At 36.1% G+C, this 144,179-nt stretch overlaps 1 long non-coding RNA gene across 1 annotated transcript; it reads right to left on the bottom strand.

Annotated features, from left to right (window-relative positions):
• Positions 1-27,808: 27,808 nt before the first annotated feature.
• On the bottom strand, positions 27,809-102,785 carry LOC106999838 (uncharacterized). The gene is made up of 3 exons (XR_001446747.3): positions 102,701-102,785; positions 33,221-33,340; positions 27,809-30,963 (listed from the first exon to the last, which is right to left on the bottom strand). It is a non-coding gene; the product is annotated as an uncharacterized LOC106999838 (long non-coding RNA).
• Positions 102,786-144,179: the final 41,394 nt, after the last annotated feature.

The raw sequence follows: 144,179 nt of genomic DNA on the forward strand, positions 1-144,179 counted from the left end.
AATCATTTCAAACTATATCCTTACTGCCCACCTAGAATGAGGAATGGATAGTAGTTTAATAGATGACAACAAATATGAGATACATAGGTTAATTTACCAGTGCTTCTATTTTTCTTTTATCATCATGTTTTTCCGATTTTCTGTTTTGTCCATCTTCTCTGCCAACTCCATTATGGGACAGTTTCTCTTAAAACATGATGGGCCACTCTGACCTTTACTCTAATTAAACAAAGCAGATCATCTAGAAGTGACAGATTATTTTACAGTTGGCATCATTGGGTCTTTTAGTTAAAAATCCCTGTTACATGTTAAACATTTAGGCTCAGAATGTGATTCCTGTCACTGAATGGTGTCAACTTTCACACAAACAAGCTAAAATAAACACGAACGATGTAAAGCTTATAGCTGGAGAAATCAACAGTATCTGGGGAATGTAAAAAAGGAGGAATTGAGTATCCACGGCCAAAAGAATTCAAGGAATGAAAATCCCAGGCTAATCACCCCAGACATCTTTGCTTGATTTGATTAAAACATATGTTTTGAATGATGCTTCAATTTAAAAATAGTAGCAAGTCAAAGTACAACTTGATCCCTCTTCAAGTTGGGGAAATGAGGTCACAATAATTACTCAAAAAGAGCTAGTGGAAGATAAAAGGGCTTTACAGTATCTACTTTTCCATCCCTACCTTTGACTTTCCTAAGAGTGTCATGGCATGTAATTGCAGTTTCTGAAGTGAGATGACATCACCGTATTTAATGCAAAAAAAAAAAAAAAAAAAAAAAGGAAGGGATTTTGCATACGTTTACAATAATAAGGATAGTGTGTTTATTTTGTATGCAATGTGAAACCAAAGAACATTACTGACTTTTAGAGGCTTTGTTTTATACGATAAAAACCATCAGATTTCTTTCCTGTCTGTACTAATATCTTAAATCCTTCAATTTTGTCGCAAAGCTTTAGATTGAGTGCTGAGTGATATCCATGTGCCAAAAGTTGTGCTATATTAATATTGAAAGAAAGAACAAAGTGATGAGACTTAATGTAAGTATTAAAAATAGTCTGTGCATGCATCCTTTTTAAATATTACTCACACTTAACCAAAATACATTTCCCTATCCTTTAGTAGTAGCGGCTGTTTCTTTGCATATATCTTTATATGTAATTTCCCTTTTTCTTTTAGACTATGGTTCTAAAAGGAGAGGCAAAGGAGGTCGAAAGTCATGAGCACAGAAGTAAATACATGGAGGTAGAATGTGGTGCGGTAAGCTAGCAAATTGTGTAATATGCCACACAAGCTTCTATCGTAAATGCCTGGCATTCTTCCTTTTGAACGTCTCTTGTACAAATGAAAGAGAGCAGGAGAGGCAGGATCTTCTCTTTAGGAATACCATTGCAATGCTGGGCTCAATTCCCTGCCTCCCCCTTTTCACCCCACCCCAACTTTTTCGTTAGGAAAGTTGTAGCTTTTAAGTAATGCTTGAATACTCAAGGAGACAAGTTCAGAGGATTCTCTAGTGACTTTGTAGCTTCTCAGCTTGAGCTGATATTAGGTATCCTTGACTGCTGTCAGCCTTAGAAGATCCGTCATCAAGTCCTCACCTCCTGGATGAAACACCACGGGGTGTAGCTTTGAAAACCTCATTGCTTTATGTTCTCAGCATTGGACTTGCTTCCCACACATGGCTGTTAGCATTATGCTTATTCTCTGAAAGCCATGTATTCTAAAGGATTTTTCACTAACATGAAGGCCCAAAGCAACGAACAATATAAAAAGTGTTGCTTTTGCTACCTTTATAAATGTCACTGCATATGCAAATATAACTTTCCTAACAAATTTTTTTGGAGGAACCATCTGAAATAATATGGAAATGTTCATATGAGATCATATGTTGAGCCCCTTTTCTTTTCCTCTGTTATCTTTGACATCAATATCCAAAGTAAATCTATATTTTTTCAGTTCAGTTTATTAACTCAGGTTATTGAATACACAGCAAATTATTTTTATTAATTATCATTTTATTGAATACAAAGTTTTTGACAACTATAAAGATACTGATATATTGAAAAAAATTATTTTGGCTAGTGCTAAAATTATTTGTAAGACACAGACTATTTTAGACACCAAATCTTTTTAGGCGAGAGGTTTTAAATTCAAAATTCTGGTTGAAATGTACAAGGTAGATGAAAGGAAGAGTAACCCTAAATGGATTTCTTCTCTCCATTTTTGAGTGAAGGTGACAGAGGAATCAGGTCTTCAACTCTCAGAGAACAGGGATATTCTAATTTGCTGATTTTTTTGACATCATGATAAGCCAGGTTTGAAGAGGTAAACGTGCTACCTGTGTATGCTAGCCATCACTGAGCACGAATGACCAGATCCATTCAATGTGAGCATATCTGGTGACACTCACTGTCCTGATAAACCTTGTTCTTGCATGAAAGAATAATGAGAGGAAAAGCTAAAACATTTCCAAGAGGAGTATGTTTTTCTCTTTTTCTAGTATAATGCCTAACATGTTCTGAGCATCATATGGGGACAGATCTCAGGTTGTGAGGTGTCTACAGCTATCCCATTGGGGTAGTCTTTTAAAGGAAAAAGCATTAAGCTCATGCTCTAAAAGCCATATATTCTAAAGGATTTCTCACTAACATGAAGGCTCCAAGAAATGAACAATATAAAAAATGTTGCTTTTCCTATCCTTGTATCACTTCTTATGAAAATATAACTTCTGTAGCAAAGTTTTCCTGGGGAGCTCTCTGAAAATAACATAAAAATGTTAACATGGGATCATATGTTTATCACTTTTTCCTTTTCTCTGATATATTTTACATTAATTTCCAAAATAAACCTCTATCCTTTTAAGAAAAAAGATCACAAAATTAATAACAAATATTATTATTAATTTTTATTTTGCATAATAAAAAGAAATCACAACAACTTATACATTTTAAAGATCTGAAAAATGTCACAAACACCACAAAATTTAGAAAAATAGCATATTTTTTATCAATTAACTGCCTGTCATAACACTGTAATATTTCTTTGTATTTTGGCTGCCCTCTTTGAGTGCTTCTTTGATATGGTTTGACTCTGTGTCCCCACCCAAATCTCATGTTGAATTATGATCCCTAGTATTGGAGGTGGGGTCTGGGGTGACCCCAGAGGAGGTAATTGGATCATGGGGGTGGCTGTTTCTGATGGTTTAGCATCATCCCCCTGGTGCTGTCTCATGATGGAGTTCTCACAAGATCTTGTTGTTTAAAAGTGTGTGGCACTTCTCCCTTCACACTCTCTTTCATGCTCTGCCATGTGAAGAAGGTGCTTGCTTCCCCTTCTCCTTCTATGATTGTAATTTTCCTGAGTCCTCCCCAGCCATGCTCCCTGTACAGACTGCAGAACCATAAGGCAATTAAAACACTTTTCTTTTAAAATTACCCAGTCTCAGGTAGTTCTTTATAGTAGTGTGAGCACAGACTAATACACTCATGTTGAACACTGTGATGTCATTTCCTGCAGAGAATAGAAAGATGATTCTGCTTTTCACATAGTGTGGTTGATTGAAATGTATTGTTATTGTTTTTGTATTACTGAGAGTTGACAACATTTTTTTAGGTTCAAAATCACTGTAGTAACATGATATAAATTGTTATGGGGAAACCTCTATCAATTCTCTTTGACATATGAGCTATAAGATCCATAAGGATTTTCCACAGATGAGATTCTGGCCCTGTGCCCTTGTTCTCTTCCATTACCCACTTCCTTCTTGGTGACAAAAATTATAGGACATATCTCTTTTGCAGTCAGTCTCTGTCCCTGCATCATTACATCATGACACAGGGCGAATTAGGCAGTTTGTAACATGAATATTCCTATAAGCCATTCAGATACCAGGACAACTAGAAGTATCTTACCAAGAAGTTAGTGTGACATTGAGATTCTTCTCTGGGTCTCAGGCCACTTGTGGCCCCTAGATAAAGCAGTTAAAATATATCAGTTTAAATTTCTGCTCCAATGCCAAAATTGGAGTTGCTCCAATGCCGCCCAACATAAGGAGAAGGAGCTGAAGGGGAAATTGGAGTGGAAAAGGATAATAGTCTTGGCCAGTTAGAGTTAAAATACTTTACTTTTGCAAACTTTATGAAACACCACATGAACAGGGCTTCCTCCTAAGGCTTTGGGTGGACCCATGCAAGTGAGGCATCCTGAAGTTTAAGCTTTACCACTTTGATGCTAAATCTGTATTTAAGGTCAACTGCTATTTTACAATCTTTATATGCAATTTATTTATGTATTTAGATATAACTCACATACTATAGATTTCATCATTTTAAAGTCTATAATTCAGTGTATGTTAATATAAGATTGTACAACCATCACCACTAGAGAATTCCAAACATTTTCATCACCTCTAAAAGAAAACCTGCACTGGTAGCAGTCACTCCTTACTCACTGTTAGCCCCAGCCCTTGTCAATCATGAATCCACTATCTCTATGGATATGCTCATTCAGGACATTTCATATGGATCATGTAATATTTGGCCTTTTGTGTTGGTTGGCTTCTTTCACTTAGAATGCTTTCAAGGTTTATCCATGTTGTTGCATGCATCAATGTTTCAATCCTTTTTGAGCCCAAATAATATTCCACTGTATTGATATACTAGGTTGTATTTATCTATTCCTCTGTTCATGAACATTTGTATTGTTTTCAACTCTTTGGCTATTATCTACAGTACTGCTGTGAACATTTGTATCCAAGTTTTTGCATGGGCATACATTTTCATTTCCCCTGAGTAGATACTTAGACATGGAATTGCTGAGTCATATGGCAACTTTATGTCTAGTTTTTTAAGGAACTACCAAACTGTTTTCCTAAGTATCTGTGCTATTTCATATTCCTACCTGCAGTGCATGAGAGTTTGAGTTTTTCCACATCCTTACCAACACTTTTTATATTCTGTCATTTTTTATCATAGCCTCCCTAGTGGGTATGAAATGCCATTTCAGTGTGGTTTTGATTTGCATTTCCTTAATGATTAATGACATTGAGTATCTTTTCATGTATTTGTTTGCTATTTGTGTATTTTCTTTGGCAAAAAAGAAGTCTATTCAAATACTTGTGTTAATTTCTAATTGAGTTACTAATCTACTTATTGAGTTGGAAAAGCTGTTTGTATATTCTAATACTATTCTCTTCTCATGTACATTATTTGCAAATATTGTCTCCCACATGTGAGTTGTTTTTAACTTTCTTGAGATTCTACAAGTCTTGTACTTCTTTGTTACATTTATTCCTAAGTATTTTTTTGGATGCAATTGTAAATGGAATTTGTTTCTAAATTTTGTTTTTATATTATTCATTGCCTGTATATAGAAGTGAATTGATTTTTGTATGTGGTTCTTGTATCTTTTAAGCTTGCTGAACTGACTTATTAGCTATAATAGCTTTGGAATTTTTTTGCCTAGAAATTCCTTATGATTTTCTCTGTACAAGATCCTGTCATCTACAAACAGATAATTTTGTTTTTTCTTTCCAATCTGGTTGCTTTTCATTTCTTTTCCTGTCTAATTTTCCCAACCTTGTGTTTCTGGGATAAATTTCACTTGGTCATGGTGTATATATTACTTTATATGTCACCAAATCAGTGTACTAGTATTTTCTTGAGAATTTTTGTGTCTATATGTATATAGCTTTCTTTCGTGTAATGTGTCTTTGTGACTTTGGTTTTGAAAATGAGTTGAGAGGAGTTTCCTTGTTTTCTTTCTTTTTTTTTTTTTCTTTTTTCTTTTTCTGTTCTTTTTTTTTTTTTTTTTTTTGATTCGTGAAGAATTGGAATCAAATAATTAATTGGAATTAAATAATTCTTTAACTGTTTGGTAGAACTCAGCAGTGAAGCCATCTGGTCCTGGGTTTTTCTTTGTGGAAAGTTTTTGGTTACTAATTTAATCACTTCTTTTGGTTATGAGTCTATTGTGATTATTTCCTCTTGTGTCATTTTTGGTAATTTCTATCTTTCTAATAATGTTCTCCCCACAGTGCTACAATCTTCAGCACAAAGTGTAACATCTCTGTCATAGCCCAGAGGGGAAGCCCACACCTCTGGATACTTTCTCAGAGGTCCCCAGGGGCCTGAAACCAAGGGAAGGATTACACTAAACTGAACTCTGCTTCCCAGCTCTCTGCTGGAAGAATGTTATTTGAAAACTACACAGTGGAAGATGGCGAAATCTAGAGAACTAGTATATTTATTTCATTTGTATTCTTTAAATTTGTACATTTATTAGAACATCATTTTCACATATTTTAAATTCAAACTTCAAATTTTATTTTCTTAATATATTTTCTTAAGCTTACTTAATTTTTACTTCACCTAATTTCACTCTTATGACACTTTAGCTTTTTATTGTTTTATACTTGTCATATTTTCTTTTCAAATCTTGGGGTACTTTATTAAGTAGAATTAATGGCAAATTTTATAATAGTTTATACTTTTATGTTATCTTAAAGTTTACCTTAAATAATGTCTTCTCATATTTTAAGTGCACCCCTTTTTTTAGAATGTTGCATATGCTCAGATAATGCCAAAACAAAAAGAACAAGTCACAGTTCCCGACTTTAAGAGGTTTGCTCTATTAGTAAGTGTTTCAATTGTTCTTTAAATTTCCATTTTTAACTTTTATTCCTACAGTTTTTTTTTATTATTCTCAATTTATCAGTGATGTTGTATATTAATAAACAATAACATTTTTGATGCTTACTAACATGCTGGGTACCATGCTTAGCCTGTTTCATAATTGAGCTCTATGTATTATCATGACTTAGATAATATTACCATGACTTTTATTTTGCAGATGATGAATTTAAGTTCCCAGAAATACAAGTAAATTGGCAAAGGCTGTAATAGCAACTAAGAATCAAATCTGAGATGCAAAGTTGCTCTTAACCACCACACTTTTCTAATTAACATTTAATTTTAAAGCCAAGTATGGTTAACTTCTTAAACCTAATTTCAAAGACATTCTGTACCAGACAGCAATAGGCAGATCAATGCTAGAATTCTTAAAAATAAACGTGTCTTGGCTTGTAGTAATGTTATGTCAAGTGAGATGGGGCATAAATATTTTTGATTCAGACAACCTGAATCACATTATAAGCAATTTTCTTTAAACAATGTGTTTCCAAATCTGTTACGTATTTTTTGTTACATATTTAAATTCATGGTGTTCAGACAAAATAACTAGTTCATATAGAGTTAGTCTTCCATAGTTCAACTTCCCATGAACATTCTCCTCTTAAAAACTAAGCTATGGCCAGGCCCTGTGGCTCACGCCTGTAATCCTAGCACTTTGAGATGCCGAGGCGGGCGGATCACGAGGTCAAGAGATCGAGACCATCCTGGCCAACATGGTGAAACCCTGTCTCTACTAAAAATACAAAAATTAGTCAGACATGGTGGTGGGTGCCCATAGTCCCAGCTACTCGGGAGGCTGAGGCAGGAGGATCACTTGAACCCGGGAGGTGGAGGTTGAAGTGACCTGAGATCACGCCATTGCACTCCAGCCTGGGTGACAAGAGCAAAACTCCATCTCAAAAAACAAAACCAAACAAAACAAAACAAAAACAAAACAAAACTAAGCGACTTGCCCAGGAATCCAAACATGATATAATTACTAGCACTGCTATTTTAGTAAAATATCTCTGTGCAAAACATAAGAGGACAGAAACAACAAGTCTATACTTACAACTCCAACTTATACCCAGAAGTCTAAAGCAACACTTACAAACCCATCTATATCTATATCTATCCAGTCTCATGCCTAACCAATCTCATCCTCCTCATCCAAATGTTTTCCTTTTTCTGTAATCACTGTTTCAGTGACTGGCATGGCCATCCACCGAACACCCACGTCAGAAACCTGGAAACCATGGACACTTCTTTTTTATATTTTATCACCACCAAAATCCCTCCTGCTAAACACATTCAATCAACCTGTGTCCTTTCAATTCATACTCTCAAACAGGGGTTATTTCATTCTTACTTTTTATTGTCACAGTTATTGCCCTATTTTGAGACTTGCTTTGCTTCAGGCTGTTCTTTCTATTCCTCTGTCTCTTCAGAGACTAACCTTCAAATTTGCCTTTCTCTCAAGTCCATTCATTCTCTGCACTGCTGCCATGATAACCCTGCTTTCCCCCCCCCGCCCCCCCCAGAATCTCTGTCACCCAGGCTGGAGTGCAGTGGCACAATCTCGGCTCACTGCGATCTCCGCCTCCCAGGTTCAAGTGATTCTCCTGCCTCAGCCCCCCGAGAAGCTGGGATTATAGGCGTGAGCCACCGCGCCCGGCCAATAATCTTTTAAAAATTCAAATCTGCTCAAACAAAATTGTCAAATCTGATAGATGACATTAAGAATTCTTAGTATGGGCCGGGCGCGGTGGCTCAAGCCTGTAATCCCAGCACTTTGGGAGGCCGAGACGGGCGGATCACGAGGTCAGGAGATCGAGACCATCCTGGTTAACATGGTGAAACCCCGTCTCTACTAAAAAAAAAAAAAAAAAAAAATACAAAAAACTAGCCGGGCGAGGTGGCGGACGCCTGTAGTCCCAGCTACTCGGGAGGCTGAGGCAGGAGAATGGCGTGAACCCGGGAGGCGGAGCTTGCAGTGAGCTGAGATCCGGCCACTGCACTCCAGCCTCCGTCTCAAAAAAAAAAAAAAAAAAAGAATTCTTAGTATGGCTTATACAACCATCTCTAGTTTGGTCTCCAGTTGACTATTTATCTTCACTATTTCTTGTTTTCATAAATGGGGGTTAATGTAAGAACTTTTACATTGTTAAAGTCTTCAAGCTGTAACCACTTGTAAAGATGAATGGGGTTATACTCTTTTTTTGTTTTTGTTTTTGTTTTTTTTGAGACGGAGTCTCCCTCTGTGGCCCAGGCTGCAGTGCAGTGGCCAGATCTCGGATCACTGCAAACTCCGCCTCCTGGGTTTACGCCATTCTCTTGCCTCAGCCACCTGAGTAGCTGGAACTAAAGGCGCCCGTCACCTCACCGGGCTAGTTTTTTGTATTTTTTAGTAGAGACGGGGTTTCACCATGTTTGCCAGGATGGGCTCGATCTCCTGACCTAAATGGGGTTATACTCTTAATAATCAATTGTATTTTATAAATCTATGTCCACACATGCTAATTTCTATTCCTCCTAAAAAACCTCACTCAATGTGAGTTTTTTTGTGTGTCTTTGGGACCGCTTCATGTGAGCTCATGAACATTCTTCTTGGCCATGGCTGCTGTCTAGAAACAGTTCTATTGTTCTTATCTTTCCTACTGGGAAAATTCTTTTGTCCATATCAAGAATTTCACAATGTTTTCCACTCTGCCACAGAGATTCAAGTCAGGTCTGGGACCTCTAAGCTTATTCCGTAATATTAGATTGTATTTTTATCAGATTAATTATCCAGTTTTCTTTATTTCTTCTTTAAAAAAAAAAAATCTCTCTAGGAAACTACTCTTCTCTCCTCACTCTTCTTTGGGGAACTCTTTGTGCACCTTATTAAGGCCTGTAACTTAGTTTGCATATTCATTTACAGTCTTCATCATTTCACCCCCATTTCTTGATTTCACCATAAAGTTTCCAGGGTGGACACCCTATTGCATTTTCAGCATCTACCACAGCGCCTGGAACATAGAATGTACTCAAATGTTTGTTAAGTATACACAGACTGTTCCTTCCAGTGTACACACAGAGAAGCATAATTTTGGAAGCAACAATTTACTACCTTATTTTTCCTACTTTGGTTTCATCAGGTGAAGTTTTATTTTGAATAAATTGAAATGCTTTTTTTCAAATATTATTACTAAATTTTCAATTACAAACTATAGAAAAGTTAATATCAGTGACTATGATCATAAAGAAAGAGACTCTTTACACTCAGTGATGTGAGTCATTAATTAGACATCTCATTTATCACAAGACCTAACTAGAAAAAACAAAGAACAAGAACTAACACAGGATTCAGGTTTTGTTAGGAAAAAAAAGTTCAAGGAACCTGTATTTAATCAAAACACACAAAACAATCTCCAGATACTGTCTGGCAACAAATTTAGAATTTGCAGAGCTGAAATGTTGATTTGCTTAGCTATAAATATTACCTTGATGAAAGACAGCCCTAACTCTGTCTTCTGCCACTTCATGTCTGATAAGAAGGTTACTATTACGTGTGTTTTCTTAGGAACCCATTAAATCTAACTTTTCTGGAACCATCTAGAGAGACACAATTATTCAATATGAAAAGAGATATCCAGATTTTTTTTTAAGGAAAATGCCTATAAAACAAAAGTGGGGAAAAAAAGAGAGAGAGCAAGAAGAAGAGTGAACATTTTATTCAAAACTAAGGACTAATCCAACAGCTTTACAGAAAACGATAGAAAACTCCTTTTCATGTCAATGAGAATTCTGAATTCTCAAGTTTGGGCATAGGGCCCATCCTGTGATATGTTAACTAAAAGAAAAAATCTCTTTTTCAGGCATCTGCCTTCCTTTTTTTTCTATTTCCATGGCAAGCTGTTTCAAGGTGCTTCATGAAAAGCTTCTCAAAATCAATGTGCTCTAAAAGCCACAAGTTTGATGACTGATGAAAGAGTCGCAAGAGAGAGTTTTTGCATCTCCTCTTTAACAGAGATCTTGAAAAGCCAAATGACTGGGAAAGAACATGATTCATCTTGTGCAAATGCTGAAGAGTATGTTTAACTGTCACCTACTGCATTTTGCAGCAGCGCCTATTCAAAAGCTCCCCAAAAGATGCAAGTGCCATTCTGAGGAGGGAGAAAAAACTGAGTCATGATAAATATCATGCTGAACTTTCTTTCATTTGTGGAAATTGTGGGTGTTTAAATGTTACAAATAGTCACATTTCTATTCACATTATGTGAAAACACGTATAGTAAGTCCTCAACTATACAGAGCTCCCTGAAAATGAGTTATTCTGAACAGCTGAATGTTCCAGATGGCTTTGAGTTAACCCACTGAGTTCCAGCTAGAACATAGCAAATATCTTCAAAATAGACTGAATTTTTTTCATCTGAAATTTTTCAGGGCATAGACCATGCTTAAAAATGAGTCAAATTGTTAAAAGTTTCTTCTGTTAGTGTACATACTGTGTGAAGTATTTAGCACAGTTCTCTGCATAAATACCCCAAGAAATAGTACTAATTGCTGCTACTACTTATTTTGACTACAACCACAATTTCTACAGATTCTTAATCTTTTTTGGTAAACTTTGTGTTAGAGTTAAGCCATCTTTGTATTATTTGAGAACTATCTAAAACAGAAAAGAATTAAGAAGACTAATCTCAATGAATGGGCTGTATGGTGCTATACTACAACTTTATTGTAATTCAACACCTGCAAAATAACTAAACAGAAATATTCAGTGACTCTAATAATAAATAAGGCAAATTAGTCATTATTGCATTGACCCATTAACATGTTACACAATTCTTCCTGTGCATGAATGTCTGTTTCTTCCTTTAAGATTATTACAATTTTTGAGGTGTCTTTCCTCTGATATTTGAGAGTATTATGTCTACAGCTTAGTGGAGTGATTGACATATAGCTGGTAAAAAAATGTTTGTTTAATAGTGAATTCTGAAGTCCCTTCCAATGTGCGGCATTTGTACTTGACATTGCACAGGTTTCCATGCTGCCTCTTTTTAGTTTTTGTTTTGTTTTGTTTGTTTGTTTGTTTGCAGTTTTATTAGAAGGGCAAAGTGAATAATCCTCCAAATTGTTGGACTCTAGTGATTTGTATATCTTCAAGGACTAAACCATAAGTTTCTTTTGATTGGGAACCATGTTGTATTCAATTTTATCCAACTAGAGCCATTGTGGCTTCTAACACATAGTAGCCATCCATATTTATGGACTGAATGAACATAATACTGGTGATATTTTCTAATCATATTCTTTTTTCCCCCTTTCTCCACCATGATGATTTCATTTTCTAATCATATTCTTTTTTTCTCCATTTCTCTACCATGGTGATTTCATTTTTCTATTCCTAAAGGACTACAACTCTGAGGTTCAAGTAGATTTTTCTTTTGACCCAGCAGAGGTATTCTTTCTATGATATAGCTTATAAATAAAACACTATTATAATTATTCCCTCAAAAAATAATTACAAACTAATGGTTGAGAGCAAATCTTTGGAGTAAGAAAGACACATGTTTGAAACCCAGCTCCGTCACCAACTGCTTTTGTGACTTTGGAAATGTAACATAACTTTTCTTATCCCTTGTAAATAAAGTTTACAAAGACCTAACGGCTGTCAAGAGGATGAAGTGAATTAATTTCCATATAGGCTTTAGGAGCGTGCCTGACCTTAGTAAGGTGCTAAGTACCCCCAATGAGCCTTTTAATATCTTATGTGTGCATTATTCCCTGTAGGAACCATGTTGTAAAAAGATCAGGAAAAAACACTTTCGTCATTACAAGGTATTGCAATATTTTCTTTTTATACCACCATTTGATCTGATAGCTTTTCCTCTTTTGACTAGGTTTGTTCATTGCCTTTGATTATTTCTTTATCAATAAAGAGGTTTTGTTTGGCTTCGTTTTGGTGCCTTTAGATAAGAAATTGTTCCAGGAGCCTGATAATTCTGAAAACCTAATCTCTGAACAATTGTAGTTTTACTAACACTGTTCAGACTATTAATCACTTTTGAATCCTGTAATTTTGTCATACAGTATTTTATAAATCAATGCTTCTGATTCCTTGATATTACTAACAAGTGCAGAGGAGAAAAATGAAAAACACATTTTTCTTAAGAGCTATAAATTTTATCTTTGGTTAAACATTTTCTTTGGGTTATACATACAGAAATGCATATATCTTACTTTACATATTTAATAATGGGCATAAAATTTTTGAGAAAAGAACTATTGTTTGTGAGTAGTGAGACAAGACACGGCTGTGTATCACAAAAATTCATTATCAAAAAGTTCAGTTTTACTGAGCATCAAGGATCATAAGGAAAATACTACATGCATCTGAGGTCACTTTTATTAAGGTCATATCGAATTGATATAAAACAGTAAAGAAATACAAAAAAATCTTTCACAAATTTTTCAGATTGTGAAAACATCAAAAATTCTAAATAACACAGAGATTCATGTGGAATTAAATGAATTTTACATGATTCTATGTGTTAAATAAATTCTAAATTCATTTTGAATTAAGATTTATTTAGAATATTAAGAGTGAAACATAGTTGTTATGTTTCACTCTTAATATTGAAGGAACTCATCTTAGGACATATTTTTTGTCCTCATGCATACATCACAAATCCATAGGTGATCTCATCAACTTTCACTGCTTTTAAAGACCTGAGAAGATACTTCACAAAAACCAATAAGCAAAGAAAAGCTGTTTAGTAACATTAATCATCAGGGAAATGCAAATTAAAATCACAATGTGATACCATTAGACCACCCAATTAGAATGGCTAAAATCAGAAACACTGACAACACAAAGTGCTGGTGAAAAATGTGGACGAACCAAACATAATTCTCATATATTGCTGGAAAATTATCTAGCAGTTTCTTAAAATGCTAAATGTATAGACTATATCTCAACAACTTCACTAGTAGGCATTTACCCAAGAGCAATGAAGGCATATACACATCAAAATGCTGCTGTGTTCATATCAGCTTTATTCATGATAGACCAAACAGGAAACAACCATATGTCCATGAGCTGATGAAGACATAAAGAAATTGTCATACATTCACACAATGGTATACTACTCAGAAATAAAATGCCTCAAATTACTGATACATAAGACATCATGAATAAATCTCACAGATATAATGTTAAGGGAAAAATGCCTGAGACAAAAGATATGCACATGATAATTACATTTACTTGAATTTTGGACAAGGAAAAACTGAGTAATGGTAAAACACATCAGCCCAGTGGTTACAGGATGAGGAGCGTTGATTGAAGAAAAGCATGAAGGAACTTACTGAGGTGATGGAAGTGTTCTACTCTGGCATAAGGTGGTAAGTACATGGGTGTATACATATCTGTCAAAACTCTAACTGGGCCGAGTGCAGTGGCTCATGCCTGTAATTTCAGCACTTTGAGAGGCCAAGCCAGGTGGATCAATTGAGGTCAGGATTTCCAGACCAGCCTGGGCATCATGGTGAAACCCCATCTCTACTAAAAATACAAAAATTAGCTGAGTGTGGTGGTGCATGCCTGTAATCCCAGCTACTTGGGAGGCTGAGGCAAGAGAATTGCTTGAACCCGAGAGGAGGCAGAGGTTACAGTGAGCCAAGATAGTGCCATTGTACCTCAGCCTGGGCAACAAGACAGAAACTCCATCTCAAAAATAAAATAAAATAAAATAAAATAAAATAAAATAAAATAAAATAAATAAATAAAATAAAAACTCTAACTGGACTTCAACATTGGGACATATTGCAAATACATAATTTGTATGAGAATTGTCCCAAAATCATTTAAATTCATTTTAATCCATCCATTCATTCAAAATCATGTTCACAGTAGAGGGATAAAACAATAACCAAAAAAAGATCTTCCTTCTGCCTTCAGAAGCTTACAGCTTAGTAGGAAAAGCAGATGTTGTCAAAATATCAACAATAAACATATAATTACAAACTGTGATGCAAATACTGCGAAGGAGGCATACCAAGTTACAAGGCAGCCAATAAAGGGATTCCCAACCTAGTGGGTGCTGGGGGAAGAAAATGCCAAGAGGGAGGTTTTCCTTAAAGGAGGTTTTCTCTGTCGTTGAGATCACAGAAATTGGAGTCAGACTGCCTGGGTTGGAAGACTGGATCTATCACTCATGTAGTGTGTACCTTCAGGCACACTTTAAGTGTCAGTTTCCTTATCTGTAGATATTAAAGCAGTACCTATGTTTACACATATCTACATATATTAAAACTATGTTAGAATTTATTTCAAGTGCTTAACATGACCAAATCTAATGAAAATTGTGATTGACACAAACTAATGCTTTTTCAGTGCAAAGATAAGAATAGAAGCTAACTTCGAGTGAGCTGACGGGAGGACGGAGATGAGAAGACAGAGACATTTAACATAGGCACTTCCTTTAAGGAGTTTTGCCATGCAGATGAACAGAGAACAAGAACTGTGGCTGGAGTTCAAGAAGCCAAGGGATAATTTCATTTGTTTATTTGTACTATGGGAGCTACTCTGGCATGCTAGTAGGAATGACCCATTTTAGTAGAAAAAACTGATGATGTAGGAGCTGGCAAAACTGCAAGAATAAAATCCTTATGTGGGTGAGGGATGGCTGGAATTAAACAGGAGCTGGGACAGTTATTCTATTATAACAACAGTTTTAAAATTTAGGTTAGCTCAATGCATTCATGAAAAATTGTGCCAGGTGTAAGAGACAAAGGAGTTAACAAAAAAATACATTTGGTGGGTGTGTGCCAGATGAAATAATTCTCATCTGGCTGTATCTTTTACTAAGGAAGTGTGAAGTCATCAGCTGAGTTTTATCACAGATGTTTGAAGAGGAGAAAATATGAAATAATTGTCTGGAAGAGTAAGTGACAAAAAATATTTACTGTGGAATATGGGAGGAGCTTTCATGCTGCTTGATGATTTTGTCATGTATACTACGAAAGAGACCAGTCCTTGTGGATGTGAGAATTTCCTAGCAGCTTTCAGCCACCTGGTTGCAGGCATAGAGTGGGGGAGGGATGATTATGATCAAGATTGTGGTTTTGCCAGAAGAGTGCTATGAAATAAGAGGAGACGAGTGTTTGCAGAAGAGAGGCTGCAGCCCTTAGTCTTTGTAATCTACACTTGGCAGGGAGGGAGAGTAGGACAGTGGTGGCTCAATGGATCGAAGTTCCCTGTCCATTTGGGGATGGCCGGAGTGGCAGTACAAACCCAAGTCGGCTGTAAGGACCAGATGACTTTATTGCTGAGTATGCTTTCCATTTAAGACATATTCTAGGTCTATTCTCTAAATAACCATGTTGCTGTTATTAGATAAACAGCAACTGTTTATCTAATGCCCCTCAAAAGTTGCTCCCAGGAAAAGCTGTGACACTAATTTTGAAATGTTTAATTTGATGTAAAAATGTAATACTTGCAACAGCTTTGTACCATTTATTTTCATAAATGAGGCAGCAAACACCTTATAAATAATTGGGGGCTCTTCACCCAGGCTGTGGGCCACTCTGGCCTCATCTGTTCCCCTACTGTGTCTCCTGAACGTGTGTCCCGCCCAGCAGCGCTTCACAATTGAGTGGTATTAGAGTCCTTGGTTGAAGTCTGTACACAGAGGAGAAATTTGTTGACTCAGTAGAATGGTTGTTAAGTTGTTAGTGTCAGATCACCTGGACAGATAACATTTTAAAAGAAAATTTATACGGAAAGAATTTTTAAATACTCAAAAACATCAAAAGCAGAGAGAAAAGATAATGAATTCCTGTATGCTGCTTTGCCCAGATTCAGCAATTGTCAAAAATTTGAAAATGGCTGTGTTTTGAAGTTCCTTCCTTTATAACAACTTTTTTTTTTTTTTTTTTTTTTTGAGACAGGGTCTTGCTCTGTTGCCAAAGTTGGAGTGAAGTGGCACAGACACCTCTCACTGCAGCCTTGACTTCCTGGGCTCAAGTGATCCTCCTGCTTTAGCCCCCCTTGTAGCTGGGACCACAGGCATGCATCACCATGCACAGCTAATATAAAAAAAAAACTTTTGAAAAAACAGGGTCACTCTGTGTTGCCCAGTCTGGGTCTCAAACTTTTGGGTTCGAAAGATCCTTCCGCCTAGGTCTCCCAAAGTGCTGACAACATGATTCTTTAAGGGAAAATAGACAACTTCTAAAATGATATCTGGGTTAAATGTAACAAATTAAATACTAGTCATGTATTTTTCAGCACATACTTTCTGGGTTCTTCACATGTATAAAGCAATGTACAAAGAGCTGGCACAGAATTGTAAGGAAGGCAGATGCATCTCTGCCCCGAGAGAGGTCTATTTGCATTATCACAACCAAGTGTGTCTCAGAAAGCTCTAATTCTTTCATTTATACAATTCATTAATTGTTCCATAGTAGCGAAAAGTAAAAAATGTGAATTCTTATCTTAATGCAGAGAACAGGGAGAGCACCTGACATCTAAATTTAAAATCTATAAAAGCTGTTTTTGCTTAGGATACATTCTGCTAGTTAACTTTCACTTTTGTGTTTGCTTTTTAAAAATTCTCTAGTGTTCATAAACTATTCTGCCTGTATATCAATATTATTTCTAATTAGGCAGGTAAAGAAGGTTAACTGATTCCAAATTTCCAAAGATCTATTCAGATTAACAATCACATTGATATCTTACTAAAAAGACAAAATAAAATTTAAGCTTTATTAGAATGCAGACAAAATAGTTGTGGGGAATAATAATATAATTGGAGAACTATTAGTACCTTAGGTATTGTTTAGTTCTTCAGTTATAGTTGCTAAAATATTCTAGATAATTACAAGCTAGAGATCCCTCCTACAATTTTTCTGTTATATTTGGAATTGCTATGTTGTCACTTATGGGAAAGTTCTCTGACTTAATATTTGTGCCAAATTGTCTGTTGGGAACTCAGCACTTTTCCTTCTCCTCTTGGCTGTTCTCTGTGTTAAAGAAGCTGGAAGCCTGAGAACTGGATTTCTTGGAGTTTCTGTCAGTAGGGCTCCAGGTAAAACCCTGCCTGTGAGAGACACAACACATGAAAGGCGTTAGCCATGTTAACACTCCTCTGGCTGCAATGGGCAGATAAGTGTTTTTGGGCAGGTGAGATTTTCAGCAGTCCCTAGATAATTTCTCTTGAACCATTGCTGGAGGCAACAGTGATCATTGTCTAAAGTTTCTGGAAGTTTCTGTCCCTTCCTGAGTCTTTGGAGTAGTGGTGAAATGTGGCGGTAGCTGCACTTTATCTCTGCCTCACACCTTCCAGTTTTTCCCTGTATTAAATCTCTTTCTGCTTACTTCAAATACGCAGAGAGGTTTCTGCTTTCCCGACAGGACTTGCACAGATAAATTATTTTTATGATAAATCAGAGGAGATGGAAATTGAGAAAATAGTAGACCCCAAAATTGAGTAGAAGTATTTCTGTGATCAAGTTATACTAACAGTAGGTACTCAATAAGCACTCCTTCCTTCTTTTTAAATTCACTAAAGAAATAGTATTTGAATAGATTCAGTCTGTGGGACAGAAGAGTCTCACTGATAATTTTAAAATGTACTGTTTACTTGAAACTTCATAAGAAAGTAGATTTCAAGTGTCTTTACCACACAGACACACAAATGCACACACACACATAAATGGTAACTGTGTGTGATGATGGATATATTAATTTGTGGTAATAAGTCCACAAAGTATACTTATGAAATCATCATGTTGTACACTTAAAAAATATATAACATTTTTGTCAATTAAAAATTTTAGGCCCGGTACGGTGGCTCACGCCTGTAATCCTAGCACTTTGGGAGGTCGAGGCTGGCATATCACCTGAGGTCAGGAGTTCGAGACCATCCTGGCCTATATGGTAAAACTCCATCTCTACTAAAAATACAAAAATTAGCTGGCTGTGTTGGCAGGCCCTTATAATCCCAGCTACTAGAGAGGCTGAGGCAGGAGAATCACTTGAACCTGGGAGGTAGAGGTTGCAGTGAGCCGAGATCATGCCATTGCACTCCAGCCTGGGGGTCAAGGGTGAGACTTCGTCTCAAAAAAAAAAAAAAAAAAATTCAAAATACAATTTAAAAAAAAACAGAAAATAAACCAGTTTCCGGGACATCAAAACAAGGACATACATACAATGTCCTTGGCTTGGTATTATAAGAATAAATAAAGCTGATTAAAAAATAGGAATAACTTACAAATAAATGCCTATTTTGATAAGTTGATATTTTATATTAAAAACAGATATCATAATATTAAAAGATCTTTGTGGATGTTTTTTAGAATTATTTTTTTATGTTACATAGCAAATAAATGACTAAATCTCTTAGTACGATTTCAAACTGAATTGCAATATTATAAACATAAAATGATTTATTCATCTAGATATATGATTTTTTTAAATAAAAAGATTCCAATTGGGTGTGATCAAATCTGTATCGTATTTTGTTTGCAGAAAGGTTTTATGATTGGAAATTATCTTTGCTCACCCTCCTGAATTAATAAAATGTGGCTGACAGTCATCATAGTCTTATAGGCCACAGTTGTTATGAAAATATGGTTGCTAGGATACCTTCATTATTTCATTGTCATGTTACACCGGCCTATCAATTAATAAAGAAAGACTCAAGTTAATTCTCAGTCACATTTATACACATTCTTAGCATACGATTTCCCTTATCTCCAAGTGACATTTCTCCCTGTAGCATTCACCTTCTACTCCATAAAATATTAAACATGAGGTTATCACATCAGTTTACAAATTACAGCAATGATGCACATCTCTACTTAACCTTTCCATTCACTTTCCATCATGGTGAAAGTTCTTACAGCAAATATCCATGCCTAAACTAAATTATTTTTTCTACCTCTAGATTTACTTCTGAGAAAATTGATGCCTAGGAAAAAAATACATGAATTGATATCTTCAATCCTTTTTAGTTCTTTCTATAGGAAACAGGAAGGTGAAGCGGGAAATCCTTTGAAAGTCTCTCCTACATCTTTAGATATTCAAAACGATTCCCAGGTTATTGATTTAAAATTTAGGGTTAGATTCAAAGAAGATGTCTTAAAATGGGACTCACAAATACATTTCATATGACTATTACATTTCAATCAAAACTACCAAATGCTGTCTTGAGTTGCCACTTGTCAGAACATCATAAAAATAAGAATAATAGAGGAAAATTTTTCATGTGATAAATTCATTTTATTTACACGTTTTCACTTCAAATTAGTGCCTACTCGTTTCAGTTTATGGAACCAAAATAAAATAAATTACATTAATTTTCCAAACACAAGGATGCAACACATTCTGAAAATTGGCAAAAGCGGAAATGTTGACTCTAATTATAAAACATTATATAAATATAGAAACCTTTTTACAACTTCATATAATTTGATTCCTTCTAAAAAAATTCCAGCAAGTGAAAGTATTGTTATCCCTACTATACAAGAAAACTGAGCAATATCTGCACTAACTCATTCGCAAAGTATCATTCAGTAAATTGTACAATCAAGGATCGACTTAATTGTACAGTCAAGTGTACACTTAAAAAATTTCGTAATATTTAGAATTGTTTACGCCAGGCGTGGTGGCTCATGCCTGTAATCCCAGCACTTTGGGAGGCCAAAGTGGGTGGATCATGAGGTCAAGAGATAGAGACCATCCTGGTTAACATGGTGAAACCCCCTTCTCTACTAAAAATACAAAACTTAGCTTGGTGTGGTGGCACGCTCCTGTAGTCCCAGTTACTTTGGGAGGCTGAGGCAGGAGAATTGCTTGAACCCAGGAGGTGGAGTTTGCAGGGAGCCAAGATTGTGCCACTGCACTCCAACCTGGTGACAGAGCGAGACTCCGTATCAAAAAAAAAAAAAAAAAAAAGAAAAAGAAAAAGAAAAAGAATTGTTTTAAAGGTACTATCATTCCTTCCAATTTCATGATCAATATTTGTCAATATTTGTATGTGAACAGTTTGTTCAAATTTTATAACTAGTAGAATGCAAGAAAAATAAGAAAAGGATACACAATTCAAGGAGTGAATGTCTCAACTCTTAAAAATATTGGTGAGCAGTTCAACATATCTTTATATTTGTATACAAGTACATTAAAAGCCATTGTATCAAAACCCAAACTGACCACACAGATGTAATATTTTTTAAAATTTTCCTGTGCCAAAGACTGTACACAGCTGTTTTCAATTCACTGAAATAGATGTGTGGTCTTCCTTTCAGGTCAAAGAAAAATCTCTCTCTTTTTGAACTTTTATGTGTGGTTTGGCAAATCATATCGTTAAAGTAAGAATATACTCATGTGAAAAAATCTTTATCAATGCTGATTTCCCATGAAATGGGTTAAAACTGTCTTGTAATGAAGTGTACAAAATTCTAATATTTTTGATGCTTTACAAATGTCTCTCAAGTATTACTCAGATGTGTTCTAAGTATAATTCAACCACATTTTTTTAAACTTTGAGAATCAGAAATTTTAAAAATGTAATGATAAATTAAGTTCCAGGATTATAGTATTTTTGAATTTTTGATGCAATGATGAAATTCAGAGACCATTGAGTTTCATGCTGCTATCAGTTTCCTTTTTATCACAGATCAATCTTGATTTTTTCCTTAGCAAAATATTATACTTCATTTCCCGACATTGTGCCACTGATTCACCTTCACCTACACTTTTGTCAGGCTCAATACATTTTAAATAGTATTCGCTAGGGCAGTATAAGAACATTTTCCCATGCAACTGAAAAAAATAACTCGGTAGTTATGCTTCCATATGACTTTGGCAGGCCTAACAAAATCTAAACACATTTTTATTTTCTTGTAGGCCCCATTTTTGGTTTTAAATTCATCGTGTAACCTCTGAAAATATTACAGTGAGGTATGAACTTTAACATGAAAAATTTATGTTTTCATCTACAAATTCCTTTCCATTTTTAATGTTAAAAAATTGAAGGTAGGGTTCGACAAATGATTATTATATAAGATTATATTATGAACATATCTTTTCTACATATTTCAAATAGCTTCAAACATTATTTCCTTGAGATGGCACTAGGGCAACTTTGTTCTTTGTGTTGAACAGTGTACTCTCACTAATTGAAAATATTTTTCTCTTCTTTTCCCGATTTATTTTTATAAAATTTTTTTTTATCATAATTTCTAGCCTCAGGACAAAAGTGATTCTCTTTTTGTGTTTTTCTCCTAGCTATAGACATAGTGCAATAATTCCAAGCTAGCATTTCACATTTCACAATGACAATTTTTCAAGTCAACTCAATCAAATATTTATTAATGGCCTACTGTGGGTCATGAACAGTAATGGTAGGCTGCTCTGCCTGTCTCACTCTAATCTACATACCATTGTTAAAATGGCACAATTGACACTAAATCACCAATTCAGTCTCAATGGATGAGATCAACATTGCTTGCGCTTTAAGCAGATGTGAAATAAGATGTGATCATTTAATATCACTCCATCTTTCAATTATGAATACCTCCCTAATTTTACCTCCATCTCACTTCTCAGGTCTCAAAGAGAATGAACTAAAAGAAACACAATAAAGGAAAATCAGTAGATGATAGAGGGCATCTTGATGACCTATTGGGAATGTACATGGTATGTGAAGAGAGGGGATTATTATTATGTGTAAGAATATGGAAAAATGTGACTGTGAAATAAAACAGAATAAAGACCAAAAGACGAGAAGAACAAAAATGTCAGGAATAAAACATCATATTTTATTTAGGTGTATTTTTATTTGGTTTGGTTTTATTTCATTTATTTTATTTGGTTTAATATTTTGACTTCCATATTACTAGCAAAATATTTTAGAGCCACAATTCTAGAAATTATAAAATTCATGTAGGGAGTCTCGTGACACTTAATATTTTGAAGCAAGGATACTATACTTTTTCCCTATAGATTCTCTACTGAATATATATATATATATATAACTGAATATATATATGTATATACTGAAAAATAAATAAATATATATATATATATGCTGAATATATATATGCTTGGAGATCCAGCATTAAAAATCATACTTTGTCTCCTAAGGCTTCACCCACACTCCATTGAATGCTAATACCTGAGCTGTAAGGGGAAACTGTCTCCACATGGTCTCAGGATTCCCCTCTCTGTCTTCTCAGTCCATGTGTTCATCGAGAGGCAGCACCTGAGCTTTAAATCTCTATTTTAGCAGACTGTTTCAAAGGATAACATTCTTATTAGAACTCCAGGCTTAAAAGATGTTGGAAATTACCCAGACATTGGGTAAAAAGAACTGGGACTTCATTTCTAATGCTCTCTGGAGAAGCATAACCTTTCACAAGCAATAATTTACTCAGCAAACAGAAAGGGAATAAATAAACTCAAAATACCTTTATTAGGCAACATAACATTAAAAGCATAGCACAGTTTCAGTGGTCTCTCTTTTATATAAACGATGAAGATGCCGTGTTCCCAGTGAAGGTGAACAATGCTTGGCTGTAGCAAACTACGCCAGTAGTCCATTAATCTAAAACTGGACTATGGCCCTGCAGGGTATTCTCCATCCCACACTGAAACCTGGGGAATTATTTTAGGAAAGTCAGGAAGCACTTGTAAAAGCCAAGAACTATAGGATGTAAATCTAAATTACAGACTGAAATCATACGGCTTTCCACATATTCATATAATTTTTGGTTTCTTAAAACCTGTGTTTGATTCCCTTCTGCCATTATGTGAAATCCATGAAAAAGGATATAAATAGATTGATGCAGCTCCTTGAAAACTCATAGTTTGTGGTTAAACAGATGAAAAACAATTTTTCTTCTTTTAAAAACTGTAAGTTTGAAAATATATCATGCTAGGAAAAAAATGCTAATTTTCACAAATTCCACAATTATTTTCTTGCTTACAATTTGGAAAGCAGAGACAAAAGCCCTTCATATTCTCTCAGGATTTCTGCTAATTATTCTTAAGAAAGAAATTCTCATTGGTAATTCTTCAAAAATTTTGGAAGTATTTTGGCCTTAGATGGAGTCTTCCATCGTTAAGAGGAAGAGAATATAGAACTTTTATTCAACTTTTATGTTCATCTACTTATTCAGCAGTAGAGTCAAAACTTAGAAAATACCTTGGGTTACGTGACACTGCACATTTATGAATTCTGTATCCCAAACTAGACCCAACAGAATTTTTAAAATGTAATCTTTTTTCCTTATCCTTTCCTGCCAACACTTGAAATGAATTCAACTGCAGTTGCATTAGTAGCGTAGGCCTGGTGATCACACACAGAGGTATGAAATTCAGAGAAAACTAGGAAGCACTGTGTGAGATTCTAGGCCATTTATTCTAGTAACTTCTCTCCTGCTATATTAGACAAATAAGAAAATGTTATTTGCTGCTCTGTAGCTTTTGGCCATCTCAGAAGACTCATACCTATGAGAAGAATTTTTGTTGCCTTAAAATAGTATGTTTCAAATCATGCATAAGCACAGTTGAAAAAAAATTCTACCTGTCAATCAACTCAGAAATAAACATGAATATTCACTTGTCACTCATTTGAAACCCTGAACTTTTGGACTTAGTGTAGCTCAAGGCTCATTGTTTTACAACATGTTTGTGAGAACATAATGGAAGGAAAATTATTCATCTAATTTGGGAGAAGTGGCTGCTACATTTTGGGGTGGCATGTGGCCTTTCTATGTACACAATGATACCCTGCCATGTACCAGCTTTTCAGCACTGGCATGTCACCTGGCCTGTGGCATCTCACATTCTCATGTTCTCACACTTGTGTTGTGGCCCAACTAACTTGTTAAGCCAAAGCAAAAAGCAGGTGGGGCACATGCTTGTCAGAGACTGGAATGGCAGGCCACATGCCTCTCCAAGTGCTGTAAACACCAGGGTTTGTTTGGAAATTTCATCTCCTGGTTACAGTAAACATGACTTGAAGGAGCATCCAGCAGAGAAATGGCATGCCCTTTTTCTACCAAAAAAAGGAATTTTCAGGAAATAATATAAGCTATTAATGAACTACAGAATAATTTTTCGAATTGCCTATTTACTGTTTAACTCTATTTATATATGATAGGATATACTATAATGCAACCTAATATCTTAAGACATAATGTATATAATGACATGGGTATAACATTATCTTTCATATATGTAAAGTTGGACAGCAAACCTAGTAGCGTAAATTATTATGAATTGCATATTGAAAGAATACAATCTTTTGGGTTTGTGCCATAACTTTGTAAAAGTGGATGTGTAATTTTTGGTAGGAAAAAATTAAATTACAGCATAGTATAATGATTACCTTTTATCACATCCTTTCAGCTCTAAAAAACGAATTCTTCTATTCTATTCTCAATTCAGAGAAAACACCTTTATAAAATTACTCTCTGGTCTAAAAATGACAATCTAATCAACTACGTAAAAATGAGATAACTTTAGTTCAAGTACTACAAAAAAGTTTCGTTGTACAAAAATTCTAATAACTTTTGAGAAACTTTTAATTGTGGCACAGACACTTTATTTTTGTGCATTACCAATATTAAAAGATTAGTATAAAACAATGGACTACTTAGCTTCATGATTTAAAGTTTAAGATTCTTTCTTCGGACTGGGTGCAGTGGCTCATACTTGTATCCCAGCACTTTGGGAGGCCGAGGTGCATAGATCACAAGGTCAGGAGATCGAGACCATCCTGGCCAACATGGTGAAACCCCGTTTCTACTAAAAATACAAAAATTAGCTGGGTGTGGTAGCACGTGCCTGTAATCCCAGCCACTCGGGAGGCTGAGGCATGAGAATCACTTGAACCCAGGAGATGGAGGTTGCGGTGAGCTGAGATTGCACCTCTGCACTCCAGCCTGGCGAAAGAGTGAGACTGTCTCAAAAAAAAAAAAAAAAAAAAAAAGATTTGTTCTTCTAATTTGAACTCTAGGCTTTTTGCATGTTTTTGTTTATTTGAGCCTCTTCTTAAACCCTAAAATTCTGGCCATATAGTTAAGTTTATTTATGCTTGACCTAATTAATCATGTGATTAAGAAAATGTATAGCTATATAGAAGACACGTCCAGAATTACTCTTAACACACACACTGACAAAAATGTTACATACTTATATACTCTTTATATACTTAATTATATATGATATATGATATGTACTTATAATTATATACTTACATGTACCAAGCATTTCACTTGGAACTGAGTGGCCAGTGTCAGGAAGACTAGATTCTGCTCCCCAGCACTACGGTATTGGTAATTTTTAGCTGAGCTTCAGATTGTACAGTGGTGAATAGTTAGAAAAATGTTATAAAGATTTGGCCAACTCAGGAGGCTGAGGTGGGAGGACTGCTTGAGAATTTAGAGGCCGCAGTGGGCTATAAGCATGCCACTACATGCCAGCCTGGGTGACAGAGTGAGACCCTCTTCTGTTTTTGTTTAAAACAAGATTTGTGCTTCGACAATTGTGGTTCTAAATCAAATTCTAAATCAACTGGTTGTGCCCATTTAAGATTACATATTAGTTCTCCGGGCTGTTAGTTGCAGTTTGATATAGGAATTTTCATCTACAAGGTAGAAGGCTTACTCTGATTTTTATTAATGAAGCTTCCATCCTTACTGCTGACAGCATAGGTTTGATGATAAAGATAAATGAAACTTTCATTAAGGGCAACAGAAAGAACAAGAATGATGTCATTCCCTTCTGTTTCTTTGTTGTTGTTGTTTAAATTGAAACACATTTCCAATGAATTTCCATTATAATGCTAAAAGGAGTCTTGAAGAGAGTGTGAAGATAAGTGCTTTAAAGCTTTCCCTGGGTGAACAATTAAGAGCAGAAAGCTTGTCTTATCTTCTGATTTTTTTTTTCTCCCAGATTTGCTGCTAGATCTTTTGTGTGTCTATCTCCAAACTTTTTACTGTGCACCTTATATGTGCAAAGTATCATACAGCTAATGTTATGCGTATTAGCTGGTCTCTGTCCTCAAAAACAACAAAATATTCAAATAGCTATAGTGCCTAGCAAACCATAGTAATTCCAGTAACAACTTTAAAGTATTAAAGGTGATAAAGAGAAAAAGAACATTTCAGGTTGAGGAAAATTTTTTTTAAGTTTCATGGAGAGGAGACATTTGAATGTCAGTAGAGATTTGACAGGGAAAGAATGTGGAGAATATTTTAGGCAAAGGGAACAGCTTGAGGGAAGATATAAATGCCCAATATGTGCTTGGGAGTTAGCCAGGGGGACAGTTTGTCACTCAAAAAAGGCAGAAGGAGAGTAGGGTGGAATACCAGTAAAAGGCCTGGTTGGCCCAGATCATGGGTGGTCTAGGATGCCAGGCTGAGGAATGTGTACTTACTAGGTAATGGGAAAACATGGGGGGCTGTTATGGGTAGAAAAATGATACTGTGGGAGTGGTTCTTTAAGATTTAGTGGTCAGCTCTGTCCTGTAGAGGATGAATTTGAACGTGGAGCACGGTTCGATAATATTATAATCTTAGGCAAGTCTACTAGGGTAACAGATGTGAGGTCAAACTTTGTAACCAAGTAGTTACATAACTTAGACCAGTTCGCTAACCTTTTGGCCTCAGTTCCATGATGTGGATGACCTTAAAGTTCTCTCCAACAATAACATGCTATGATTCAAGGTAATGCAGAGCCTGGACTGATAGAATGGAAATAGTAATGAAAGTAGAAAATAAGAATAGGCATTTGAAGAAGGTGGATTCTCTTTGCATTTCCCAGTGGGGCTTCCAGTGACATTTGGGGCTCCCATTTCTTCAATGTTAAGGACTGTTCTTAGCAATGCAGGTATGTTAGCATCTCTGGTCCATATCCACTAAATTTGAATAGCATCTTCCAGAGATTGTGATAATCCAAAAATCTCACAGATTCTCAATTTTTCCCTAGAGGATGGTGAATACTGGAACTTGCTCCATCCACCATCACAAACACAATCACTGTGACTCTATTTTAACTTATGTTTGGATATGGTAGAGAACTAAAAGACTGTTGGTCCATTAATAGCCATGGAGAACTTATGAGAAAGAGCTTTTTTATTGGAAAAGATTATGTTTTATTTGGGAAACACTGAATTTGAGATATCAGTGGGAAACCAAGATATCTCATTTATATGTAGTAGTTAGGAGTCAAGAGAGAAAACAAACAGCAATGAAAGTTCAATAATTCATCATTTCAACCTTGAAAAACAGAAGTTGTTTCTTGTTCAGATATTCAGATATTTTATTAAAGAAAAGGAGATGCTTTGACCTTGCTGGAATCAGTCTGCCTGACCCACTTTAATTGAAACTTACCTCAGAATTTTGTTTTAAACTTCCAAGGAAGCAAAAGAAAATGAAAGTGATTGAATTTTGGGTACCTACATGAATCAGATGCTTGCCAGACATTTTACATATATATTTTACATGTTCACTGTGTCTCAGGGAGGTTGAGTATCTTGTTCAGGATAACATAGTTAAGTAGCAGAGAAAGAAGATGAAAGCTCAGTCCCACCCAGCTCCAAAACTTGGATTCTTTTCCTGTTACAATGTGACAATTAACTAACTTCAATTTCAACAATCCATGCTGACATGCAAATTGGCATTATATATTCATGTGTTACTTCAAGTCCTTCTGCTGCAACAGTGCTTAAGGCACAGTGACTGTGGTGGGAATTCCAGACCCCACACTAGGCAGGTTGAGTTGCAAACCATTCTGTTTGAATGATGATGAATGAATTCCATCAGGGAATACTTGATCCAGTTTGACCAAGGGAGGTATTATTTAAAGTTGTTTATTTCATGTACAACTCCTTCACAATAATGGAAATAGGTACCTTCTAAATGTGCTAATGGATATCTCAGATCCAGAAACGTTTCTTGAGGTCATGGGGAGCCTTTTTCCCTAAGTTCAACACCCACTTGTATGTCCCTTTATATTGCTGGGTACAGCTTTATTGTATCTGCTTTCTCCTTGACTACCCATGATCTTAGTAATGGTTCCTGCATCCACACATGATGCTTTGGAGATGGCAAGGGCTCCTTGACTTTTGTAATTATTGCCTTATGGCCTTAATTGTATCTGGCAAATGTTTCGGATCACCTTTATTCACCAGCAAGGTCAAAACCTCCTTTTCTTTAATAAAATATCTCAATATTGCCGTTAGGTACTGAGTTATTTCTCTTTGGCTTCCTCTCTTAGTTCCCCACCCCCTTTTCTTTAATCATAGCATCACGCAAACCATCCAAGGCAAGGTTTTGAGACTCTTGGTTCTAATGTTGTCTCTGATGCTATCCTGGAAGAGTGAGTGAATTTGCTTTTCTTTATCTTAAAATTAGACATCCTCATTTATTGCTTTTTTCCTTTTGTTCCTTTTAATTTAGTCCTGTTACCAACTATAAGATGTCTGTCAAGCCATAGGCTATAATCTCTGTATTGTATTTCACTATGGACAAGGAGGAACACCTGATAAAAATAAACTAATATGAACGACTTAAATCACCCCATATACTTCCACTGATGGTTAAAATTAAAATTTACTTTCAATGTTTATCTAATCATGCTTGGGTGCATATTTAATATAAACAGCAAGTTATATATTTCAGTGGGTTTATGAACACGTAGGGGTCACAAGTCAGCCAGATTGAGTTCAGTGGGTCCACAATTTCGCTTCTGTTTTGTATAATGGTTTACTGAGAAAGGGTAAATTAAAAATTTCTCTCCTATTGTGCAAGCTCCAGGAAGAAACATCTGTTTTCAGGGTGTGGGGGGCCTCATGTATCTTGTACAGTACCTATTACATAAAGCAGTAAATCATTCAGTGAACACTTGTTTCTTAAAGAATATGATTTGGAACTAAGAGCATTTATGTGGTCCAGTTTAGGGAATAGAAGAAAAATAACCGCTTTTGTCACTTGGAGTAGTCCAAATGAAGATAATGAACATAAAAGAAGGAAAATTAAAATATAAGTTCTTTGAGAAGTCATAATACAATATGTAATTATATCTTACTTGTTAACTAGAATGGGTGCAGTCAAGTCCTAGGAAATTCAGTAAGGATATGGCTGACCATTTCCAAACAGCCCCACTCCTAAAAGTGAGCAGAATTCTAAATGAGATCAAAAGCAGTGATATTTCTATCCTTAGAGAGACATAGCCAAAAATGACTTTTAACTGAAAGAAGCTCAACATAGCTGCTCTTGCTAATTCTATCAGGTAAAAGTTTTTTGAGCTTGCATATACCAGCAACATACTTTATATTTGTATACTTCTAATCATTTCAATTTTTACTTATATCAAGAATGATGCATGTTAATGTCTCATTGCAAGTTACTTGTAACTTCTCATGGACTGTTAAAGCAAAATTAATCTAATTAAAATATATCTCTAATGAGTATAGCAGTGTTTTATCAAAAATTAATTTCTGATGGTCTTTATGTATGATCCAGGAAAAAAAATCAATATTCCATTTCAGATACGCATTTTTTCTAAGAAAAATATAGCCTAGCAAATAATTTTAAATGTGTAAGATAAGAAGTTTAGTCTGGATGTTGACCCCTTAGAATTGTGATATTAAGACAGCAGTACATTCTCAACAAAGAGATGTCATATTATTAATGTCACTGATAAATTATTTTCTGTGTATCTATGCCCAATATGCATCCCAAATATTAGCCCCTGTTTGCCAGCAAGGCATTCAATATGCTGAGTTGCCTTGTCCTTTACAATTTAAGGGTAAATTTTTCTCAATATCTCTGTCCTAATATCTCTAGGGATTCAGTGTGTGGGGGTTGGTCAGTCTGCCATTTTGCCTAGACACTGATGTTCTGCATGTCTCCTAAATCTTGAATTTTCTTCATGTCTCACAGCTTTCAGCTATTCTGGTCTCTCCCCTGTGTAACCCAGTTATAAAACAAAATCCCTTTCCTTGATTACTTTAACATACCAAAGACAGACAGAGAGAGAGAGAGAGAGAGAGAGAAAGAGTCATGAATTTGTATTTTAAGGAAACTTGAGGAGCTTCATGTAAACGTTACATTTCAAGCATTTTCTTAGTGAATATTAGACATTCCCCCTGCCACGCTCCTCAGTGGGAATGTCCCACTAGCCAACTCTTCTGCATCCTCCACAGCTGCTCTTTGTGGAGCATCCCCAGATCCATCCCTAGAGTCCAGCTTCTCTCCATTTCTGGAATCCTTCCCTTCTTCCTCTTGGATTCCTCCAGAAATGAAAAAATACATATTATGCAGAGCAACACAGTTCTTTTTGTAAACTCTTACTGCATCCTAGCAATGTTCTGAGGGATATCACAGCAGAACCAATATAAATCCATATGTTATTTTGAGAAACAAAATAAAATTATCTTTTCTAAGATCATTCTGATGCCATATCTGAACGAACAGGCTTTTCTCCCCAGACTAGATGTATATTTCCCAAGGTTATACAAACATATACATGAAATACACACACACATATATTTCACTTTTATTCCACCCTCTAGCATTTCACTCTTGTATGGTTAATTCCTGCTAAAAAATGTAAATGTTCAGATTTCCCTAAGCTTTATTTAAATTACTAAGTTGATGATACTAACACTTCCTTCTACTATCAGTCTATTTTTTCCTTGCATGTAATGATTGAGCATTCTGCTGCCACTTCTCTTTACCGTCTTGTCCTTCCTTAATCCTCTCAACTTGGCTTCCATTGCTACCACTCTGCTGAAGGGATTCACCAATGTTCTACTTCTAAGAAAATCTTTTCTTCTTTTCTTTATGGAAACACTTTTCTTCTTGAAGCTCTCCTCCACTGGAGCTGCTTCAGCATTTGGCACTGGTGGTTACCCCCTGCTTGATTTCAAGTTCTTGTTTTTCATCATTCCACATATTTTTCCCACTTCCTGAAATTTCATTCTATAAAATGTTTCATACTTTTATTCTTACTTATAAATAATTCATCAGTTTGTTCTACTCCAACTACTACCACTAGTAAAACAATTCCTAAATCTACACTCCAGCCTTGATTGCTTAACATCTTTTCAATCTTATATTTCAACCCCCATTGATGCTCCTTAAAGTGTGAGCAATGAAATCATTACTTTCTTGTACAAGTGTTTGTTGCATATCGTACTTATTTCTTTATTGTCCCTATTCTTGCCTGATAAATGTATTTTGATACCTTTATTCTTTCAAATTCATCAAGTCTTACAGGCCAGTTCTTTACCTACCACATTACTTAAGTTTAATCTTTCTTCATCTCCATTTCTACAGCAACCACTCTAGACCACACCAAATTACTACACATTTTAGTCTCTATATGCTCTCATTTGTAGCATAATTTCTCATACTAATCAGCATTCAGAAATTGCTAAATTTTTCTTTATATACACTTACCTCTCCTCCAATACAATCAACATACATTCACCAGTGTATGTTTTCTCAAATTCAAGTTAAATCAAATCAACTCATGTGATTGTATTAAATTTACATTGCCATTTTAGCGTACTCTCAACACTTAAGTTCCTTTGTGAATCGTTCTTCCCTTTCAGTAGACCTGGCCTCAACAGTTCTTACATACGCTGCTACCTACTCCCTCCAGTCATGGTACCTTCCCTGGAATGATGGTTTATTCTGTGTCCCTCACTCAGGATGACTCTTTCACCGAAGCTATTCTCAACATTTACTCATTCTAAACAGCCTAGTCTGAACATGTATAATCCAAGATGACCACATTTTAGGTTTATCTTTTCTCTGTGCATGATTATAACATTCCAAATATTATCTCTATGAAGAAGAACCCTTCTAAATTGCAAACTCCAGGGGCAAGTCGTGTGTTTTCTCCACTTTAAACCTTATGATATTAAGTGCAGTGATGTGCACCCAACAAATGTTAATTGGTAGAGGAGCTATAGAATTAGGCAACAATAAATTCCATATAACGAGTCATTAAGAAAATCCCAGTCTTTCCCCCTATAATCTGCTTCCCCACCCCCACATACTCCCTTTTTTAAAAAGCTCAATTATTAATGTGAAATAAATGAACAGAGCTAGGAAAGAAGAAATACTAAAAATCTGTCTTCACTGAAGCCCACCCAAGCTGAGCAATGGAGAGGTGACACTCTGCCTCAGCCAGCATATCTTCCATTTCTCCCCACTCCAGCTCCCATTCTCTGTCCACTGCCACAGCTGCATACTGCTATTGTCGGTGGTAAAGATGAGACATCTCTAATTAGAGGGCAGGGTAAATTGCTTTTATCTACTTTTAACATGCTTTTACATGGCACCTTGTACACAAGCCTCAGCTAGGCAGCCATAATTTGAAAAGCAAATGAATGCTCAGAGAAATACGATACATTTTTAAAAGAAAATTAAATATATAGCGTAGCAAAATCAACATGCTGGAGACTGCAGAGTTTAACGCTGTCAGAGTCTTGTGCACTTATGTATTATAGGGAATTAAAACAAGCAGAGTCCACGTACCCTGTAGAGTCTGGTGGTCCTGTCTTTCTTTTTCTATTGGGAACAGATGGAGAGATTTAATGTCTAGAAAAATTATCAGTGCAAGAAACAGACTGGTGGTAACCCCTTGACCATCTCCATCTAGAGGAGTAGATTTTTAGGTGGAAGAAAAAATATTAGTAGAACTCTTTCTCTGACCTACATACATCTAACCATCTTTATAATGAATAAATCTATTATGTATGAGTTTTTGTTTCTGGTTTTGGATTTCATTTTTATTTCTTTAGCAGTCCAGAACATTTTCAAAAACCAAGCAATTTATCAAGTGTTTGAAAAATAAAACAAAGAGAAATCAACTACAGTTAACTCCATAGTGCTTGGACAGCACTGTCATTCAATAAAAATATCTGCCATTTATTGTGGCTTGGAATACGGATTCCACAGTTAGGAGAGCCGCGAGCTCATACACGAACTCCACAGGCTCCTCTCCCTCTGATCATTATCAGCAAAAATATATTAATTGTCTTCCTACAGCAGTGTCTGTCACAGGAGGACCCATGGTCTCCACTCTGTGCCATGATCACAGCTCTTCCTCATGCATAGGTTCTCTTACTTCTGCAGGCACTATGGTATTATTGCCCTCCAAACTTTGTTTACTTACTTTCCTGGAGATCGCCTGCTTACTGGCTGTAACTTTCCGGCTGTGAGAACTGGAAGCGCTAAATAATAACAGGGCTATACTGTTTATTTATTGCTGCTTTGGAACAGAAAGCCAACTGAAGTCCTTTAGTGTAGTGGGTAAGAAGGACTTTCAGCTAAGAAAAGCTGGCACTGTAAACACAGTGGTTCTGGCAGGGGAAGTGCCTGATTAGAGATCCCTAGTTTCCTCAATTCCCATATGCAGGCATCTATATGCATTTAGAGCTTGTGAATTTTTTCTATTTTCGATATACCATGAATGAGAGGGTATAATTTAAAGGGCTAAAGCAAGAGACATATTTTAGAAGTAACTCTAATTTAAATATTTGAGCCATATGCAGGATTAGAACATGTGCTTCACTGCATTAAACACTACTTAGAATGTATTGATTCCTATTGTAGTCTTTGTAGTAGTCATTAGCATGGTTGGTGAAATAGTTCTCTGCCTTCCTTGGACATGATAGGGTTGTACTTTCTGGCCTTCTTCTGCTTAGGTGTGTCCATGTGACATTTCTGATGAATGATTCATAAGTAGAAATGATTCATAAGTAGTAGTAGCTAATGGGAAACCTTCCAGACCCCTTTACCCACCCTACCCTCTGGCCAACCAATAATGTTCAAAACTGGGGGTGATCCATCAGCTTAGATCCTAAAGCGAAATCAAGGAAGAACCTAGAACCCAGTAAAGAACCCAGAACTGATATATGTTGGTCATGTAGCAGTAGCAAGAAATCAAGTTCGTTCTGAGGTTTTTGTGCTTTTCATTATTTCAGCATACTCTAGCACATCTTGATTACTGCACTACTGTTATTCATTTCAGTTTTAGCATAGATGCCCATACTTGACTTTTTAGCTACCACACTTTGATCACAGTACTTAACCATTTAAATTGCACTTACATTCTCTCTCAGTTATTAGTTTACAATTTTCTTGAGAACACAGATGTCTCACTCATCTTCACATTTTCAGTGTTTAGTACATTGCCCCTATGTCATAGACACTCAGTACTATTGAATTGAATGGACTTTAATTTGTGCAATGTCGACACTTCAGCTCTGTGCTCAAATGGTGGGTGAGCTACAGTGACAATTAATCTTAATTAACATTATTTGAATATATGCCTCTCTTAAAGTTAAACAAGGGAAAAATAATAGTCTGATGTGGTAGAGAAATATATTAAATTTAGGAGGTTTGAGTTAGGCTTCTGATTCTGGCTGTATGATATTTAATAATTTATTTTGGCAAATATTTTTTAGTTGTCCACTAACCATATGCCAGTGTTCTCGGTCCTGATAATAGTAAGAGTTCTCCTGGAATTAACAGGGTCATGGCAAGTCACATAATGAGTTAATTTTTATCCTCTTTGATAAATTAAAGACAATAACATATCCTTATGTTTGTTGTGTGGTTTGAAGGAAATAATATATGTATATTAGTTTTGTAAATTTCAAAGCATTTCAAATATGTGAACCTAAGATACTTTTAAAAATTTTGAATAATAAATTTTACCAGTAATTATCTGCATGGATGCTTAATAATTCAATATTCTAGATATTATAATAGATGACTCATTTCTTGTGACAAGTTGGGATCCATAAAGAAAAAACTTTCAAACTATTCAGCAATCATTATGAAATTTTAGATCAGTGTTTTACCTTGGAGGAGAGTGTATGTGCTAAAACACAATAGCAATAAATCCACTTTTCATTTGGCAGAATGCAAGCTCTGATTTCTAATTTCAGTAAAAACAACTGTTTCCTAGAAAATAACACTGATTTACTTGTACACCTAATACAGAGCAATAATTGGGAGTGGCTAATATATAGGAAGAACAAAGACAATGATTGTGCCTACCGGGTGATACAAACAGGATATTTCAACCCGTGTTCATAAAATCATTTGTCCAAATGTTTTTGATACATTCAAAGAAGAAATACTTTATTATTTTTTAATATATAGAAAAAGTATATAGGATATACATATATTTAAAAATAAATGTGTGCTAAATGAGCCAGAGTCAAGTAATGTGTGTATATACCTACCCAAAAACTACCTGAAATGTTATACACAGCAGATTTAAACCCTAAATGATGATCTCTTTCATAATATCTCAGTTGTAGTGCTGAAAAAAATCAGAGATGACACAAAAAAATGGAAAAACATTCCATGCTCATGTACAGAAAAAATCAATATGTTAAAATGGCCACCCTACCCAAAGCAATTTACAGATTCAATGCTTTTCCTATCAAACTACTAATGACATTTTTCACTGAATTAGAAAAAAACTATCCTAAAATTCATATGGAACCGCTAAAAGAGCTCAAATCACCAAACCAATTCTAAGCAAAAAGAACAAAGCTGGAGTCATCACACTGTCTGACTTCAGATTATACTACAAGGCTACAGTAACCAAAATGGCACAGTACTGGTACAAAAACAAACACATAGACCAATGGACTAGGTTAGAGAACCCAGGAAAAAAGCTTCATATTTACAACCATCTGATCTTTGACAAAGTTGACAATAGCAAGAAATGGAGAAAGAAGTCTCTATTTAATAAAATAGTTTTGGAATAACTGGTTAGCCATATGCAAAAGATTGAACATGGACCTCTTCCTTTCACCATATACAAAAGTCAACTCAAAATGATTTAAAGACTTAAATGTAAGACCTAAAACTATAAAAATCCTAGAAGAAAACCTAAGAAATACCATTCTAGACATAGGCCTTGGCAAAGATTTCGTGATGAAATCTCCAAAAGCAACTGCAACAAAAACAAAACAGACAAATGGCACCTAATTAAATTAAAGAGTTTCTGCACAGTAAAATGAACTATCATCAACAGAATAAACAGACAACCTACAGAATGGGAGAAAATATTCACAAACTATGCATCTGACAAAGGTCTAGTATCCAGAATCTATAAGGAAGTTAGATAAATCAACAAGCAAAAAACCACCCCATTAAAAAATGGACAAAGGACATAAACAGACACTTCTCAAAAAAAGACATACACATGGCCAACAAACAAGAAAAATGCTCAACACCACTAACCCATTAGAGAAATGTAAATCAAAACCACTATGAGATACCACCTTACACCAGTTTGAATGGCTATTACAAACAAATCAAAACATAAGTGATGTTGGCAAGGTTGTGAAGAAAAGAGAATGCTTACACACTTCTAGTGGGAATGTAAATTTGTTCAGCCATCGAAATCAGCTTGAAGGCTTATTCAAAGAACCTAAAAAACAGGACTACCATTTGACCCAGCCATCCCATTACTGGATATATACCCAAAGGAATAGAAATCATTCTACCATAAAGATGCATGCATGCATGTGGTCATTGTAGCACTGTTCACAATAGCAAAAATCATGAACTCAACCTAGATGTCCATCAACTGTGAACTGGATAAAGAAAATGTGATACATATATGCCATGGAATACTATGTAGTCATTAAAAAATTAAATTATGTCCTTCACAGCAACATTGATGTAGCTGGAGGTCATTATCCTAAGCCAACCATCTCAGGATCAGAAAACCAAATATTGCATGTTCTTACTTAAAAATGTGAGCTAAACATTGAATACACACGGACACAAAAAGGGAAACAGCAAATACAGGGACCTACTTGAGGAGAGAGGCTAGGAGGAGAGTGAAGGTCAAAAAGCTACCTATTGGGTACCATGCTCACTATTTAAGTAACAGAATCATTTGTACACCAAACTCCAGTGACATGCAATTTAACCACGTAACAAACCTGCCCATGTACCTCCTGAACATAAAATAACAGTTGAAATAAAAAACAATAATCTCTTAGTGCCAGAAATGGGACTATCTCACAAACTAGAGTAAAATTTGCACACTTTTTGATATACAAGATACATTAATTTATTTATTGTATTTTAAAAATATGTTATCAATTATTATCTTCCACTTGCATTCATTTATTTATTCATTCATTTATTCTTTCAAAGAAATATTGATTTGAGCACCCATTCTATTCCAGAGTTTGTGCTGGTCCCTGTAAATATGAAGGTGAATTTCATTTAGTTTCTGCCTTCAAAGAGTTCACGATGTCTTCCAAATTCTTGCAAATACAAAGAAATGTATTAGAATGAACCCCATGAAATTGCCTGATAAAATTCAAAAAACTGTAAGATGAAGGCATTGCTCTAAACAAGCCTAAAATCTATTTGGATACAAATGAAACAAGTAGATAAGTATGTCTTCTGTATACTTTTTAAATCTTATTATAAGTAATATATTGACTACAACTGAATAAACCAAAAATATTTTCTGAGCTTATCTTATACATAGACCTAAAGAGCAAGATCAATCTGTGAATGAGTGTAAAATGTCCTCTGAAAGGAATAGATGTATCACGCATGTAAATTCAAATAAGAATTTTGGAAAAATTGACCTTATATTGGGATTTCAAAACATCTTTGTTTTCTCTGGGAGAGGGAGTCAGCAATGCAGCTTAGCTTAAACTTTGTATAAGGAATAAACTGCTATTGTTCTGATGGTAACACCAACATCATGAAGTGACTGTCCTTGGTCATGTGGAGGTTTGTCCAGGGCTAGCAAGGGAGCTAGGCAGGGCAGAGACCATTACAAGATTCTAGGGCAAGTGTGGGACAATTGTGGTTGTCTTCCATTTTATTCTCTCTTGATGTGTAGCAACCTTATGGATGAAATGGATCTAATTCCTGCTTAGCTCTCACAGAGAGTCTTAATTGGCCTAAACTCTAAGAGTGGTCTTCTTTTACGAAAATTATTGGTTCAGAAATGGGCTTGTGAGCTAGGCCTAAACCAATCAGTCATAATATTTTTCTAGTTGTATGGTCTGCTTCATGGGAGGGCATTTGATTCAAGTTGTTCTAATTATAAAGAAGCACAGGATTTCTGTTTAGCAGAGAAAGAGAAGATATCAATGTCTCCTTGGATGTGAACAAGCAAATACATGTCTCTGGAATCTGTTGGCAGTCATCTTGTGATGAGAGAAGCCATTTTGAAAGTATGGAGAACATATAGAGAAGATTAGAGGCAAGAGAATGACAAAGAAATGGAACCGAAGACCAAAGACACTGTGAGCTCTGTATTTTCTTTCCACCAAGTTCAAACATTCCATAAAGTCTTGTAAAGGCAGTAGTATTATGGGTGAATTAGAGATAGACCTAATCAGGTCTGGGAGAGGATAATATCCTGACCCCCCACAGCCACTGTCACCAGCAAAGTGTAACTATGTGCAGCAGGAGCGTCATTAGCTACAGAGAGAGCTACCTGACAAGGCAGGTGGAATGGAAGAAGCACAGGGACTACAACCAGCAACAAGGACTGCAGCATAATAGAAAGTTCCAGAAATATCTGGATGACACTTAGAAAAGAAAAAAAAAAAATAGGGTGACAAGGTTTGTAGGATGTTTGTCATCATAAATCGAGTTACTCAAGATACTATTAAAAAGAACATACTTTTCAATCTATTCTCAGGTGCGCAATGATATGCAATCTGTGTATTTCCTGTAGTGCAATCTAATCTGTGTCTTTTCTTCCTGGACAAAATCTTAATGTAGTCAACTCCAGATTTTCTTATTTTCTTTTTAAGTTACTTAAGGATTCTTCCTTCTTTTCTAAACCTTTCCTCCCTAGGTATTAGATCCTCTTTGTGAAATTTTTTAAATTTTCAATACTTTAATACTTTATGGTACTTTTCTTTAAGATTATTTTATATTAAGCAATTGTTTTATGCAGCATTACAGAGTGAGAAACAGAGAGATTGTGGTTTGGGGTGCATGGAGATCCTTGGTGTGACCATCCCTCCCATTTGGATTCTGGTGACATGACTGCCTTTTGAAAGCCTCCACTCTTTGGTCCCCTTGGTTGTGGCACCGAGGCCTCAGAGACTACCTTTTAGCTTCCTTCCTGCTTTCTAAGCTTTTTTCTGTTCTCTGCTTCTCTGATACTCCTTCCTCTCCAAGTCCAGAGAGAATTAGCTTTTAGTTTTATTTCTGTCTTCTCTCTATGGCATAGGAAAGATAAAACTGATTATAAAAGAATTTTTCCCCAAATCCATGATTTACACAACAATATGAGCTTGTATCTTCAAAAGACAACAAACTTCATTTATTTTCCTTTGCATTTGGATGCACCTCACCTCTCTATAGTGCTAGAGTCCAAGGTCTAGTTTGAGAGAAGGAGAGAGAGAGAGAGACAGAGAGAGAGAATATGTCGGGGTTGGGGTAAACAAAAGGATTACAGGGATTAACAAACATCTTTGGTAGATATTATACCACCACAGTCTATATAGTGGTGGTATAGTATTTATGCAATGCACAGCAGTACTAAACTGTGTGGCACAGGGATAAATGGTCTAGAATGTCATAGAGAAGGAAGAATTTAATGAGAGTCAGGAAATTAGGAAAGTTTTCCTAGAAGACCTAGGAACTCAGAGAAATTACAACAGACAAATCTAAGGATGGGAAATTCTAAGTTAAATAAGAGGACAACAGAAGCAAAAACAAAGATGAGGGAATAAATGTGTCCTTGGAAAAGTGAGAAAGCTCACAGAAGTCTCTTGGTGATATTTCATGGAATATGGAGAAAATTAAGACAGTATATTCATGTTTGAGATGGATACTCAAAGATTCTAAAAATGAGGCACGTTGTTCTAGATTCAATGAGGCCGAAAATAAGAATGTATTTGAGAGTGTCGGTCACAATATAACAAAAGCTGTTTTTAAAGAATGGGTACCTGTTGTCTACGGGCCATTCTCATCATAGACCTGTCCTTCCATGACTACATCATTCTTTAAAAAATAATTAAGCAAGGAGTTAATTATTGGCAAGTGGGGACAAGTCACCCAAGCCTTTTTAACAGATGTAATTCTGTCCAACATCTGGACAGTAAAAAGCATGAACTTGACGCTAGTGTTTTGAAGCAATATTTTATCATTATAATTTTAGGCTCTGACTCCCATTCTGTTAGTTCTCCAATGGCCAAAAGTTATGTGTTCCCCACAACCTTTCTGTGACTGGCTCAGCCAATTTATATAATAAGCTACTACATGCAGCCACACTTATACAATCATAAATGTCCGTCCTTCTGGAAGGCTGAAGTATTCATATTCTTCATCAGTGGCTTTTAGACACAAAATCACTACTCAGTAATTACTTTTGTTTTAAAAATTAACACTAAATTTTTAAAGATATAAACTCATAAATCCAGTTCTTTATCTGATTTCAATTTATATAAAATTCTATTGTATTTTAATAATTACTGTCAAGAGGGCTTTTAAAATATGAGTTATTCATCTTATTTAAAGGTTTTGAGCTGCCTTTATAAATTTAGATTTTTATTTCTTTTGTATTTTACCTTTTCTGATTGAATAAAATTTGCTGAGTAATTAAATAACATTTGTAGGAAATATATGTTAAGTTTGTGGGTATGGTGAATCATAATTTATCTTAAATATTACAGTACTCTCCAATGCATCAAAGTCTCAACTTTCCACTAAAAACACAAGTTAACGAAATAAGTTTGATTTGGTTCATCATTTCTCCATTTAACTCTATATTTTTTCAGGGTTAAAAAAATCCTCTCAGGAAACTAATTATACAATTTCAAATAATTTGAGTTTCCCTTTCTAGATAAATTCTTAGAATTGCCTTCTCAGTCAGCCAGAGTTGCGCATCAACCAGAGATTATGGCCCGTGTAAAACCAGAACTGCAGACATCTGGGGACATTGTCCACAAAATTGGGAGAGACAGACAAAGCAACAGATGAAATGGTCTCTCCTTCTGGGTCCACAGTAAAGTTACAGTTCACCAAATTCTTCATTTCACTTAATGAAGTTGGTAAATCATTTAAAATTTTTAGCTAACTTCCTTCATATTGCAGTTTAACTTTTACAAATTTTCTTGGGTCTTTTAAGATATTAAGTGGCATCTGATCGGATTTAGCATTTTCGTTTTACTCTTCTGGCTCCATATCATACTTTTGAGGATCATTTTAGCATTCAAATAACAATAACAAATAGTGAATGTTGTCTAAGCAAAGTGTAAGAGAAAAATTTGCCCTCATTTATAATCTTCGAATATACCTTTAAGTCCATGATACATACATTACGCTCTGTTAAAATTCAATGTATCTTGAGATTACTATGGTGAACAAAACACAGTTCTGGACATCAAGGATTGAAGTCAAATAAAGAAAATAGACAAGCAAAGAAAAACCTGCAAAGTAACTGCCGGCTCTAAACCTGCTGGGAAAGGAGACCGAAACTTCTCTTGGAATTATCAACGAATTGTCTACAGAGGAAACACTTTAGATTGCTGCATTAACTCTTCACATCATTGTAATGTTTTCCACTAGGGTAATGCTGAACAGAAGTCCCCAGAGAGCAGTCCTGGGATAGAAGCATCGTCCCCATCACCTGTGAACTTGTTAGAAATACCAACTCACAACTTTAGATCTACTGAGACAGAACTCTAGAGGGAGGCCCCGCAATCTGGGTTTCACAAGTCCTCCAGGTGATTCTGATGCCCGTTAAGTTTAAGAACCACTGTGTTAGAATAACACCAAGCTAGGTAAGGCTCATCTCAACTTATGTGCATGTTAAAAAATAATTATGTCCCAAAGTAAGGTTATATGTGGGATGTAAACTCTGAAGATTTAGCTACAAACTTATGTAGATGACTACAGATTCCTCAGTAAAGACCACAAATTCTGGTTTTGGATACTGAAATGCAGTATGTACTCTCTCAAATGATCACTGATCAAATACTGTATTTAAGCATCCTTAGTGATTCTAAACCTGGATGACCTGTTGCAGGACTATCAGCAAAAAGATTAAAAACTATTGAACAAAAACCTTTGAATTACGCTCTTTAGAGCCAGTTTAGTTCCTAAAAGGACAGAGTGAACAGTAAAGCAGAAAAGCTACTAGTTTACTAGACCTTTTTCTATTGAGGAAACAATAAATAGAGATAAGAATAGCAGGTTTTCCACAAGACAGTAATTCTTTTAGTGTAAAATCACTGTGGGCTAATCCTGCATTAAATCACTAAGATGTGCTGCATGGAAGAAAGCATCAAAGGAACTCAAAGGACAACACACAAAGAAAATATACGAAAGTATGAACTCAACACTTTCTGATATATTTGACAGATTCCAAGTCCATCACAATCAAGATCTTTAATACAGAATGCTCCCTCTTTCCTCATTCACCCTCAGTGAATCAAGACAACAATAGTTCTAAGATTTAGCATAAGAAGTCAGGTTACATAAAAGAAATAGCTTCCCTCCCACTCTCCCAGTCCCAGATCTAAGATGGTTACTTAAAGCCCCATTTATTTGCCCAAATAGTTATAAAGTCTTATGAATAAGACAGGAATTGGGCAATCAGCTAGTATCTATTAACTCTAGATTTATTCAGTGAGGTGAAAAAACTAGTCAGAAATTTAGAGAGAAAATTATAGGAATCCTACTTTGGAATAATGGATTAACCAAAATAAAATTTTCAAAGATCATTTATGATTAATAATAATCTTAAAAGAGCGAGTTTGGCTTTTAAGGCTAATTCCCCTCCTTACCAAAACATCTTGAGGTTTATGGATTAAGACAATGTGATTCTGATCACAATTAAAACGTATCTTTATTTGAAACCTCCAAATATCCACTTATACATCAATCACCTGTATGATTGATTAGATTTCCTAGTCAAATAAATAGGCAGGCAAGACTTAAATGTGAAAATGGGCTGCCAGTTGACATATTACTGAATATCTTGGAAATACATTAAATAAATAAATAAATAAATAAATAGAATGGGCCATGGTGGAAAGACAGAGGTACTGCTGTGCAAATTGAGGACAAGACCATCTCTGGGTTTAGTATCAACACTGACAAATGAAAGAAAGTCATTTTCACTTTGTTTCTATAAGTAATTTTACTATGGCACTGATTAGATGGGATTATTTTAAGGTGTGAAAAAATATGAGGTGTTTAATAATATTTACTATAGTTTAGAATCTGGCATGTGTACCTATTCCTTGATTTAGTGAGCAGACATTAGGTTGTCTTTTATTTACAGGTCAGGAGGATAAGAAGAGATTAAGTATTATTTCAACCTTGAAAGCAGAAAGTAGAAGACATTATAAATCTTGCTTATAAACCTTAATTAGACTGCAACTGAAACTGTTTTCCAAGCTGCAGTTCACAGACTTTTATCAGCAAACAGGAATCTCACTTATACATTGTGAATTCATCTTCATACATCATTCCATCTTCCCAAAAATGTAGAAGATAAATGTAACATGTATTAACATCCAACATAAGACATCCACAATAGATTATAATATGCACCACAGAAACCAAAGAAGTTAGTCTATAACAATATACAGTATATTTATTTAAAGTATAGTGCCCAATACATAGGAACGAATTAGCTCCATGATGAACGGTACATATGAAACTTGCTGTTATTCCTATAGTGATATTTTAATAAACAACATAAGGGGTAGACATCCCAAACTAAAATATTTTATGTGAAAAAGTTCTTGAATGACATCTTATTCAAACCTATTTGGAGCTAGATGAAAAATATGCCAGTTATTCAAATACCTCTCTCATATGGAATTATTTCCCAGAGAAAGTCACCACTCCCAAAGTACTATGCTCCTTTGCCAGTCAATCCTCTTTCTGGAATGTCAAGGCTATTTTAAATCTTGCCGCACCCTAAATAATGGATCTCTGTAGCTTGCACCAGCTAATTCCCAGTGTGGCTGGAGCTCCCAGCTCTTCACATCCATAAGCTGAAAATTAACAGCAATTTTTCATTATGACACTGGGACTCCAACTGTGCGCGTGTTTCAGAAAAAATAGAGCATGATATGATTTCCGTACATCTATATATTTTTTGAGGTTGCAAGAAAGCACAGCATTTTTCAGACCCACTTATATAAATACGATGATACTCAAATAGAGGGGGAATTATCATTATATTTCATTTTAAATGTTTAAAAAAGAAAAACCTCATGGCACAAATTTGAACTAGCACATTGTTTTCTTGATTTACTTGGTTTGAAGAGATACTGAATGAATAGTCCTCTCTCATGCAATATTTCTTGTACTTTCTATAGGTCTGTGAAATTTCTATAATGCAGCAAAGTAAGCCTTGCCTCAGGTTTAATGTCTTCTGTTTATTAGCAGAATACTGTGCACCTGCTCAAGACACCTGCACATTTTAACTCAGTATTTTAAACTAAATCCAATCAACTCTGCATTAGCAAACTGACACACCATCTAGTACATTAAGGATTTAGGGTTCAATTCATAAATTGCTTAGCAAGATGGATGTCTCCTCTCCCCTGTCTCTCTTGTTGCTCCTCCAGTCCCACCACCCCATGTGGAGGATTATCTATCACAGTAGAACAGTAGCTTTATCCTCACTGTCAAGTGGCATTAGTAGGTTATTTAACTCTTAGGAGGCAAATCCATAAGACTCACGGTCTGTTGTTCATGAGACAAACAGGAATTTTATTTGTGATTATAAATAGGCATATTTTCAAAAGGAAATGTCCATCAATCATGAGAACATGAACCTTGTGCATGACAATTTTTCTTTTTACTTGTAACAGCAGCTGCCAGTCTGTTTCCTATAGGTGGCAGGAAAAAACTGGAAGCTCTTTCTTTTTCTTCTTTCTAGGTTTGGCTTTATTGTTATTGTATACTTCCTCAAACTATGTGCATTTATTTTCAAGTAAAACATAACACATTAATAAAATTTTATTTCTTATATTTAAATATATTCTCTCACTTCGTTTTCAACATCTGTGACCACTCATCCTTGGTTTCATTAACTAGCTTCTGTTTTTCAGCCTACCTCTTGCGTTTATTCATTCAGCAACTTGTTTTTGAGTTCTTAGTATCTTCACAGCACCGTCATAGGTGCTGGTAAATAGCATTCCAAAAACATAGAAAAATGTTTCTTGTTCTCATATAAATTACATCTTCATAGTAGGAAAGGGTGGAAGCAGACAATAAATGAGTGAATAAACTGATAAATAAAAACAAAGATGTGACTCATCATAAGGGTAAGTGATATGAAATAAACAAACAGGGTAATAAGACAGGAAGAAACTAAGTCAAGCGAATATCCCAGTTTCTTTTTTAAATTCAGTTCAATTAATTTGTATTTTATTTTACACACTAACTCTGAGCCAGTCCTTGTTTGATAATGGGACTACAAAGGTGGGTAAGTTTCGCTTATACCTTAGCAGAACTCACATTCTTCAGAAAGAGAAAGACCTAAACAATCACAACAGACTGGCAAGTACTATAATAAACTATCTGTGGTCAATAGAATAGGGAAATATTCTGATGTTACCCAAGGGTGTGAAGAAGACTTTTAAAAGCAAAGGATAACCGAGTGGATTGCTGAAAAAACAATAAAAATTAATTCAAATGGTTACAAAGTTAAAGAGCATTGCTGATAGACATGCAAAAGCATAGAAGTTTAGGCAATTATGTACATTTAGAGACATACGTTTATTATTAATAAGGAGTATGAATGTTTGTGTGCTAGGTTTAAGTGTTTGGACTTCATCCTGAGGGCAGTAAGAAACTATTGAATAATTCTTTAGAAAGTAGAGATAAGATCGGGTTTGGGTTTTAGAGATATCCTTTGAACAAGTTGAACGTAGACATCATTCCAGGGGTTGGTTAGGGGGCTGGTAAAGAAAGGGAAACCGGTTAGGAAATGCTACAATAAGTGCAAGCAAGACTGACAAGGGCCTGAACTAACACATTGAAGGCACTCAATAATACATACGTGTGTGTGTGTGTGTGTGTGTGTGCGCGTGCGCACGCGTGTGCATAAAGAGTAATGAATGAGTGACTGAATTAAAGGAGGGCCAGATAGGAGACTGGGGAATGAAAAGACTTATTGATTTAATGTTGGCTTGTTGTTCTAATGAAATATAATATGAATCAGAGCATTAGGCAGCAGAACTGATGGATGGAATGTGCTTATGTCCCAGTCAAGGTGTTCTAGGGCAGTTGCTCTCAACCCAGGGTGCTTTTGCCACCCAAGGAACATTTGCACATGCATGGAAACATTTTTGGTTTTTACAACCTGAGGGAGGTAGTACTGGCATCTAGTGGGTAGAGATACTGCTGAACATCCTACAATGTACAGGACCGCAACTGCAACAAAGAATAATCTAGACCACAAAGGGGTGGCAAGGTTGAGAAACCATGCTCTTGAAGAATGATCTCAGTAGCAGTAGGTGTGGGTAAGCCTACTTATTACAAAGCCTCAGGACCAGAAACCACTGCATTGAGGATAATGTCTAGGAGATGAAGCCCAGCTCAAAGATTTGAAAAGGCTTTCACCCCAAGTCCACAAGCTTTATCTGTGTCACTCAAGTAAGCAGAATGCTTTCTTCACCTTGCTTTTCTTTTCTACGCCTTTAGAAAAAAAAATCACAGCTAAAGGATATATTTGTAGGATACATCTCCTTGTTGATATTTACTTCTTTGTAATAGGCACGCATATTGCTGTTGGCCATGATGTAATGCAGGAATTTTCTAATCACTTTGGGAAAGAAAAGCAGCAACATATTACAGTATTGATAGATTAATACAAACAGGTTTCAAAACCTGTTTTAATAATATAGTGTAATCAATTACCAGTGTGAGAGAGGATCAATAGTAGAATTGGATTATCTGAGAAGTTGGTCTCAATTAATGATAATAATAATATCTAATATTTATTGAGTGCTTACTAGCCATAACCCCTCTATGAGTTTACATGCATTGCTCCCTCAATACTTGAAAATACCTATGAGGAAGGTAGTATAACTGTTTGCATTTTAAAAACAAGAAAACCAAGACACAGGTGGCTCAGAAACTTTTCAAATTCTACAACTAGCATGTTGGAGCCAGTACACACATTCACATCTCTGACTATAGAGCCACACTGATACTCACTGCTTTACTGTTTCCGGAATTACTTGCTCTAATTATTACAAAGCCACACTGTTTTCTAAGTGGACCAACAAAAGAAAAATCTAATCTTTCTTGGAAATGTAATAGTAACAGACACACAATGGTGTCACCATGTTTCCTTAGGGGTATTTGTCAAAGAACTCAAATATAGTAAGTGGAGCTAAGGTGAAACGTTTGCCACTCGTCCCCAGATTATGAACACTGGTAGAGATTTTCAGTGCTTCTTAAATTCATGTGACAACTACTCCTTATTTCAACTGATTGGGAAAATTCTTGGTGATCAGAAAACTTGAAGTAAGAGAAAAGTGGAAATGGTTTCTTGAAAATTGAAAAGCAGCATTGCCCCCATGTAAGTATTGTGAAACCTCTGTGTTTTGTGTGGAAAACCTTTTTGAAAATAAAAACACATCTAGCGATGAAGAAAAATCCACATACGACTGAAGTCTTGTTGGAACCAAACACAGCTTTTGGTAAGTAAATTTTGTATTGATCTATCTATATAAGTAAATACAGAAACAAAGTAGGCAATACATTTATAAATTAGGTGCCTAAAGTACAAAACACTTGCAGCATTAATCTCAAAAATCATTTTTTAAAATTTCCAGTAAAGTAGTATAATTGTGATGGAACCTTGTCTCTTGTTTTTCTTTTTTAAGTTATTCTTCAATGGATTATTTCAAGAAAAGGAAGAAAAAAAATAAATGAACTCATAGTAACCTTTAAAAATGCGTCCTCCCAAGAGATACAAAAAATTAATTTTTAAGATAATATGAGCAATTTCAAAGTAATTTATAAAAATTTCAAGCACCTAGCATAGAGTCTTGCACTTAATAGACATTTGTTGAATACAAAAGTTTTTGGAAAGTCTTCCCAAAGGTTTAATGGAGTAGACAGCTAGTGTCTAATTTGGCACAAACAAAATACATATGAGAAAGATGAAGGAGAACTCAAGAAATTTGTATGTTATTTGATGAATTTCCCTAAACGTTAAATGACAGATTTGAGGCCAGTGTCTATATGAGCAATTTGCACACATATGTTATGACTTGAGGGTTGCACTTGATAATGACATTTCAAATAACACTTCATAAATTATAGTCACCCACATTATGTCACTTAGACCTCTAATGTTCTCATGAAGACATTAAGAGTATCTCTATTTCACAGACTCTGAAAGATTCCATATCCAACCTAAAGCCCAAATGGCATTTGAACTTTGCTTCTGAGACAATTAAGCCAGTATGTTTTGTTACCTAATAGTTTTTATGCATTCTTTAATCCTTTCTCATACTGGAATCTGTTTCACACTCTTACTTTTTCAGATGAGAAAACAGTCATTTTCGCCTTCATTTAGGCATTCTCCCACTCAAGTGTGGGAAGAAACCCAGAGTTTCATGAACACAAAGTGATTCAAATAACTTTCCAAAGTCTCCTCTCACCCTTTCCAAATCATTCTATGAGTGGTCCTTCTGGTTTTAACTATAATGAAATCCAGACTTTCAGATTTAATATGATATTGTCCAGAGATAGCTATCTGTTATCAGTTTCAGAGCTTGTGGGTTTCCTTTAATCTCCTTCACTGGAGTGGAGAGTTGAGGCATCATTTGCTCTGTGCATCCTGGCTCTACTCCAAAGGCTTCCATTTTGGAGCCGGACCTCTGCACCAGTGCTGGGTCCACTTGCTCAACCTTAGCTAACTGAAAAAGAGCTTGCTGGTTTGGAGGACTGGATGGGTGCTGGTGTAAAATTATGGTGAATGCTTTTCTTCCCTTCCTGCACACAGAGCACATCATATATTCCGTCTGTACCCTATACCATAGGAAAGGGTGTCTGCACCTCTCAATGGAGGAGATTTTAATCCTTTAATAACTTTACCAGGACTAGGGAGCAATATCTTTTTTTTTCTTTTTTGGTTTATTCTACCTGAGAATAGGAAAAACAGACAAAATTGCCCACAAAATATATGTGCGCAGTAAAAATTATGACAAGAATACTCTCCAAGATAAACAAGCCACAGTTCCATTTCCTCTGAGAATCCAGCACTTGCTGTCATACGTTGGTAACTCTGGCTTCCTACTTTGAATGATTCATGAATCAATGGCTTAAACTGTAACTGATTTAAGAAACTTAATGGCAAATTTCTACTACAGAAATTCAATGTGTTTGTTTAAAAATAAATTAAATTCTGAACCAAAGGATCCAGAAACTGTCCCATAGAGAAACCCTTTCTTTACCAAGCAGATGTTTAGATAACTTGTTTATTTTAAAGCCTGTCCTTCTTAGATTCAATTTGAATTCTCCTGGCTAGGGAATCTACATTATTAACTGTCAGCTAAAAATAATACAGAATAAGAAAATCACATGGAACCAGTCAAGGCAAGACAGAAACACGAAAGATTGTAATTCTCTTCAATTTCCCTCTTTTGGGGTAATAGAATTTGAAGCCAGTAGTCACCATACGTGATAGGCACAATATGTTTTCTCCATTAGGTCTGATGATTTTATTTTTAGTAAACAAGTCCTCCTAGGCTTTTCTAGTGCTTTCCCCCAAAGCAATAATTGGAATTACTCTATTTCATATAACAATGGGAAATGACTTAAGGAGGAATAGATGTTCACTTTACTAAACCTGTGCTCAGATTCTTCAGTTGTTAAATCAAGGAGATGAGTAGCTAGGGTCTTATGTTTAATGCCTGCTTATATGGTAGCTGAAATGCACATGCTATACTTCGTGCACTGTAAGATTAATTCATAGCTAACCTTGAAGAAGTATTAAGGCGTTAGAAAATCTACAATTTTAGATTCTTTGATTTGTGTATTATGGACAAGTGGATTTTTTTTTAAATTACTGGTATAGAAGGGTAAAATGAACCTTAAAGACTAATCATATTGTGATCGATTTACGCTATGGAATGGTTACATTTCAAGAAGACAGATTCTAGAAATTTATGTGATCCAAAGCCAAGTCTCATCTCTCTACTCTTGAGCTCTGCTCGTACCTACTTCTAACTCAGTATTGACAGGACAAGTTTACAAACACTTCAGGATCTTGGATTCACAGAAGTTAAATATACGATCATATTGTTTAAAGTCAAATTAGAACCATAAGAACCAAATGAAGGCTATCTCTAAATATTTAACACTTTAAAATATTTAACTAACACTTTGAACAATCAGAAAAAAATTATTAGAGATATTATTAAAATTATCTGTAGGCTAGATTAAATGGAGCACTGTTATCTATTTCATAAAAGTATTTTAAAGACCTTTAATATACAGGTTGGGAAGAGTAAAAAAAAAACATTGGTAAGTTACTATTTTATCTTTTTGACGTGAAAGAAATTGAGAAGTGGAAATCAAGTACTTCATTTCAATTTTATAAAGGAAAATCCTAGAACATGTACTATGAAGAAAAAGGAAGGTTGTGTTTTCATTAACCCTCAGTAATCCTTGCAAACAATGTGAGGCTTGCCTCCTTTCTCCCAATTCATTTCAAAGACAGGTCAGCCATACACCCCAGTCAGGTGATGTTGGCACTTGTCTTCAACCACACAATGGACTTCTATGGCTTCTCACCTTTATGGATGCTAATCTCTTTCACTAAATACTGTGACCACCAGAGTCAACCCACCATACCCAATCCCAGGATCCATCTGGTTCAGTAGCAAAGGCACAAACCAGCTGTTGTTCTCTACATGAAGGCTACTCCAACTGCCCTGGGCAGAACTGTTTCCTGGATCCCCCTCTGAGCTACCAAGACAATTTGTTCTTAACAGCATGTACCTTTCTAGTCCCGTTGCCAAGCTATGACTTTTCAATGGCAATGGACCATGTTGAACTTAACTTTGTACCTCAGTGGCCTATTGCAAATTCTTGGCACATATTTGATGCTTAACCAATGTATAAAAGGTTGGATGAATGAATGAATGAATGAATGAATGAATGAGGAAAACTCCAAGTACTTGGTTTTGCTTGAAGGTGTGTCCCAAGATCTTTTGGCCTTTTAATTATTTGACCCAAATGTGGGGAGTATAAACCATTTCAGAGGTTTCTGAAATGATATTAAATCTCAAAAATGTAAGATTTAAAGATTATTCAAGACTCAGAATGAGAAAAATATGTGGCATAGCTGTTCATCCTTAGTGACCTGAAGACTGTTGTTTAGAATTTCTTGTTTATTGGTGGTAAGAATGCATGAGTACAGGCTTTTGGAAAGCAGTTGGGTAAACTATGTATTTTATACATCTGAAATACGTAAACATTTTTATGAATAAAGTTTTCAATGTAGTGCTACTTTGAACTGAAAGTAAAATATGTAAACAATTGTCCAACAACAGAAAGATAATTAATTCATTCAATAGAATATCATGCAGGTTTTATAATTTGTAGAAAAGTACTAATAATATGATATTATGGGAAAAGGAATATTTTGCATTCACAATCACTGTTACTGTCTAAAAATGTGTATCGAAAAAAACTGATTAAAACAAAAAAAAAGGAAGACTTTTTTCACTTATCAAATCTCCCATGTTTTTTTTTTTCTGGAACAAATTTACATTCTTTCACCATCAAACATAGATTTAAAAATTTATATGAAACAGTAAACTATTTGTATTATTAAACTGTTAATATTCAAGGTATTTTTTGATAGAGTTTAAAATATTACAGTTGGAATAGAAATAATAAAATGGTGGTTTTCACACTTTTCTGAGGAAGCTTAGGAGTTCAAAAGTATACCTGTTTGTTTGTGTATAGTGAGTAAAGTGCAATTCAATCAGAATAGCTTTATTCTTATGTATTTTATTTACTGTGTTTCTACAAAATATATTGTTTTAAAATAAGAATTCTACCACTAAAGACAAGCTTGAGCAAAAACCCATTTAAGATATAGAAGAAGAAACTGAGGCTTGGAAAAGCAAATTGACCCAGGGTTGTACTTTTTTTTTTTTTTCCTTTTTTTGAGACAGAGTCTTGCTTTGTCACCCAAGCTGGAGTGCAGTGGCGCAATCTCGGCTCACTGCAACCTCCACCTCCTGGGTTCAAGTGATTCTCCTGCCTCACCCTCCTGAGTAGCTGGGATTACAGGCGCGCACCACCACGCCTGGCTAATTTTTTGTATTTTTAGTAGAGATAGGGTTTCACCTTGTTGTCCAGGCCGGTCTCGAACTCCTGGCCTCTGGTGATCCACTCCCCTTGGCCTCCCATTGCACATTGATCTTAATGGAAGTCCTGTAGAAATATTTTAGGACCCTTAATATTTCCAGTTCAACATTTTTTTCTACTACACCTAAAGATATGCTACTCCCTGAAGTACTGCACCATCTGCCTCTAGAAGCACATATTACTTTGTGCTAGGGAAAAATAATCACATCAATTTAACCGAGAGTTTTAAATGTCATGTCAGGACCTGTATCCTTATTTAATTCATCTAAACTCATTCAGTATTCAGAAAGTTTCCTTCAGAAAAGTAAATTCGCCATTGAGTAAAGCCTAAAAAATTCACCTCACCAAATTATCAAGCCCTCTCGCACAGTGAAATGTGTATTTACAACTTTCTACAAATTGAGAAAGGGAAGAGAAAATTGAGGTTGATTATATAAAATATCACTTACATAATCGAACTGCAACACTGAAATATTTCTGATATCAAGCTTTGTTTAAAAATTGACTTTATTGAGGTGTCATTTACATTCAGTGAAATGCCCCTATTTGAATGGCATAGTCAAATGAGCTTTGGTAAAAGTAGACACCTGTGTAACTTTGCCACAATATAGACAGAGAACATTTGCATTCCCCTAAAATTTTCCTCATGCCCCTTTCCAGTCAAACTTGTCCCACCCCAGACCTAAGGCACCACAGATATCCTTTTTGTTACCATAGATTTGTTTTGCCTTTTTAATAATTAGCTATTATTGAGGCAGCTGCCATGTTGTCCCAAAGGCATCAGTTTAATAGTATGTTATATAGATTGTACTATCATCATGAAAGCACAATTAGGCAATAGATGGCATTTGCTATTCAGTTATGAGCCACATAAAATGCTAGAAAGGTCTGAACGCCAGTCCATCAGCCCGACAGTTATAGAACCGCCTGCAGGGAATGTGATCTCTGTCCTTAATATCCGAATGGGCTTGATCCAAACATAGGCTCCTGATCTTTTCCCTAACCAGGATTTTACGTGAAGTCTCACATTGGAGAGGACATCTTTTCTCTCTTTTAGTATGAAATGTATTTTAAAACGTGACCCTGAGAAAAAAAACATGTGACCCTGCTTAGAAAATAACAGCGGAGAGACTGTCCACATCATATCAGGAAAAGGAAATGAATGATCAGATATGAAATGACTATGCTTCTCTCCCCACCTGTCATATTAAAATATCGCCAATTGGTACTCAAGATTTTCTCCTACTGCAGCAACTTAAAAATAATTTGGATATCAATTTTTTTGCTTACTGTTGTGTTGTGATTCTTTCCTCTGTTGTCACAAGTATGAATATCAGGTAATGGGCACCATTCATTTTTGTGCTTAGTAGTTTTCCTGGGGTGCCAGTGACAGGAGAAATGTATGCATTAAAACAAGCGTGATGAAAAGCAGCTCTCTTTATAATTTCAGCCCAGCTGCTGTATTGATGGATACAATCTCCACCACATGCTCCAGGTGGCTTCTAATGCCTGACTCCCTGCAGAAGCCTCTATTTGCACATCTTAAACCACTTATTGGATTTGAACAGGATTTTTCAGCCTGAGTGCAGTAACAGTGTTCACTTGTGTAATATTTGTAAATCCGGGCTTTACGTTTCACTCAAGAAACCATCGTCAGAAGACAGCCAACAGTCCCTTTGTGCATCCCCGATTCTCTATTTTGAATTATGTCCATTTTGTGTGACTAAAAAGTGTATTGATAAATATATTTTCATCATGTTGTCATGCATAATAAAAAGCAATTCAATTAATGAGTCTTTTCCTTGAGTGGTGCTTTTCTTTGTCTCTCAGATTCATATAACATTCATTTAAAGGCTTTGTATTCAAAGTTCAAAAAGGTTAACCTCTTTTTTCAGACTATGCATCTCAAAAGGTTCAGCTCAACTTGTCTTCTGTTGTTTAAATGTCTACTTACTACTGTATCAGTTGCTTTGAATTACTGTGCATAAGACCTTTGTTGAATGCTAACAACACTCTAGTATGACACCCCGTAGCCTGCACAAGTCTTTTATACTTAGGAATGAGAGCTGGTGATGATAAAAGCAAATGCCTTCTTTTGGTTTGAAATGTAACACAGTACAGCAATCTTCAGGCAGATATTTTTCTCTACCCTTCGTATGCAGGTAATACAAATTTCAAGAGTTCCTAATATAGCAGATATCTCTGCTGAAATATCTGAATTATGTAACATTTAAGAGACTTGATAATAGCTTAATTCATCAATTAGCAGAAACAACAAATGCCTGTGATTTATAGGCAAAGCTGGACATGTGATTATGATGCTGAACCACAAGGAAACCTTATTTCTTAACTGCAGGCCACTAACCAGAATTAATCGCCCACCAACATATTGGAAGGTATGAGCCACTGCTTTTATTTTAAGGATTCTTGTCTCTCAAAAGGTTGTGCTTCTTTCCTTCAGAGAAGTTCTTTTAATAGCGGACACCATTGGAATTCAGCAGCATAGTATGTCACACAGGCTAAACCTCAATCTCTCTCTATCCTCTGCGCAGAATAAAGACATATTCTCTTGTTGAGTGACACTTGCAAGTTGATATTCCAGAGCAGTTGACTGGAATTGTGACCTGAATTCAACTATGTGTATGTGAAATGGGGATAATTACAACAGGATGCCCCGAAGGGTGCTAGGGAGTTAGAGAACCAAGGATTGTGACCTAATGATTGCGTTTAGCTTTGGAGTGGGTTTACACCAGTGATCTTCACTGAACTCTACAAAGCACTCATGTGCAGCAGTGGACTGGATATAATAAACCAAGCGAACGTTACACATCTTGTGGGCCCGTAACTCTTGTGCTAAGAAGGATTTGTATTCTGAGAGGGATCTTTAGCAGCAGTATCACCTTTCAGATTCAAAGTCCACTTTCTGAAAGGTACTAAAACATATTTAAGCCCATCGAAATATGTCCTAAGTACATAATATCAAAATATTCATTAGAAACATAAACCCCAGATGATTCCAATTATGTTTTAGGACCTTTGAGGGTCTTGTGTGGAACCAGAAAACAAGGTACAGGCAAAACCAATAAATAAAATGTGAAAAAATGAAGCATGGTGCTTTTTAATTAAAAAAAAAAAAACCCTACTATAACATGAGCTAAGTGCACATGGATATGCATACACTATATAAGTTATACAATCTTGTTATTAACAGTAAAAGCTTTAACAGATGTGTGAGACATTTTAAAAATAAAATGGAGCAAAAGCTCACCCTTCAAAATTATTTGTGTACCACTCTAAGCATATGAAGCTCCTCAGCTAGCTAGGTCTTTTTATCTGGCACACCACGTTCTGAATTTAATACTTGTGACCTGTTTTACTGCCATATTCTGGCTTCTCCTCAGTCACAAGTGGCCTGACATTTATCAACTATATTATAATTACTCATCCCCATGGTTTGGCAAAATGAAGTCACATACCACGAGTAAGAATGAATCAGTTGGGCCAATAAGGACTTCACATTTATTTCTTCTGAGTCTTATTCACATCAGAGAAAAATATCAAATAAGAAATTGATTTTCTCTGCCTGATTGAGACAAATGCACCGAGATAGACTGGCTTCAAACTAAGCCATTCTTTATCAATCTGAAAATTCCCAAATACTGCTCAGCCTACACCAAAGCCCTTAGACAATGATGTCCTTTCCTATCAGCTGTGACATCCTTTGCTCAGGATGGTGTGGTACTTCTGTCAAATTTCTGTCTCACATGACAGTCAATGAAGAGAACCATCCAAATTCTACTGTGAATCCCTTGTATTTGTGTATTTGTAGTCACCCAAAAGATATTTTCTTGCCCTACTTTCTCTATAGCCTCATGATAGTCATTGTTAGACACATCAAACTTTCAACAAGAACAGGTCCACGCATCTTTCCAAGAGGAATACACTCATTACCTCATTACTATTCAGCAAGGCAAAGGAGAAAAACTGCTTCTCATTCAGGGTAGCCTAGACAAATGGCTAAGTTTTCTCACTAAAGACCAGCAAGCAAAAATGGGAAGGTAGAACCCTATAATTACTCCAGTGTCACCAGCAAAGAAAACCACAACGTTATAGACAAAATAACACAGCAAGAGCCACCATATGTTGAGATACACTTAGGAGCACTGATTTAACTAACACTGTAACCAAATCCATTATTTGTGAGGATTGTAATAAAATGCACTTTATTGATGCATCCCACTATACTCCTTGCTCTTCTTTAAAACACTGTAACATTTAGTCATAGACAAACAAGAAGAGTTCTGACACTCAACCCGATTTTAGTTATGTTTTTCATAACCACTCCCCAACACACAAAAACCCCCCAACATCAAACAAAACAACACAGACTGCACATTCACCAGAACACCAGTTTGTATACGCTGACCATGAATTTCCATTGTACACGAGGCAGTACACAGCTTCACTTGTACCTTGGAGCCTTCATGAAACAACTAATCAAGCCACAAAGATCTGTTTCTGCTCATCATGTACACGCAGACTCATGCTGGTGTAAGGTATATAAGAAAGTTAGAAGATGGCACCACAAATAGCAATCTGTTATGAGAATGGCTCCCTAGGTTGTCATCTTAGATGAAGCCTGCACTTTCCCATTATGTGACCTGGAATTTCAGTGTTCCGTCTTAATCAGTATCCATTTAATGTCAACCCTTCTTTTTTATTTTTATTTTTTTTTAAACGGAGTCTGGCTCTGTCGCCCAGGCTGGAGTGCAGTAGATGTCCGCTCACTGCCAGCTCCGCCTCCCAGGTTCATGCCATTCTCCTGCCTTAGCCTCTGTAGCAGCTGGGACTACAGGCGCCCACCACCACGCCTGGCTAATTTTTTTGTTTTTGTATTTTTAGTAGAGATGGGATTTCACCGTATTAGCCAGGATGGTCTCGATCTCCTGACCTCGTGATCCACCCGCCTTAGCCTCCCAAAGTGCTGGGATTGCAGGCGTGAACCACCGAGCCCGGCTATGTCAACCCTTCTTAAAGGTACATCCTAGTTGTCCAGGACATATTTTTCATTATGGCCAGCAAGAAGTAGCCTTACAGTGAGAAGTTGCCTTGAAGTGTGCTTATTTAAACAGGAAAATATGTTTGGAAGAGTTGGTGGGCACTTCCATAATGAAAGCTGTGGAATCATGGTAGAATATAATTAGTATTTGACAAAGCCCCCAGACAGCAAACAACCTAGAAAAGAGTGACAGATATAAATACAATTCAATCGAAATTAAGTAAGCAATTATAAGAAGCAGTTAGACACAGTAATATTTAGAATTTACTGGCCTCCTATTGTACAAATCATTGTAAACATCAATGTAGATATGTGAGATTTTCTGTACGAAAATGAAGCTTGCAGATGTTGCATAGGGGTTGCAAATTAAGTGTATTTGCAGAATCATCAGTTCATGGACTGACATGCTAGTAGATCAGCCTTCCTTGTACCCTTATTTAATCCTTTTACAACGTCTTTATTAAATAATTGGGTGTGGTGGTCACCAAAACTGTTATATTCTGATACTGTGCAGGATTGTTCTGCCTGGTTTCATAATGCTTGGGGTTAAATGTCTAGCTCTGGCCAGTGAGTTGTGGAGTGGAAATAATGTGTCACTCATATGCTGCAACATTTAATAGTCCATTCAGAAACCTCCGCAGCATATTCCTTTTCCTTCAGTCATAATAACTAGCAGCATTAAGATAATGGCTATTCCCTCAACCTGTGCCTGGGGTGACTCAAATGGTCAAAGAATCTCCACCAAACAATGATGGATATAAAACATGAACAATATTGTTCGCCACTCCTGAATTTTGGGTTTGTCTGCTATTGTAGCATCTCCTAGCTTTTTCTGATGGATACAATAAGCTCTGATTAAAAAAAAAATTCAGTGATAGCAAAGGCGTTATTTCAAAGGTATCCTGTTCCATTTGGGGTTTTCTCTAAGGTTTAATTTTTATCTTTTTTATATTGGTCCCATATCCATTTATTTGTAGCATTGGATTATTAGACTAGTTTTACTTCTTGAAATCATAGAATGCAAATCTAACTCAGCTATGATTGTCTATCATGTTCAGTTAGTCATTTATTGACAAACATTATTAATCATCTATGAAATGCCTGGCAATGATCTAGATGAGTAGCACCAAGAATAAGTAAAACACAGGCCCTGCCATAGAGGAGCTTATACTCTAGTAGGTGTATTCCAGGCCCTATATGTGGATACCACAAAAGTGGTACTCAGTACTCTTGCAATTTTAATTCTGTCTATCTTCTTACATTTTGTTGTTGTTGTTTATTTATTGTTAATATCCCTTTAGCAGAAGTTGATATTAGGGCTTCAACACAAGAGTCAGGTAGACTGTAGGATAGGTGAGCATCCTAAATGGGCCAATGTTATAAGAAGAGTTGCCAAGCCAAGAAAGAGGATTTTTGCAAAAAGTTCTGAAATCCTTCATCCACAGCATCTCTGGTAAAAGCTTGCATTATGTTATGATTGTCAGAGCCTTTTCTTGTGACAGCCCAGCCTGGCGCAATATACAAGCCCAGTTGTTTTGAATCCTCCCTCCTCACCACCCCCTCCTCTCCCTATGTAGCTGACATGCTTCCACGCATAAAAATTAATGTTCCCATTTTAACTGACTCGTTTGGCAGGGACAAGTTTGCAAGCCAAAGCAAACATGGAAGGAGGGAAAGAAATAAAGCACAAACAAGAGGGATGAAGGGTGCATTTGGGGATTTTACAAAATGAATACCAGTATTACACACATTAAAATTACAAAAAGTTTTATACTTTTTTAAACTGATATTAAGCTGATGCCAATCAATTCACAATAATGAAGTAATAAAGTGAAAATAAATAGCCCTAAAATGAGAGACAGGTAATAAAATTTATGTTACAATTACAAGAACATAAAAGACATACATATCTTATAATTTTAGATTTTCTGTTGGACATGCATTTTTTTCATTAGAAATTTCACCTAAAAATTAATCATTATTCTATTAATGATATATATATTTTTGCCTTAATTAATTATGAGCTTTACAAAACACCAGTTCTAAAATTATCTTATGAACAGGCCCCAACTAAAATGAGAGTTTCAGTTAAAACTGTTCATTCTCCTTACTGTCATTTCCTTTGCCCTTAAAGACTCATATTTTCCACAGTTATGATAGCCTCAGAAAGAGCATGCTCAGGGCCTTCAATTACACAGAGAAAACCCGGCAGGTGGTTTGCTTGCATAATAACAGGAGGGTAGGGCACAGCAGCGAGGGGCATTAAATAATAGATATGTAAAATGTAATTCTAACATTTTATGTGTAATGCTTTTAAGATACAAGGATACTAAATAATCTAGAATTAAATGATTATTCACATTTGGACTCTGCATAGTTCCTGCTGCATTTACCATTTAGCTGAATTTCTAATAACAATAGGTAATTATTAGGATGGCAATTCAAGGAAAAGAATGTTTAAAATCATCCATATATATGTTAAATTAAGAAAAATAGGTTGAATAATTATCTGGTTATCACTATTTTAGACTGAAAAGAAATAAAGAAGGAAACCTCCTGGAGAAACACTTGGGGTTGTGGATAGAATGTAAATAAACTACCAGGCGTTCCCATCCCAGGTTAAGTCCAAGCACTGCAGTTACTCCTCAGCATTGATACGTTGTCCTGTTAGAGCACGACGTTCTTACAGGTCAGAAATAAGGTGTATTTTTCTCTAAAGAAAACATAGATTGGAAATGTATATTTCTTCCCTGTCACATCCTATTCTCTTAAAGAGCCAAAGCAAAATATATGGCCGAACTAATGTAAGGCCCAGTATTTTTATCCCTACGTATGCCAATCTGTAACTGCAGCAGTAAAACTTTCAAAATCAAATGACCCTTTTTATGTCTACTTTTATTTCTCTTGTATTCCAATTGCAAAGAAAGTCTATAAAACAGTTGCACTCTGTACCTTGAATATTCAATTCAAGTTGTCAAAATAATGAAGGAATGGCTGAAGTTTAAAAATAGACTTGTCTGTGACTTTCATTAGAGTGGGTAAAAGAACTTCATTATTAAAAGAGACTACATTAATAAATAAACTTTACCTAGTCTTAATTTCTAAGCAAGAAAAAACAGAAATCAGGACTCTTTACTTTGTACAATTTGCCTTCTAATTGAGTGTTTTCTAAGATTTTGTTTAATGTTAAAGATTAATTTGATTGATCAATTTTAAAAATTTCTTCTATAACTCTATATCTTAAAGTTTTCAATATGTTCTATTTTAATATTTCTATAATTCTTAAGAGATAAATGGAAGTATAATGTTTCATTTAATTTTAATTTCTCAGCAAGTGACCACATTGTACAACTAGTAAATTAGTATGGTTAGAAACATGAATAGAGGATAATGTTTTGGGCAAATAAAACTCACGCAAATTAGTGTGCAGCACACTTTACCAACAAGCAAAATCATGACTATATTGCATCTAGTTAGCTACAAAAATTATGCAATTTATAACATTGACTCAAATTCAGATTACTTTTACACATCAAAAGAACATATTTGCGGTTTCCTTCCTCAGATTTTTTTCATGGAGTTTTTTTGTTTGTTTGCTTGCTTGCTTCATTTGATTGCTTCTTGGTCTGGGATACAGTAGTTCTGATCTCTTGTCTCATATTTGTCACTAATATTCTTTCTGAGCCTCTGTTTTCTTATCTATCAACTAAATGGTTGAATTAGCGAATCCCTAAAACTAGGTCTAGATATGATCCAAGGATACTCGAATTAGACTATAATTCCTCAATCTTTTCCAGCCATAAAATGTTGTTTTTCAATATCTCATACTCTGTTACTTGTATCAGTAGAGGTAACTAGGCTACTCCACACTTTATCTCACAGGAAAGAGTGGACATTCATGGGGCAGCCAGCTCCCAAGATGCTCCCCAATGATCCATACTTCTGGTATTCATTACCTTTTGTAGTACTATCTCAAAATGAATCAACACTAGCCCTGTGTAACCAAGAAACAGGACAGAAGTGACAATATATGACTCCTGAGGCAAAGTCATAAAAGGCATTGCAACTTCTTAATTGATTTCTTGCAGATCATGCGCTTGAGGAAGCCAGCTGCCATATTGTGAGGGAACCCAAGCCACCCCGTGCATAGGCTGCTAGTCAATAGACCCCTTGAAAGTGGACCCTCAGTCCCAGCCATGTACAAAGAGGGCTGCAGCCCCTCTGACTTCAACTAGATAATCCTAGTAAGAACTGTCCTGTCATGCCATTTCTGAATACCTATCCTAAAGAATCTGCAAGCATAATAAATGACTTCTATATCACTGATTTTCAAGTAATTTGTTATGTTAACTATAGTAATTGGAACACAGATAAACAGGATGGTGGTAGAAAGAAGAGAAAATTATGATAGAGACAAAATATCTTCCTATCTTATGGATTCAGTATCACCCTAAAGCAAATAAATTAGATTTTTCTTAAAGTAGGTATAATATTCACTCAAAATACAGTGGTCACTTAATATTCTAATATGTTTCATGATCTGTGTTTATGCAGAGAAATCATAATCACTAAGATATCATTGTTGTTTTTAAGGATCTCAAACAGAAATAGGAGAGGCAGGTTCTTGTATTAATGGCCCCAGATCTCCAATCTCTGTATCCGCTAGGAACAATTCCTAAACACTAAAGACTAACACAGTTGAGGGATTTGCCCTCCTGGACACTTAAGAAAAGTGTTAACTTTGAAACTTTTAAAGTGTCACATCAAAAGGAAAAGGAATGGACAAAAAGGATAAAAGTCAAAATGGGACAGGGCATGTGGAAGAATCTCCAGGGAGTTTGGAAGAGAGAGATGTAGTAGCTGGATGGGGGTTGGGGGAGAGGCAATGAGAAAATTGGAAGAAGAGAAAAGTTTGAGAGGAGAATTACTATGTATTAGAATTTTCTTTAATATTCTCTGATACACATAAGGAAAAACAATAAGTATTTTTTCATTGCCCATTTTAACTGTGCATCATTTAGTGCCACTATTCCAGCACCACATGCATTAGAAGTTATTATAATCATAAATGTAAGAAAATGTGAAATATATCTTGGCAGAGCGTTCCTGAGAGAACTACAGAAGGAGCTACCAGTTGGCGCAGGGTAGTCACCAGGGGTCATAAGGAGGAGCTGACTGTTGAACCAATAGTGAAGCATCTATAAGTTGTGGAGGTGGGAACTCACGTAGTTCACTCCAACTGGAGGAAAGAGGGGGTGTGCAAAGTGGAGAGAGACAGGTGGGGACAAATCTGGAGAGTGTTTGGGTACCTTTATACTTGGCTGCTGGCTCTCCAACATTTGTCCACTACATAGCTTTATCAGAGTCCCCCAGGGGTTAAACTCTGAGCCCATCATAAGCCTACTGAACTAACATCTTCAGAGACAGGAGTTCTACCAGGGGTGATTGATGGGCAACCAGGCTTGGAACTTCTCCCGAGGCAATGAGATGCCATTAGAAGCTTTTTGAGCAGGAAAGTAACATGATCATGGATGTCATTTTGAATGCTCACTCTGGCCACAGTGCATATGATTGGGTTTAGGAGAAGAAAAAGGAAGTTAGGAAGCAAGGAAGGAGACTATTCAGAACTTTTGGTGGAACCAAGGCAATAAGGTAGCACTGGGGAAGTAGAGAAAAGAAATGGAAAATCAATAGGTCTTCGAGACTGATAGGTTGTGGAACACATTGTTTTTATGTTAAGTCTTCAGGGGGCCCTTTGCTCCAACCCTAAATCCTCCACCTATCTGGCACTACCTAAAACTCTTCAGAAGAGTGCAAATGCTTTCCTTTTATTGCTATCAAAAAGTGCTTGAAATTTTAAAATGCCTGGTTGAGAAATAATAGTGGAAATCATTCACATGTGCAAATTAATGAGAATAAAGAAAAGTTGGTATTAGATCATTTCTCTTTTAAATGAGAAGCACCATCACAAAGAAAGAATGCATTGAGAATGATGAGCACATCTCAGTGACTTCATAATTTTGCCTACAATAATAAAGAGAGGCTACGTTGGTTTGAAGGAATATTGATCATTACCCAGATCATTTGGTAAATTCCATCTCTCCAAGCTCAAATTTTAAACTTTCATTCAAATTAAAAGTTTATTTCATACATGTTAGGCTAATGCAGGCTACAAGAATATCCGAATATTTTGAGTATGTTGAGAACACAGACCATACCATGCTCTGTTTTCTGTGCTGGGAAATGTATCATCTACTTATCTTTATCTATGTGTTGATCAAATACCTATAAGGAACTTAAAATGTGCCCAGCATTGCTCTGAATTCTAAATAAATATAATTTACTTTTAAAAATGCTTTATAAAGTACATATCATTATGTATCTTCTGTACTCAGAGTTTCTCCATTTTGCAGAGGAGGAAACTGAGTCACTGAGAGGTTTAGTAACTTGTCTAGATTCACACAACAAGCAAGAGGCAGAGCCAGTTTGAACGTTGACAGTTCAGAATCTGTGTCCTTAGCCACTTCTACAGTATATGTTCCATCAATATTTACTGACTGAAAGAAGAATAAATGAATGAATGATTCACTTCATGGTTCGTAAATCCATTAAACAAATATTTTTTGAGTTTCTATTTTGTGCTAGACTTGTATTTTATAGACAACATAATAGTTAGGCAATGTTAGGCAATGAAAAAATATACACTGATGATGGTAGCTGGAGAGCAGAGTTTGACTCAGCTAAATCTATGAGATCATTATCCTCAATGCAGACTCCATGTAAATGAAATCTTCAGGAACTTTAGCTTTTATTTCATTAACTTAAGGATAAATTATTGATTTTTCTGGATTTATTTTTTAAAGTGCCTAAAGTGAACTTTTGGCCATAAATTGTAAAACTCAATACTGACTATTAATAACTAAATGGATTACTTTCTCTATAAACAGAATTCCAAATTGATAAATGCAAGGTACTTTAGTGCCCAGAAATTTAAGAGACACCATTTCCATGAAGAAATACACTTAAAATATATACTTTTTCTAGGAAAGAAAAATCTAAAGATGTGTATTTCTGTTGATCTAATTAAGAACCCTGAAATATTATGGGTATTAAGAAAGAATAGAGGCTACATAAAAGATAATTCTATTAAGATATCAGAATATAATTAGGAGTTTACAGAATGGCATATTATGATGATTAGGAAAATAAAACATCACATCTGAAAACCTGAGACTTGGGTATTAATTCAAACCTTCAGTTGATTATTTCATACATAGATGATAGAGATATCTTTAAAAAATAAATATGAAATCCACTATGTGGTTTGCATAGGGAAGAAAGAGTTAACAAGATCTTGCCTCCCCACTAACCCTTACTTAGAGCTCTTCACTTACTTTTCAGACCAGTTTTTACCAGCCCTCGTGTCCATTGACAATGAGTATTAGATTGTAAACGTATTGAGAAGATGTGCTTAACAAAATACAGATATCCTGGAAGGCAATGTTAGATACATTGTAAATAAAATTATTCTTGGATATCCTCCCAAATCAGCAGCCTGAAATTATAATATACTAAACTCATCTTATTGTTATTACAACTTTACAATTTTTATTGCCATCTCTCATTGGGATTTTTTTAAACCATTGCCTCATTAAAACCAGTCAGTTGAAGAAACAGAACAACATATTTCTTTTACTTCCCTTGGAATATTTTGGGCCACCTATTTATCTGGAGAACTTTGAAACAGATTCTTTCACTACAGTGAATACGAGGTAGCAATTTAGTACCTGGTCTATAACAAGAATTATTTATAACAATGCTGAGGCCCGGCGCGGTGGCTCAAGCCTGTAATCCCAGCACTTTGGGAGGCCGAGGCGGGTGGATCACGAGGTCAGGAGATCGAGACTATCCTGGCTAACATGGTGAAACCCCCTCTCTACTAAAAAAAAAAAAAAAAAAAATACAAAAAACTAGCCGGGCGTGGTGGCGGACGCCTGTAGTCTCAGCTACTTGGGAGGCTGATGCGGGAGAATGGCGTGAACCCGGGAGGCGGAGCTTGCAGTGAGCCGAGATCAGCCACTGCACTCCAGCCTGGGAGACACAGGGAGACTCCGTCTCAAAAAAACAACAACAACAACAACAACAACGCTGAATAATGTATAAGTTTTGACTGTGACAACAGTAAATGTCTTTGGATAGCAATAACGAAGGAGCATTACTATAGAAGAACACCGTAGAATCTTGTGAAAGAAATTCCAGTCCAATAGAGTTATGAAGAAGTATCAAATATAAATGAGTGAGTCACGTGAACAGGAAGAAGCTCTAAGTGGCTTCAGTGATAGGACAGCTCTGCAATGTGGGTGGTTTTATTTTTTCCTGTCTGTATCTGGTGTTGAAATGTTGGCTGATATACCTTTAAATTAAGTCAAATGAATTTGAGAGTTTTTCCCCTCCTTATGTTTAAGATGAACTTAAGGAATTTGATAAGAACAAATCGGTCTATAAAACTCTAACATCATTTTCAGTCTTGTTGCTTAGATTTTTTTTTTTTTTACTTCATATTTTCCATAGTAATTTCTTCTCCTTGGGAAGCAGTTACTTTACCCAGATTTTACATTGGAAAAATATGTGCTTATAATTCATGGAATTCAGAATTAGAAGCTAATTAATATTTTAATATTTATAATATGTTAATATTTTAAAAATGATTTTAATGTGCTTTAATTCTTTAGCATTAATAATTAATGATACTTTTAATATTAAAAATCATTACAATATTCTGTTAAATGCTTCAAAACAGAAGACAGATTTCCAGATTATTTCCAGAACTGCCAGAATGGATGTAGCTTTCTTAGACATCTATATTCTCAGAACTATTAGGTCAGTGCAAAAGTAACTGCGGTAATTAAAAGTAACAGCAAAAACCGCAATTATTTTTGCACCAGCCAAATAGGTATTATCAATTCTTCATTGTCTCTGTCTGTAGATTTCTGAGTTTGAAACAAGAATAGATTATTGGCTTTCCAACCTATTTTTTGCATTGACAACTAGAGTTTACTCCTGATTTCTACTGTTTACTTCCTCCAATTTATTTGAGTACAATTTAGAAACACTTCCTACTTCTTTTACCTCTATCAATGCCTCATCTCTCTATTTTTTTTCCTGAAAGAAAAAGACTATATGAAAAACTTTAGAGTTGTTGTCATTCTATAACAAAGGAAGTGAAAAGCTAACCAAGCCAATTCCAGTAGGAAAAAATGTCAATATCGGCATGGTATGTGTCAGATTTGTAGGATAAAAGTTGATATTATGTTAGACATTTAACGCATTTGCTTAATGATGATTTCTTTTATCTCTCACGCTGATGGAGGGTTGATACAATGTCATTAGAAGTCAATTTTTAAAAATTAAACAGTGGATGCCCTATGTATGTCAGGCCATACATACATTTGAATTAGAAGCTTAGATACAAAGCTAATCACCTCCCAAATGCAACTCTGCTGCATGCTTTCATTTCACACCCAGGGAGCAGGCATGAAAATCCCAAATGGAGGAGATATACAAACAGGTTTCAGTATGCACACACTGCTACCCTGGGGCTGGGTATGTTGCCTATTTGTGTACACAGTATACGAATGTATGCAGAGCAAGTGGGGATTGCAGCTGAAACACAGCAAAACTTAATACACTACTGCAGAAAATATCTTTACAGGAGCAAACTAAAGGTGCAAACCACCTTTTAGAGTGAGCTTCTGTGTGAAACGACACAATGTTTTCTAATTATTACAATGTGAAAATCATTAGACTAAATAGAAGCAAATTTATTTTCCTGCCTGATTCCTAATTTCAATATACAGGCTACAGATTAATGGCCTTTTTCTGTTGTCACTATTTAGTAACTTTGAGCCAGTTTTTAGCAGTCCACCCTCTCCATTGTATGAGGCTATAAATTGCAACACAATTCTGCACATCAACATGTAATTTCCCCCAAGGTTTTATAAAATTCATTAATATAAAACATTAATGTGGAAGGTCTGTAGGCTTTTTTTTTTTTTTTTTTTGGTTAAGAGTTTAAATCCATTGACTTGTAACTGGCTTTTAAAATGACATTTTTCCTTGCTGCCTTCAATTCAGTCCAAATTTAAAAAAAAATAAAATAAAATAAAAAGATGCCAGATGTCATGAGGCCAATAAGCAGGTGGGCCGAAGCTTCTGTACCAATTCAAACTGGCACCGCATCAAACCTGGTGGGTATAACCTTTAATTCACTGCTTCCCTGGCACCAGATCTAGTGCCATCTGCTCAGCCTTGCTAAGCTGTGCTTGTTTCTGTGCAGGGACGATGCCAACAATGCAAACTGTCTCCTACATGTGCAGGGAATCATCAGTGCAACTAGTTTTTCGAGACCCATATGGTGGCATCTGCGAATGCACACTGTCAGCATCGCTGCCTGTACCACCCTTCGAGTTTTAAGAATGGGAGGAGAGAATGCCAGTTTGTAATTCACTATAGAGAGCCAGGAGGAAAACTTTTTCCTTCCTTCTGAGTGCTTTTCTTAGGGTCTTTTGAAGTGAGCACCCACGGAATTAGAAGAAACTTGACTCTAGCTCAGAGGCCAAGAACTCTAGGAAGCTTCTGTGAACATCATACCTGGAAAGAATCCCCTCATGTTTTTCCTAAATCAACAGAAACCAAAGTCCTCCTCTCTGCATGCACCAATGCTCCAGAGGGTTATCTTTTAAAATTCTTTCTTATTTCCATTAAGAATTTGAATACTAAGATTCAAATAGATGTAGGGAGTGATGAGGGGGAGGTCATCTTGTTCTCCCAGGAATTTAATGAAGATGGAAGAATGGATTTCTTTTATCACTGTCTACACTCAGCATGCCTCAGAGATGCTGAGCATTTTTGAACTATGGCCCTTTATGGAAAATGATCCTTCACTTACTTATTCTTTCCATATTATTTGCTGGGTGCTGATGAGGTGAATTGAAGGAAACACACACATAAGAACAGACACACATGCACACACACACGCGCGCGTGCACACACACACCCCCCCCCCAACTCTGCCTTGTGGAATGGCCAGAGAGGCATAAGCTATGTGTGCACAATGGCCAATGGCCTCAGAGCCCACAGCTCTCAGGTGAAACGGTGAAGTTTCTAGTTTCATTTCCACTAGTAATTCTTCACTCGGTTTCCTGTCGCTCTGAGCCTGATTTCTGGTGGACAGGAAACTCTAATCAGCTCTCCACTGCTAAACAGACCAATAGATACAATTTGTTAGTTTGCTGGTTTATTTTCCATTTTTCACTGACCACAATTTCCATGAAAAAAAGGAATCTACTTGTCTAAACTTTCTCAATCTAGCTTCTAGCAACATATCTAGCACACAGTGGTTACTCAATAAATATGTAATAAGTCAATGAATGAATAAACACAGAGAAAATGCTGCTTTTAGGTAGTCTAAGAGAAATAATAAAGATATTTCAGAATATATGAGATATACCAAATATTGATTAATATAACTGAATTAGTATTACTGAAAATAGGTAATATTAACAGTAATATTTACTGAATATCAACTCTATACTAAACAGTTTGCTAAGCATTTCACATTCTTATTCTATAACTTTAGCAACCCTCTTAATTAGTAATAGGACTATCATTGTATGGATGAGAGAACCGGTTCTGGAAGTTTAGTCAGTAAGCATGAAAAGCAAGAGTCAAATCCCGCTCTATCTGACTCCAGAGCCTAAGTTTTTAATCACAACATTAAATGGCCTCTCCTCTATCAAAATATTTGGTAAATTCAGCCTAAATTAAATGGAAGAAGTGTCAGACTAATAGGTGTATGAATCTACCATATGTTAGGTTTTATTTCAAAAGTTTCCTGTTCGTCAAACTATTATAATTGCTTTATGATTATAATTAAGTTAAGGATTTGGGGCAGGTATGCGTTTAACTTTACTTTTACTTACTTAAAATACATTCACATTCTATCGTACATAAGCCATATGTGTCTCACTAAGGACCCTAAAATTCTCAAATATAAAAAATATAATTCTCACTCTGTTAACACCCATTTCTGAAGGTTACATTTCTGCATATATGGGAACTCCTGACTGCTGTATTAGTGATCTCGACACCATCTGGCAAAATAAAGATCTTGAAATACAAGGCTCAATCATTTAGGGAAAGGATAATGATAACTGTAGTGCAATATTTATCACACTCACATTTGAGAATGTTAATTCACCTGATAAACATTAACAACTAAAACTAGGGAAAGAATACATTCTCTAAACATAAAATTACTTTAAAAAGTTATAAATGTATCAGCTATCACTGCATACAGTGAGATAGTTTAAGCAACACAATCAGATCCTAACAGCATTGCTTCACCAAAAGAAATGCATCCCCTAAAATTACAGTTACCTTGAATTTACACTTATGTAGATTCTACCTTAACTCCTACATGATCTGTTTTCAGACTTTTAAAACAATTTTCTTCCCTTTGATTAGTTCAAAATCATTCTGTTCCTCACCTTTACCCCACCCAGGGCACATAGTTTTTCCCAGTAACAACAAAAGAAAGGAGGGAGGAAGGGAAGGCAGGGAGGAAGGAAGGAAGGAAAGAAGGAAGGCAGGGAGGAAGGAAGGAAGGAAGGAAGGAAGGAAGGAAGGAAGGAAGGAAGGAAGGAAGGAAGGAAGGAAGGAAGGAAGGAGGGAGGGAGGGAGGGAGGGAGAGATGAAGGGAGGGAGGGAGGGAAAGGGAAGGAGAGACTGAAAAAAAAAAGGAAGGAAGGGAAGGGAATGAAAGAGTAGGGAGGCGGAGGGGAGGGGAGGGAAGGGAAGGGACTTAATATGTTAACACCTGCGATGGGAACATTTCAAACAGAAATTCAACCAAAAGTGCAGTCTCAAATATGCATTTCTTTTCAATAATTAGTTTTGTTAATGCTAGAGAGATAGCAGAGAAAGATGGAAAAGATCAGAAGATAGCAAGATTTTTTGAAAAAATAGATTGTAAAAATACAATTTTAAATAGAGCATACATATTGAGAGCAGAAAGGGGGTCACAGTATAGAGAAGCACAGGCATACATGCTAAATGGATGCTAGTGACCATGTGTCCTTTAACAATATGCCTAATCTCAGGCTGCAGTAAGTTTTCTAGTTCACTGAATTATTCAAGGATCAAATACAATAATGGATACGACACTGCGTTGTTCAATGTGGCATGCAACACAGATGTAAGGTGACTTTTCATAAGCATTATTATCATCCTTTATTGCCAGCCATGGCCCAAACACTTTTGTCCACAGAAAAGGGACAGGCAAGACTCTCATCATCAGGAAAGTCTGACTCCAAATGGCAGATGCCTAGAAAATGACCACTTTGCACATTTAAGTTCCACCTCATCTCACACCAGAGCTGCCAGGTCAACTGACTTGAGCTCCATAAACCTAAATCAGCACATTTGGGTTCTCAGTGACCACAGTCCTCATTTGCATTCAGGTAAGTCTTGCAACTTGAAAGCTGTTCAGAGTTTAAACCTCAATGGAAAATCTTGTCTGAAATTCGAGGGAGGAAACTAAGTATCAACCTAGGGCAGCTTCCTGAAATGGCAGAACTAAAGGCCTAATTAAGTTTAGAAGCACTCTCCTGCCTTCTCACTCCAGCCCTACCTCCTATGGCAAAGTCCCCCAAGGCTCCACACACAAGAGGTGGGTGACGGCTGTGGGGTAAAGAGATTCTGCTCTACTCTGTCCTCCAGTCTTGGTCCCACTATTTTTGTCTTCTTTGACCTTCTAGTGCCCCCTCTTCTCACCTCTTTCAGACTCTTCATACAACCAGGTATGTGATGGCACCAGCTGTGCCCAGTTCCAATGGCAATATAGAATAAAAACACATGCTCATCAATTAAAACATTACAACATGAGCATAACTGGAGACTTATTTCCTAGACCCATTATCTAAACACTTTGTTATATTTAATCCTTACAACACTTCCATTAGACAGCAGAGAAAACTAAGCCTTGTCAAGGTGAAGAGGCTTCTTAGGACTCACAAATGTAAGTGGCAGAGATGAAATCTCAACCTGGGCATATCTGATATTCACATTTGAGCTCCTGAATCCAATGCTAGAGCTGTGCCTCCTGGGGAAGAGGTGGTAGGCTTGAAGGGCAAGAAGCCAGAGAATTATCATGGTGCATCACGCAAGACTTTTTTATTTGAAGAATTTTGTATGTGAAAAATATGTTACACTAAAACAAACAGGATGTATTATGGAGTAGAAATTGTAAGAATATAACTTTTAATTAAAAAACTAAAAGAACTCCAGTAACTGCATGCATGCTTGGCTACCCTGTCATGGGAGGAGTTCCTGACTTTCACTCTGCCATGAGTGGGTAGCTCAGTGAGGAAAGCAGACCATGGATACCAGAAGGGACGCTGACTCACCCAAACTAGTGGTGCCCGAATCTGCCCATATATTAGTATTATCGGGGATGTTTTGTTAAAAAAATCATACCCATGTATAGGCTTTACCTACAAAGATTATGGTTCAGTTGGTCTGGAGTGGTCCCAGGCACAGTATTATTTAAAAACTCCTTGGCTAGAGATGAAAATGAGTCCACAACAAAAAGCATGTATGATACTATTACTTAAATAAACATGATTTAAATAAGTGCTTCTTCTCGCTAATTCAATATGTGTTCACCATATGCCAGTGTGAGCAGGGCACTGGACTTGGGACAGTGGCAGATATATCCCTGGACTTATGATGGGGTTAGGTCCCAACAAAACCATCATCATAAGTTGAAAACAGTGAAAGGTGAAAAGCGTTGAATACCCCTAACCTTCCAAACACCATGGATTAGCCCCACCTACCTCAAATGTGCTCAGAAATCTTACATTAGATTTCAGTTAGACAAAATCATCTGGCAACACAGTGTATTGTAGAATGTAGGTTGTTTACTCTCATGATCGCATGGCTGACTGGGAGTTAAAACTCGCTTCCCAGTATTGCAAGAGTATCATATCACATATTGCTAGCCCAGGGAAAGATCAGAAATTCACAATTCAAAGTTCGGTTTCTACTGAATGCATATTGTAAAGTTGAAAAATTGTAAGTCAAACCATCATAAGTGGAGGGCTGTCTGCACTTGTATACAATTCTGCAATTCACGTCTGAGATGTCTCCTGGAGGCCTGAAAGACTTTTAATTGGGCTGTCTTATTACTTTTCATTTCTTCATTTCTGCCCTCAGACAGATTGCATTCAATAGTAGTTTGAATAGCCTCTTTTTATTACCCTTATCTCTAACTGGTGGCAAATAAAATAGTGGAAGGAAGGAAGAAAGAAATAATTTCCTCTTGATGTCACCAAGAGACAAAGTTACAGGACTAGTGCTAGGTGAAGGCAAAGTAGAGGCGGATGTTAACAGAAAAAAAGAAAAGGACTGAGAATCTGACAGAAGAAGTATGACTCACCAGCTGAGAATGTACCCCCACTGAATTCTGAATTCCTCCAGTCAGGTGTTGAATGATCACTAAGCCAAATTGAAATAGGATGATGAATTTAAGCATATAGGACATCTGTGCCAAGCCAATCATTACAATGGTGACACTGAGAGTGAGAGACAGAGAGAAAGAATAAAGAAGACACCAACAAAAGAATTAAAGAAGTTTGTCATTTTAGGAAGTTGTGGTTTGAAGTAATGCCAAGAGAAGATCATGCATGAATAGATACTGAGATTGAGCAGTTTCTAGTCCAGTTTCCAGCATTCGTTAACAGACATTTTGCAGGATTTTGACTCATGGGTTCAAGACCCATCCAATCTTCAAGGTATCCATTTGCAATTGAAGACTTGAGGCTGCCTGATGAAGCTGGATAACATACTTAACTCAGGCATTTAAGTGCATCCTTGTGTTTCCTTATAGGTGATAATAACTGCTGTATTATTTTGAATTTCTCTATGCAAGGAGCATTGCTCTAAATGCATCTCGTGAATAAAACCATTTCATCATAGCAATGGCCTTATTATACAAAAAATATGTGCCGCAGCAAGGGTGTGCACTGCTTAGGTCTCCTTTCATGAGACATTCTAAACCCACTGCTATGCTAACTCTCAAGCTACACTGTCCCTGGGCTGTTCCCAGCCAATAACTGAGCACAGCTGAGGGCATCAGAGCCAAAGGACTGTGTCAAACATACCTCTAATGGGCAATATTTGCTCAGGGACTTCTCATTAGTCTGGCCAGGATTTTCTCCGAAGTGCCTTATGGTATGAGGCTCTTCCTTCACAATTCTTTCTTCTCACTCTCCTTTCGTGGATGTTAGACTTACTTTGTAATCTGAAGGCTCTCAATGCTATGCTTGCTGTCTCTCCATTTTATGCTACATAGATGCTTCTCCCAATGTCTTGCATATCTGTATATGTCTTGCATCTTCTTCTCATAGTACTTGAACTGACACCCTTTGATTAACCATATTATCAGAGATCATAAACAAAGCTAAGATCAGTTGACCAGGAAGTAACAGAGCAGGTATTTGAATCCACGGAGAGAGACTTTCATATTTTCTCTTAATAATTATGTCCACGTTGAAAACTCCTGGGAGGAAAGAGACTGGGATCCACTCTCTAATGATATAAAACTATGATGGATTTGGGAGGTCTGGCAACAAAAAAGACAAGTGGACTCATTGACAAGATACTCATTCTAGCCTTAATGTGACATTAAGGGAGTGGTGCTATATCTGATGAACTTGTTTCTCAGACCCAGGAAGTGAAAAGGGATAGATGTGGCAAAGGAATGGAGATTTGAGGTGCTGAAGGAAATATGCCCTGATGCCCCACAGGCTGGTGAGAATTGTAACTTGCTGATCACATGTTATGCAATGCAATGGATGACAGAGTTAGAGCAATCTCTCTCTCTCTTTTTTTTTTTTTTTCTGCCAAATTTCTTTCAGGCCCACAGCATCTTATTATGAAGAGTAATAATGTGGAGACAATGCACAGGCTTTGGCAGGAGGCAAATCCAAGTTCAAATTTCTGTTCCTTGTTATCTGGGTGACACTGTAACATTCAATCTCTAGGAGTCTCAATTTTCGCATTTGGACTCTAGAGATAATATAATTCTATTTTAAGAATTTTAAAACATTGCATGAGATAATGTAAATAAATTACTATGATACGTGGTAGTAAAGCTACCAATGCTGATTAATTTTCTAAAAAACACATGCTTTTAATTTACATAGTGGGGTTCAGTTTCTCCATGTACCAAGATAGTTATTCAGGTCTAGGAAAGTCTTGGCCAGCTTACAAGTGAGAGCTTACTCCTAGCTTTTTTTTTTATCTGAACCATGATGAATTACTTGGTATTTGTTTTGCTTTCCCTATCAGTATTTCTGAAAGATGCAGTGACTCCTTATACTATTCAAGAAAGAAAATCCATTGCTTTTCATGCTTCTAAATGAGCTCCCAATTGATCCCACTTTTCTTACTCTTGCTTCTTCTCTCTTTGTGACTTGTTTACAAACAGTAGAGATTCAATACCTTTCTTATTTTTCAAAAATGCCATTTGATTACAACCTTGCTCCACACACTCCCTAGGGCTTACTGAGGTGCCTTGGATAAAAGAAAGAGGCCAAGTAGGTGGTTGTGAGGTCATCTCTACCTAAGGATTTCTCCTCTTTTAAAGATTCTCTTTGAAGAAAGGTGACTTCTGTTATATCATTGCATAACTAATCATCTTAAAACTCAGTGGCTTAAACCAACAGCAGTAATTTGTTCTTGAATCGTAAATGTGAGAAGAACTTGCTTGGATGGCTGCTAACGGTTCAAGGTCTCACGCAGTTGCAGTCAGATGGTGATAGGAATGCAGCATCTGGGGACTGGCAGGGCTTCTCTCTTCATTTAACCACAGGGATTCTCCATGTGGTCTCTCCACATAGACCAGTTTGGACTTTCACAGCGTGTCAGCCTCACAGCAGTGGCACTGCTTCCAATGAAGATTTGTGTACCAGGACAGGTGTTCCAGCTCCCAGGCTGAAGAGCTATTGCCTATTATTATTGTATTAGTCAGGGTTCTCTAGGGGGACAGAACTAATGGAATATATAAGTCTTGACAGAAGCATTGTGTACAAGATAGGCAAGCCCATATCCAGAGTAAGTATCTAGTCCAGTGAAGACAAAACTCTGCCCTTTCCATGATGGAAGAGGTCCAATATAATCAACCTGCTACCAGGTAGCTGGCTGATCTCCCTGAGGAATGGTGCCATATTGAGGGCTCAGTGTTGGTCTCTGCTGCTGGCAAATTGGGCATTCAGCAGTGGCCGTAGCCAGGTCAGCATTGGTGAGTGGAAGTCCATGTTGCTGAGCCCATGCATGACCTCCATCCCTGCCACCATGGCCACTTCTCTCAGAGGCCCATTGGACAACGACAGGGGTGGCTGGGGAAAGAGGCTGAGTGGTGTCTACAGAATGGGTTATCCTATCCACTTGATTATTAAAATCCTCCTCTGCTGAGGTCACATGTTGGTGAGCACTCACATAAGATATAAACATTTTCACAGTTTTTTACCACTTGGAGAGTTCCATATGCATTCCTCTTCCCGAAACTTCTTTGTCATCAATTTTCCAATCGTGCTTCTTCCAAGTCCCTGACTATCCAGCCAAACTGTTGGCTACAGCCCATAAATCAGTTTATAATTGCATTTCTGGCCATTTCTCCTTCCACGCAAAGTGCACAACCAGGTGCACTGCTCAAAGTTCTGCCCACTGGGAAGATTTCCCTTCACTGCTGTCCTTCAGGGATGTCCTAGAAAGGGGCTGTAGTACTGCAGCTGTCCACTTTCAGGTGGTGACTGCATATTGTGCAGAACCATCTATGAACCAGGCCCTAGTCTTCTCTTCCTCTGCCAACTTATCATAGGGAACTCCCCATGAGACCATCCATGCTGGCTGGGGGAGAGAAGGCAGGGTGGCAGGAGTGGAGACGTATCACGTATACACCACTTCCATCTGATGATGCAATGCTGCTATGCATGACCCACTTTATGGCTAGATGGGTCAGAAAGCACCCAATTCATGATAGGTAGTTCAGGTTGCATAGTGACTTGATGACCCATAGTCAAACGTTCAGTTTCCACCAAAGCCCAGTAACAGGTCAAGAGCTGTCTCAAAAGGAGAGTAGTCATCTGCAGAAGATATCATGGCCTTGCTCCAAAATCCTGCAGGCCTCTGCTGTGATTCACCTATGGTGAACAGCATCCTGTCTGCCACTGACACCTCAAGCACCATTGGATATGCTGGGTTATATGGCCCAAGTAAGTGGCAGAGCAGCTTGCACAGCAGCCTGGACCTGTTGTAGAGCCTTTTCCTGTTCTGGACCCCACTCAAAACAGGCAGCCTTTCAGGTCACTTGATAAATGGCTGGAGTAACACACCCAAATAAGGAATGTGTTGCCACTAAAATCTAAATAGGCCCACTAGGCATTGTGCCTCTTTCTTGCTTGTAGGAGAGGCCAAATGCAGCAACATATCCCTCACCTTAGAAGGAATAGCTTGACAGGCCCCACACCACTGGACTCCTAGAAACTTTACTTAGGTAGAAGTCCCTGAATTTTAGTCTGATCTATTTCCCATCCTCTGGCATGCAAATGTCTCACCAGTAAGTCCAGTGTGTTTGCTACTTCTTGATCATTGGAACCAATTGGTATAACATCATTAATATAATGGACCAGTGTGATATCTTGTGGAAGTGAAAAGCTATCAAGGTCTTTCCAAATAAGATTATTACACAAAGCTGGAGAGTTTATATGCCCCTGAGGTAGGACAGTAAAGGTATATTGGTGGTCTTGTCAGATGATGGCAAATTGCTTCTGGTGGACCTTATGAACAGGAATGAAGAAAAAGACATTTACCATGTCCATGGCTGCATACCAGGTACGAGGAGATTGTTAATGTGCTCAAGCAATGAAACCACACCTGGTACAGCAGCTGCAATTGGAATCACCACTTGGTTAAGCTTACGATAATCCACTGTCATTCTCCAAGATCCATCTGTCTTCTGCACAGGCCGAATGGGAGAGTTGAATGGGGATGTGGTGGGAATCACTATCCCTGTGTCTTTCAAGTTTTTGATGGTAGCACTAATCTCCACAATCCCTCCAGGGGTGTGATACTGTTTTTCATTTACTATTTTTCTAGGTAGAGGCAGCTCTAATGGCTTCCATTTGGCCTTCCCACCATAATAGCCCTCACCCTACCAGTCAGGGAGCCAGTGTGGGGATTCTGCCAGCTGCTAAGTATGTCTATGCCAATTATGCATTCTGATACTGGGTAAATGACCATAGGATAAGTCCAAGGACCCACTGGTCCCACTGTAAGTTGGAACTGAGCTAAAACTCCATTAATTACCTGACCTCCATAAGTCCCTACTTTAACTGGAGGACCAAAATGACATTTTGGCTCCCTTGGAATCAATATCAGCTCAGAGCTAGTGTCCAGTAGTCCCCAAAATGTCTAATCATTTCCCTTTCCCCCATGCATGGTTACTCTGGTAAAAGGCCGGAGGTCTTCTTGGGTAAGGACGGGAGAAAGATTCATTGTATAAATTGTTGGTAATGTAGTGGAGTCCTTCCTCAAGGGGACCCAGCCTCCCTTCACTCAAGGGATTCTGGGTCTGCAAACTGGCTCAACTCTGGACATGGATTGAAGGGCCATGATTCTCTGTTTTATAGCTCAAATTAGTCTTTTGTCCATTCCACCTAGAAGTTTTCTGCTTTTATAAATTAAGTAGGAATGCAGTAGCTTTCCTATCAATTTCAGTTCTAGGAACACCATGATTAATTAGCCAATGCCAGAGCTCTACATGAAGCAGACTATTCTGATTGTTGCTTTGCCTCTGCTGTCCATTATAGTAGCTACGCCCACCTTGCTTTTGACAGTTGAGTGCTGCCACTTGGCCCCTGTCACCTCAGGATCCATTTATTCCCACTGTATTTAAATTTTGTAGTTGGGTGACTGCAGTTCCCACTGTTAGATCTGACGTACAGAGAAGAGCAATTCCAGGGCTCTTCAGAGATGCAGTTGCTGCCCTCACAGATCTATTTTGCAAGGCACTGGTCAAGGATATATCTTCTGAACCCTCCCAGATGGGATAAGTAGGTCTGAAGTGACTATCCCAATCCACCATCCCTATCTCCCTAAGCCTTTGGATCCTTTCCTCTACATTAAACCAAGGGAGATCAGCCATTTCCAGCTTACTCACAGGGACCATTTTTTAAGCCATATTTCAGCTAACAAAGCAAATAAACTAACTTTTTTGAACTCTCCAAGCTGCAACATTAAATAGAGAGTCCCTACTTAGTGCACCCAAGTCAAAAATTTCAGCATGACCCAACTCTGTATTTTTTTCCACTATTATCCGACACCCTTAATATCCATTCCCATGCCTGTTCTCCAGATTTCTGTTTATATAAATTAGAAAACTCAAGCAGTTTTTTGTTTTGTTTTGTTTTGTTTGTCATGGGTCACACTCTCAACCTCACCTCCTAGGGGCCTGCTGGAATTGTAGTCTAGTTATAGGTCTAGAAGCAAACAGGGATGATGGGAGTGGCTCCTGATGAGCATCAACATTATTTTGTGGGGCAACTGCCTCAGGGGGAGGCCATCACTGTTGTCTCAGGCAATGCAGGGTTTATCTCCTCAGACAAAGGTGGAAAGGCTGATGGCAGCATGGGTCAGAGAGAGGATGTTGCCACTACTGAGGATGGGGAAGCTGTTTCTTCTGGCAAAAAAAGGTTCATCAGAGTTTACAAACTCAGTGTCCCTAGCTTCATCAGGGTCCTCCCACATGTCCCTATTCCAAGTTGCAGAGTATCATTATTTTCCAATCAATGCCCTCACTTTAACAGTAGACACCTAGCAAGGCTGTGCATGCACCTTTTGTTGCAGGTCAGCCACTAACATGATAAGACCTTGTGTCTGTTTTTCCACAATTTCAGCTCTTTCTCTACAGGAGGTAAGACTCTCACTGAGGGCAATCTTAGCAGATTTGAAGCTTCTGAAGCTGGAAGATAGAATCCTTGAGTTCATCATTTTCTTTCATCACTGTGTCCACTGAACTTAGGAGCAACCAACCAGCTTCATTATGCTCCTTGGTTCTCCACATATGGTCAAAGGTATTACGTATAGAGTCATTAGACTCCTTGCCTCTCATGAGTGGTGGATCAGGAGTGTCAAATGGATTTATTTTGCATAACTCTCTAAGCAGTTCACACCAAGGACAATCAGTGTTCTCTATATTATTAGAAGTAGAGCCCTTAGCATTTTGGGGTCTAATCATATTAAACAGCCAACTCCAGAAACCCCAAAACCAATGAAAGAACACCATCCTTCATATTCTGTTCCTCTAGCACCATTCCTGGTACCAAAATTTGGATTAGGGTTCTCTAGAGGGACAGACCTAATGCAACACACACACACACGTGTGTGTGTATATATGTATACATATATATGTGTGTGTGTGTGTGTATATATATATTTATATAGGAGGATGTAAGCTGAGAGGCTAGGCCAGTTTCTCTTTTCATATTTTTCTGCCTCCTTATATTCTAGCCATGCTGGAAGCTGATTAGATTGTGCCTACCCAGATTATGGGTGTATCTGCCTTTCCCACCCCACTGACTCAAATGTTACTTTTCTTTAGTAACACCCTCACAGACACACCCAGGATCAATACTTTGTATCTTTCCATCCAGTCAAGTTGGCACTCAGTATTAACCATCACAATTAACCTTCATAATTATCAAGCATCAGAAGTCATACAGCATTACTTCCACCACATTCTGTTGATTACAATAAAGTCACCATCCCCCTCAGATTCAAGAAAGGAATTAAACTGTACCTTTTCCTAAGAAAGTGTCAAGGTTCAGGAATAGCACACAGGATTATTTTGGACCTCTTCGGAATATACAGTGAGTCACAGACAGATATTTCCAAATATGGATAGGTAGATATAGATGTTTGAATGCATTGAATATATGACTCTATTGAATGTTTATGTATATTATACACACACACACACACACACACACACACACACAGAGAGAGAGAGAGAGAGAGAGCAATGTTTCTCAAACTATAGTCTGTGGACCTTTTCTAGGAACAAATCTGAGGGCCAGCTAAAATTGCTTGACATGCTACCCCCACTCAAAGATAGTTTTCCTTAACTGAATCTCATTTTCCCTAAATTGCAACAGATTCTAGCCCCACTCCATCTGCAAGAAGGTCTTTGATTGCAGTGCAGTGAGAATTGTTCCCAAGTGACCCTGGAAGCTCAAGCTGAGCTACTTGAATGATGTGATCAAGCTCCTCTCTTTTAGGAGGACTCTAAATGGGATTAGTCCCCACTCTTTTCCCCATGGTAGGGGCTGCACCCAGATTCAGCTGTCCACAGAATCAATGGTTTCTCTCTCCCAACGAGAGGAGGTGTAAGTAATTTCTCCAAAGTCTCAAAGTCCCCAGGTACTGGTCACCATTCATTACTGGACAACTCCTATTAAATAATGAGCACCCAAGTCTGAACTCCTTGCTTTCTAAGCAGTTTGTGTGTCCCTGTACACTTGATCTCAACATTAGAGATCACTAGGAAAAAATATCCCTGCCCCAGAACATAGATTCACACTACACATAGCCCCACATCTAGTAACCCTAAATCAGGCCACCCTTTGCTCAGATTACCATATTTCCTTTCTCAAGGTCCTTTAGAATCCCATTTATTTTGATAATAGAGAATTGTACACACTGAGGTTTATCATTTCGACATATTTCTATGCAAAGGACATATGTAGGAAAACTAAAACTATTCACTCACAGATCCTGGGTATAAAACAGAAAAATGTTGGTGTACTGGTTTGTCATCTCAGCCACCTTGACAATCTTGCAGTCACATTATGCTTATATGTCTCTTTAATAAGTGAATTGATTATTTACTGCAAAATTATTTGTCTTTATATTAGAATTCTTTGCTTGTAGGTGACTCAAATTTGACGTGTTGACATGTCTAAACATCAGAAATCACAAATTGGCTGCTCACAGGACTCATGCAACTTGCAGTCATGTTTCTGTGCCTGTACATTTTGAATTAATAGCTAAGATATAAAAATAGAATGATAGCTTTAAAAATTGGATTTCTAGCTTCACTTGAAAAATCATCAGAGCCGGCATCACAAGGCTCATGTTGCTTCTGCCAATAATCAGACGATGGTAAGTGGTAGCTGTTTTCTTTCTACTCAGCCAGTGGCTAATCTACTTTATTTTTATTTTACATAAACTCCTTGGTCCCAAAGGGCATTAAGTCTGGGACACTTAATAAATTTTATATCTCAAATATTCAGCTGATTGAATGATGAGTAATAATGGGGCATATGTTATAATTGGCACATCTATCGAAATATAGGGGAGCAATTGAAAACATCAAGAGAGCCACTCAATGTATGATCACCCAGGAGTAATAGTAGAGCCATTTCATGGTAATTCATTTGTCAACCCAAATACATGGCTAGGATTGTGAAGAGAAATAAAGAAACATCTGAGCAGCCTAAAGATATGGCATAATATTCACACATTAGAACTCATGCACTTTACTCAAGGGTGAGTACCTTAAACCCTCATTCAACACCCATTTATTCTTTAGATTATGCAAGTAGAAAGCTTAGAAAGAACAACAAAGATTTCACAAATTATCCCTAATCCTGTCATACAGAATACTGTTTTATTTGTTTTATATTAATTTTTACTTTTTATGGGTACATAATAGGTATATATATATTTATGGGGTACATGAGATATTTTGACACAGGCATGCAATGCATAATAAACACATCATGGAAAATGGGGTATCCATCCCCTCAACATTTACCCATTGTGCTACAAACAATCTAATTATACTATTTTGGTTATTTTTCAATGTACAAGTAAATTATTATAAACTATAGTCACCCTGTTGCGCTATCAAATTCTAGGTCTTATTCATTCTTTCTGTTTTTGGGGGGTACCCATTAACCATCCACCCAGTACCTTTCCCAGCCTCATAACCCTGCTTCTACTGTCTACCTCTCTGAGTGCAATTGACTTGACCCTTAGGTCCCACAAACAAGTGAGAACATGTGAAGTTTGTCACTCTGTGCCTGCCTTATTTCACTTGATCTCCAGTTTCATCATGTTGTTGCAAATGACAGACTCTCATTCTTTTTTATAGCTGAATAGTACCCCATTGTGTATAAGTACCACATTTTTGTTTATTCATTCATCTGTTGATGGACACTCAGGTTGCTTCCGAATCTTGGTATTGTGAACAGTGCGGCAACAAACATGGGAGTGCAGAGACCTCTTTGATATTCTGATTTCCTTTCTTTTGGGTACATACCCAGTAGTGGGATTGCTGGGTTGTCTAGTAGCTCTATTTTTAGTTTATGGAGGAAACTGCTCCAAACTGCTCTTCAGAGTGGTTGTAGTAATCTTCATTTCCACCAACAGTGTACAAGGGTTCCCTTTCTCCACATCCTCACCAAAATGTGTTATTGCCTGTCCTTTGGATAAAAGTCATTTTAACTGGGTTGAAATAATACCTTATTGCAATTTTGATTTACATTTCTCTGATGATCAGTGATGTTAAGCATCTTTTCATATGCCCGTTTGCCATTTGTATGTCTTCTTTTGAGAAATGTCTAGTTAGGTCTTTTGTCCATTTTGATTGGTTTATTAGAATTTTCCTTTGGAGTTGTTTGAGCTCCATATGTATTCTAGTTATTGTCATATGGTTAGTTTGCATATATTTTCTCCCATTCTGTGGGTTGTCTCTTCAACTTGGTTGATTATTTCCTTTGCTGTGCAGAAGCTTTTTAACTTGATGTGATCTCATTTGTCTGTTTCTGCATTTTTTGCCTATGCTTGTGGGATATTATTCAAGCAATCTTTACCCAGATCAATGTCCTGGAGAGCTTCCTCAATGTTTTTTTGCATCATTTTCATAGTTTGAAGTCTTAGATTTAAGTCTTTAATCCATTTTGATTTGATTTTTGTATATGGAAAGATATAGGGGTCTAGTTTCATTCTTCTGCATATGGATATTCAGTTTTCTTATCACCATTTATTGAAGAGACCTTTTCTCTCAAAGCTAGGCCAAATAAACAATAATATATACATATATGGTATTTCACCTCAGCAAACTCAATTTCAACAAAGACGCCAAGAACATACGATTGGCGTCTTTGTTGAAAATGAGTTCACCATAGATGTGTGGATTTGTTTCTGCGTTCACTATTCTGATCCATTGGTCTATGTGTACGTTTTTATGCCAGTACAATGCTGTTTTTGTTACTATAGCTCTGTAGCATAATTTTGGAATACCACTTATAGTATTTTTAAAAATAACATTGGTACTATGTTGTATACATATATAAATGTAGTACAGATCATCTTTGATAATATCTCTTTGTCATTAATGCATTTTAATTTTCCCCACGTTATTACATTTTCTTTTACATGGTTTTAAATATCTGTAATACTCTACCATATACATATATCATTGTTTATTTGCTCTAGTTTTTTAGAATTTTTATTATTAAAATTATTTAATAAGCATCCTTGTTGATGAATTTTCCCTCTATACCCATATTATTTTCTTAGTGTAATGCATGACTATAAATACTTAGTATAGAATACTTTGGAATGTGGATTACTGTTTCAAATAATACTTCTTAAAATATATCAATTTATGCTCCTATCAACATTATACATGAATTCCCATTGTCCCAAGAACTACCTTCCCAAAACTGGATATTATCATTTGGATTTCAGGCATAGAAATAAAATAAAAAGACAGAAAACAATAAAAAAGAAACTAACACCAACTAAAACTACGATGGGGGAGACATATTAGAGAAAACAGCCTTAGAGTCCTCAATAGCTCCTGAAATCATCCCTGGGTACTATGCAATAATGAATATTCATAGCGATGGCCATGAGTCATCAAGTAAAGGTTAATTCACACTCAAATAACTTGGCTTCAAAAGTATACATTATTAGTGAATTGTATTCACTATTTTGTATTCACTATATTGTAACCCTTTGAAAAAATAATTCTGCAATACACCTGGAGCCTTAAAATATTATACCTTTTGACTCTATAATTTCACTTTTTGGACTCTTTTGTTAAAATAAGTAATTCTCATATAAAAAAAGGACCAGTGTACCTTAATGTTTACCAACATATTACTCATACTAGTAATAAAATAAAATGAAGCATGAAACTAAATATCCAATGAAAATTGAATGCTTGTAGTAATTATGGTAAATCTACCTCCAAGCTGTGATAAACAGCCATTATGATAATATTTATTAATAGCTTATAGTAACTTAAAAAATGCTTATACAAAACTGTCCTAACAATATACTCATAGCTATGTAAAATAAGTTCTATGCAAAGAAATAGGTTAGAAAGAAATGCACTAAAATATGTAAAATATTAGCAACTATCAGTCAGCTTTCAATGTTGGAATGATAGATGATTGTCTTCCTTTTATTTTTCGGTCTGTGTTTCAAATTTTCCATAATAATAATATTCTATTTTTATAATAAACAAAACAAAACCATAAACACTTATTTTTAAGTACTTCCTTTAACAAAATTTAGATAAGTATCTCAATTTTTACACAAAGGTTTATTTTTAAACCTTTAAATTAATTAATATGTTTAAATGCTAAGTTTCAATCATCTGAAGAAATCCTCATCCAAAATTCAACATGTTATTCACTATGATAGCAGATAAATTTGATATTATTGCATATGAAATATTTCTAAATTCTACCTGCCTTACTATATAGACTAGAAGGTATTCTGATAGCATTAACAATATAAGTAGGATGAGTTTTTGAGGATCCATCCATGTATCAATTATCGATTACTATGATAATGCTACATTATGAAGGACCACAAGAACTTATTAGCAAACTAATGAATGTTTATTAAGTTCATGAGTCTGTGGGTCAGAAATTTAGGCTGGACTTGGCTGGGAACATCTGCTATTGAATGAGCTTGCCCACATCTCTAATAGTGAGTGTCACATTCCATCATACCTGGGTAGATTGTAGCTACTGGGGTTTTTCCCATATCTCATTCACCAGCAGACTACCTGGTCATGTGGCCACATTCTCATGGTGATGTCAGAGGGAAGAGTGCCAGCAGAAATACTCTGCTTAGATCACATCTTCTATCATCCCCTTGTCCAAAGTCAGTCATATGATCAAACCCTGAGCCAGAAGTGAGGAGACATTCCAGTTATACAGTAATGGATGTAGCTACAGGCAGCATGACAGATTTGGCCATTAATGTAATCAGTCTTCCACCACATTGAAAACATTCTTAGATTTCTCTATTTTTAGATGCTATTCTAGGTTCCTGATCTGGTGTTGCCATCAACATGCTAATTGTTCCTGTACACTTGCAAACTCATTAAACCTGAGAAAGATGGCAAGTCCGATTCTTCTTCCTAACTCCAGACTGTAGGGACAAACCAAAAAGAAAAACTATTTTATCCAAATAGAAAAACATTATGAAACAAAGCATCTATTGGGTTGCAGCTGGACAAATTTTATATAGCTGGAGAAAATTTCTCTTGGCCTTGGCTGACATGAATCCATTTCAGAACCAAAAATTGAAAAGAGCATCTGGTATTTTATAACGGGTCTTTGTTATGGTTTATTTTTAAGCTTGAATTTTATCATCCGACGCAAAGTTAATTTCATACAAAACTAATTCCATGACAGCATCAGGATTGATAAATGCTCATTGAGTAACTGAATGCTGGATTTAATCAATTGATATTTGAATTATGTGCTACAACAAATTAATAGTTGAAATCTCTCTGCTGTCTAATTCATCCTGACAGAAATAGACCAGATATACGTTTCCATTTCTTCCCAAAACAGAGGAATTTTTGTTATAAAGAGACAGAAGTTTTTTTAAAAAGGCTATCAGCTATTCTACTCACAAATATATGTCTTATCTGGGAAGTTTTACTAAAACAATAAGTTTGAGGAGAATATTAGGTGAGGAAACTCAGCGGACAAAAAGTAGAAAGCTGGTTTTGACAGAAGGGAACATATCTATTCTCCTTCTTTAATTATCCATTTAGATAATAAGATAATTATTCATCAGAATTAGGAGATACACATTCACATACTCTGTTTCATCATTAAATGTGAAGTTATTATGTGACTAAGACAGAATTGATGTATAATAACATTATAAAGTTATTTGTACTTATTAATGCAAAATTATTATTATATTATAAAAAGGCATGAAGCATTAATACACGCTACAACGAAGATGAACCTTGAAAACATTATGCTAAGTAAACCAGTCACAAAATACCATATATTGTATGATTCTATTCATAAGAACTATCCAAATCTCTGGTAAAACAACAGAGATAGAAGGATTGGGAGTTCCTGAGGCTGGGATGGTGTAGGGCTGTGGAATGACTGCTAATGCATGTGTGTTTCCTTGGGGGAGTTTGAGACATTCTAAATTAGATTGTGGTGATGTTTGTGCAACCCTGTGAATATACTAAAAGTCATTGAGCTGTACATTTTGAACAGGCGAATTTTATGGTATGTGAAATATATGTTGATAAAGTTGTAAAAAAATGTATATTTAAAAATCTGGCAGCAATGTTTAGACAAATGGCAAGCATTATGAAGGATATTGGATACCAATGAAATATCTCTCAATGATTAAATTGTTTAAAATCAATTGGAATTCTCTTTACTAAAATTATATAAATAATTCAAAAGGAATTATAATATCACTTAGATTTGAGTGAACTAAGAATCATTTTTATCATTACTGTAACAAAAATAAAACACATAGGAACACATGAGAGTTCCCTACTGAGTTTAAAGAAGGCAAATAATGAGGAAAAAAAGGAAAGCGGAAGATCATAGAAATATAATGAAGAGACAGAAGTAAATTCCAGGGAAGGAAAGGAAGGGATTCGAAAAGACAAAAAAGATCAAATAGAAGTGGAAAGAGGTCTCAGGAAAATGAAGAGTTCTGCTTCAGGATTCGGGTTTCTGTGAATGCGCGCTGCTGATTAGGGGCAGATAAGACATGGTTCCCTTCCAAGTTGAATTATTTCAGCATAGCTTCTCATTTTCTTTTAAACGTTTTTACTGATAGAGCCATGCGTGCCTATATTCACAAAATATTTGGGACACAAATATAAAAACATACCTAATTTCCATAGCACCATTGCCCTCTCTGAATAAGTGGGACTTGATCAAATTATGCATCTAGAGACCTATGGAACCCAATTAACTCAGGAAGATCTTAGAAAGGGTAGCAAATGTGTAGGTCTTCTCAAAGTGTAGATTTATTTATCTATACTTTATTATTTAACTTTTCTTCAAGGTTCTCCTGTCTTTGTGATTCTCTAAGACAACTTACATGCTTTAAGAGTCAGTAAGAGGCCAGGTGCGGTAGCTCACACCTGTAGTCTCAGCACTTTGGGAAGCAGAGGTGGGGTGGATCACTTGAGGTTGGGAATTCCAGACCATCCTGGCCAACATGGTGAAGCCCCATCTCTACTAAAAATAAAAATACAAAAAAAAAAAAAAAGTAACCGGGAGTGGTGGCAGACGCCTTTAATCCCAGCTACTTGGGAGGCTCAGGTAGGAGAGTTGCTTCCACATGGGAGGCTGAGGCAGAAGAGTCACTTGAACCCAGGAGGCGGAGGTTGCAGTGAGACTGGATCGTGCTACTGCACTCCAGCCTGGGCAACAGAGCGAGACCCCGTCTCAAAAAACAAACAAACAACAACAATAAAAAGAGTCAATACGGGTGCTCACATGCCTGATTATAGCAAGCCATACCACCAGCACAGACATTGATCTTCAAAACCAAAAAGCAGCATTACAGACAGCTCCCTCTCAGGATCCGCTTCAGTTAGTCTTAGAACTCTCAAAGATTCTGGAATAAGAATCGATCTATGTCACATATCCCAGTCACTTTTATTGAAATCACATGCCCTTGTCACACACAACATTCATATTGAATTACTTATTTCTTCTCCATCAAGCAATAGCTTAACCTTGGATTGACTTCTTAGCTTACAAGCTACGCAAAGTTATTATGTGACTGAAAAAAAGCTAAAGTGTGTTTGAGGAAAGCAGACAAGAAAGGCCACATAGTTCGATCAGAGTCAAAGATAACAAATGACAGTTCATAGTTCATATTGCCCAAGGTGAAACTTCACAACTGTAGTCATCCTTCAGTGTTCCGAGCTTCAGAATGTGTATTTTAAAAATAAAATAATGTCAAGTTAAAAATTAGATATATAAAGTACATTTTATGAGCATTTGGTAACAGTGACAAATCAATCCAATAATATTTTGTGCTTGTTTGAGGCATTTTGAGTGCTCTACACCATGAAGAAGGGCTAAGGTTGGTGTGGGTAGTGGTTACACAAGCTAGGATATTTATTCTGGGAAGTTCTTAGACACAAAGTGAGCCCAATCTTTCAGTATTGGCACTGTTTGCCCTGTGAGTGCTTCTTCCTACTTTTTCTACTCTTGGGATGGTCTATTTCCCAGATGCAATTTGATCACTTTGGGGAATATTCTTTTTTTTTTTTTTTTAATTTATTTATTATTATTATACTTTAAGTTGTAGGGTACATGTGCATAATGTGCAGGTTTGTTACATATGTATACTTGTGCCATGTTGGTGTGCTGCACCCATCAACTCGTCATTTACATCAGGTATAACTCCCAATGCAATCCCTCCCCCCTCCCCCCTCCCCATGATAGGCCCCGGTGTGTGATGTTCCCCTTCCTGAGTCCAAGTGATCGCATTGTTCAGTTCCCACCTATGAGTGAGAACATGCGGTGTTTGGTTTTCTGTTCTTGTGATAGTTTGCTAAGAATGATGGTTTCCAGCTGCATCCATGTCCCTACAAAGGACACAAACTCATCCTTTTTGATGGCTGCATAGTATTCCATGGTGTATATGTGCCACATTTTCTTAATCCAATCTGTCACTGATGGACATTTGGGTTGATTCCAAGTCTTTGCTATTGTGAATAGTGCTGCAATAAACATACGTGTGCATGTGTCTTTATAGCAGCATAATTTATAATCCTTTGGGTATATACCCAGTAATGGGATGGCTGGGTCATATGGTACATCTAGTTCTAGATCTTTGAGGAATCGCCATACTGTTTTCCATAATGGTTGAACTAGTTTACAATCCAACCAACAGTGTAAAAGTGTTCCTATTTCTCCACATCCTCTCCAGCACCTGTTGTTTCCTGACTTTTTAATGATCGCCATTCTAACTGGTGTGAGATGGTATCTCATTGTGATTTTGATTTGCATTTCTCTGATGGCCAGTGATGATGAGCATTTTTTCATGTGTCTGTTGGCTGTATGAATGTCTTCTTTTGAGAAATGTCTGTTCATATCCTTTGCCCACTTTTTGATGGGGTTGTTTGTTTTTTTCTTGTAAATTTGTTTGAGTTCTTTGTAGGTTCTGGATATTAGCCCTTTGTCAGATGAGTAGATTGCAAAAATTTTCTCCCATTCTGTAGGTTGCCTGTTCACTCTGATGGTAGTTTCTTTTGCTGTGCAGAAGCTCTTTAGTTTAATGAGATCCCATTTGTCAATTTTGGCTTTTGCTGCCGTTGCTTTTGGTGTTTTAGACATGAAGTCTTTGCCCATGCCTATGTCCTGAATGGTACTACCTAGGTTTTCCTCTAGGATTTTTATGGTATTAGGTCTAACATTTAAGTCTCTAATCCATCTTGAATTAATTTTCGTATAAGGAGTAAGGAAAGGATCCAGTTTCAGCTTTCTACTTATGGCTAGCCAATTTTCCCAGCACCATTTATTAAATAGGGAATCCTTTCCCCATTTCTTGTTTCTCTCAGGTTTGTCAAAGATCAGATGGCTGTAGATGTGTGGTATTATTTCTGAGGACTCTGTTCTGTTCCATTGGTCTATATCTCTGTTTTGGTACCAGTACCATGCTGTTTTGGTTACTGTAGCCTTGTAGTAGAGTTTGAAGTCAGGTAGCGTGATGCCTCCAGCTTTGTTCTTTTGACTTAGGATTGTCTTGGAGATGCGGGCTCTTTTTTGGTTCCATATGAACTTTAAAGCAGTTTTTTCCAATTCTGTGAAGAAACTCATTGGTAGCTTGATGGGGATGGCATTGAATCTATAAATTACCTTGGGCAGTATGGCCATTTTCACGATATTGATTCTTCCTATCCATGAGCATGGTATGTTCTTCCATTTGTTTGTGTCCTCTTTTATTTCACTGAGCAGTGGTTTGTAGTTCTCCTTGAAGAGGTCCTTTACATCCCTTGTAAGTTGGATTCCTAGGTATTTGATTCTCTTTGAAGCAATTGTGAATGGAAGTTCATTCCTGATTTGGCTCTCTGTTTGTCTGTTACTGGTGTATAAGAATGCTTGTGATTTTTGCACATTAATTTTGTATCCTGAGACTTTGCTGAAGTTGCTTATCAGCTTAAGGAGATTTTGGGCTGAGACAATGGGGTTTTCTAAATATACAATCATGTCATCTGCAAACAGGGACAATTTGACTTCTTCTTTTCCTAACTGAATACCCTTGATTTCTTTCTCTTGCCTAATTGCCCTAGCCAGAACTTCCAACACTATGTTGAATAGGAATGGTGAGAGAGGGCATCCCTGTCTTGTGCCAGTTTTCAAAGGGAATTTTTCCAGTTTTTGCCCATTCAGTATGATATTGGCTGTGGGTTTGTCATAAATAGCTCTTATGATTTTGAGGTACATTCCATCAATACCGAATTTATTGAGCGTTTTTAGCATGAAGGGCTGTTGAATTTTGTCAAAAGCCTTTTCTGCATCTATTGAGATAATCATGTGGTTCTTGTCTTTGGTTCTGTTTATATGCTGGATTATGTTTATTGATTTGCGAATGTTGAACCAGCCTTGCATCCCAGGGATGAAGCCCACTTGACCATGGTGGATAAGCTTTTTGATGTGTTGCTGAATCCGGTTTGCCAGTATTTTATTGAGGATTTTTGCATCGATGTTCATCAGGGATATTGGTCTAAAATTCTCTTTTTTTGTTGTGTCTCTGCCAGGCTTTGGTATCAGGATGATGTTGGCCTCATAAAATGAGTTAGGGAGGATTCCCTCTTTTTCTATTGATTGGAATAGTTTCAGAAGGAATGGTACCAACTCCTCCTTGTACCTCTGGTAGAATTCAGCTGTGAATCCATCTGGTCCTGGACTTTTTTTGGTTGGTAGGCTATTAATTGTTGCCTCAATTTCAGAGCCTGCTATTGGTCTATTCAGGGATTCAACTTCTTCCTGGTTTAGTCTTGGAAGAGTGTAAGTGTCCAGGAAATTATCCATTTCTTCTAGATTTTCCAGTTTATTTGCATAGAGGTGTTTATAGTATTCTCTGATGGTAGTTTGTATTTCTGTGGGGTCGGTGGTGATATCCCCTTTATCATTTTTTATTGCGTCGATTTGATTCTTCTCTCTTTTCTTCTTTATTAGTCTTGCTAGCGGTCTGTCAATTTTGTTGATCTTTTCAAAAAACCAACTCCTGGATTCATTGATTTTTTGGAGGGTTTTTTGTGTCTCTATCTCCTTCAGTTCTGCTCTGATCTTAGTTATTTCTTGCCTTCTGCTAGCTTTCGAATGTGTTTGCTCTTGCTTCTCTAGTTCTTTTAATTGCGATGTTAGAGTGTCAATTTTAGATCTTTCCTGCTTTCTCTTGTGGGCATTTAGTGCTATAAATTTCCCTCTGCACACTGCTTTAAATGTGTCCCAGAGATTCTGGTATGTTGTATCTTTGTTCTCATTGGTTTCAAAGAACATCTTTATTTCTGCCTTCATTTCGTTATGTACCCAGTAGTCATTCAGGAGCAGGTTGTTCAGTTTCCATGTAGTTGAGCGGTTTTGATTGAGTTTCTTAGTCCTGAGTTCTAGTTTGATTGCACTGTGGTCTGAGAGACAGTTTGTTATAATTTCTGTTCTTGTACATTTGCTGAGGAGTGCTTTACTTCCAATTACATGGTCGATTTTGGAGTAAGTACGATGTGGTGCTGAGAAGAATGTATATTCTGTTGATTTGGGGTGGAGAGTTCTATAGATGTCTATTAGGTCTGCTTGCTGCAGAGATGAGTTCAATTCCTGGATATCCTTGTTAACTTTCTGTCTCGTTGATCTGTCTAATGTTGACAGTGGAGTGTTGAAGTCTCCCATTATTATTGTATGAGAGTCTAAGTCTCTTTGTAAGTCTCTAAGGACTTGCTTTATGAATCTGGGTGCTCCTGTATTGGGTGCATATATATTTAGGATAGTTAGCTCTTCCTGTTGAATTGATCCCTTTACCATTATGTAATGGCCTTCTTTGTCTCTTTTGATCTTTGATGGTTTAAAGTCTGTTTTATCAGAGACTAGTATTGCAACCCCTGCTTTTTTTTGTTCTCCATTTGCTTGGTAAAAATTCCTCCATCCCTTTATTTTGAGCCTATGTATGTCTCTGCGTGTGAGATGGGTCTCCTGAATACAGCAGACTGATGGGTCTTGACTCTTTATCCAGTTTGCCAGTCTGTGTCTTTTAATTGGAGCATTTAGTCCATTTACATTTAAGGTTAAGATTGTTATGTGTGAACTTGATCCTGCCATTATGATATTATCTGGTTATTTTGCTCGTTAGTTGATGCAGTTTCTTCCTAGCCTCGATGGTCTTTACATTTTGGCATGTTTTTGCAATGGCTGGTACCAGTTGTTCCTTTCTATGTTTAGTGCTTCCTTCAGGGTCTCTTGTAAGGCAGGCCTAGTGGTGACAAAATCTCTAAGCATTTGCTTATCTGTAAAGGATTTTATTTCTCCTTCACTTATGAAACTTAGTTTGGCTGGATATGAAATTCTGGGTTTAAAATTCTTTTCTTTAAGAATGTTGAATATTGGCCCCCACTCTCTTCTGGCTTGGAGAGTTTCTGCCGAGAGATCTGCTGTTAGTCTGATGGGCTTCCCTTTGTGGGTAACCCGACCTTTCTCTCTGGCTGCCCTTAAGATTTTTTCCTTCATTTCAACTTTGGTGAATCTGGCAATTATGTGTCTTTGAGTTGTTCTTCTCGAGGAGTATCTTTGTGGCGTTCTCTGTATTTCCTGGATTTGAATGTTGGCCTGCCCTACTAGGTTGGGGAAGTTCTCCTGGATGATATCCTGAAGAGTGTTTTCCAACTTGCTTCCATTTTCCCCCTCACTTTCAGGCACCCCAATCAGACGTAGATTTGGTCTTTTTACATAATCCCATACTTCTTGCGGGCTTTGTTCATTTCTTTTTCTTCTTTTTTCTTTTGGTTTCTCTTCTCGCTTCATTTCATTCATTTGATCCTCAATCGCTGATACTCTTTCTTCCAGTTGATCGAGTCGGTTACTGAAGCTTGTGCATTTGTCACGTATTTCTCGTGTCATGGTTTTCATCTCTTTCATTTCGTTTAGGACCTTCTCTGCATTAATTACTCTAGCCATCAATTCTTCCACTTTTTTTTCAAGATTTTTAGTTTCTTTGCGCTGGGTACGTAATTCCTCTTTTAGCTCTGAGAAATTTGATGGACTGAAGCCTTCTTCTCTCATCTCGTCAAAGTCATTCTCCGTCCAGCTTTGATCCGTTGCTGGCGATGAGCTGCGCTCCTTTGCCGGGGGAGATGCGCTCTTATTTTTTGAATTTCCAGCTTTTCTGCCCTGCTTTTTCCCCATCTTTGTGGTTTTATCTGCCTCTGGTCTTTGATGATGGTGATGTACTGATGGGGTTTTGGTGTAGGTGTCCTTCCTGTTTGATAGTTTTCCTTCTAACAGTCAGGACCCTCAGCTGTAGGTCTGTTGGAGATTGCTTGAGGTCCACTCCAGACCCTGTTTGCCTGGGTATCAGCAGCAGAGGCTGCAGAAGATAGAATATTTCTGAACAGCGAGTGTACCTGTCTGATTCTTGCTTTGGAAGCTTCCTCTCAGGGGTGTACTCCACCCTGTGAGGTGTGGGGTGTCAGACTGCCCCTAGTGGGGGATGTCTCCCAGTTAGGCTACTCAGGGGTCAGGGACCCACTTGAGCAGGGAGTCTGTCCCTTCTCAGATCTCAACCTCCGTGTTGGGAGATCCACTGCTCTCTTCAAAGCTGTCAGACAGAGTCATTTGCATCTGCAGAGGTTTGGGCTGTGTTTGTTATTGTTTACTGTGCCCTGTCCCCAGAGGTGGAGTCTACAGAGACAGGCAGGTTTCCTTGAGCTGCTGTGAGCTCCACCCAGTTCGAGCTTCCCAGCAGCTTTGTTTACCTACTTAAGCCTCAGCAATGGCGGGCGCCCCTCCCCCAGCCTCGCTGCTGCCTTGCCGGTATATCACAGACTGCTGTGCTAGCAATGAGGGAGGCTCCGTGGGTGTGGGACCCTTCCGGCCAGGTGTGGGATATGATCTCCTGATGTGCCTGTTTGCTTAAAGCGCAGTATTGGGGTGGGAGTTACCCGCTTTTCCAGGTGTTGTGTGTCTCAGTTCCCCTGGCTAGGAAAAGGGATTCCCTTCCCCCTTGCGCTTCCCAGGTGAGGCAATGCCTCGCCCTGCTTCAGCTCTCGCTGGTCGGGCTGCAGCAGCTGACCAGCACCGATCGTCCGGCACTCCCCAGTGAGATGAACCCAGTACCTCAGTTGAAAATGCAGAAATCACCGGTCTTCTGTGTTGCTCGCGCTGGGAGTTGGAGACTGGAGCTGTTCCTATTCGGCCATCTTGCTCCGCCCCCTGGGGAATATTCTTATCTTGCTTCTTTATTGCCAGAAGATAAGAGCTTTTTTTTTAAAGACCATATTGCCTCATTTTAAAAATAATAAGAGCTATGTGTTGATGTTTAAGGGTAAGAAGCAGTGGCAAAAATTCAATTGCTAACATACAATAAACAGAAGGAAGAGGCAAACTCAGTAGTGAAGTTATATAACCATTCAAATTAATTTCTTCTTACTTTATAGAGTATAAGATTCCAATTGGATGCAGTTAGACAGCAAATCTTTATTGCATCTAACCAAATATGTTTATGTTATTGAGATGCTCTTGAGTGAAACTCTCTGAAATACAGGACAACAGAAATGTGCTAGAAATATACCATTTAGGCTCTGGGAAAAAAAATCTATGAAATTTATATTACATGGCTTTATATATATAAAACAAACCTAAACACTCATTAGAAAGTTAAGCATAGGCCGGGCGCGGTGGCTCACGCCTGTAATCCCTGCACTTTGGGAGGCCGAGGCGGGCGGATCACGAGGTCAGTAGATCGAGACAATCCTGGCTAACACGGTGAAACCCCGTCTCTACTAAAATACAAAAAAAAAAAAAAATTAGCCGGGCGCGGTGGCGGGCGCCTGTAGTCCCAGCTACTCCGGAGGCTGAGGCAGGAGAATGGCGCGAACCCGGGAGGCGGAGCTTGCAGTGAGCCGAGATGGTGCCACTGCACTCCAGCCTGGGCCACAGAGTGAAGACTCCGCCTCAAAAAAAAAAAAAAAAAAAAAAAAAAAAAAAAAAGAAAGTTAAGCATGGCTTAAGAAGGTAGTATTACTAAAGTGTGGTAGGGGCAAAGAAAAAGAAAAATAAATTTCATACAAAATAACAAATGAAAAAAATATCAAAATTTAGATATAGACGAGATGAAAAGAAAACATTGTCGGAGTCATAGTAAAAAGAGTCACTCAAAATGTCAAGACATTTTGGAGATAAATGGAGTTACTAACAAAAAGCCTTTCAAATAGCATTGGTGCAGAATTTTAGAAATGAACAGAAATAAACTAGAAATCATAGAAAAGGTAAGTAAAAAACTGTTCTTACATTGAGAGAGATACAAAAAAAAACAGAACTTGTAGATTAGGCAGGATATAAGCAATCACTAATTAATTAGGAGATATTCTTAAATGATATCTCTTACTTAGATGCTGATTGATTAAATTTGTATTTTTAGAAGCGATGTTAGAGAAAACGGCTATTTTAGATTATTATAAGAAGAAAAATATTTATTGAAAATATAACCCTGGAATTATTTTTATAGTTATGATGCAAGTAAACCCAGGAAAATTACAGTAAAAGGTAAATATATTATTTGTAATATATATCATAGTTGATATGATATATCATACAATAATATAATATATACTTTTACATGTAATTTTATTTTGATACCATTTCACTACAATTTCAATTTTTTAAAATGACAATATGACAAGAATCTAGATATTTTAAATTTAGAAGTAAATCTTGGATCTAAAACCAACTTTAAAAAATTCAGATGGAAAAGCAGCTACCCGCCCAGCTACCTGAGGTATCTGCCAAGAAGCCAGGTGCTTTGTGGGAATCTCTTCCATAGCTTAGCATCTGGGTTTTCTAAGTTGTTACCAAGGGAGGAAAAAGGAAAAAAATCTACCACAGTGTGTAGTGCTGAGGTTACTGGCCTCTTCAGAACAATAATATGAAAATGTTTTCTTTTCAACAATGAGACTCACAAAATGGGAATAGAAATCCAAAGGTAACAAAATACTGTATTCTCTAAAATGTCTTTTCTGCATTATTTTTAATTTATGTTAAGACTGTATTAGCTTCAGAGTGTTTATCTATGTCCCCAAGAGAGGATTAGCTGGGAACATTCTTTGAGATAAACTAAAAGAACTATTTGGTGCTGGCACTGTTAAATTTTTCTGATGTGCAGGTGTTTGTAGTATTTGTACAGTTGCCTGATTGGTTTTCATCCAGGTAAATCCACAGAGAATAAGGTTTATCGTTTCAGGATAGAGAGGTGCAGAGGCTATTACAGAATATAGCGAAAACCTGCCACTAGCCACTTCCATGCTATTTTCTAAAGCGTTTCATGTTCTGACTTGGAGAATATAAGCAAGACTTCATTTCATTGAACATTTCTTACTGATCTTTGCTGAATCACATGCATTTTACTTTTTCCCAATGTCTTTTACGATCCACTCTGTATTCCTAACTCTTCATCAGTATTACAAAGTGAGAATTTATGTTGTTACAAAATGATGAAATACCTTAAATAGCTTGTTATTTTCAGATATGCTTTATAATAGTTATGGAAAAATAGTTCATACATTTACTCAATTGTTCCATCAACAAAATTTTATGAAGCCTCTGAAATTTTCCAGGCAATGTGCTGGGTGCAGGAGATAGAAGGGTGATCAAAACAGAAATGATCTCTGCCTTCATGAAGTTTATGGTTCAATGGAGAGGCAGAGAAACTGGGTATCACATTGGAATTTTAACCACAATACCAAAGTATATTAAATGCTGCATTTCACAGGATGTATTAGATCACAAGCGGAATTAATAAATGATTTAGCCGTATGTTGATGCTAAGTGGGGAGTATAAGACTAAAATTTCTTGAGCTCATACCACATGCCAGCCTCAGAATTTCATGATGACTAGGCTATGATTAATTTAGCCATTCTGTTAATGGGCAATATTTTTTCTAATTTCTTCCTTTAACAAATGATGTTACAAAGAATATTCTTGTACCATTGTTATACTTGTTTCTCTGTGCAAATATACAAGTGCACATACACAAGGAGTTTTCTAAGACACATCCACAGGAATGGAATTGCTTGGCATTACAGCATGAACACATTCTAATTTACAACATTTTGCCAAATCATTCTCCAAAATGCTTGTACCAACTTATACTTCTACCAAAAACTTAGAAGAGTTATATTAATCTGTGCCCACACTTCATATTGCAAGACTTAAATTCTGCCAATGGTATGAGTTTAAAATGTATGTAATTGTTGTTTTGATTTTCATTTTCCTGATGACTAATGAATAAAGCATCTCTTAATAAAAACATAAGTGATTCAGCCAAAGTTTCCTCACCTTTAAAACCATTCATCCATAGTGAAAACGACCATGTTGGAGACTGGAAAAAGGTTTGTTGGAAGGGTTCCTTCAAATAATGTTATGCAATGAGTTCCCCAGACAAAAAAAAAAAAGTGAGCATTTGAGTGTGGCTGCCCCTTATCTTAGTCCTTCAGATACAATGAACTGATGTCTAACTACAACCTGGAAAACCAAATTGCAGAAACAGGCCAGCCAGCTGTTTCTATAACAGAACAAAGAAGAGTTGATTCTGTATTCAGATTGGTCTGTTCTTCCAGAATTTGTCCAGTAAAGGAAACTGAGACTTCAGTGCACCAGATGAACGCAGAAGGTGCGAGAGCTGTCCCGGAGCTGTTTTAAATTCTACCTTAGAGTACAATCTAGGAGGTTGACAGGAACCCAAAGGTATATTTTATGTGCTGTAGAAAAAAGAAGGAGGAGCTGAAGTATGTGTGACTAGCAAGAGAAAAAATGAATCTCCTATGTCACAGGAAGTACAAGGTTGTGACTAGGTGATGTGAATAAAATACTCATCTCAGGCACAAAATTTAAGGAGCACCAAAAAGCAAAAATTCAGTAACCAAGATAAGTAAAATTTTAATGCACTATTTCAAAAAAAAAGTCAGAATTAGTGCCAAAGAATTTATGATGAACAAAATATTATTTCTTTAAGACCGTACTCAACCCTGGACTTACATATCCCTGCCTCACTTTCCTCACTCTAATCCTGACTTTTCAGGGAATGTCCCTAGAGGAAGACCCTGAAAAATAGAAAAATAAAGAGCCCAAGAAAGAGTCAGCTTTAAACCGCTTCCAGGCCCAGAAACTATGAAGTTCTCTTATCCCAGTACCCGCCAACGAAGACTACACTGCTGCCTTGTCTTTCATCCTTCCTCCCTTCCCAGCACAACCATCAGCCTCATTTCTGTTGGGGTCAGGAGCCACAGCAGGCAGGTGAAGGAGAGGCATGAGGGTTGTGTGTAAGGAGAGCTGATGGTACCAACTTTAGTCTGTGTTTTGTGCCTTAACATGATCATCACAGGTCCTTTTTATCATTTAAGAGATATGGATGCTGTCAATTTTTTTGTCCAGAAGCAAGAGAAAATTAGCAAATCAAAGGGACAGTAGGAAACAAGATGCTTTCTGCTGGTTCAGTGCACCAGTTATACAAGAAAGTAAATGTATACTTACAAATCGAGATACAAGTTCTGCAGAAACTATAGTCTCTCTGCTTTAGATAGGGTGGTCAGGGCAATAGCTCTGGGCATCTCAGAAGAGATGAGGGAGTGCCAAACAGCCCAAGAGTTGGTGGCACAGAGAAAAACCTAAGAAAAGGCCCTGTAGCAGCAGGAAGTGTGGCTCCTTCTGAATCCAAAAGGCCAGACTCACTAGACGGTACCACTGGTGGTATTAGACAGAAAAGGGGAACTAGGACCAGATCTGGTGGGCTAAGGCAAGGACTTTTGATTCTTTTCTAAGTTTTATAAAGGTTCATTCAAGGATTTTGAGGATCAGATTGGCATGGCCTGCTTTCACCAGTGATGTCCTAGAGGGTGCAATAAGGCAAGAAGAAGAATTAATATGCATAAAGAATGAAATGGAAGAAGTAAATTGCCTCTATTCACAGACAAGACAGAGTATCCTAAGGAATCCTCAATACAACTACTCAGGAGAACTTCACAATGTGACAAAATTAAAAATCAGTATTTAAAAATCACTTTTATTTCTACACGTTATTAGAAAAAAAAAATTGGAAAATAAAATTTCCAAAGCAAGATTACTTATAACATCAAAACCATAAAATACTTAAAAATAAAATTAACAAAAGATATGAAAGACCTCTACAATAAAAAACAGAGAGAAATTAAAGGAGGCCTATATAAATGCAGTAATGTCATGTTCAAAGAGTAGAAGATTCAATAATGTTAACACATCGATTCTTCCTGAATTAATCCATAGATGCAGTGTAATCCCAACAGGCATGTTTTTAAAGAAATTGAGAAATTAATTTTAAAATTGTTATTAAAAAGCAAAAGACCTAGAATAGCTGTAACTATATTTAAAAAGAACAAACTTGAATGATTCACAATGCCTGTTTTCCAAATTACTTTTATAGTTACAGCATCAAGACAATGTGATATTGACATAAGACAGACAAAAATTAAATGAAATAGACCCAAATATACACAGGCAGTTAATTTTTGACAAAAATGTAAGTTAAATGCAATGGGGAAAGGAAAATTGTTTCAACAAATGTTATTGGAATAACTGGATAACATGAATTTCAATCCTTATTTGACACCATATACACATATTAATTTGAAATGTATCACAGTCCTAAATATGAGAGCTAAAATTATAAAACTTTTAGAAGAAAACGTAGTAAAACACTTTAGTAACCTTATGTTTAGCAAGGATTTCTTTAAAAAGACATGTAGTAACATAAAATTAACATAAAATAGTAACATATTAACATAAAAAGAGATACATGGACCTCATCAAAATTAAAATTCAACTGGAAAACATTACCTCATCAAAATTAACTAAAATTAGCTAAAAAACACTCCATGAAAATATAAATGGCAATACATAGACTCGGAGAAAGTATTCTCAAATTATATGTCTATAATCTTTCCATATAAGTAAAGAACTCTTGCACATAATTAACCAAACCACAAATAATCAATTACAAATGGACAAAAGAATTGGCATCCAAAAGAAGATATATCAATGGTTAATACATGAAAAGTTCTCAGCATAATTAGTAATGATGGACATGAAAACCAAAACCAGAAAGAGATTCCCTTTCCCATCACTAAAATGGCTACAACGAAAAGTGTTGACAACACCAAATGTTGAGGAGGATGCGGTAGATCTGCAATTCTCAGACATCACTGGTAGGGTGAAAATTTAAGAACTTTAGGAAACAATTTGACAGGTTTCTAGTAAGTTGTATCTATACCTACTCTATGAGTAGTTATACTTCAATATATTTTAGTAGTTATACATCAATATATTTACCCAAGGGGAATAAAAACGCATTTCCTCACAAAGAATTGTACATGGACGTTCATAGCACCATTATTCACATTATTCATAATACCCAAAAAGTGAAAACGATTCAAATGTTTATCAACCAATGAAAGAATAAACAAAATGTTTTATATTCATACAATTAAATATTACTGAGGAATTAAAAGTATAAGCTTTACATACCTACACAAACACACACATACACACATATAATAAAGGCTTCATTTGTTGTAGTTGAGTTCTGTTGCTTCTAGATGCCTACACAACACTCAAGGCTTCAAAATAGCCTCTTCTAGAAGAAACATTTAAAAATATTCATCCCTGGCATTGCTCCAATTGTGGGCACACAGTTTATTCAGGGTAATAAACTGAATTCTATATTTTCTCTTCATTTGTGCTTAAAAAAGTATTTTAAAATATTTCATTTATTTTGATGTGAGATTAAAGTGGAGAAAAAGGTTATTAAAGTATAATTATAATATAATACATCCTTCTATTTCTGTTATACTAGGAGAAGAGTGTTAATATAATGAATTACCTACTTTTAATTTTACAATAGATGAAAGCTACATTCATTTGCAACTTTTGTTTAAAGAATCTAAATTAGAGGAAAATGTTTGCTTACTTCTGTGAATAAAAAAATGAAACCAGGTTTAATAGAAATTAAAATAAGAAGGAATCAAAGAAAAATGATTTATCAAACCTTATTATTTATTTACAATAGGTTTAAGCCTTCACATTATATAAATTATACATATCAGTAAAGGGTCTTTCAGCTTCTCTCCAGGACCTTTGGCACACCTATAAATTTGAGTAAGTCTTTCAAGCCTCTTATTTTCTGGTGAATTCTTTCATTACAAATTAAATACTTATTGTAAGCAAGTAATATCTTATATAGTTATTATATTTCTTCATTTCAAGAGTACATGCATATCTTAATTCATTCTAGATGATCCCAATTTGTGGAATGTTACAGCTTGTGTTCATGTGTAATTATGTACCATTAAAATAATAATAGCTGTCATTCATTCAGAACCTCCTATACCTGACACTGTGCTAACTATATCACATACATTATCTCAACTAATCCTCACAACAGGCCTAGGAAGTAGGGACAATAATTAATCTCCATGTTTCAGATGAGAATTCAGAAGCTCAGAGAAATTAAGAAACGTAACCAAAGTCTGACTGTTAGGAAATACCAGAGCAGGATTTGCACTAAGTTCTTAATCACTTTACAGCCTGTAGTTTTAAAAGTCAGGCATACTGCTGCTTGGTTCTCTGAACTTAATACAGGTTATTATGTATAACTAATGTTACTCATGAAGGGCCTGACACCAGATGTCTTAGATAACACAAAGAGAAACTGTCCACAGCTTTACTGTGGCTCTTCCCATAGCCCTGGAGCTCTCTGGGTGAGTGGCACTAAGCAATATAAATACTGAAATTACCTCGTTGTAAACATAACATCACTAGGCTTCAGTGATACCCAATTTCTAGTTGTATTTTACCTTATACTTTGTTCATAAAGATCTCCTTACCAAATATATCAGATGGATTACAGATTTATTTCTTCTACCAAACCCCTGCTAAAAGAGCAGTAAATGTGTTTCAAATTGTATTAGTCTACCAGGGCAATAATAGGAGAAGAAGGATGCTTGGAAAATAGAATAGGAAAAAAATAATGACTTTAGAAACTTACCAAATATGAATCTTGATATAGAAAATTATATTTACAATAAAAATTCAAGGAAACCTCACAGAAGGTAAAACAAAAAGTCAAAAATATGGAAAATATAAAAGAAAAAGTAATAAACATTTCCAATATCTTTAGAGTAATACTTCTAGTAAGAGAACAGAGAAAATAAAGGGGAGAGAATTATCACATATAAAATCCAATAAATAATTTTAAAGCTAAAAGACATAAGCCCTTAAATTTGACTAGCTCCCTAAGTACCCAAAAAAGTGAATAAAATAAAAAGATGAACCCAAATGACACCACCTTGAAATTTCAGAATTGGATGTTCTACAAGAAAAGCTCCAGAAGAAAGAAAGTAGTCTCCAAAGGAAGAACAGAAATCAAATAACATCAGACCCCTCAATAGCAATGCTGGATCCTAGAAGACAATGTAGTCAGGTCTTCAACATTCTAAGGAAAAAAATATTTTTAAACTAAAATTCTGTATAATATATTGCCGAAATGTAAAGATAAAGATATTTGCAATCATGCAAAGTATATAACATTAGTAGGATAGCAGCATATGCTAAAATAAAGGAATACTATTATGATGTGTATATATACATATGTAAACAACTGTGTGTGTGTGTGTGTGTGTGTGTGTGTGTGTGTGTGTATTTGAAGATTATTTCTTGCTCTTCTAATGGACCATGGTATCAATCCATGCTACTAGATGTCGCTTTTCATGTGGTCACTCAGGGAACTCAGGCCAAAAAGGCACTGCCACCTCCAACAAGTACACAGAGGACACAGAGGGGGAACAAACTTGAGGGGCCACACATGAGAGGTTTCTACAAGCCAGGTCTGGAAGTGGCATATCACTTTGTACATTCCATTGGTCATAATTGAGCTACATGGAAGATGAGAATTATAACCATATACCTAGAAAGAAGAGGAAATGGACTTCAGTAAACAAATAGCAGTCGTATTTGCCCAACAAAGACGGGCATATATACTTTCAATGATCGGTTCTTAGAAAATTATTGAAAGATACACTTCAGCAAAATGAGGCAGTAAAGCAAGAACGAGGACATACTATGGGATTTAAGACCCAGAAGAAGGAGAGTAGAGTAATGAAGACAAACCCTAGAACCAGAGAACAGACAGACCATATTGAAGCATGAGGAATAAGAGGTTTGCTAGTTAAGCCAATCAGTGTGAACTATTCCTACAAACTTGATGAAGAAGTGATTACCGATTCTTCAGAAATATGTTTCCCCTCCACTGGGAAATGTCAAAATAGGCAACTTTCTTTTCTCAGTCTTCAGGGGGCTATGTCATCCTTTCTTGAAAGAGGATTCTTTGTGGTGCTCCCTATGCTGAGCTCTACCAGGTCGGACTAGACTCTTTCCTCTGCCTGTCCCCCGACGACACCCTAAAAATCTGGGAAAGTTGGTTTTGGTTTAGCAGCACCCTCAGAATATGAACTCTGCTCACCATACTAGGTTCCCACTTTAATTTACCTTTTACTTTGGCCTCTGATAATTCTTTGTTTTCTAGCCAGATCATTGATGCACTTTCTTTCCTTTTTTTTTCTTATTTATTTATTTAGAGATAGGGTCTTGTTCTGTTATCTAGCCTGGAGAGCAGTGATACAATCATAGCTCACCACAGCCTCAACCTGCCAGACTCAAGCAATTCTTCTACTCCAGCCTCCTGAGTAGCTAGGACCACAGGAGCGCACCACAATGCCCAGCTAATTAAAAAAATTTTTTTTTGTAGAGACAGAGTCTCAGCATGTTGCCCAGGGTGGTCTTGAACTTCTGAGCTCAAGTGATTCTCTGGCCTTGGCCTCCCAAACTGCTGGAATTACAGGAAAGTGCCTGGCCTGGGGCACTTTCAATAGCAGAGAGTCATTTTCAGCAGAAGGACTGTTCCTCCATCTTGTTCTCATGATAGTGAGTGAGTTGTCATGTGATCTGATGGTTTTATAAAGGGCTTTTCCTCCTTTTGCTCTGCACTTCTCCTTGCTGCCACAATGTGAAGAAGGACATGTTTGCTTCCCCTTATACCATGATTGTAAGTTTCCTGAGGCCTCCCAAGCCATGCTGTCAGTCAATTGTCAATTCAAGCTCTTTCCTTTATGAATTACCCAGTCTTGAGTATGTCTCTATTTGCAGCGTGAAAATGAAATAATACAGGCTATTTCTTTTATTTTGTTTGCTTTGAAACTACAATAGGGGCTACTACTTTAGATGGGTGATGAAAAAATAAAAAAACTTAGATATATGAAGCAGAGCTTAACATGTAACAGAACATGTAATACATGAAACAGCAGCCTGGCGTGGTGGCTTACACCTGTAATCCCAGCACTTTGGGAGGCCGAGGTGGGCAGATCACGAGGTCAGGAGATCGAGACCATCCTGGCTAACACAGTGAAACCCCATCTCTACTAAAAATACAAAAATATTAGCCAGGCATGGTGGCGGGCACCTGTAGTCCCAGCCACTAGGAAGGCTGAGGCAGCAGAATGGCATGAACCCAGGAGGCAGAGCTTGCAGTGAGCTGAGATCACGCCACTGCACTCCAGCCTGGGCAACAGAGCGAGACTCCACCTCAAAAAACAAAACAAAACAAAACAAAACCAATACATGTAACAGTATGTAGCAGAAACAAAAAGTAAGTCTTTGATGTTTCAAGCTATTGAGATTTTGAGCTATTTATTATCACAATAGAACATAGCAAAAATTGGCTAACAGAGAAATAATTTAAGTAAGGAAGAGCTTAGAATAGTTTTATTATTTCCCCTTAGAACCCCTGTAAAGTTCAGTAGTATTTTTTTTTTTTTTTTTTTTTTTTGCTTAAGTTACTTTTATTCTTTGAAAATCAGCGCTCTCTCTATATAATCAAAACATTTTGTTAGGAAATACAAGTACAGTTGACCCTTCAACAATGTGGGGGTAGGGGCACTGATGCCCACACAGCAGCAAATTTAAGTTTTGACTCCCCCAAAACTTAACTACTAATAGTCCTATTGTTGAACAAAATCCTTACCCATAACACAAACAACGTTTTGTATTTCATATATATTATATACTGTATTCCCATAATAAAGTAAGCCAGATAAAGGACAATCATTAATGAAATCATAGAGAAAAGACATTTACTATTTTCTCTCTATTTGCTAAGTGAAAGTGGATTATTATAAAAATCTTCATCTTCATCATCTTCATGTTGAATAGACTGAGTAGGAGGAGGAAAAGAATGGGTTGGGCTCGCTGTCTCAGGGACCGCAGAGGTAGAAGAAAATCTATGTGTAAGTGGACCCATGCAGTTCAAACCTGTGTTGTTCAAGGGTCAACTGTAATTAGCTTGTAACTTTTCATAAGTTAGTCTGTAAGCCAAAATATCATAAGCAATGGGCTTGATGTGATTATAAACATATCATCATACTAAAAAACACAATATGTGGTCTTTACAACCAGGGCTATCATTTGTATTGGATAATTTTCAATAAGCAGAGGGTTGCCTGAAATGCAATTTCCTCATTTAGTAAGTGATTGCATAAAACGCTCACAAATATATTTGCTTTTTAGTTCTTTTTAATTTTAACAGCAATGGAATAAAACATCAATGGAGAAAATAATAATATATGTGTAAGTTAACCAAAAACTTAATCTGAAGTCATAAAAACTCTATTAAAACTACCTACCTATCATTGTAGATCAAAGTGATTTCCATTATATTTACAAAGATCTGTCAAACCTTTCTCATAAAAACAATACCTTATAAATAAAATATTCAAACCTCTGAATTTTAAGATTCAGTTTAGACATACGTTATGAGTTGGATTCTTACCATTGTAATTTCTCAAGTCACACATACACTATATTATATTGACTAAAATTTCTCACTGCCAAATCCTCAAAATACAAAATCTTGATATGAGTTCAATTCCCTTCCTTAGAAAAGGTTAGGAAATTAAATATTATTTTACTAAATATGCCAGTTAACTGAATTACACCTTACCTATAAATTAATAATTGAAAAAAAAGAATGCATTATAATTTTTAACACCAACACTGCTTATATTTTATTCTTTGTGAAGTCTCTGTTTATTTTCTTAACATGGGGATATCATCAATATTAATTACAATATGGCTAATGTACACATAGGATATATAGAAAATTATAGTAAAAAACCAATAGGTTTATAATGTAAAAAGACTATCATATATGTTAGATATTACTTTTTAGTAAAACAAATTATTGCCATCAATAATCCATCTTTGCTGGGCGCTGTGGCTCATGCCTGTAATCCCAGCACTTTGGCAGGCCAACGTAGGTGGATCACCTGAGGCCAGGAGTTCGAGATAAGCCTGGGCAACATGGCGAAACCCAGTCTCCACTGAAAAACACATAAAAAATTAGCCAGGCATGGTGGCATGTGCGCCTGTAATCCCAGCTACTCAGGAGGCTGAGGCACAAGAATCCTTTGAACCCCGAAGTCGGAGGATGCAGGAAGCTGAGATCGCACCACTGTAATCCACCCTGGGTGAGAGAGTGAGACCCTGTCTTAAAAAACAAAAACAAAAGAAAACAAAATCCATCTTCAAGTTTATTTAGTATCTAATGAATGCAGGTTACTATCCGAGTATTGTGTTTGAAAGAAAGAGAAGGCATAATCTTTCCTTTCAACAAGATTATAATTTAGTTCAGATGGCGAACCACAGGACTACATCATTTTATTCCCTTCTACTCGATCCACATGGGTAGACAAGCCTCTTGAGAAAATTGTTGCTACTTACAGTCTTCACTTCCCATTTCCCCATTCACTTCCAGTCCACTGTAGAGTGGCTTACATGTCCATTATTTATTTCTAGCTGTTCTCATCTAGTTAAACCACCTATTGCTAAATCCGGTAAAACTTCCCAGTCCTTACCTTTGCAGCATTGGCTACTGGTGACCGTTTGCTCTTCCTTGGAATGCTCTGGGACCCTAGGGCCTCACTGGTATCATGTTCTTCATCTTCTCTTCCTTTTTCTCAATGACTCCTTTGTGTTCCCAACCTCTGAGTTTCTCATCTACTGATATTCCTTAATTTGAGGTGCTACTCAGGCTAATGTATGCTTTCTTTTCACACATTCTCATCCACCCTATGGTTTACATTTCCACTTACATACTAATAACTCCCAAATAAATATTTGCAGCCCACATATTTTTCTGAATTATGGACACAAATCTCTACTTGGATGTCCCCCAGGCATCTCAAACTAAACATGTTAAAATAATATCCAAACCCGTTAAAATGACTTAGGGGGCTGTAGTATTCCTGCTTCTAACTTTATTGCCTTGAATATGCCATGCTTTCTGTTACCCCAGGGCCTTTGTTAATGACAGGACCATAACCCTTTCCTGACTTACACTTTCCGACCTAGTCTGCCTATCAAACTCGAATTCTTCCACAAATCTTAACTTGCTCCTCAAAGTCTGGGTTTGCGAACCTCCGAGGTGCTACCATCACATTGTATTATACCACCTATACACCTTATTAGACTGTGAGCCTTCTGAGGATCAATGCCATGTCTCAGTTGTTCCCCACGCATCTCCAGGAACTGGAGCAGTAGCTGGTTCTCAGAAGCTGCTCAGCTATGTGCATTATAGTAAGCATATAGTGGTTAAGGGCTGGGCCTGCAGAGCAAGCCACCTGGGTTTTTCATTTACTACCTGTGTCACTTTGGATAAGCTGCTTAACTTCTTGGTCCCAAAATTGTGGTTATAATTGTTTTCATTCCATGGAATTATTGTGAGAATTAAATGAGTTAATCTTTACAAAGTGTGCACTGTAAGTGCCAGACACATGGGAATTGCTAAAGATTAGCTATTATTTTCAGTTGAAAATTATTTTTATTGTGTTTTTGCTACCCTGATGCAGCAACAAGTTCACAACAAATAACTGAAATCTAGTGCTGCGCATTAGAGTTGTGTGGCCTGAGATGACAGAACAATCTAACTGCACTGTATTGTTAACTACAGCAGCCACCTCATAATGCACACAGAGTAGGGAGGAGTTAATTTTCCAGCCTCTTTCTCTGTCTTCTCTGCCTAGACCGTCCTATTTCCTTTAAGGAAAGACCAGATTGACTGGACCCCAGTTACACTAATAAGGCTCTCAACCATGACATAAAACTAGATGGGGAGACAGGCTGAATTTTCAGCCTCTGTTCTCTTAAACTGCTTTCTTGCTGAAGTGTCAGAAGGAAGTAGGAGATCTCACTTAGACCTTAAGTAAAAGCGATGCATTCCAAAAGAGTCTTGGACCAGAATTCTTTTAGGAGTCAGGTGCTTGTATAGCAATTAAAGTTCTCTGATTTATGTCCTGCTCCTGTTTCAGCATAATATAGGATGACTTGGGAAACTGATAGGGGAAGATTCTAGCATTTTTGTGGCCTTGACTGAAACACCACATAAAGTAGAAAACTAACAATTATATTTCTAATCAATGTCTACCTGGGGAGTCAGACTAGGGATAGTAGATGACCTGGGCTGAGTTCCCTCCTAGACAGAGTACAAAGGTGGGTAAGTGAGCCCTGCCCTCAGAGAGTTGACAGTCTGGTAAAAGGGATGCATATGTGCAATACAGTATAGTAAATGTTTTAATAAAGGTATGTGCATAGATCGAGAGGTAAGTGGGAGTGATGAGCTCTCCTTGAGGAAGTCAGAAAAAAACTTCAAAGGAGGAAACACTCAGGAATTCTCTAGATTTAGAAAAAGGGGTCAAATGTTCTCAGAGAGGGCTTGTGCAAAGTGTTTCAGCAAAGAGTAGGACAGATTTGAGGAAATATGTCATTCCATGTGTGTTTAGATTATTTAGGATAATATGCAGTGAGGAGCATATTTGATGAAAATTAAATAGGTAAGAACTGCACAGATCATGGAGGATGTGGTTGGTTGGTCTTCATCCTGTAATGGATAGTTAAGCTAGCAGAGAGTTCGAAGTTGCTCTGTTTACATTTTAGTATGATCCTTTAGAGGGAATGTGGTCTGAGAAAGGAAGCACACTTTTCCCAGTATGAAATTTGCCTTCACAGTATGAATCAAATGCAGAAAGTGTAAGGCTGAATTTTCCCTAGAGGAAAGATAAAGATATTAATTCATGTTGCCATAATCACAAGCAATAACTTGAAGACAGAATACTCTAAACACAATTCTAATTTGATTACCCCCTAAAAATGAAACAAACCTAACTAGCAAAACAGAGACAATTTGAAACTGTTAAAATTAGAAATGAGCTCATGTTTAAGTTCAATTTTATAGGTTTTTTTTTATGTGGGTTTCAGAAAATCTAGTAGATTCAATAAAATAAAATATCCCAGACACCTGGTATAATTAAAGCAAATGAACCAAGTGGTAAAAATATCTCTGATTGAGGCTACGTTTGATGTCTAGCCAAAAAGACTACAGATTCTGCAATAAATATATGGACTGGAGTGTGATACAGCAGAAATACAATGAGAAATTCTTGTGGTTCAGAAAGTCACTACTTTATTTTATAAGGTTTAAGAATGCAGGTTCTTTGCTGGCTTCTTAAATATATCAATCTTAAGTACACTCCTATGTTTATGTGAAATATCCAGAGGAAAACTAATTCTTACATATGTGGTGAAAATAATGAAATCTGAGTGGAGGTAGCAGGAAGGCTCATGGAAGCCCTGGCTGCTTTCCCATTTTTCCCATTCATTAGGATAAGTCGAACTACCATCAAATTGTCGTTTATCTATTAGTCATGTCTGAAAGAGGTTGCCTGCAATTTTCCACACTAGTTCCTTGTAAATGGTTCATAATTGCAAAATCTCCATTTCCTGACAGTTAAAACGTTACCTTTAACTTATGCACCCAGGGGTGTTAAGTTCTAGTAAGGGATAGAGTTAGCAGATAAGAATGTTTTGAAAAAATACTTTTAAAAGATGCTTAAGTTCATTAAGAAGTGATTTTTACTTCCCAAAGCAGGAGGATGGGTGAGAGAAACTGCAGGGATTTATACTATAAGGTGTTTTTAACTTACAACTTTTACACACTGTGATTCTGCCTCAAATACGCAGTTTCCATAGCAACTACCATATCATCTGATCCTAAAGCTATTTTTGAGATGCAGATAAGTTTCTTAAGAAAATGTGTCCGCATCTCAAGGTACATTTCTTTCCTAAATCCACTCTACTCCCAGTGACACCAGCAAGATTCCATTTTAACAGAAAATGTGCTAGAGCAAGTATATCTGTGTGTTCTGTTTACTGATTTTATAGTTTATTGAAATTGAAGTTCAAATTTACTTCAAGTAAGCCTTTTTACCTTTTCACGTTTATTTAACAGCTTAATTGAGATATAATTAACATATAAGAAATTGCATATACTTAAAAGGTAAAATTTGATAAGTTGAACATATTGTACGTACAGATCATGGTTTCTTTATACATTCAACTATATTGATGGATATTTGTGCTGTTTCCAATTTGGAGCTATTAAAAAGAAAGTGGTTATGAACATTCAGGTGCAAGCGTTTACATGGACATATGTTTTCATTACCTAGGAATGAAGTGTCTGGATAGATAGAAGGCATATTTTAATTTTCTAAGAAATTGCCAATTTTTTTGTCAAAATATTTGTTCTATTTTACTAGTAAGGTATGAAAATTTCAATTGCCATCCTTGTCAACACTTAATATGATCAATATTTCTCATTTCAGCCATTCTAATAGATATTAACTGATACATCCTTTCTGTTTTAATTTGCACTTCCTGAGTGATTAATGACATTGGCCATATTTTTATGTCTTTATTTGCTACACATATATCTTCTTTGACAAATTATCTGTTTAAATGTTTTGCCCATTTTTTAAACTGGGTTGCTTATTATCTCATTATTGAATTTTAAGAGTTCTTTACATGTTCGAGATACAAATCCTTTGTCAGATACATGATTTTGTAAACACTATGTACCAGTCTATTGCTTTCCCTTTCATTCTTTTAATGGCTTTGTTCAAAGAGCAGAAAGTTTTAATTTTTTTGAAATTCAAACTAGAACTTTCTCTTTATGGATTATACCTTTGGTAATATGTCTTAAAAAATCTTTGCTTGGCCGGGCGCGGTGGCTCAAGCCTGTAATCCCAGCACTTTGGGAGGCCGAGACGGGCGGATCACGAGGTCAGAAGATCGAGACCATCCTGGTTAACACGGTGAAACCTCGTCTCTACTAAAAAAAAATACAAAAAACTAGCCGGGCGAGGTGGCGGGCGCCTGTAGTCCCAGCTACTCGGGAGGCTGAGGCAGGAGAATGGCGTAAACCCAGGAGGCGGAGCTTGCAGTGAGCTGAGATCCGGCCACTGCACTCCAGCCTGGGCGACAGAGCAAGACTCCGTCTCAAAAAAAAAAAAAAAAAAAAAAAAAAAAAAAAATCTTTGCTTAACTCTAGAGCTAAAAACTTTCTGCTATATTTCTTCTAGAACTTTTATAGCTTTGGCTTTTACATTTAGTTCTATAATTGATTTAATTTTTGTGTTTAATAATATAAATTATCCTCCAAATCCTGCTATAGTGGAATCCCAGAATTTTTATGTCATGTATTTTCATTTTCATTCAGTTCAGAACATTTTAAAATTTCCCTTTTGGTTTCTCCTTTGTATTTTGGAGTTCTGATTTTAGGAGCATAAGTGTTTCAGTTTATAATATTTTCTGTGTGAATTTATTTCTTTCTCATTATGAGATAATTTTTTTAAAATTCCTGGCACTATTCTTTACTCTAAAATCTGCTTTGTTTGAAATTAATACAGGCACAATAGCTTTCTTTTGATTAGTGTTTACATGGTAAAATATTTTATGTTTAAATTGCACTTTTTATCAGCATCATATAGGTAGTACTGGCTTTTTCATCTGACTTAACAATCTCCGTTTTTTGAGGGTGTTGATGCCCTTACACTCGTATTTGTTTTCTATTACTGCATAACAATTTACTAGAAATGTTGTTTAAAACAGTATCCATTCACTGTATCCCAGATCTGTACCTGAGAAGTCCATGTGCACTCAGATGGCTTCTCTGCTTAGTGCCATAAGGTCAAAATCAACGTTTTGGTTGTGCTGGGCTCTAACTGGGAGTATCTGTGAAGGAGTTTGCTTCCAGGTCATCAGTTGTTGGCAGAATTCTGTCACTTATGATTGTAGGACTGAGGTCCCTATTTCCCTGTTGGCTGTTAACCAAGACCTTCTTTCAACTTCTAGAGGCTGCCCAGGTTCCTTACCTCATGGTCCCCTCAGTCTTCAAGCCAGCCATGGCATATCCAATTTTTCCGAGCTTTAAATCTTTGATTCCCAGCAGAAAATCTTCTGCTTTTAAAGAGTTCAGTAATTAGATTAAGCCCTCCCATATAATCTCCCTTTGCCATATAATTTAATATAATCCCTGATTTTATTATCTCATCATGTTCACAGTCCTACAGATTATCGGGGAGATATCTTGTGGATCTTTTTGGGATTATGCCTACTGTAGCCATTAACATGATTATTGATTTAGACAGGTTTAAATCTATAATTTTGTTTTCTACTTGCTTTTTGTTTTCCTTTTTCTGTTTTTAAAGTTTTTGCCTATTTTCCAATTGAGTATCTTTCATTATTCTATATTATCTATTTTAATAGATTAGCTATAACTCTGTTTTATTATTTTAATGGTTGCTTTCGGGTTTATAGTGTGCACAGTCTGCCTTCAAGTGATATTATGCCATTTCCCATATAGTATAAGAACTTTACAGTAGTATACTTCCATTTCTTCTCTCTTGGCCATATGTTATCATGTCATACATTTTATTTCTACATATGATGTAAGCTCTGCAGTACATGGTTACTATTTTTGTTTAAATAGTCAATTATCTTTTAATGAGTTTTTTTAAATAATAAAGTAACTTAGATATAAAGCTACATAGTAAACATTTCTAAGGCTTTACTTTGCATAGATTCTTATTTTTATCTGGTATCATCTTCCTTCTGCCTGCCTGAGAAATTATCTTTAACATTTCTTATAGTGTAGTTCTGTTGGTGATGAATTATATCAAATTTTATAGGTCTTTACATCCCTTTCATTTTTGAAATATATTCTCAGTAGGCATAGAATTCCAGTGTTCTATTTCTTCTCAACACTTGAAAAATGTTGCTCTACTGTTTGTTGCTTACATTGTTTCTGACTCCCCCCCCAAAATCTATTGTGATTCTTATCTTTGTCCCTCTGTTACCTAATGTGCTGTTTTTTCTCTGGCTGCTTTTAAGATTTTTTTCTCATAACTGGTTTTGAGCAACTTGATTATGATGTGCCCCTTTGTAGTTTGCATTTCTTGGGCTTGGGGCTCATTGAGCTTCTTGAAACCATATGTTTGTAATTTTCATCAAATTTGGAATTGTTTTTGCCATCATTTCTTCACATGTATTTCCCCCTAAACATTCCTTCAATAACTGAAGCTATATGTATTTTAGAATATGTGAAATTGTTTCAGAACTTTCTTCAATTTTCTCTCCATGTGTTTAATTTATGTAGTTTTATTTCTATTTTCTTTAACAATGCTTAATCTGTTGTTAATCGCAATTGGTGAAATATAGTTTATATCTATCTATATCTATATCTATCTATATAGATGATTCGTGTTTTTACTTAACCTGTTAAATCTTTTCCTTAGCTTCCTGAATATTTGGAATGCATTTATAAAAACTGTTCCAAGGTTCTTTCTTGCTCAGTTCTGGGTTGGTTTCAATTGATTGATTTTTCTCATTATGGGTTGCATTTTCCTGCTTCTTTGCATGCCTGTAATTTTTTATCAGATACCAGACATTGTAAATTTTACCTTGTTGGGTGCTGAGTATTTTTGTATTTCTATAAATATCTTCAGTTTTGCTTCTGATATGTAGTTAAGTTACTTGGAAACATTTTGATCATTGTTTTTAAGACTTGTTAGGTGGGATCAAAGTAGTGTTTAGTCTAGGGCTAAGTATTCCCCACAGCTGAGGCATGACCCTCCTGACTACTCTACGCAATGTCCTATGAATTATTAGTTTTTCCAGTTTTGCTGTGAGACACAGGCTATTTTCAGCCCTGTTTGCGTTTCCTGTACTTTCCCTCCAACCATTTCACTTGATTCTTTTCCCAGTCTTAGTTTCTTCATGTAAATGTGCTGATCAGCACTCTGTTGAATATTCAAGGGACACCTGATTCAGATCTCAAGAATTTTCTCTCCATGCAGCTCACTCTTCAGTTACATTTTGCCCTAAAAAGTATGGCCACTTTTACTGCCAACCTTTCAGTTTCACCTCCTCAACTCAGGGAATCTGAAAGGGTCCGCCCACCGGCCCCCAGGCTCTCCCTTGCTGAGCCAATGCTGGGAAACTCTCTAAGAGAATCAGCTGAACAATCACAGCATCACTCTGTTTGTTTCCTGTCTCTTACAGTTCACTTGAGAACCTAATATCCAAATATCTTGGAAACAATTTTTTAATACTTTGCTTTTTTAACTGTTTCAGGCAGAATGGTAATCCCAGTTCCTTACCCATCTTGTCTAAAACTGGCCATCTACATATATATTTTAAAAGTCTAATATATCAAATTTTTAAAGTATGAAAGTCATATGGTTTGGCTGCGTCCCCACCCAAATCTCATCTTGAACAGTTGTTCCCATAATCCCCATGTGTCGTGAGAGGGACCCAGTGGGAGGTAATTTAATCATGGGGTCAGTTACCCTCATACTGTTCTCATAAAAGTGAGTGAGTTCTCACGAGATCTGATGGTTTTATACAGGGCTTTCCCCCCTTTTGTTCTGTACTTCTCCTTGCTCCTGCCATGTGAAGAAGGGAGATTTGCTTCCCCTTCTGCCATGATTGTAAGTTTCCTGAGGCCTCTCCAGCCATGCTGAACTGTGAGTTCATTAAACCTCTTTCCTTTACAAATTACCCAGTCTCGGGCATGTCCTCATAGCAGCATGAGAATGGACTGTTACAGAAAGACATATGTGATTCTAGAGAGATGATGCAATTGAAATAACTAAAGAATAGTGATGTAATAGAAACTGTCTTGTCTATGATGATTAGAATTTCTGCCTGTTCAACCGAAGTATGCAACATTTATACATTGTTTTAACTAGAGAGATCAATATCATTCAGAATTGAAATTATCCTGGCTTTGATATTTACCATGAATGTAAAAATACTGAACTGTAAAATTCTACTCCTCAAATTTTCAATGAGAGTCAGATCTTGCAAGATACTCTGAAAACCAAGTCTATACATACAGACAGAAGAGGACTTCTACAATTACCACATAGATTCAAGTTTATAAGCATATGGCACTCAGAGAATGTCATCACACTAGTGATAAAATTTTATAGATCTATCTAGTAAATAAAAGTAAAGAAATTATAAAAATGAAATCTATCATTTTATAACTGCTTATAGATACCACAATTTACATACCCTTTCTATTGTTTATGGACATTTGAATTCCTTCCATGTTTTGGCAATTATAAAATATGATGCAATGAACATTTCTGTATGTGTTTCCTGGTATACATGGATACACATTCCTTTAGAGTACATACTTAGGAGTATCATTCCTGAGTCACATGTAACCCATATCTTTAGATTTACTAGATAATGTCAAAAGGTGCTTATAGTCCATCAGCAAATAAGAATTACTTTTGTTTTTCACCTACACCTATACTTAGATTTTTTTAAAAATGGATTTTAAATCCATTTTTAGATTAAAACAAAAACAGAAAGAAATTAAAAGTTTATATTTATTCCTTTCTTCCCCCCCGCCCCTCGCCCCCCACTGTGTCACCAGGCTGGAGTGCAGTGGCATGGTCTCAGCTCATGGCAACCTCCGCCTCCCGGGGTTTAAGTGACTCTCCTGCCTCAGCCTCCTGAGTAGCTGGGATTACAGGTGCCCACCACTATGACAGGCTAATCTTTGTATTTTTAGTAGAGACGGGGTTTCACCATATTGGCTAGGCTGGTCTCAAACTCCTGATGTCTACTGATCTGCCTACTTCGGCCTCCCAAAGTGCTGGGATTACAGGCGAGAGCCACCATGCCCAGCCCCTTTTTCCATTCATTTTTTAAACACATGTATTATATTGTTACCATTTGGGTGCTCTGGAATCAAAAATGAAGACAATATGACCACTGCCTACTATAGAGGAGGCCACAGACTAAGGGGGTTAGTATTAGTATAAAATATAAAAAAAGAAGATTCAATGTTATACTAAAATAAAAGGTAAAAATAGTGGCGACATATTTCTAGTCATGCCATATATTAATAAATAAGCTGATTCTTAAGAACATTCAATTGGCTAATGATAACTCTTAATTTAGCTCCAGACATACAGTTTATGACTAGGTGGGATACATGTACTTGGAGTTGTGTGTCACACACACACACACACACATACACACAGGGAGAGAGAGAGAGAATGTTAAGGGGCAAATAGGGAAGTCTATGTCTAACTTGCTGAAAGTTCCCCTCTGAGGATTAACTCTAGAATTTATGGCAGGAATCAGAAAAGGATTTAGCAAAAGACCAGATACAAAATAGTTTAGTCTTTGTGGGCCATAAGGTCTCTGTCTCAACTCCTCAACTCTGCCCTGGTAGCATAAAGGCAGTTACAGACAATATATAAACAAATGGGTGTGTCTGTGCTTCAAACAAACTTTAATTACAAAAACAAGCTGGATCCCTGATCTTATCCAAGGGCCAAAGTTTGTGGACACCCGGCCTAAGGGATGGCAACTTATCAAAGAGGCAAATGACCCACAGACAGTCTATTAGTTTAAATAGGCATCAATTATTTTATGCTTTAGCATAAATAAAGGATTCAAAAGTAGCTTATGATAGTGGGAAGGGAAGGAGAAAGCGTGGTGAAGATCCCTGAGAACTGTGGAAATTATCACCCACATCGTGACTTGACTGAGAGCCTGTATGATGACCGAGAGGATGTATGATGCAGTGAAGCTTTTAATTTCCAAGGCCAACAATAAACTACGTGGAGTGACAACATGCATTTAGTGAATGAAAGGACTTTCTGGGAGTGAGAGCATCAAGATTTCATTTTACTAGTGAAAGAAGGTGGTGGGAACTTTACTGAGCCTGATAGGTCAAAAGTGCTCATTAAGGTTTATCCCTAATAAGTATGTGGAGCTTTTATATTTATCAGCCTAATTTTTTATCCCTTTTGCCTTAGAAAATACAGACTATTGTACCAGATTGATAAATATAAATACTCCTTAAAGTTACTACTTCAGAAAATAAAAAACAAATTCTTTTAGTTTATTTAAGCCAACTGGATCTAATATATTACCGGTATCTCGAAAGAGGCAGTAGAATCTTCTATCATCTATAATGTTTCCAGTGAATGATTAGCAAGATAGAAAACCTAGGATTAAAATTGTAAGAGTAAACCTTAATTAAAAGCCTATTATGCACCATGAAAGCATTATTCATAACAACTCTAAGAGGTAGAAAATAAAATTACCACCCTATTTTATAGATAAAGAAACTGAGGCACAGAGAAGATAAGTAATTTACCCAAGAGCACACAGCTGATAACTACCAAAGTAGGAATTCAAACCAAGGCAGTCTTCTTTCAGAGTTGCTTTCTTTAAACTCTATGTCACCCTGCCTCTTATCCTTAGGAGACCTATACCATGTATCACCTTTTTTCTCCCTCTTTCTCAAGTAGTGTATATTCGGGATCAGGCTATATGTGGTACTTAAAATTAGATATTGAGAAACTTGACCTTTTAAAAGATCAACACATGATAGTGGTTTGATGCTTTAAAGGCCTATGAAAGAGGCCGGGTGCAGTGGCTCTCGGCTGTAATCTCAGCACTTTGGGAGACCGAAGCAGGCAGATCACTTGAGGTTAAGAGTTCAAGACCAGCCTGGCCAACGTGCTGAAACCCTGTCTACCAAAAAAGCAAAAATTAACAGGGCATGGTGATAGATGCCTGTAATCCCAGCTACTTGGGAAGCTGAGGTAGGAGAATTTCTTGAACCTAGGAGGTGGAGGTTGCACTTAGCCAAGCTAGTGCCACTGCACTCCAGCATGGATGACAGAGTGAGACACTGTCTCAAAAAAAAAAAAAAAAAAAAGGGCTGTGAAAGAAAACTTCCTTCTCTGCGTGTTTGTTACTAAGCATGATGTGTTACCAAAGAAAATATACTTTCTTCTCTGTCTGGAACAATTTACTTGGTGATTTTCCCAAACTCTGATCCAAACTTTCTCCTCATCCTCCTACAAAGTGGTCATTCCTCCTCAGTGCTGCTTAATTACCTTGTTCCTACTGCCAATATGGCAAGGTTAACATTGGGTAGCAACAATTTGCTTTTATGTTTATCCTTTTCTCTGGGCTGAAAGCTCCTCAGGGATAGAAAGCACATCATACTTACCTTCATGTCTCTAGAATCTTGAGATCTACCCAGGGAAGCCACTCGAATATCTGATGCACGATTGAATGAATGCATGCACCAATGCTTCCTCCAAGTAGTAACCCCAAGATTGTTACCCCTTCCCCAATGACAAGATAAGGCAATATCCAACAATTCTAAAAACAAAATAAAATCTTTTCGAAACATGCTTTTTAAATCAAATACGTCTGTTTCCTTTATTGCAGATGTGTGTAAGCACTGTTGGAGAGGGTATCTGGCCAATAAACAACAAGCTCTACAACTTACACGAAGCCATGTTAATACACGCTAGCTGTCGCTGTGAAGCATACACTGTTGCTTTGTCTTTTCGGAGATGCTTCCACAGGGACACAGCTATAGCCCATTTACCTCCTCTCAAGTTTTAATAATATTGTTAAGGAATTCGTTATAAGAAATTGCTGAGAACACCTAGGGGAATTGCTAAATAATTCCACAGTAGTTCTGCTTGAGTATCATAAGTGCTAGGCTGCATAAGACCACTGGTTTTTTTTTTCATTGTGTTTTGTATTTTGTTTTGCATAAAACAATGTGAATATCACCACTGTTGTCCTTCTAAATAAAATGTTGAAAGAAATGGGATATTCAAAGCTTTCATCTTGCTGGATTAAATTGCAATAAGTTTAAAATTTAAAAAGTGATGTTTCAACTTAACACATGGGATAGGCTTCTCAAAACACTAGAGTGTGGGGGGGGCGGAAATTGCAAAGTAATTATTTATTCTTTTGCTTTGTCTGTCATGACATGAAATCCTTTGCTGAATTATTCTACTTAGAAAGTTTAGGGTTGCTTTTCTGTGATGGCGTATGTATTTTTTTTGTTTGTTTTTGTTGCAATGCAAGATTATTTCTTTTCAAAGGGTGGTGTCACAAGAGGCCTGCTGTAAAAATCCAGAGATGCTGCCAGTAATTAGGCAGCTGGGTGGCCCAGAAATTGTCTTCATTACACTGTTGTTTCTTTGCCAGTTCTCTCTTTTCTCTCTTCTGGGAAAGGAAAAAAAAAAAAAAAAGCTTTGTTTTTCTTTACATAGTTCTTATGGCAGAATGAATAAATCTTGTTTTTGGTTTTTTGTTTCTTTCACTTGCCAGAATCTTCTGATACAACATCAACTTCCACATTTATGATTTATAGCCCTTGCTTTGATTTACAATCGATTGTCAAAACATGTTTAATGAATGATCAGGGCTACAGTATTTAATGTGTTAAGGGTATTCTATGCACAAATCCATGGGCTTCACATGCACATATGCTGTCCACATGGATTAATATTGTGACTGTTTTTGAAACCAAAACAGTTCTTCAATGTGCATCACTCTGATAACCAAGATAATACGTGTCCAGGGCTTATAACAAATGACTGTCAGCCTAAAGGACACAGAAAAGGTTTTTTATGTCTGTCTTTCCTTCTCTTCATCTCTGACAGATTCTTTTCTCAGTCCAACATGTGGTTGTGAGAAATGAAAAACAAATGTGTTTGTGCATGCACCATGCAAACATGTGTGTCGTGTGTGGCTTGAATTCTCTTACTTGGGCATGTGAGGGAATTTGTAGCTTATGCTATGTAGGATTATAGTTAGTAGGTATTTCATAACTGTTGGATGAACTAAATAATAGCCTTTTTGCATATGGTTTTCAACATTTTTTGAAGCTAGACGTAGTGGACCGAATGGTGGTCCCCCAAAAGATTTGTCAACATCCTAACCCCCAGGACCTGTGACTATTACCTTATTATAATAAAAGATATGGGATTAAGTTAAAGATCTTGACTGGAGAAATTTATTCTGCATTAGCCTGTAGGCCCTGAATGCAACCATATACTCTAAGACAGAGGTAGAAGGAATTTTGAGACAAATACAGAGAGAAGGAGGCAATGTGATCACAGAGGCAGAGATCGGAGAGATGCAGCCACAAACCTAGGAAGGCCAGCGATGCCAGGTGGCCATCAGAAACTGGAAGAGGAAAGGAACCCGTTCTCCTCCAGAGCCTCCAGGGAGAGGGCAGCTCTGCTGACACTTTGATTTCAGACTTCTGGCCCCCAGAACTGTGAAGGAATATATTTCTGTTCTTTTAAGCCACCCAGACGGTGGGAATTTGTTACAGTAGCCATAGGACATTAATATGCTGGTTAACCTCATGAATCAGGCAGGCAAGGCCTGGGTGTGCAGGAGCCTAGAAACCCAGACCTGTGGGTAAGATGAGGACAGCTCCGCCAGAAAAGCAGAGACTCACAGAGAGCAGTAATGCAGAGACTCGGGGACAGCATCCTGGCCTCAGAGGTCGTTTCATGCAAAGGAAATACAGCAAACAAAGTTTGATCCAGGCAAGCACTGAGTTTTTTCAGGTTGACCAGAATAGTGAGTAGGGAACTGCAGTAGTAATGCAGATGGAAGAAAAAGCCTGAAGTCAAATGAGCATCAGTACTAGTTATCATTAGTTAATTAGAAATACTAATAGAAGAAAACATTCATTGAGAACTCACTATTTGCCAGGCTTTGAACCACCACAGACCTATCATGTAGGTTTCATTGGTCTCATTTTACACTTTATAATACATGCAAAACTAGGATTCAAATTCAAGTAGATCTGACTCCTACTCTAGGTTTTTCACTACTGTGCTGCATATTCTCACTCCGCTGTACTACCCGAGTCAGGACTGTACTATTAATAATACACAGCAGACTGCAGGCCCAGTGGGCAGCATGTTGGTAGGAACTGGACGGTGTCAAGGTTCTGTCTAGTTGTGGATGAAATGCCAGACCTATCAAAGAGAGAGAGCAATGCCATGGAGGAGAAATGAGTGTGGGGCTTCCAGTAAACTACATTCAAATTCGGGCTTGGCACTGATGGGCTGCCTGATCTCCAGCCCACTTCCTTATCTTGGCAATGTGAGTAATAATATCTATCCCACAGAATCAATCCGAGAGAGGATATATGCAAGTCAAAAGCCTGGTTCAATATCTAACAAGAAAAATGATTTCCTGTCTCATGGTAGGGTTTGAAGGAAATTGCACAAAACTATAACAGGGATTTTTATTGGCTAGTATAAATTGCAGTGAGCACAACCTTAAGTCTTATGCTCTATTTTTGAAGTAAACATTGAATTTAATTAAAACTATAGAAAATTAAAGAAGGCTTGGTGAAATGGTCACTTGATTAGAAATCTGATCTCTGACATCTCTAGGTTTCCTGTCTATGCAATTAACTCCAATAGATTTGAGAAGCACTTGGATTTCATCCAAAGAAAGGGATGTTATTTATTACAAATATGAATAAATATTCCAGAGCTGACCTCTATTCTGACAATCAACATATATTAGTCTACAATTGATGTAATATTGATTTGCCTTCCTTGTCAAACTTTTGGGGTATAAGATTTGGAATCAACTTCTTGAGGTGCATCCGTCTTTCAGGCAGAGCTCCTTACAAGTACACAGTACTCATATTCCAATGGCATTATTTGGTAACTTGAAAAATATTAAATATAAAACATTTTGTGCTCCTTGAATGTATTTTAATTGAAAATTACAGAGTTGATCTGAAGTATAGGCTCTTTGGGATCGAAGAAGGAAGAGTTTAGTATTTTTTCCTTATTTTTCAAAAAAGGAAGTAACAGGCAATAATGAAACAGTACATATAATGGAGTAAAAATTAATGAATAGATACTTTTTCTACTCATTAGTGTGAACAGAGTATGAATTCAAGTATGAATACATACTTCAAATAGAATGATTTAATGGTTGACTCAAAAATAAAGACTTTATAAAATTCTTCATTTGTCTTAATGCACTGCATTCTCAGAGATTCTCGTAAATTTTAAATTATCACCTAACTTAAAAAAAACACTCTGGAAGTTTATGAGCTGTGAATATTTCAGAAGCAAAGGTGATGCTTACCACCAGTGAGACGTGTTCTTTGAATGACTTTTGTTTTAGTACTGACAAATGTTTTCTGATAAACATGAATTCTCTCTCATGCTGCTCCTATAGCCAGCAACACACGTCTACAAATTTGGTTACTAAAGCTATCAGAAGCATAGAGTTAGAACAAAACATAGCCACACCCACTCATGCGAGATCAAATCCATGACTCTAAGCTCATTAGCACCGTTTTCTAGCCAATAGGTAAAGCTACAATGAACTCCTGCCTCGGGGAGGGATTGTCTGATCTGACTCTTATTTGAAGACCTCAAAAACGTTTTCTAAAGAACAAAATAAGAACAAATAATGATCCAGTCACTATAATCTGGCTTTGGATCTTCACTTCAGTCACTGGTTGATTCAGGTTAGTGAAGGATGCTGATAACCTCATTTTTATATTTAGATGTATCATGAGTATCAGATTTGGGGGCATATAAATGACTCAACTTTGTAATACTTTCTTGAGAAAAGACAAAATACTATGTGGCCAGAGGAGAAAGTATAATAAAAAGGACAAGCATGGCTCATTTGCATACCAGAAAAGGTAACTGTGATTATTTTAAGTAATTACAAACTCTCCATCATAGCATATAAATAGGGAAAATCATAGTTAGCCCATGTAAAGAATTTTGATGATAATCTATAAACAAAACCACACCTTGTATCAAATGAGTTCCATCTAAAGATACACTAGAGACTTGATTGAATTCATATGACTTAGTAGGACCAGCATTGAAAGCCTGAAAATATCTCATTTGTTCCCAAAGTGTAAGATTCTCAAATACAGTGAGAGCTTTTTCAAATGTATTGTCTATCACTTTGTCTTTGTACCAGAAGCAAATTATTTTTTTAAGTGCTAATTGGCAGTTCTGTAAAGACACCGCAGTGCCCCACACTAATTGCGTCGCCTGCAGAATTCTCAGTCGGACTCCTTTTCCAACCTGTACAGTCAGGAAGTCTGACAAGAAAATGTGTGCTCAAAGTTCTCAACAAAGGGGAAATTACTTTATAGTCTGCTATCAACATGTGGAGATAGCTGAAAGTTATTTCGTTTCACTCATTAGGGATAGTCTAACTTGGCTAATCTACACTGTGTTTAAATTACATAGCTGTTTTTCCTAATTTTTAGAATAAGTGCTATATTTATGGCCCACATGCTGAATATTTGAAATAGTTTGAGCCAATATATGTGGTACTATGGCTTGTTTATTGCTGAGTTGATTAAATTACCCCACTCTACATGGTTCTTTCCCACATAAATTATTCCAATCAGTGTAAAAGTTGCTTACATTGAGGGAATTATATGTTTGACAGCTGATTGTTGGCTCCACATAGTTGATCAAAGAAGTAATTTCAAATTGGGGAGAGGTGTTCATATGGTTAAGCTGGTATGCTACAAAACCATGGATCAGATGGGGCAAGAAGGGGTTATAGCCATTATACACTTCATTTTGTGGTTCTGCCAGTTACCAACTGTAACCTAAGAAAGTTAATTTATTCATGCCTCAAATTTCTCATCTGTCAAATAGGGCTAATATTCACATCATCCATATGAAAGTCACCAATCTTAAAGTCAAAAGTAGTAAAATATCAGCAGTTTCATGTGGTTTACTCCAATGATAATATCCATATATAGGATTATTGCAGAGATTAAATGTTAATTTAGGTAAAGCACTCAACACAATGACTAAAATCTATAAAGTAAATGCACAATAAATGATAGTAATTTAAAAAATTATAATAATTACTATTTTTAACTGGATTTGTGTGAAGAAAAATAAACAGTACATACTGTATTGATAATTTTCATTTCAATATGTTGCTTTTTACTGGTGGGTCCAGGTGCAAAATTACTGAGCAGTAACATAGGTTGAGGCAGGGCTACCTCTTATCCTCCTTGTACTAAAAGGCTGGGGTGCCTAATTCAAAAGAGGACAGTCCAGAAATGAAGTCAAGTGCAAACTGGCAATGAGTGTAGAGGACAAGGATTGAGTTGGGAAGTCATTGTTACATTCCAAAAGCTGGTCTCTAAAGCCAGGGTTGGAAAATTCAAGTAACACAGCCAAGTGTGGCCCAAAAGCCAAGTTACTCATGAGTTATAGGAAGGTGAGTGAGTCAGGAAAGACACAGAAAGCACAGGCACAGGATGGAGAAAACAGCCTCCAACTGGCAATGTCACTGATAAAGTCACATCCCTATGACAGGAGGCTTCTGAGACACCACCAGCACCCCAAGTCATAAAATGATGGCCACTTCAGGAATCTCTTTTGCATTTAGATCCCCAGCTCATGGGACATGCCTAGATAATTGTTATTCCTAATGCTGTAATTATGTTTACTCTGTGGAGATGAGCGCTCTTTCTGTTAGAGTTCCCATAAGAAGTCATGTTCTGGCCTGGCACGGTGGCTCACGCCTGTAATCCCAACACTTTGGGAGGCCGAGGCGGGCAGATCACGAGGTCAGGAGATCGAGACCATCCTGGCTAACACGGTGAAACCCCGTGTCTACTAAAAATACAAAAATTGGCCGAGCATGGTGGCAAGCGCCTGTATCCCAGCTCCTCAGGAGGCTGAGGCAGGAGAATGGCGTGAACCCGGGAGGCGGAGCTTGCAGTGAGCTGAGATCACTGCACTACAGCCTGGGCGACAGAGACAGACTCCGTCTTAAAAAAAAAAAAAAAGTCATGAAGTCACGTTCTTAGAGAAAGACAGATGAGGTCAGGATATGAATTTGATGGATTTTCTTGCTGTTCAATTGAAAGACCACAGCACCTTTTAAGAAACTTGCCGTGAATCTCGTAATATTCTCAAAGCTCCAGTTCCTGCACCAATCATCCACCCAGTATGTTCCAAATAAAATAAGATGATATGCGCCTTATGCATGTAGCTTCATCATGAAGTCACTTCAAGTTTTAGGAAATAACTAAAATAAATGTTAAATATCTCTTACCTTTATTTTAATATAATTCAATTTTAATAAGCACCTATCAGTAATAAACACCTACCAAGTAGAATATATAAATAATAATTTTCCATTGTGTAGATGCATTGGATATTTTATTGACATGTAAATACAATTTTATATATATATACATATATAGTGTGCATATATATTATATACACACATATGTATACAATATATGCATAGAGAGAGTTCTATATATGAATAATCCAGGTTTAGCTTTCTTTCCCTGTAAATATATGTGTATATGTATACACACAGATATGTATGTATACACATAGATAAGTATGTATACACACATATACATTATATGTATACACACAAATACATGTATGTATATATAACTCTAGATATACATATATACATACACATAGACACATATATATGTTCATAGTTGAGATAAAACATTCTATTTAACGCTATAAAATAGCCAAAATATAAACTAACCAATAATGCATAATAGTATATTTTAGAACACCGTCTTATAATGTGAGTCTACCATCAGTTCTCCACTAGTCGTTTGTCAAGACTCTAATGCATTTTTGGTGGAAACATAAATATTCCAGTGAAGACTGTTCACGTGCTTATTCTAGTTAATCTCACTTTAGTTCATGTTACTTTTCACCAACTGTTTGAATGGCTATTATTTAGGAGGAGATAATTAAGATAGCTTAAATTTTGAGGCCCCTACCTGGCTCTATCAATTAGTATATCTGTGATTAGAAAAACAACTGAATACTCTAGGTCTAGGTTTCTTTCCCTGTAAATAAAGGACACCCCAAAAAAATCTACCTGGGGGTGGGGGAGTGTGTTGTGAAAAATACATGAGAACTAAAGAAACTACCACAGCCTGTAGAACAAGGTTGTGCCCAGTAAAACTTAATATTCTTCCTCTGTTTCTTAAATCACAAATCCCATCAAGGGGAATTGGTTTACAGTAAGCAGTGTCAATGTAATTAGAATTAACACTCTCACAATAACTTTGGTAATAATAATAATAGCAATTACCATTTGTGTAACCCTGTACAATGTACTTAATGATAGCATTTAATCCTCATAAAAATTTCTGTTGTCTTCATCTTACCTTTGAAAAAATATTGAAGCCCAGAGAGCCTATGGTGACCTTCCAAGAATTATACAGGCAGTGAATAGCAAAATTTGAAATCAAAACCAAGTTTTCTGACTTCGAGTGTGGCAATATTGGAATCTAGTCTCTTAAGTGAGGCTTGTCTTGATCAGATGCCTCAAAATCTCATACTGGGAGAAATCATTATCTTATGAATCATAGCTCTACTAGGCAAAAATAAAATATTTGTTACAAAATAACAATGCAATATGATAATATAGAAAGTGAGAAATATTTGAGATATGGTATAGAACCTAAGGGCTGACCCCTGACTTCTTAGTTGGACTTATTCTGCTTTCCTACAGCAATATGGCTGTTTTCCCATTATGGACAAGCTATGCTCACCCACCTGTAAACCCAGCCTTGGGAAAGGACATTTCATTCAGTTAATTAACCTTCCAGCCAGACACAGATTCAGAGAAGAGCCTTGGGAGAATGCAATCACAATTTGCCAACTATTAACTTACTTCGTGTGTGCAATGAGGAGACTAGATCATGCTATAAAGCATAAATATTCAAGAACCAATTCAATTGGAAATGTTCAATCTGAGGTATATTTTGAGTTGGTTGCCATTATGTTTTAAAGAATGAAGAAACAAACACGTAGTTATGCAACCTTAAAAATCCCTGATTTCTTCTTTTTTGTTTGTTGCTCTGGATTTTTATCTGATACACTGGTTTCATCTCTACTGGTCCTCGACTTCAAATTTTTCAATGTGACAATATTTTATGTATTGATTAGAACAGTGTGATATTACTGGGGGTGGAGGAGGGTTAGACAAAAATGACATAAGATGTTTCTCTCATTTTTTTGGATATCAAAATTATCTGAGAAATAATGGCCTCGTTGGAGAGTAGGGGGAAATGATACAATTTGCACCTGTTAGGATTGGCTAATTTTCTTGAAACTTCCTAGTTGTATATGTATAGATATGAATGCTAAAGTAATACCCATCGTTCAGCTATCACTATAGGATAAAATACTTATATACTAGGCTTCAAATGGCAAAGTATAAACAAAAATGGTAGGATATCTGTCCTTGCTTAATTTAATAAGTTCGAAATCCTTTTATGTTTTCAAGCGTCGTTATTCATCAGTGCTTGTTTATATGGAGAAGATAGATACAGAAGACTTTGCAGAAGTCATTACATTTTTTGGTAACTATAAAGCTTTTTCCAAAGATGCTTCCCTCTTCTACTTCCCATGTCAAGCTACACCAACTGCTACACCTACTGGCAGTGGTGAAATTGCAGGAGTAGCCTCCTGTCTTCCTTGTCAGTGCTTTAAGGAAATAAACTAGGTTAGAAAAGGTCTGGTAATGCTCTTGTTTGTTTGAACAGAAAAGTAATCTACATATCACTGTCATCCGGTTCCTCTGAAGATGTTCCTCAGGTCATTTCTCTCTACTGAAGTGCTTTTTCTTTTATTACCAGCCCTATAACAAGATTATTGAAATGATTCAACAATAGTCATGCCACAGCCATAGATACTTGTTGAAAGTAAATAATAAAAGCATTTTATCTGAATGGCTGTCATTTTCCTGTTGAGGGATACATTTGTTACATAAGTACATTTGTATGCTGGTCTGCCTTATGTGAACTGTTCTAATTTGGTTATCCTGATAGGTGCCATTGTTGCTTCGTTCTAACAATATTAGCAGAGAGAAGGAGGTCAGTCATTTTCAGTAATTTGCAGTCACTGCAGTCAAAGAGGTTGCAACGAGATAGAAACTAGTAAGAATGAATTTTAAGGAAACTACTGGAGAATGTTTGAGCACCACACCATAATTTGGCATTTGAGTTCGCCTCAAGCAAAATTCAATTTGAAAAAAGAAAACAAGGTCACCGCATTTAGATTTAAAAGTTAGTTTAAAAAAAAAGGTGTAGGCTACCCAAAGCTACAGGGTTAATTGCTTTTATACGTAATGGGTCTACACTGTATAAAGGCTGGGTCACTTTTAAGTAAAATCATATTTTTAACTTTATTTTTAATTTTTAAATGCCATTTTTATTACTTATAATCTTGAGCAACAGGGACTCAAGGATTGTTGATTATTTCATTATTTTGTATTTGATTCTCAGCAAGAAACCAAACATTTTGCTGAATATTTAATAAAAGTATCATTATCCTTCTAATTCAAGAAAATATATATTCTTTCTTCTTTAGAGATGGCATCTAGCTCATTCTGTCTTCCATGCCACAGTGTGGTGGCTTTGATCAGGCTCACTGCAGCCTCAGACTCCTGGGCTCAAGCAATCCTTCCACCTCAGCCTCCTGAGGTGGGCCTATAGCAGTGTGCCATTGCTTTGGCTGATTTCTTAATTTTTGCAGAGACAGCATCTTACTATGTTGCCCAGGCTGGTCTTGAACTCCTGGACTCAAGCGATCCTCCCACCTTGGCATCCCAAAGTACTGTGATTACAGATGTGAGCCACCATGCCTGGCTCAAGTGAATAATATTATCTAAAACAACTAACTTATATAGTCTTTCTAAATGCAGAGAAAGAACATTGTGTGTATGTGGAATCAGTTCACCATATTGATTAAGCATTTGTTTATTCAATAAACAAATGTTTGTTGAGTACATTTCATGTGTCAGGCATTTTGCTAGGCATTGGGAAAAGAGCATTGTCCTCATGGACTTTATAAGTCTATCCAGTAAGATACATATAAAACAAGCAATTAAAATGAAGTGTACTAAGTGTTAATGAGACATACAAGGTTCTCTAAGATTGAGTAGCTAAAGGTTCAGCAACCAGAATGCATCTTGGAAGAAAAAAAGTTTTAACTCTAACCACAGGAGAAGTGGATGTCAGTCCAGTGAAAAGACAGAGGAACAGTGTGTCAGAATAAAGAAACAGCATCTACCCAAATCCACCCTCCAGAGAGGGTGGAAATTTCAAGAAAAAAAAAGTTTGATCTAGTAAGAGTATAGAGTACAAAGTGAGGAGATGTCAGAGATGAGGGTTAGATTTTAAAAGTTGGGTATTTATCCATTTAGAAATTAGAAGCCATTGACTCCATTGAATGGGTTTAAATAGAGTAATACAAACCATGACTACTAGAAAGTCATTCTGACTACAGCGAAAACAGTATTTTTGAAAAGAGTATGACTGGATGCATGGGAATCAGAAGTCTATTGCAATGGTTCAGTTAAGAACATATGATGGTCTGGGCTAGGGAGTTGGCAGTGGGCATGGTTTAGGGTATAGCGTAGATGAGACTCCGTGAATGAATATAATACATGATGAAGAAGGGGGAATAAAAGTCATGTTTGTTGGGGGCACTTGGTGCATGGAGATGCCCTTTACTGGGATAGGAAACATTGGAAGACAATCGAGATTGGTGGAAGTTCTGAAATAATAAGAGTATGACAGGAAATTAATACTATTACTTAGCCATATTGTTCTATATAAATTTGTACTTTATATAAAAATATATAAAGATACATGACTTTTCAGAAAACTAGACTACATAATTTGTTAATTACACTATTTTAAGGAAATAATAAACCTCAAATTATTAGTATACTTTCTCAAGATGGAAATATAAAGCACTGAACAATGGTGTGGCCTTCTCAGAACAACATAATGAATCAAAGGGCTGGTCACAGCAGAAGTTGACATCATTTTATTTTCCTTACACAGAATAAAACTTTCAAACTGAAAATGCCATGCAGACCTAACTTGTGTCTCCAAAATACACCTTCTCTTCATAGTACTGAACATTTATGTGCTCAGCACTGCCTATGAACCCTAATAAGAAAATACATATAAACACATTGTCCCTGACTTAAATGTGTTGTAATTAATCAGCAAGTCACTCATTCCTTAGTGCATTAAATGCTTTTAATAATAAATATTTTGAACACTCACTGGTGGTCAAGTCTTGAGTTTGACATCGGCATGGGCTTGCAGAATGTAAAAGATACAGTCCCTGCTTTTGAGGAGCTCATTATCTTGAAAACACAAAGAATCCTGATCTATGTTGAATGCAGTGTCAGTGACTAAAGATAAAGAAGCACAGAGGAGGGTGCCTAGACCAGCTGGGAGAAGGGCTCAGGGTCAGCATGGTGAGGGGGAATGATGATGCTTGAATATTCTAATCATGCTGTAAAGATAAATAGCACTTAACCAGGAGAAGGCTGAGGAAGGGGCGTTAAGAGGTAAGTAGCACATGGATAAGGAAGAAGCTACGAAATCACCTTAGGTATCTGGGGAAGTGCAAGAAATTAAAGAACCAAGAAAGTAGGTAGAGACCCTGAAGGGTTTTTTGTTTGTTTGTTTGTTTGTTTGTTTGTTTGTTTGTTTGTTTTGGTCAGGGAAAAGAAATTGATTTTGTCCTGATGACCCTGGGGAGCAACTGAAGTGATGTGACATGTCTAGATTTTCTAAATTGGAGTATCTGCAGCAGTGTTGTAGTTCTTAAACTTGAATCTGTGTAGAAGAGGGAAGACTAGTTTAAAGGCCATTTCAGGTGGCGATTGTAAAGGTGAACAGGTAGGGACAGACTTGGGAAACACATAGGTGTTTAAATCAGCTCTCTTTGGCAACTGACCAAGGATGGAGGGTAGGGAAAGGGAGAACGCACAGTCAGGGACACCTACCATGCACCCAGGGAGGGTCTTCTTCCATAATCATCAGGGTTTCCCAGGTGTCCAATGCTGCCAGGTTTGTTGTTGTATCGACTCTTTAAGTCCTCAAATCTAACACATCACAAAGTTTATTTACTTTAAGATACTTCTTAAGTCCTTCCTTGTTTATCCAGCTACCACCTTCTCTTGGCAAGATTTCTACAACAATCCCTTTCTTGGCTTTCCTGTTTTCCTTGATTTGGTAGGTTAATTTCTTTAATTATTCTCTTTTTAGAGTAAAACATACTTTATTCTATCCTAAGTATGTAACTAACTTATCCTAGGAAAATTTGAAGAAGGAAGAAAACATTTTCTTTTTAACTATTTTTCTAAACTCCTGCAGTTACAAAAAATATGCCACTTTACTTTTGTTATTTAAGTGTCTTTAAATGATTTTACAGATGTATTTAATATTCATGAATATACCATAGGATTAAACATATTTCCAAAACATCGTATGTGATATAATTTTCCTTAATTTTCAAATATATAGTTCCTGATGATATTTCCAATCTCCCAATGGAAAATCATTTTAAACATCATTAAATTTTGAGTCCAAAAGCTGATCAAGCATAATCAGAGATTGTATTTAATCTTTTCCTTGTTAAAAGGAAAAATGTAATTCTTGACTAAGAAATGAAATAGACCTTTTCTTGTAATTCCAATTATAGAAAAATTCCATTTCTAAATGTCATGTTCTGAACTTGATTGTTAGTACTGAAGTTGATAGAACCGCAGGCCCATTGCCATTACACCAAAGGCAAATTAACTCTCCAGAAAGTAACTTTTAATCTTTCTTTTTCAACATTTCATTCTAAGTAATATTTTATTCTAAGTATTTTATTCATAAGCTGGAAAAAATGTGAAGCATACATGCAAATAAATTGTGCTAAATTATGGACTTATTTTTTTAGTTTCCAATACCACCTTTAAAGTGTGTTTTTAAGCCTGAGTTTGCAAGGCTCTGAAATTTATCCAGTCTTATAAATCAAGCATTTTATACAAGGTAAGGTTGAATACAGTATAATATTTGCCTCTACAAACAAATGGAATCATGGAAAAGATTAAATTGTTTTTGTAAGTATATATACACATATATATGTACCATCAAAAGTATGATTAATAAATGAGATATTTCACAATTCATGTGTAAAACAATGTTGCCTAGAAATACTGTCAAATTTAATTTTTCATAAAATGATTTTAAAAGCACATGGAAATAGAAATATTTTCCTATCCTGCACTGTACTGTATATAAGCATCCATCAGCTGGCTACTTTCAATGGAGAAAGAAGCTGAGTTGACAATACTTAATGGAAAACATGAAGGGTAAATCTTAATGGAAAGAGAACTTCATCTGACCAGGAGTCTTTTATCCCAGTGGCGCTGTTGTTACTTTGACATTGACATTTACATGAGTTATAAACTGAAAAAGAATTTCCATAAAAACAGCTAGCTGGCTTTGTTAAGTAAAACAGGTCCTTTTACCTTCACAGTCTAATAAAGAAGTACAATGAAAGAACAGTGAATGAGAAAGAATAAAATCTGGCTTCCAACCTATATTCTCTTAAATGTATACATTTCATATAACTAGGAGGTTGATCATATCATTTCCTAGGTATTACTCAGTGGTGCTGGAGCATTTTTTTGCTTTACATTTGAAACTTTTGTTTGTTTAACATTTTACAAACCATGATGTTTTTACATATAGACACAGGTGACTTGACTCAACCTAGAAGTTCTGGTTTCCATCTTTCCTACAAGAAAAACGTGTGCTAAAGCTCTCTGGGAAATCCTAAGTCTGAGTTTGAGAACAAGAGGCAGTAATGTAACAAACACCTATGGAACACAGAGGCTTTGAAGGAGTATTTTACTAGCTACTAGGCTTTGATGGAGTATTTATTAGGTGGCTATGAAACCAATAGAAGATACAACTTACACTTGAGGAAGCTTATACAGTTTTTCACTGAGAAGAGTAAGTCATGGAAATGAACATATCTTGTTGTCCATCAAGTAATTAACTCTAAACATGTACGTGGTTAAATTAGAGAAGGCTTTATCATTTATTGTGTTCTTCCATTAATCTATTTTATGTCATGCTAATCATCAATTTGTACTCATTTGTTCAATTGTTAACATTAATGTTTATCTTACATACATTACATTATAGTCTGAAATACTGCATTAGTAAGCTAGAAACAAGAATTAGTTTCAACCAATGCTTATTCATCCTATTATAAGGAAGAAACTACGCAAAATAAATCACTTCATTTTACCTTCATCACTCCATGAGATAGATATTATTCCCATTATTTTAAATAAGAAAGTTAAGGTTCAGAGAGATTAATTAAATTGTCATTCTCACGTATCATCAGGGTAAATTTGACTCTAATTTGTTTGTTTTTTTCCTGTTGTAGCTGATGAAAGTAAGCTCTACTTTCATACAGGGAGGAAAAACAAAACAATCTTATAATTAATTTCTAATACTATTAAGGCACTTAGGAAAATGAACTGTCAGAATAATCTTAGTTTGGGGATCAATAATAGGAGTGGAAATTAAATTAATGCAATGGCAAGATGCATTCTTAATCTCAAAAGGATATCCATTGGTAATTCCAGTTAAAGATTTTTGCTAAAAATCTGTGTACATTTTAGGTCTGGTGAACTTCTATTCATCCTTCAAAGACCAGCTCAAAGGTGACCTCCTCAGGCGGAGTTAATCATTACTTCCATTGTGCACTTACCTCTCCTTCTACATATCACAAAGCATTATAATTATTTGTTCACCTCTCTGTATCCCCTATGATATTTTTAGCTTCATGGAATTTGTGTTTTCCTTTTGCCCCAAGATTGGAACAGAGTGGGATTTTAATAAAGCTGTGTGCATTGCACAAGTTGATGAATGATTTTATACATTAATAATCTGGACTTTTAACATTTTCTAGTCATCAGAAAATATTCTGAATACATTTTTTAAAGCTCCCTTTCTCTTTGGTTAGTGGGTTTTTTTGTTCTAACAGATCTTAGAATTTTTTGAAAGCTTTGTAAAAATATCTCTATTCTTTATTTAATGTTATAACATCTCAAAATTTCTCTGACATTCTATTCAACTTTACAATACACCGTTGAAGTAATTTCTCCAAAATTCTTATACTTTTATTTTCATATCATGTATCCATGAATAACACTAATAGACAATTTTTCTTTGTAGTTCTAAGACAAAATTGATAATAGACATGGAAAAAAATGTCATGAATTAGTATCTGTGTGGTTTCCCCCATCCGTTCCAAAAAATGGAGGAGAAACCAAGGTCCATTATGAATTGCCTACATTATTTATCTTTTTAAAAATTATTATGAAAATTGCTTTAAAGAGCAAACATATAGGGAGAAAAAAGGAAATGTGTGGAAAAATAAGAGCCTCAGTCTACAGCAGTATTCTCCGACAAACCCTGTTTTCTTTATTTCCATATTAAACAAAAGAGCTAGTCATATGTAAGTTAATAAAGTGAACACAGGGGAGATGTACCTCCAAATTAGAGCCAGACGGTGAATAACATAGCAGGAATGTACTTAAAACCCGGTACCAGCTCGTGACAAGGTCTGTTCTCTGTCTTAGCCCTCGATTTTTGGAAAAGCTTCAGGAGCCATGAGAAAAACTTTCAACCTGACAAACACTCCAGGGTTGGGAAAGGCTCCTGTTTTAATTCAGCCCAGATGTGATCCTTAATGAAAGCATTATGGTTTTGCAGCTGCAGTAGATGGCACAAGCATTTTAAAAAGAATAAATTATTTAAAAAGATTTTATTTTTCCCTTTTACAATTATGCTTGACCTGTATTGGGGTAAAATCTTAAGATAGATTATAAAACAATTTATAGTTCCTTGCTTTTTACCATCTGAATACTGTACTAACCTAAATGCAAAGAAAATATATTCAAAAACACACTATTGATGTGCTATATAAATATGTTTATCATCTTGACAAAGAGTGCCTAATCCAAAAATTCTCCAAAAGCCAAGTTTCAAGCACATACAGTATGGACATATTAAGCCAACAGAATACCAATTCTCATGATATAGGCTAAGTTATTTAGATGGACATTTCTTACTTATTCATAGTTGCATTTTATTACAATCTCTGGCAGGCATGCATATATATATATATATGTACATATTACGTTTTCTAACTTAAAATTTTTTAAGAGTAAGTATAAAATCAATGTCATTTTCAAAAGGCAACAATACAAACCTAATATTAGAAGGAAAAACTTTCAGTAGAATAATCTGATCTGCTCCTTCAATATTTCAGAAACATAATATGCTATATAGCACTTAAATGTCAACCTGACTTTATTTCAACATAATAGGGAATACTTCACCCAATATGATTTCTGTTTTCATCAATAAAGTAGAAAAGTGAATGGCCAACGTTGGGGGGGTAGAAATCAGAAGTTTGATTATTTTGAAGCATTCTTTGCCTTGTTTATTGTTTTGGAAAAGCTCTAGATTGGGAGGCATCCAGTGGGGATTCTGGGAAGAGCAGTTTACATATTTATTGAAACATTTGCTAACCATATAACATTCCAGCTAAAGAAAAACTTCCATTAAGCCCCAAAAATAGTTTTAAGCTATTATAGGAAGTTATTTTCTAAGAGTAACAACAACAACAAAAAAGAAAACAGAGGGAGGAACCAAATGATTGCAAGGTATTAAATTATTCTGCTTGAGAGCAGAAACTGCAGGTTATTATTTGCTGACGGATTATTCAGAATGAATTTCATCAGTCTTGTTACAAATGTGTTTTTTGACACTTTAATTATGAAGGAACTATTCTGAAACACAATATGAGCAGAAGATGCTATAAGTTTAAGTAAAATGTTATTACATCCTCATTTTACAAAATTCACAATCACATTGAAATTAAACAGCATTTCTGTTTTGTAGAAAGAAATGCTTATTGCAAAAATGGAATGCATGTGGATCCAGTGACATTTTAATCATTTTATTTTATACAGTATTTAGAAATAGTGGCAATGGAACGCAGAAAGCTTTGCAATTTAATGCATATATACATATAGCACTATGTATATAGCACATTCTTACATGCCATAAAAATGGAGACTTCTCTACTGCTGCTTAGTGAAAAAAAGATGCTCATTCAAGATTAGTGAGTAGGTAACAGATGTTGGTACCTGAGTACATTCGTACTCAGCTAAGCTCTGTGCGTTCAGCTGGTTTTACTTCTTCTACCCCCATGCCCCCAATTTACTAATGAACATCTCTGTTTGTAATTTATCTGGGCACATTTATTCTAGAACAGCCAGTCAATCAGCCCAATGACCACAATTTAAACAAATAATCTACAAATCATTTTTTGCAAGCTATGCCTATTAAGTTGTGGTATGTTGATAAATGTAACAAAAAATATAACGGCATGTGAAGGGCCCTGACACACATGCATTCTGATTAATACAAAATCAATTGATTAAATGTAAATTTTTCGAGAATTTGTAACAAGCTAATGTAGCCAATAAAATCTCTAAAGTTGAAAATTTCATTCTTACTTTCAGCCCATGGAGATGGGCTACAATAAAACATTGACCCTAGAAGACCGATTTTTGTTACTTTTAGAAATTTCCACTGAATTAGAAAATGATCCATACAATTTTCCCCTCTTTATGGTTATGTAGGCACACCTTCAACACCTGGCAAGATTCTGAAATCATTATTTAAGGAAAAACTAATGGACTACATCTACAACTTTAAGGCAAAAAGGCAAAGTGCTTTTAATTTGAGGTTAAAATATATTGGCAACAAACCTGTAGTGTTTATAGTATCAATCATCAATAAATGCTTAGCAACATAGGTACTCTATCACTTTCATTTTACAGGCAATCATTCATTTGGTTCTCTTAACCACAGTTGTTTTTTTTTTTTTTTTAAATGACAATTTTAAGTATTTAATACAAACATGATGAAATACATGCCTTCCTAAAAATTAGTCTTAGGTAGTCAAGCAACTATTAGCAAATAATAAGATCCTACAGAAAAAGCTTTAGTGTTTGTTCCTAAGACATTTATATACAGCTCATAAAACAGGCAAGTTGCAAGAGTGTCCCCTCTATGATCACAAGTTCACTTACTTCATATGTAAACATGTCTGCTACAATGCATGGTAATTCTCAAGACTAGAACATCGTACTACAGAGGTCTGCGTGTCAAAAGAAATGCCAATTGTGTGAGTTAATTTTATTTTTAGACAAGTTAGAAAATATTGGGCCAGGATTTTACTTTGCTCAAGAGTGAAAGGTTATTTTTGCTTTCATTCTAGGAAAGGATTCCAGCTTATAGAAGAAAAAGCAAAGAAAGAAGAGACCACTCCACTGAGTTTGGGGAACATAAACTTCTGTAATGTTTTTTTAATTAGGCCTATTTCTCTAAGTATTATACCCCCCAAATGATAACATGTTTTAAAATTCTGTGTGCTTCAGGGAGATGAATATTGAGATAATCAATCTCTTGACACTCTTGCAAAAGCAATAATAGTAATAGTAATAATAAATTATATCATGATATGTTATTAAATATTCTAAAACAAATATAGATCAAATTATCCATTTTACCTAGTCTGCATCTATAGAGAATGTATGTTTAGGCAATATATACTATCAGGATTTATAATATCAATCATCAAAACGTACTTAACAATACAGATACTCTACATTAATCTTATTGGACTGGTGATCAATTCATTCGTTCCCCTGACCATAGTTTGTTTTTTTTTTAAGCAACTTTTAATATTTAACACAAACATAATCAAATACATATCATCATGTAAATTAGCCTTTGGTAGTCAAGCAACTATTAAGAGATAGAAAATCATAATACATTTTTTATCTTAAAAAGAAGAAAAATTTTCATCCTTGGGGATTACAAAAAACCATGCCTAGGATTCTTTTTTTGTTTGTTTGTTTTTTAACAAAAGAAGGCATAATTTCAAGCTGCTTTGCCTCTTTAATCCCTTTTGTATGGCTGGAAATTAGTGACGCATATGGTTCTGAAATTCAAATATAATGCAAAAGACTTTCTACATTTCAATCATTTGAATTCATATTTAATGTATTGAAAAATTAACATAAGTGGAATATTTCCAAAAATGTACATATCATATGTGAAAATAGCAAGAAAAATTCAATCTTCTTGGCTTTGTCTTACATTACTAAAGCTGGTCCCAGAGCATTTTGACTATGGCAAGGCAACAGTATTTTTATCCATTTCAAAGAGTCATGAGGGCCATTCCCTTTGCTCCTACATCTTTCCTGTTCCATTTTAATAGAAGATGCCCCTCATTTAGCAGCTACACCTCCACTGTGCAATATGCAGGGAAACATAATTAAATTTAATAGAAGCTGCCCCTGTTTTGAAGACACACTTGATTTAAAGCCACTCACAATTTAAAGCTGCAGGGAGATGTAATTAAATTTTATAGAAGCCATGGCTTTTAAATGAAGACACATGATCTATGTGCATGTGAGTGAACATACACACACGGAGTAAAAATTGGAAATTTACAAAGTTACTCTTCTGTAATTATTTATATAATGATTCCAAATACAAGACATTATTGCTCAAATAATATGAAGGTTGTTTTTATTCATATAATAGTTATAGCCATAAGAACATAGCAAGATAATCATTAATATACTATTACAAGAGTACCTTATTGACTAAATGGATAATATTAATCAATATACATTTTATTGTTATTGAAATATACCTATTCTTTATCTGGCTCTATATAGTTATTACAAGGCATCAGTGGGGAAAATGTTTTGATAAATCATGTATCTGTTGTTTTTTTAATGCCTGTGCACCAATAGGACTTACTAAAATAATGTAATGTTATTATTAATAATCTAAGAATAAAATTTACATGTTTGTATGTGTCTGTAATGCATTTGTTCCTTAAAATTGAAAAGCATTGTATAGGCTCTTATTATATATGTTTATGTAGTGTTTATTAATGAATCTAAAAAATTTCAATTGAATATTCTGTTTATAAATTATGTGAGGGTATGAAGACAGAAATGTATCACAAACTATCTCCTATGCCCAAACTTTCTATTTAGTCTTCAGTGTTATTTACATTGCTAATGTTAATTTATGGGTTCAAATTTGATTGGTTTTCAGCACTTACTAAAAGGGAAAAAGATATAAATGAAGAATATTGAAGTCATTAACTAAATGTCTTATGTGGGAAGAAAATAAAATTCCTTTGCAGATTAAATCTTTGAAGAAGACCCTGTGGAAACTCTTTTAGATTGGCATTGTCCCTTTAATGTCTGTTTAATGCCTTGGAGAAGACATCTTCTGTTTTGATCCCCCTTGAACTTTACAGACAAGCTCAATGAACTAGGGAAAGACAAAAAGTTTCAGAAAGAATGGTCTTTAAAGCAAAATGCCTTCCTCCAGGCTATAAGCTACATCCTCAGTGTGAGAATAAGCCCAAGGAGAAAGAGAAAATCTCCAATCTTTGCTGCCATTAATTATCTACTTGGTAATCATTCCTGCCACAAATGCAATGCTTTCCTAACTGGGTGTCTTTCCCATGCCTCAAGCCATGGATCATGAACCAAGCCATAACCCCCATCACTGCCTAAAAATCCCTCCTTTGTTGTTCAAGAATATTAAGCTAGGTAAACTGTGTAACCAGTTTTTAAAGCCAACAATTAAATCTTTGTTGTTTGCCCTGAAACTCCTTAGGGGCTCATGTGATTTGCCTGAATTTAGAAGTGTGGGAATCTCTGTATTGGCCTAAATGTGTAGCATATTCTTTTTATTCACTGTTATTCAACAGTTAAAAAGTAATACCAATTCTTTCTGTTACAATTGTTTTATTGGCTTAGTTTTCCTTCTGATTTTTAAATATTTTTTAACTCTCTATACCTTGTAGAATAATTTTAACTTATATTCTGTAATACTACTTTTTATATTTCAAGTTACAGAGAATATTCAGAAAACAACTGATTAAAACAAACTATATAAATTAAACTTCAAATACTTTTTTTTCTTTGTTGAAAGTGGTCAGTGCAGTAATCAAATTGTCCAACTACATTACTAATGACTTCATGCCAGCCTTCTCCACTGTGTGCTAGGTGTTTAACAAATGCAGGTATCATAAAAATGTCAACAGTGGTTATCTAGACTTAATGGGATAATGGGTGCCATTAATATTCTTCTTGTATATTCTGTATTTTTAACTTTACACTATAATTGCATTATAGTTATTAGCAGAAAAATATATTTAAAGATAAATGCACATGTTTAACATTTTATAACTGAAAGAAATATTAAATAAGTTCATGTAAATTAACTTTATGAGAAACTTTTTTTTTGCATTGGAAGCTGTCACCTACTACAGTGTCTGGCTTATTGTATGTAAAGGCTACTTAGATGATTAGTTTTTTTCTGCTGTGATTATTTCCCATGTATAAATAAAGAGAAGTTTATCAGCCTAACACCGGATAATCTTCCACAATATGTTTTTTAAGCATAAATTGCTTTTCTATTTAAATGCAAATTTTCAGACCTAATTGTGATTTGAAACTCTCATTTAGCCTTTATCAATTCTATGTATTAGTTATTGGATATCAAAATCATAAAGGAATTTGTATTGGGGGGTCTCATATCTGAGTCAAGTTTTATCAACATTTTATGTGCTAAAATGCCTAAAGTTTCACATAAAAGGGAAAAAAAAAGCAGAAAACTTATCTTGATAATAAAATAATAATTCATGATTTGTTTAATTCAAGTCTTTGAGTGTTAAACAGAATTGCTTTGTTTTTATTTGTGTTGTTTTTGCTGATTTAACTTTGATAAGTTTTTTTCAGTATAGTGATTAAGACCAAAAACTCTATTTACATTGCACTGGCTTTAAGTGCCAGTTATTTCTCTCATTTGGTAAATTCTGACTGAGTGTCTAATTTGTGTTGAGCCCTATTTGACCTTGGGATTCACCTTAGTTCCATTTCCTCATCTGTAAAAGAGACATGAAACATAAGCTGTGGGGTTACTGTGAGGATTAAGCCAGATGATCAAAAAAAGAGTTTAGTACAGCATATATAACACAATAAACATGGAACCTATTATTCTGAAGCATCTAATTATATGGATATATTTATACGCTTCTACACATAAATTTATGTCTATATTTTGTTATTGTTAATCATACAACAGGACTGTTCATGGGCTTTTCACTTAAGCAGCACATGAAAGTAAATTGGACTTGATTTCTTCAAGGATAAATCTATGTTCTTTTTCATATTCTTGGGCTAGCTTCTGTCATTATTATTAAAACTCACAAGAATATTTATAAATTTAATTAGGTCAAGGACATATTTTATTCTCCCTCTATTTTCTTCATCTAGCATGGTAGCTGCTACCCCATTGGTGTTAAATAAAGTTCTACTGAATCAAAAGCTTAAATATCAAGAAACACAATTAATTTGAGTCTCTTGTTTTCTGATGACAGAGGAAATTATGTATCAAATATACTAATTTTCCTGAGAAAGAAAAATTATCCATAGAGTTATATTAATGGTAACTGAGGCTTATAAAGGAAAGATTTAAAATAAAGCCAAGAATAACTAGGTTAACATGTATATACAATGTTTATGTATCCATATTAGTATAAGATTAATCTCATATTATATTCAATTATAGATTATAGCATCTAATCTCATATTAACTAATGTAATGTTAAGATATAGCTTGCTAAGAAATAACTTTTAAGAATAAAGAATCGTGAAAGCATCCAGGAAGGAAAAAATAGCTCACAAGTAGAAGAAGAAAAATCATGTGAATCTCAAACTTCTCTAAGACATTTAACTTCAGGAGATAATTGAACAACTTCTTTAGAGTACTTAAAGGCAAAAGATGTAACTAAAAAAATTTTATACCTAGCCAAGTTATCATGGGAGACAATCTCAAGGAAATAAATAGTTCATAAAGTTTACTAATCAAAAAACTTTACTGAAAAAAATTACTCAAATATGTTACTCACCCAACCAAGGGATATATTAAAATACAGAATTCAAAAATGAGGATGACTTAATTTTTAAAGAAGACTAAAACCTTCAAAATATACTATTATATCTAAATAATTTCTAATAAATATGACTATGAAACATAAGGCAAAT

This window comes from Macaca mulatta, chromosome 8 (genome assembly GCF_049350105.2).
Source record: "Macaca mulatta isolate MMU2019108-1 chromosome 8, T2T-MMU8v2.0, whole genome shotgun sequence".
Taxonomy (NCBI): domain Eukaryota; kingdom Metazoa; phylum Chordata; class Mammalia; order Primates; family Cercopithecidae; genus Macaca; species Macaca mulatta.